Genomic DNA, 144,179 nt, shown 5'->3' with positions numbered 1-144,179 from the left:
CGCCAGCCATTGCGCAAGGCAAGCCCAGATACTCAGCCATGTCGCGGCTTGCAGTGTGATCCGTGCAGGCTCGCCCAGTGGAGCCCCCTCCCCCCCCCCCCCCCCCCCCCCCCCCCCGTCTATAGCGGCGGCTCGAGACTCAGCCGACGCTTCGCCGTCAGACCTTTCCCGGCTGCAAACTCTGAACGGCCGGGCCCTCTCGTCGATTCACCAAATTCAAGCGGCAACCAACGGCGTGACATCATTTGAGAGTTCCAACAGCTGGCTGCTGCAACGGTTTCTGGGGGCACAACAACCGAGCCACGTTGCGTCGTTAGAGCAGACGGGGAGCAGACGGAGACTTCAAGCGAGAGAGACGCTCCTTTGTGCGAGCCCGTTGTGCTCTCGGCCCCTGTGCCAACTATGTAACGGCCTTGAATGTACTGTATATACATGTTCCGTTGACTAATCGTCGCCTACGACGATTCACTGCTCAGCACAGACCTAACAGAGGATGGATGCTGCGGGATCGACCGGCGTCAGCTACCTCAGCGCGGTGAGTGCCCGATGTTTTCCGCGCAACCGGCCAGATTGGTCTAGCACAAGTTATGGTAGTCTGGAGCAAGGCTGTATGAAGCACTGGAGACAGCTTTGCTGTTTCGAGCTTAGTAGGAGTGTTTCAAAGCCAAAGCTGACGCTGAGTGGATAAGCAAGGCGTTGTAATTTTTACTTGCACCTTTCATACTAGTATCTAGTAGTAGTCAACGGCAAGTGGATTCTAAGGAAGGGCAAAAGGATAGGAAATTATATGCGATGAATAATCTTCTAGTGAAGGGCATGGTCGAAATTTGTGAGGAGTTGGACCTTATGTCGGTGCGCGAAATGAAAGCATGCGATTCTTGCGGTCATGCAGAAGGGGGGCATAACGCCTGAGGAAGGAGATGAGACATGGGCTGAGCGCGAGGAGGCCAAAGCACGCTGTCAGCGCAAAGACGCGGAGCGAGTGCGACAAGAACGCCTTCAGCGCGAAGAGGCAGAAAGACTGGAGCAGCTTGAGAGAAAACAGCATGATCGAGTAATGAAACGGATGGACCTGGAGTCTGAAGCGCATCGGTTGAGTTTCGAGACGGGTAAGCCATTATTCGTACTGCATGAGAATAACGGTCGGCTTCGAGAGACATGCTGCGGCCAATCGTGATCGCCGAGGATATTTCGAAATAGCTGGAATATTTTGAGCGCGTCTGTGAGAGAAAGCGCATTGAGCGGGATGGCTGGGCTTAGGTGTTGGTCGCCCTTCTTTCCAGCGAAGCGTCATACATGATAAAGACTTGTTCGACGGTGGCGTAGAGAGCTATGATGAGCTAAAAAAAAATTGGCGGTGTTTTAGCTCTGGTTAAACCTGGAGTGATCCGATAGCTACAGCTCGCTGAGTGGAACTTGGTCACGTGACCAACCACGTGACGAACCACGTGATCAGCTACGGCGCCGCGCCGCCGGCAGCTGCTCCACACCACGAGATCAACCACGTGACAGCGCGGCGGCGCAGCCACGCTGAAGGCTCGAAATGCTACCGTAATGTAGCTATCGCAAAAAAATATTTTGTTGACGAAGTATCGGCTGTCACCGCTGGACAAGCACCAGTACAACGAAAGTGGCAAGTCGTACTTCGATATTGCATAGAAGTTTAAAGCTGACATTTTAGGTTGGCTCAAAAAGGCGGAATGTCCGAACAGTCGTGACAAGAAGGTAGAGTGCGTAGCTCTAGAGCATCCCTGCCAGTGCGCCATAGAGGAAGATGGCTCGTACGTGGCAGATGTATCTGCTGCTTTAACAGCGGAAGATGTCCCGCATTCGCCCATTTGGAAACCTCTCTACATTCGGGTAAGTTATCCACAATATCGGTAGATGCTATAGCAGTGGCCTCGCCTATTGAGATTGCAGCGAGATTAAAAGAACGTGGATCTCATAGTGTGCAAAAAGCAGGAGTTGTAGAGTATAGCAGAGAGGAAGTTGTCTGTACTTTGAAAAGGCCACTGCCGACGCAAGCGAAGTCAAAGAGGATGACACATCATGTTGCGAACCGCATTCAACAGAAATGCAAAAACCTGGCGCTTTCAGTTGACGGAAGCGGTAGCATATAAAGTTTGCGGTCGCTTAGTCGTACGCCAATTTTTGCGGCGAGCGATCGAATCTGGTGCTTTCGCATCGCTGCGAGCTCAGCCACAGTCCGTAAAGCAGATGCAGTAGCTACAGACCGCAGTGGAGCGCAAGGGTGATCGGCAACTGCAATGGGCTGAAACGTGTCTGAGACGTAACGAGAGCTGCCGGCAAGCACTCATGTCAAGACAGAACAGTGGTCAGCGACTGAAGAAGCTAAGAAGCTGTACGACAGTGGAGCACAAAACTTTCCAGGTGCCATGGGAGTTGTAGACCTCATTCTATCCGAGAAAGATGACGACGAATGTGAACTTCGGAGACGCTGAGGAGGAAGAATGCAGGTTTGAGGAGATAAGTAAAGGCATCAAATACAGGCCTGAACCGGGTAGCACAGGTGAACCGCTTGGCAATAAGAATGATATTGTCAGCGAACAGGAACCTAGGCGACCTAGGCGACGGAAGCAACATATGCTCCCAAAGAAGAGATAGCAGCTAGCGCAAGAGTATTGCCGCCGAAAGGTGAAAGGCAGGCGTAATAAATGGTCTTGCGCCAAAAGGAGAGGAACGCCAAGCGCACAAGAAAATAGTTCCCACCAGCGAAAGCATCAGCGCCACCTGCAAATGGAAAGCAAAAACATCAGTCTCGTTGTAAGCCCTGAAACTGTCGTTAGATTTGGAGGTGAAGGCACTGGCATCGGACTGAAGAGCGAAGCACTGAAGTGTGACAGGGCATACGGACCTATGAAATGAGATAAACTGCAGAAGGAAAACCCTCGAATCATATGTGCGCGGAAGAGTAGCAAGGCGAGATAGAGCAGAGCGCTTTCCTCAAGTAAGCAGCGTTAGAAGCATAAATCTCGCCCCGAGCGCATAGAGAAAGCGTGATGCCTGAGGACACTGTTCACTTCCCACCACGGTGAAATAAAAAACAATGGTCCCACCAGAAGGGGCACGCACGCGCAGAGGAAACACGTCCCTGGCGCGCGAGGGTCTCTGGCGCGCTAGGAAAGGGACGAGTCAGTATTCAAAGTGGTTAAATTATTCTCGTCTTGTTCTTCCAAAAGATACTGGAAAGGCAAGTATAGAGAGAGTGACAAGCGTAGCTACTGCGAAACAGGCAAAGACATTAGCTTCCGCGCTATCCGGTGTCGTTTAACGTCCGTTGGAAGCGAATCAAACGCGAACGCAAACGCGCTATGTCATGTATTTGAGGCATAGGTGCCTTCGACGAGCATTTCGAGAGTTTCAAGCAGTAGTGTGTGTTACTTCAGGAAGAGAGGAGTAACGTTCGTAGACAGCTCTGGCAAATTCTAAGACTTCATTTGCAGCCTCAACTGGATGTTCTCTAACGCATGCGATTTCAAAGGACGAAATGCATTTTGTATTCATTTAATTCCGCGTGTTACATGTGTTTGAGAATTTGGTTTGGTTTGGTTTAAGGGTGTTTAACGTCCCAAAGCGACACAGACTATAAGAGACGCCGTAGTGAAGGGCTCCGGAAATTTCGACCACCTGGGGTTCTTTAACGTGCACTGACGTCGCACAGCACACTGGCCTCTAGAATTTCGCCTCCATCGAAATTCGACCGCCGCGGCCGGGATCAAACCCGCGTCTTTCGAGCCAGCAGCCGAGCGCCATAACCACTCAGCCTCCGCGGCGGCTCTGTGTTTGATAATTTGTTGGAGTTCTCATTTTGAGAGTTCTGGTATTCGACATGTGTCTCTTGTTGAAGAGGAAGCAAATGGAGACAGAAATATAGCTAGCCGAGTTTTTATGACCTTTAAGTGTTGTGTAGTGGGGGATGACAGAGGGCACCTGCTCGCGCTGGGTGTTGCCTGCTGTCGGTTGGTTGTTGGCAACATGCAAAACGATCAGCGACGGGTGCTGAGAAGCAAGCTGCTCAGAACAACCGAGCGAAACTAGTAAAGACACATGGGCGACAAGACAGCGAAGCTGTGATCCTGGCTGGATGAGTGAGATCTGTTCACGGAAAGAAATCTGGAGCCATCTGCGGCATAACACCGGTCGAGAACTTCGAGTTTCCTGGCGTACGAGCGCGCCCCGCATTTGAGCCAAGCGGAAGCAGCTCGTCTTCATGGTGCATTTTCTGGTGGCGGAGGTGCTGTTATCCCGCACACGCATTCCGCTGACTCCGTGAAAGCCAGCGCCGTGCGCTCGCCGTCGCACAAACCAAGCCACGTCACGTCACGTCACGCCACGTCATGTCGCGGCTAGCAGCATGATTCATCCCTCCTCCCCACTCGCTAGTGCCGACTCGAGACTCAACGACGCTTCACCGGTAGCCCTTTCCCGGCTGCAAACAGTGAACGGCCAAGCCACCGCGTCGATCTGCCCCATTAAAATGGCAATGGTTTCACTAACGGTTCTGCAGTGCTGCAGTGCGGTTCTTCGGTGCTGCAACGATTTCTAAGGCTGTAACTACCGATCCGCGCTGAGTGCGGAGCGAGCCCGTTATGCTCTCGATCGCTGTGCCGACTACCTTAGCCTTAAACGTACCATCGCTCAGCCCAAACCTAACAGCAGCGAAGACGATCGCGAAATCCAGAAGCAACAGGCTGGTGTATTGAGAGCCGCGGGTAAAAATCGAGGTTTTTCTGCGCCAGAGGTTCTCCAGTCCCTTGACTAACGGGGAGAGCTGCAGCCACTCAAGGAACGGCGAGCCACTGGTGGAGGGGCCGCCACCACAACAGCCCAGGAATGTAAACAGGTGCAAGCCGATGTAGCGTCAATCTCGTAGAGGAGGAGAAGTGCCTCTCCAGGCAAGCGTAGGTTAACCTGTGGGCCTACAATTTGCACAGAAGTAAGAGTCAAGGAATTAGAGGCCTCCACATGAAGGGAGAAGAGCACGGGTAGCGAAAGGTTCTCTGGGGAAATTGCTCGGAAGCAGCGGCACGAAGAGGAATCAGAAGGCGGCCACCGGTAAGCGTGTGTGGTGAAAAACTTTTATTCTCAGAGAGTTTGAGGGTCAGGAGACCCCGCTACATGGTCATTATATATTCCTTAATCCGGGACACCACACGACGAGCCCCCGTCTCGCGCCCGCTTTACCAGAGCCCTTTGGGACTCCAGTGTGGAGCAGTTGTGGAGCACAGTCTCCCATGCCTCTCGGATCGGGGCGAAGCCAGCTGGGCATGATGGAGCCTTTTGTGGGACATTGGCCTCTGGGCGACGGAGTGGTAGTATGTATCCGCAGAGCGGCGATGAACGGGAAACTGAAAGAAGTCTGGGTGATGGTATAATCCAGTTCGCAGCACTTAATGAGAACTTTATGGAAATTTAAAAATATTGTATGTAGATTAGCCCAGCTAATCCTGGATATACAAAGCGAAAGCTGTCGGCGTTCATTTTGTTCATTGGTGTAGGCGTTGACACCGTTCTGACGCCGATGAGTTTGTGGAAAGGAAAGGCGCATCACTGCATCCCGGGGAGAACGCCGAGGGAGCCGAGCGGAGCGGACGCGCTTCACGGGGGCTCTGAGTACTTCCTGTTTTTTCCTCCCATTTGCCCTTCATATAGTGCTCGAGATTCCTACCTCAGGCCTTTCTGAACATCAAGGGAACCTCGACGAGGACTTCTTTGCCCCTGAATACGCTGTATTTCGCACAAACACCTTATGAATACCTCCGAGGCGGATTCGCCGCACTAAGCCTAATCCCCCTCGGTGGCGCACGGCGGAGTGGTACTCCACGTCAACGCATCATATGGCCGACGCCGCTCCCTTCCCATCTAGCCACAGCGAGTCCTGTTCGCTACCCACAGCACCGGAAGGAGACCGTGAACTTGCCGACATGGAAACCCAGGACTCCACGCCCGGAATTTCTTCCACCCACATGCCGGAGGGGGGCCTACCGCACGGGACGCCGCAGGAGGACCCGTACTCCGACTCGTGTTCCAAATGGACGACACGAGACGAGGCTGAAGCCTGCCTGAAGGCTACGCCACGGTTCAGGATAATCGACGCACGAAAAAAAAAACAATTCGAACCTGTAATAAAGGCAGAAGCACACACACCTGCAGAAAGATCACGACCCTCACGCCCCGTCAAATTACTGAGGCTGCCGCATGATGATTACAACGTGGTAATACGTGTACGCGGAGGGTTGACGCTGCATAACAACTCCGGTAGGTTCACACTTGCTGCTTTGCAATTCAAGCTCAGCCGCCAATTAACCCACGAGGCCAGGGTCTGAGCGAAGCCCAAGCAAAACATCGCAATTCTGAGCACCCCGGATCCGGACCTCACTGAAAAGATATGCAATATCCAGGCAATCAATCTAGGAGGAAAGGAATATTCAATGAATGCTTATGCAGCCTCACGAGACAACTCATGTAAAGGCATCATTACCGGCGCCTTACCAATACCAACAGAAGAGGAATTGCTAAACTGCACGGAAACATATCCCGAACAAATAAACATCATACAAGCGAGACCTTTAGACAGAAAGGGGTGTCTATATACCTTTGAAGGCAAAGCAGTACCATGGTTTGTCTACCTCAGCGGCATAGAATACAGGTGCAAACCATTCCGACTAGTGATGCAGGTCTGCGGATGCTGCCTGAAATCAGGACACCGTGCTAACATTTTCCCCACTCCGCAGAAGAAAAGATGCTACAATTGCGGAATACGCAATCCTCCACCAGGACATGCCAATTGCAAAAAGCGCTGCATCGTCTGCGACGCATCCAGCCACTCCACCATTGACACGAACTTTCCGGCACGACAGAACAATTACACCAAAAGAGGAAAAAAGACAGGCAGAACTGATAAAGCCGCAATCCGACACCATCCGTATGGAGACATGGTTTCACAGAGCACTCTTCTAGATGTGCAGACGAAGCAAAAGGCTGAGCAGAAGCACAAGACTGTACAGAAGCACAAGACTGAGCAGAAGCACAAGACTGAGGATCGACCCAGGAATGAGCATTGGCCCAAATTGAACCAAACCCAAGTCGAACGGCCGCGAGAGTCGCAAAGATATAACAGCAGCCCAACGCTGCCCACGAAAGTGACTCCGGCTAACGGTCCAAGCAAGGGACTCACCGTCCATCCAAAGAAAGCTACGAACCGAAGCACAGAAGAATGGTCACCCCTCCCACCGCTGAGGAAGGAGAACCCAGTGGTCACCACGGCCGCTGAGACACGTTCGAAGCAGGCCATGGAGATCGAGAACCGGGAACCGTAGCACAAACAAGATAACAAACACCATGCGGAAAAGCACAGTGTGGACACCGGGAACACCAGGCATAAATAAAACATTGGAGCGCAGTGGTACCAAGTCGGACGCCACCGAGCCACGTTCCTCTACCTTGAAAGCCATTTAATCCACAGCCCGTATCCAAGAGACCCAGGAGTCGCAGTCCCTCCGGAACGCTACACCGGAGAAAGGAGCCGACCCTTCTAAAAAAGGTGAGTTGTCCGTCCAAGCAGCCTCCACTAGTACCCCTTATACAGCACCTGACCCCCCCCCCCCTCACCATTACACATCAAGAGGCGGTAAAGTAATACATACGTTCCGCTGAATGTCGCTCACAAATCACTAGCATAATATCACTATAGCTGCTGAACAACTCGGAGCGATGCAGCAACAGCTCATGCAATCCCAGGCGCACCTGATACAGTCCATGACTGACAGGATAGCAGCTACGATCAACACACGCTTGGAAAAACATGAAGCCGGCATCAACAAGCTTTTCGAACGTGCACCTAATCATGAATTGCCTCGCAAGCAGCGCGCAGTTCAACCCGCTGCCTGTCCTCATACAGTATCTCCTGACCAGCAACATGGCACAGAACAAAAGCACGCGAAGAGGTCGGTGGCGACGCCAGTCCACAACACCAACAAAAACAATTATATGGCAATGGAACTGCCGCAGCATACGCCGAAAACAAACGCAACTAGCAGAACATATCGCAAACTCCCCTAACCCCCATGTCATCGCTCTGCAAGAGACGGAAACAAATAGCATTCATACCGGCGGTTACCACACGGCAGCCCTTACACCACGTACGGCAACCCTGACACTCGCATCCATGCCGGTGCTAGGCCACACACCGACAAACACGCTCGACAGCAAGGGCAGCCGGTATACCGCGATAGAGCTCAGCTCACCCGGGCACATGTACATATGGCCTCACAATTTTCAATGTATGCAGCAAGCCCAAAGATAAAAGCAGAGTCATTACGGGCATCCTCGGCTCCTTTCATTCCTCAAAGCTCCTTGTGGCGGGTGATTTTAATGCACATCACACGCACTGGGGATACACCTCGGATACCCCTAAAGTTAACCTCATTCCTACCGCAATGGCTGATTACAACCTTGGCCTGATTACAAACCCCACCGTACCCACTCGCATTGGCACAAGTGTCACCCGCGAGACAACACTTGATCTCGCATGGTCCACACCGAACATAATCGTCAGATCTTACACGGTGCTCCAAGACAACCTTGGGAGTGACCACTTACCAGCGTTCACTAATATTGCTTACGATTTCAACATTTTAAACCCTCGTTCACAGCTTCTCACTGAGTGGGATAAATCACCCTCATACTTGGCAGCTGATCCTACCGAACCCCGTACTGTCACCAACTGGACAGACCGTCTGGTGGAGGCTATCCAGGCGTATAGCAAACGCATTAAAAACACCCCTACGGCACCGCAGGTTGATCCGCATCTGGCTCATCTATAGGAGGCCCGACAGGGACTTCTCAAGCGCTGGCCTCACCAGCGACATGATCGTAAATTCAGATTCCGCATAGCCGCTCTCACTCATGAGGCAGACGAATGCGCGAACACGCTATCCCGCGCAAACTGGGCATCCTTATGTAACGACCTTAAGGGTACATTAAGCACTAAACGCACGTGGTCCCTCCTACGTGCTCTCTTAGATACAAAAACCACTAAATCTCAGACACAAGTAAACACACAACGTCTAGTACAACGAAAGCCCCAAAAGCGCACAGACGTAATTGCCCAACTACGGGACAGTTTTATACCCATATCCCTTTAGTCGGCAGATCCACCCAATCTACCTCCACGTAATCCAGAACTTGATGCCGACACCACCTTAAACGAAGTGCGCCGAGCACTCTTTAGTATTCATTGCTCTACGGCGCCGCGGCCGGATGACATAACGTACAAGGCGCTACTCAATCTGGACGAAGTCTCCCTCCAGGAACTCAGGGAGCTTTTTAATAACCACTGGCACAGTGGGACGCTCCCGTCAGCCTGGACCCATGCCAGCATGCGATTTATACCCATGCCGGGCAAACCCGTCACCCTTCAAAATTTGCGCCCCATCTTCTTAACGAGCTGTGTCGGCAAGCCCTTTCAGCATGTCATTTTCAATCGCCTGCAACCGTTTATAGAAACAACAGGCTTTCTCTCTAACGTTCAATTTGGCTTCCGTCAAAACATGTCGGTGCTAGACGTACTTCTCGCCCTTAAAGAGCCTCTCTTTTACACTAAGCGCCGTACAGACACTACGCGAGCCATACTGGCCCTGGATATTCATAAGGCTTTTGACACAATAAGCCATGACCATATGCTGAAGACATTAACCACCACCGGCTGTGGCACCCGCATATGGCAATATGTACAGCCCTTCCTTCAGGGACGCACGGCAGAACTTTATCTTGGGGGTGTCGCCTTCCTTTCCCCCTGTCTAACCGGAGAACCCCACAAGGGGCTGTCCTATCACCTTTACTTTTTAACATTGCTCTAGCGCCACTGGCAAATGCTCTTGCTGCTATCCCAGGGCTCCACAAAGCCCTGTACGCAGATGATATAACCGCCTGGACAACGGGAGGATTGTTTGAAACAGCCCAGGATACCATGGAATCTGCCATATACATCATCACCACCCATTTAGCAAACACAGGCCTCCGTTGCTCTCCAAATAAATTGGAACTCTTGCAGCTGAAACCCCTCCCCAGTGCCCCTCCCCCCCTCCCCCACCCATAGAGCTGCACATGTACGGGAATTCAGTGCCCATTGTGTCTCAGGTGAAGATTTTCGGCCTTCTCATTAACACACTCGATGCAACCGCCACCCTTCCGCTCTTGCAAAGACAGACCAAACAGCTCGCTGCACTAATTAGGCAGGTGGCAGCACGCAATCCTTGGCTGTCTAAACGCGAGACCCTCAATTTGACAAATGTATTAATCATTAGCCGCATTACACACCACCTCCCATACCCCATACTCACTCAGCACCAAACACAATAGGCGGACATACTAATACGCACGGCTGTCACCTCCTCCCTACGTCTTCCACGGACGGTTAGCACGAAACGTCTCCTGGCCACTGGTACCCACAATACCGTGATCGAATTAATAGAGGCTCAACGCACAAACAAATTAGTCCGCCTGAGTCGCACGGAAACAGGACAACGCCTACTGCGACAGCTTCGTCTCAACCCACCCATTACCACCCCAACAAGTTCTACACCTTAAATGATTTCTCAGCGCACGTATTATCACATATATCAGAAGCCCCTACCCCGCAGTATGAGCGCTAGCCTCCATCAGGGTAGGCGGCAGGCTCGAGCGAGCTATTACACCAAAACATACAGCTACCACTCCGATATCATTTATGTCGACACCCCAGAAAATCCTCATGTAGGACTTTTCCAGGCAATCGCAGCCTATGAAGACGCACGGTGGAGGCCGCTGCCACTATCCGAACTAATTCGCTTGCAGAGGTGGATGGAGACGCCATCGCACTTCGCTGGCCCAATCCACCATTGACCAAAAAGTTGGCTGGGGCTTAGCTAAGGTTAAGCCTGGATGTCTCGAAGCGCAAATGTTCGCTGATGCTTATGGTTTAGCTTATGGTTATGCTTTATAATTTAGCCTATGGTTACGCTTACGGCCTTTTCATTCTTCCTTCGCAACTGCTCAGCAATTCCCGAACTTTCACCATATTGCCTACTCTCAGCCGACATGGCCGAACGTCGCTGTTCAGCTTCCTTTTAACACAGTTTAGCGACACGTGCCTGTCGTACTCCCGCCGTTTCATACTCGGCTTTGCTGCGTCGTTTAGCGAGACGTTCTTCTCGTTGTTCGGGTGTCTCGGACGCTCGTTGAGCTTTCAGCCTTTCATTTCTTCGCTCCTTTTCAGCCAACTCCCGTGGTAGCACTTCTGTATCGGTAGTATCTCTCTTCTCCTTCCATGTTGAATGCGCACGCCTATTCTCTGGCAAGCGGTTATATCGTCGGCCTCCGCGATAGCGACTTTCGCCGCTGCCGCGCATGACGTCACACGCAGCCGCGGCGAAAGTTAATAATAATAATTGGTTTTGGGGGAAAGGAAATGGCGCAGTATCTGTCTCATATATCAGATACTGCGCCATTTCCTTTCCCCCAAAACCAATTATTATTATTAACTTTAGCCGCGGCTGCGTGTGACGTCACGCGCGGCAGCGGCGAAAGTCGCTTGCGATGGAGTCGGCGGCGACCACCTGCGCCGTGCGTGACGTCACTCGTGCTCCGACATACTCCGGCTCGCGCAAAGCGCGGTGTTGACTAGCGTAGTGATGCTTTTCGCTTCAAAACATAACCGAAATTTGCACAGATTCCCAGGCCGCATACCGCCACTACCAAAAGGGCGTGGCGACACCGGCCACAGACCGCATTCTTGCCTCAGCCACCTCTCAACCAAACGGTTACTGTGTCGTGGATCCCCGGGCATGCCTCGATCCCCGGTAATGAGCGCGCTCATGCGCTGGCCCGAGAACTCCCCTCCCGGACCCCGGACCATCAGGCACCCAACAATGCGCAAGAGGCCTCATCGATCATTTATACATATCACCACATGACCACATTCCACAAATTCATCCACATGGCATTACCACCACCCCACAGTACCTTGTCCCCCTTATCCAGCGCCACATGGCGACAATTACAGACGGGCTGCTTTATTTCACCCTACCGTCTCTCATGCTTTCACCCCACCTTTCCTCCTCATTGTAACATCTGTGGCATGCCCAGATCCACACTTTTTCTCTACTTGTGGGAATGTCCTTTTCACAAACAGTACCCCCCCCCCCCCCCCATCCCAAATCCCATTCAAATTTCCTGGGAGGCTGCTTTACGGACCGCTCAACCTGCCGACCAGAAATGGCTAGTGGACCGGGCTTTATGCGAAGCAAAAACTCGTGGAATATTGGACCAGTAGGGAATCACCCTGGAAATTTTTTTTCGTCTAATAAAAGTGGTTTCCATCCATCCAACTTGCTCCCTGAGACAGTGGACTACTCAATCGCGCTTTGAGGTACGTGGCGGTGGTGAGCTGCATGCATTAGCGCTGACGTAGTTATGGCAGACACGCGGCACTGCAGCAGTAGGCCGCAGCGTTCATTAGGTGACCAACCTCTCGCGATCAACCATTAACTGCCACCTGTCAGGGTGGCAGAGTGGCGTGCTGGTTATCAGTTGCGCAACGCAATCAAAGCAGGTTTTTGCACTTGGACACCAACACCGCGTACATGAAAGCGAGATTGAGGTGTGCAGTGACCCAGGAAGTCAGTTGTGCACCTTTCCCTTCGTGAAAATGAACGGCCTCATCAACGTTGTCAACGGCAATAAACCCAACAAACGACTACGGCTCACTTGTTTAGTTTTTGGCGAAAGGAAATGGCGCTGTAAATGTTTCACAGATCTCGGTGGACATCTGAACCGCGCCGTAAGTTAAGGGACAAAATTAGGGATGGAAAGAAAAACGAAGTAGAAAATTAATTTTGGGGGAAAGGCGAGGCGCAGCGGCGGAACACCTTTGGCTCGCTGAAACTAGTCACTACTGCGTAGTAGTAGTAGTAGTAGTAGGCAGGGCTGCCACAGCCAGAGACGCGAAGCGAGATGCGGCCCCGTTTTGGCATTAGTACTGCAAAGTCCATGGCGGAGGTCGAACACTCAGGCGGTGTTGGCAGCTCGTTCGGTCGAAAACCGATCGTCGTCGTAGTAGTAGTAGTTGTAGTCGGCCCCGCGCGTCAGAAATATTCCTTCCCTTACGGCGCGGTGCGGGTGTCCACCGAGATATGCGAGAGAGGCGTCATTTCCTTTCTTTAAATGATCCAACGGGCAAGACGTCGCGCCGACCGGCGATGGCGTTCGGTGGACCCCTTGGAAACGCTGCAACACGCTGTCACGTCCCACTCATAAAGACTAAGCTTAAGCGTCCTGCAGTCTTTCGTTTTAAAGAAGGCTTTACTACGGCAGCCAGCGAGCCATTTCGGCTCGTCGCGCAGTATGCCCTATGTCGTATGCCGCATATCGGGGCCGACCTTGAGCCGCCGTTGACTACCAACGCCGTAGCCACACTCCAACTGATGGCGCCGCCGTCGACGCCGCTTCAGTCGCCGCTCGCTCCACCAGATGTGCTCCGCTGGGGTATAATGAGAGGAGGTGTTGCCTCGCGGGGGCTATATATATATATATATATATATATATATATATATATATATATATATATATATATATATATATATATATATATATATATATATATATATATATATATATGCGCTTCGCCTCAGTGTATTGTAGTCGTTATGGAGAGCGCGAAAGAGACGCAACGACATAACGAAGCGAGGAAGATACAACGCGCTCGAGACGCCAGAAGAAAGCGCAGCACGACTAGAGAAAGGTCGTAACGAAGATGCGGCTAGAAGAAATCGTGTCACGTCCCGGAGTGACTCCAACTGCGGAAGAGACCAAGTTGAGAGGCTCGAGAGCGTCGGTATGAGACGCTGCGTAGACTTAGTGGCGAGGAAACGAAGCTTTCGCAATTCAAGTGGGCTTAACCAGAGCTAAAGCACAACCAATTTTTTCTTTCATCAAAGGAAGAATAACAGGGTAATTATTTGTATACATTTCATTACAGGTAATTACTTCGGCACAGGTAGGATCCGAACCCACAACCTCAGAATTTCTCGTCCGGAGCAAGACACAAAAAGCTCCACCAAAGTTCTACTCGCGCTTCGGCCGACACGCAACCGCCGGACAAACCGTTCCTGCTGCTGATGTCGGCGAAAGATTACGATGAACATAACGGTACAACACGTGCAACAATGGTCTAGGATCAGAGCTAAGCGTGTAAAACTATTCCGCGAATTTTTTTCAATGGACCCTTTCAATCGGAAGCCCGCATCTTCCCCGCCCAAATTGTTTATCCTTATAAACTGATGGGACCAAACAAATGCACATACTGAATCGCAATTAGCTACTGAATTGGAAAACCGCGACGCAGTAATTATCACATATATTAGTGGACACCCGAATAATATTAATAATAAATTGGTTTTTGGGGAAAGGAAATGGCGCAGTATCTGTCTCACATATCAGCAGACGCCTGAACAGCGCCGTAAGGGAAGGGATAAAGGAGGGATTGAGAGAAGAAAGGAAGATAGAGGAGATAGAGCTCCGGAATAATTTTGACCACCTCGGGTTCTTTAACCAACCCGCCGTGGGGGCTCAGTGGTTAGCGCGCTCGGCTACTGATCCCGGGTACCCGGGCCCGAACCCGACCACGGCGGCCGCGTCTCGAAGGAGGCGAAACGCTAAGGCGCCCATGTGCGGTGCGATGCCAGTGTACGTTAAAGATCTCCCGGTGGTCTAAATTATTCCGGAGCCCTCCACTACTGCACCTCTTTCTTCCTTTCTTCTTTCACGCATTCCTTTATGATTTCACTTACGGCGCAGTTCAGGTTTCCGCTGATATGTGACAGTTTTGGCCAATAATATGCCTGGCGCAATCGAGTGAGGGTGCGTGTAAATCCCAAGTGACCAGGAGTGGGCTTGTCGTGAGAGGCAAGAAGGATATCGGCATGGAGGTCTGACGGCACGACGAGGGGGTAGGGGCTCGAGTTTTTTTTGAACAGGATTCCATTGCGCAGATAGAAGGAGGAAAGGTTCCGAGAAAACTCTCGCGGTGCGCTAGCTGTACTGCCCTTCCAATGGTCAATGACAGATCGTAATTTCGTGTCGGCTTGCTGTCTCGCCGTTACGTCGGAATCGCTAACTACTCCAAAGAAACGACTGTCTTCCTTCGTGCTGTCATCAGCTAGCTCGACTGGTGAGCCGGAGAGGGCGTCGGCATGTTTGTGCTTGCGTCGAGATGTTTAAGCAATTGTGTAATCAAATTCCTGGAGATGGAGGCTCCACCTTGCTAAGCGGCCTGATGGGTCCCGTAGATTAGCCAGCCAGCACAAAGAATGGTGGTCTGTCCCGACTTTGAAATGGCTGCCGTAGAAGCAAGGTCGAAATTTCATCGTGGCCCACACAACCGCGAGGGTCTCCTTTTCCGAGGTAAAGTGTAGTTGAATTCTGCGCAACGCAGAACGCGACTCGCATATGCAATCACTCGTTCCACGCCATCTGGTGTTGCACTAGAACAGCACCCAGGGCGATGTTTCTGGCGTCGGTGTGGATCTTGGTGGCAGAGTCATCAAAGTGAGCAAGAACAGGGCTTGTGTGCAGGCGTCGGCGTAGCTCTGTGAAAGCCTCCTCTGGCTCGGTAGTCCAGACGAACGGGGCATCATCACGTGTTAAACGAGTCAAGGGATCAGCAATCTGAGAGAACTCGGCGATAAAGTGAAGCTAGTAGGCATACACACCGAGGAAGCGTTACAGCGTTTTCCGTGTTGCAGGAGCCGGAAATTCGGATACGGTGGCATTTTTGTCACGATCGGGTTGGACACCGTCTACGCTCACAACGTGCCCGAGAAACTTGAGTTGTTCGTTGCCGAAATGGCATTTTTCATGTTTGAGCTTTAAATTGGCCGACCGCAGTGCATGTAATACAGACTGCAGGCGTTCAAGATGTTCGTCAAAGGTTTCAGGGAACACGACCACGTCATACTGATGAACTAAGCAGGTTTGCCATTTGAGACCAGCAAGGACCGTATACATCATTAGCTGAAATGTCGCTGGCAATGAACACAGACCAAAGAGCAACGCCTTAAATTCGTACAGGGCGCGGGAGTAATGAAGGTAATTTTTTCCATGTCGCGTTCATTAATCTCAGTCTGCCAATAATCGCTCTTTAAGACAATCCAGGATAGATGTAATAAACTTTAATGTTCAACCAATATTGTGACGACCCCCCATAATGCGCAGGTCCACACGGGACGGAGAGGCAAAGAGACACCGTATGGCTCAGTTTAAACAAACAGATATATTCAATAATTATACATGATTATGATTCAGAGGCTGGGGCGTCCGAGCTTACGTGCCGACGACTTCATAGGGACGATGGAGGGGCTCCGGAGTTGAGCTCGAACGGTTGCTGGCAGAAGCTGCATGCCGTCGGGCTTCGGCGCTGAAGGCCCCCTTGGCGAACGATGTCGTCCTGAGCGTGCCTCTTCCATGCTCCTTGTCGATTTTTATATCCTCTTATCCCCACACTCTCTAGGGTGAGGACGCCCACGCCGGAGTGGGAGGGGCCTAGGGCTTTCACTTGGGCGCAAAAACACACCACCGCACTTATGGTTTCGCCTCCCTCACGTGTTGAGTCCGAGGGAAAGAAGGTTGTCGTCGAGGTAGCGTCGGCTGTGGTAGGCGGTCTATGACCCGCTGACGGTTCCCGCGGGTCACCGACCTCTGTTCTCCATCAAATGACACTCGCCACTCAAGGCCGGAACGCGAGGTCACTAAAAGGCCGCGAAAGTGGTCCCTTGTCCTGGGATGTGCTCGGGAGGGTTGATTGATGATGCCCGCCGTCTTGCCACGGGGCCAGGCCCACCGAAACGAGGCCCTTTGTCCCTGGCACGGCCACGGCAATTGGGGAAGATAACGCCCGTCTCCCCGCGGCGGCGGCGGCGGCGTTCGACACGTGCCGACACTATGGAAAGGGGGTCCGGTTGTGCTTAGACCCCTTCGTTTTGGTCGTTCACTCTCAACGAGTATGGCTCGATAATTGATGATGCCCGCCGTCTTGTCACGGGGCCAGGCCCGCCGAAACGAGGCCTTTCGTAGCACACACAGGGAACGTCACACTCGCTCACCCTCCAGAAGAATGTTCTCCGAACATTTGAGTCCATGCAGCTCCCCTTCGCTTTCTGAATCGCCTCGCACAGTGCGTCCGACAAAACACTTTTCGCTGCACTCAACACAACTGCACAACACCATATGCCTCAGCTGTCATAACTGGCGTCTCCAGGGGCAGCACTGATCTTCTTTTACAGATAAACATGAAACTCAGCACCCAAGCCTCTCCTTTCTAGTCCAAACTGGACAAAATAAATTTACCACAGTTACAAAGGAGCTCCCACTTCTAGCACGATCACGGCACAGACAAAAATATAGATAACGAAAGGAAGTAGGGCAGGTTCTGCATGCGCTCCGCATGCTCTCCTGTGAAGGTGTTACTTAATGACAGAACGGTTTAACTACCAACTCCGCTCTGTTTACGCCATTAGTCCGACTTAGCTTTCCGATTTCGCAGCGGTTATCGGCCTTCATGAGTCATACCAAGTAAGTCTGTGACCCTTTGTCTGCTTTGAGACTCGCGAGGGCTCGTGGCAGGAGCCTCTCCTGGCGTTATCTGCGCGGCAACCTCGCGCGCTTCTTCTTCTTCTAGCAATGCATGAAGTAAATCCGGTGGCATTTCGGCCGTCACCTCTGGTGCCTGCCGAACAAATGCAGGAGAGGGCGTTTCTTGCGAACTATCTGCGCGCTCCGCTTCACTTCTGTCCCCATCAAAATCCGCGCTTTCCCTTTCCTCATTTCGTGAATACTGAACCGGTGCCGACTTGAGGCGATTTGCGTGTATCCTTATCAAGCGCGGGTTCACGTCTCGGACTCTGAAGTTTACCGGAGAAAGCTTCTCGACAACCTGGCACGGTCCTCTCCACTTCGTCTGGAACTTACGAGCTAGCCCAATCTGTCTTTGGCAGTTTTCAATGTACACGCTGTCCCCCACATCAAACGGCGCGTCTCTAGCACTGCGATCGTGCACCTCCTTCCTGCACTTCGCCGCTTTCTTTAAGGCCTCCTTTGCGATGTCCCTCGCCACTTGCTAGCGCGATTCTAGCTCAACCTTATAGTCGTCCAGTGAAGCGTATGGGACACGACGGGGGCCCTCTGGCACTTCACTAGGCTGGTCCGGGTCTCGGCCATAGAGAAGAAAGAATGGCGATTCGCCCGTGCTCTCGTGTGCTGCGGAATTGTAGGCAAACATTGCATACGGGAGCCACAAGTCCCAGTCCCGCTGGTCGCGCGAAACAAAATGCGACAGGAACCCGGCCACGGTTTGGTTCAGTCGCTCCACCGCGCCGTTGCAAGCCGGATGGTACGGTGTTGTCTGCTTCTTAGCGATCTTAAGCAGCTCGCAAACTCTCCTCATTTGCTGCGACACGAAGTTCGTTCCCCGATCTGTCAAGAGTTGCCTCAGGGGTCCATGTCGGAGCACGATCTGTTCGACAAATGCTCTTGCAACCGTGTCTGCCTTCTGATCTGGGAGTGCTACCGCTTCCGCGTATTTTGCGAGGTGATCGACAAATACTAAAATGTACCTGTTTCCGGAAGTCGTCGTGGGCAATGGGCCCATTATGTCCATACCTGTCAGCTCGAAGGGAGCCGAAACCTCAGGGAACGGCTGAATTGGAGCTGGTCTTCGTCCCTTGGGTGTTTTTCTTTCGAGACAGGAATGACACTTCGCACAGTAGTCTCTAACATCCTGTCGCATGCCATTCCAAAAGTACAAACGCTCCACACGCCTGCGTGTCTTCGCTACGCCAAAATGACCGGCGCATGGCGCATCATGAAACGCGCGAAGAACCCTTTCTGTCCACGACCGAGGTATGACGACTCTCTCCCAAGCGGTTTTCTCTGGTCTCCCTTTCCTGGTTGGCCTCGTGCGCCGACACAGGGTGCCGTATTTGCCAATGAAATAACCTAGCTGTTCGGGGTGAGACGGTGCGCTCTCTAAGCTTTCGATTATTCGCTTCAGGTCAGGATCTTTGCACTGCTCTGTGCGTAATTCGGCGGGGTCGACTACGGGGACAAACTCATCTATAGCTGCCACGGCAGCTGTGCGGCTGAGTGCATCAGCATTCAGATGTGTCTTTCCTGACTTGTGCTCCACTTCAAAGCAATATTCCTGCAGGTGTAGATTCCATCTAGCGAGTCGCAAGCTAGGCTCCCTGACAATCATCACCCATTTCAGAGGATGGCAGTCTGTGACTAGCTTGAATTTGCGGCCGTAAAGGTAGCATCTGAAGTGCTTTACTGCCCAGACAAAGGCGAAGCACTCCCTTTCCGTAGCTCCGTACTTTTGCTCTGTGGGGCTCAGCTGTCGGCTAGCAAAAGCAACGGGATGTTCTTTGCCCTCGATAACCTGAGAGAGCACGGCACCAACTGCGAACTTTGACGCATCTGTGGCCATAACGAAGGGCAAATTAAAATCCGGGTGGCGCAACAGCGGTGCACTCATTAGCTTCCTTTTCAGGGCCCCAAAAGCATCCTCCGCGTTTTCGTCCCAGCGAGAGGCGACATTTTTGGGGTCTATATTGTGCGTACCCCCGGGAGGGTACTGGCATTTCCATATTATGCGGTCGAGAGCCCCTTTCGTGCCGCAAAGATTGCATTTATCGCTCCTGGTCTCGGGGAACATGTGGTTCGCCATAATCGGGTGCGGATACGTATAAGTTCGCGATCGCCTCCACGCCACTGCTTCTCTGTTGTCTAATTTCGGGTGTCCAATCTGTAATGCTGCGTGATAACCCCATATTTTAGCATGCGCTCCCCGCTGCCTCTGTTATCGAGGGGCCCTGTAGCGGCTCGGTGGTAGAGATCTCGCGACAGCTCGTAGGCGCCGCGTTGTCGGGGACGGCTTCGTGCGCCGGAGTCCAAATTATTTGAATTTTCTTATCCAACTTTCTCTGGCCTAGGATTCTGGCCGCCAAGGGCGAGATGCTTGCCTTTCTAAATTCTTGTATGGCAGTTTTGCTGTCAGTGATGGCATAATTCGTTTGCGTTCAAACGCAAGCTAACGCGATCGCAACTTCCTTAGAAACTTCTATGCGCCGCCCGCGCAAAGCAGCAGCTGTCACGGGATTGCCCCGGCCGCTGACGACCATTGCCACATTAAAACCGGCGCCACCTCCCGCCGCGTCTACAAAGGCCACCTCTTGTTCCGAAATTTTGCCGAATCTAATTTCTAATGCCTCGGCTCGTTTTCGCCTCCTGAGTTGCTATATTCCGGGTGCATGTTTTTTTTGGCAGGTGGGGAATCATCAGATTTTGTCTGACATCCGTATCTACCTCCGTCTTTTGCGTGGGACCTCTATCCAGTTTTATATTTGGCGCGGCGAAGTCCGTCGAGAGAGTCGTCTATGTGGGCCAGTGGGTATACGTCCTTTTTAGTTATGGTGTTCAGCTTTCGGTAATCTACTCAAAAGCGCAGTGTTCCGTCCTTCCTCGTAACCAGAACGACAGGCGACGACCACGGATTCTGAGATGGTTGAATAATGCCGTCATCAAGCAACTTCTTCAATTGTGTTTTAATGGCCTCGCGTTCTTTAGGTGAAATACGTAACGCCTGTTGTCGTATGGGGTGAGCATTGTCGGGCGTGATGATTCGGTGTTTCGTAATGAGCGTCTGTTTAACTTGCGAAGAAGACGTGAAGCGGGCTGTGCACTGACGTAGTTAGGCACGTAGAGCGCAGCGTTGAAGCGGTGATAGCCCTGAGCTGATGTGAATGCGATCGATAGGCATGTTGGGAAGTCCCACGGTTTTGCACTTAAAGCATTCAGAAATATCGGCTAACTGGTCGGTGAACAGGATCACTGTGGCGGCGGTGGTGGTGGTGAAAACATTTATTGGCTTTAGAAGGGACATACATTAGGTTGGGAGAACCTAAAAAGATTGAACAATAATTACCTATACCACTTACCTATAACAGGTTTAATCCAATTTGAAGAAAAAAGAAAAGTTCCGAGGGCAATGGTAATTTACCCCCCGTAGGTAGGGAAAATGTAAAAAACAATTAGGTGGGGTGGAAGCTACATAGCGACCCACAGCCGGGAGAGCGGGTTTGGGGAGACTCCCCTGATCTCCCTTGGAATGTAGCGGAAGGGGTAAAATGAACGGGTTATGGGAATTAGGATGGGAATGGGGACAGCGGGTTTTTGCTCTCACCTTTCAATTATCTCGACTCCATTATTGGCCTGCCTGACCAGAACAGAACCGGAAGGGCGTCAATAGTGTCCAATGGTGCGGCCGCGCTCACGGCCCGACCACCCACCAAATGCAAACGGCTCCGACCGCCGGAGACAGGAGAACGTATACCACGGTCACCTACCTCGGGCCCCTCTGACTTTCAGGGTTTCTTTCCAACCTGCCAACTACTAACAGTGGAGTGCTTTTCGCGGTTTTTTAAACACAAGGGACAGGAGGGATGCCTGGATCAGCCCATAAGGGACCGGTCTTTACAAACACCAGGTGGAGGTCCCTAGTTTGGGACCCCAGTGGCAGTGGCCGCCGCCCGGCCGCGCCCGACTAGGACTTGTTGAGCCTGTAAGTCGTGGCAGCCGAGCAAGGTCACCTCCCAGTCCTCCCGGGTTGGATTGAGAATGGGGGGAATAGCCGGGTTGGGAGGGGCAGGCCCACACCATGTGATAGGTTTCCGAAGACACCGCTCTACAGTGCGGGCAGCTGCCGTTAAAGGAGGGGTAAAAATGTTTTAGGGCTGCCGGGCACGGCAATGTGGCCCCGAAGAGGTGCCTATGTTCGTTTGCAAAATTTGCAACCAGTAGTTGGGGCCTACAATGACGTAGGTGGACGAGGCTTCGGGCCGAATACATGCCGTGCGTCAGCTCGGCGTCTGCTGTCCGATCACGGAGCCCATCGCAGTCAACACTGACAAAAACACTGATGCGTGACGGAATCAAAACACTCCCGGTGGAAACCCGATGGGCAGAACTGCGTGGGCAAATGTCAGGAATTTCGTCGGCATTGTTTGTCGAAAAAGTAACTGTGCGCTGCCGGAGATCGATAATCACCCCATTCTCACAAAGGAAGTCAACACCGAGAATCAGGTCACGAGAACAGTCAGGGAGAACTAGGCAGCTGACGACGAACATAGGGTTCCGGACTTGGACCCGAGCTGTGCACTGGCCAAGCGGAGTGACAGTGTGGCCGCCACCCGTGCGGATCTGCGTGCTAGACCATGGTGTCGTAACTTTTTTTAGAAGAGCTGCCAATTTACCGCTTAAAATTGAAGCATCGACTCCGGTGTCCACCAAAGCGCTAACGCTGTGGACGTCGATGAGCACAGGTATGTCGAGTGAAAACCGGTCTTCATGCGTCAGAAGCCGTGGTCGTCGATGTCGTCACATTTCTGTCAGCAGATGTTCGCGTCGTGGGGGGACCCAGAGGTCGCTGTCTTTAGTTTTTCCTGCGAGGGCCCAGCGGCCGTCCTTGCGCCGGTCGTGAGAAGTCCTGGCTTGACGGTGATGGCGACGGTCGGCGAGGTGACGGCGATATTGACTGCCGCCGTCATGAGGTTGGCAGACGATGCAGGGACACGTACTCGTCAATCTCACGGTGTCGTTGACCAAATGGGGGCCTGAACAGGTCGGCGGGAAAACCCTTCAGCTCGAGCTCACAATATGGGCACTGGCGGAAGAGATTACCGGACACTCAACATTGAAGCACAAACGCCTTCGGTCGGGGCTACGCCAGACATCCACCTTGCGCAGAGGTAGTCACTCATTCGGCAAGTATGGCGCCGGCTGCACTGAAGGCAGCGGGGCCTGACGGTCGGGAAAAAAGGACGCAAAAGCTGATACAGGGCATCGCAGAGCGTCAGCGTATGCCGGTCGATGGAAGTCTTTCCGGAATTGAGTAACGGAAGTAACGGAGGTCTGATTACTTCCTGCACCTCCTCGCGGATGACGCTAGCAAGAAAGTTCACCGTTGATTGCGACGCGCCGCAAAACTTCTGGAGCTCTTCACCTACCGCGGAGGAGGTAAGAGTTGTGTCCGAATGCCGGGAAGGACTCCGTGGCTGAAGTGGCAAGTACTGGCCTGTCGTATACGGTGGAACCTTGCTGAAAGACCTGCTCCATTGTAACCGCCTCCGTCAAGAACTTGGCGACAATACCGGGGAGGGAGGAGGGGGTCGCGCACAATGCCAACAAAAAGCGAAAAACTGTTCTTTAATTCAGCGAATTAAGTGGCGTAGCTCGCCGGAAGAGCCGCGTCATGTCTTCGACATACATGGTCACAGTCTCGTTGGGCAGGTGTATCTGAGGCTTCAGAGCCCGCTCAGCTCGTTCACGGTAATTAGCGCTGGCTTATGTCTCGAGCAGTCGACGGCGCAACTCACGCCATGATGTTAAAACAACTCGTTCCACATACATCAGCCGTCTTACAGGCTGAAGAAGACGTTGCTCAGCTTTGCGGCATCGCCTCACTTATTGAATGAGGCGACGCGTTCATACTAAACGAGCCAGTCTTCCACATCCTCATGCTGAGTGCCGGGGAAGGACTTCGGTACTCGTGGGTCCTGAAAAGTGTAATGATTAGTACCTTACATGGTTCGCCTACGGGCAGGCGCCGAGGTAGACTCCAATAGTCCGTGCTCAGAGGGCAGTCCTAGGTTTCGGCGACTGAGTCGGTGAACTGGTTTGTCGACCGCCAAAGGCCTGAAGTACGCGGCACGTGGAGGGGTGTATAACATAGGCCAATAGAATACCCAACACATCCACAAAAAAGTGGCAGTGGTTTAGCTTTGGTTAAAATGAGTATTCGCGATAGCTTCACGTGGCTACTCCAAGCAAAGCATCATCAGAAGCAGCCAGTCTGCTGCAGTACGTCGTGCACCAGTTCACCTCTTTCTCATCGTCCGGCACCATCACGGGGCTCTGGCTGAGGCGCGCCGCCGCGCCTCCGTTTATACTCGAGTTTTACGTCAGTGATCAGTTTCTTAGAGCAGCGCAGCGCCTGGCGAAAACTGGCTGGGGCAGTAGACGCCACCGCGCCTCCCCTTATATGGCCGGCCGTGACGTCAGACCAGAGCCTCCGCAGCTCTCCCGTAGGTCATGTTGCACACACGGCGAGACCCAGCTTTACCTATCAGAGTGAAGCTATGGCATCAATACATCACGGTACCAAGAACTGAGTGAGCGTTCAACGGCTGCGTGTCCAGAAAAGCCATCAAGGTGCAGGTGCAAAACCTTCACCTGCTTCTCTTTTTGGTGCTATCTGGGGCCACCTGGTGGCAATATAAAGCCCCGCTTTAACTAAGCAACACGAACGCTTGCGTCGCCTACAAGTAGAGTATCTGACTCGCAACGCAAACGTCCGGGTTTCGTTTCCAAACTAACGGCGCTGTTTTCAAAGCGAAAGCTCTACTATTCAAGCGGAGGCAATTTCGTTGTGTCTGCACGAATGACCTTGAACAGGAGGAGCGGAGCTGCGCAAGTAACCGTGTGACGTATGTACCACGTGACTCACAGCAGCTGCAGCTGCGCGCTCCGCCGTCGCCGCGGCCGCTGCCCATCCGGTGCCTCGCTACGGACGAAGCAAGTCCACCGGAGCCGACGTCCTTGAAAGTGGGTACACGCAGACGTCGGTCCGAGTCTGATCACCCGGTCGAAATTGCAAACTGTGCGAGAGATTGAGCAAAATCGATAGGGAGCGCAAACGCGCCAAACGGGCAGCCAAAACCGATGAAGAACGAGAGCTTCGTGCCCGTCGCGGTGGCTCAGTGGTTAGGGCGCTCGGCTACTAATGTGGAGTTCCCGGGTTCGAAACCGACCGCAGTGGCAGCGTTTCGAAGGAGGCGAAACGCTAAGGCGCCCGTGTGCTGTGTGATGTCAGTGCGCGTTAAAGATCCCCAGGATCCCCACTGAGCCACCGCGGTGTGTTAGTGGTTGTAGTGCTCTGCCTTAAAGGGAAGCTGAAGCGGTTTTCAAATCGCATGAAACGCTGTGGTCGGGAAGAAAGGACCTTGAAAATCATGTGTGTAAATTTTTCCCCGATTCTGTCCGCAAACAGAGCTGCAATCGCTTCTTAAAAACCCGCCGCCGGCACGCCCTCGTCGCTTCCGGAAGCGCCGGGTGGGGGGCCGGCCGAGTGGGAGAACTGGCGGAAGTGACGCCATTCACGGAGAGCCGGCCGGCCGTCCGGCTGCGCTTGCTTCACTGCGGCCCGCGCTTTGGCGGCGAACCACAGATCAACGTAATCTTCTGCCAGTGCCGTTCACTTTCTCTGGTTCAGGGGTTCTGTGCAATGCTTGAAGCCTACATGTATATAAACCAGTTTTGCATGGCACTTCTTTCGAACAGCGCTCAGCACACAGCTTGGTAGAATCCTTCGGTTGTTCTCTTCTCCCCCAGCCTCTTCCACGTTCACCAGACAATCTGGTGGTACGCAGCATGCCGAAACTGCCTGCACAAAATATGTGCATCAATATTTCTCTTTTCGTTATATTACTTTCTTACTTGTTTGTAAACTCTTTGGCTTTTCCAGCTGGTTCACATCCATGCTGAGCCAAGGCCACTTCCAGCACTGTCTTTGAGGCACAAAGTATTGAGCTCCTTTGAGCTCGTTACGCACTGTGTGCCTTTTTGCTTTTTCCTGATTGCTTGCACCTCATGGCAGCACAAGCAATTCTGTTAATCTTTCGTCAGCGTGCAGCAGACGCAGCTGTACCTAACTGAGCAAAAAAGCGATTATGTAAGCCTAGTATACTTGATCAAAGCAAACATTTGCATTCATGAGCGCTTGGTCATGGCTGACGATCGACAATGGCGCCAGAATTCATACTAATTTGTCCTTGAGTCAGAACGGCAAAGTTGTCGAGTCGCGGTACGCATACATGTATATCATCCACAAGTAATTCTGCTGGTTATCTCGATGCGCAACTACAGCAACTATATCTCGCAGCACACTAGTTTTGATGAGTAGCACTGCGAGCTCCGTGACGCAGCCATAATTATTCTTCAAAAGCATGTTCAGCACGCAAAAAAAAAAAACAACGCACGGGGGTAAGTGCAGAAGGTTCATCGTTGAACAGTAGCCCGAACATGCGACAGGAGGACAGCGCACACGGGAGCTTCCTCCCGGTCTCCTCATCTTTTAGCGCTGCAGTACAGCAGTGAACCCACTTCAACTCATCCAGTATGGCATTCTTTTGTAGCTCTAAAAGGCATTAGGGAGCAATTAGGCAAGTAACTATAAATAAATGAACAAACCTTTACCTCGCGTGACTCGTGTAAGCATGCCGGTGATCTGATTTAGATCATGTTTACAGGCGTTACAAGAAGTTGGTGAAGATAAAAAGACAGAGAAAGAAAGACGCAGGACCAGGAAAAGATACACACAGACTAGCTGTCGCCGTAAAGAAGTTGGTGGCCAGGCGTTTATGCAGCAGCGGTGCACAACAATGTTTCCTCGCGATTTCCTTTTTTATTGCCACTTGCACATGCACCTACACAAAAGAAATGCACGCGCATGCACCTACGCAAAACATACGTATCAGTCGAGATTTGGTTTTCGTGTTACCCTGTTACGACGTGAAAGGCCCATACTGGGTTAACGTGATTACCGGCTTGCAGGCGCCGCCATGCGGTCGCTTCTCTATTACTTAGCTTCTTATCCGGCGGTGGCAGCAGTTTTCGGTTTAGTCTATAGTTCTCAACGATTTCGGAATAGGTTTGCGCGCGCTCGTCCAGGTCCGACAGTCCGGCGGTTTCACAATTACCCGGAAGCAGAGAATATGGGAATGAGCTGACTACAACGGAGTCGACGCAGATAATGATAGCAGAGAAAGTTGGGAAGCCCTGCTGCGCAGCGAAGAACCCGCTCGGCAGAAACAGGCCAATCCGCCTGGCGGCTGAGGCCGCGAAGAGATAAAATCTTTGTTAGCCTTTAGTCATGGGGGCTTGGGCCCCCGCCCTCCAGGCCTGCGTGCCGGGGGCGGTGAGCAGTAAGGGGCCTCCTTTTCCGGCGGAAATAAAAGCTGTCATCCATCCATCCATCTATCCAGTCGAGATTTCCAACACGTGAAAATGTCGCGACTTGACTTTCGTTGCCCGCGCACTCCGCGGCGTCGTTGTTTCCACCGTTTTCTGAAGCTGCTGATGGCTCGAACATGCATGGTGAAAGTCCAGACTGTTTAACGCCGCTTGAATTATCCATAATTTCCGAAACGTAGCCATAAAAGCCAGCTGAAGCAACGCGCTACGCAGCAACGCCGTCGGTGCCGGCCGGAGATTCCCGTGGATGACGTCACGACAGTCCCGGCCAATCGCGGGCAAGAGCTGCGTTCGCTCGGCGCCCTGAGGCGACGGGGCGCGTTTTCTTCTAAAAAACAGCTTTTTGCGTGTATTTCCGCCCTTTTTGAGTGAGATATTCATTTCCAGCGGACTAAAAGCTATAAAATGACGCAGAGAACTCATTTTTTTCTAAAAGTGCTTCAGCTTCCCTTTAAAGGCGTCGGTTCGATTCCGGCCGTGGAAGTCGCATTTCGATGGAGGCGAAATGCTATAGCAAGTGTAGTTCTCCTCTTGTCCCTCGTCTTTTTTCGGCGGGTAAAATTTATTCTTCGAAATGCTATAGGCCCTCGTACTGTGCGATGTCAGTGCATGTTAATGAATCCGAGATGCTTGAACTTATACGGAGCCCTCCACTTCGACATCCCTCGTAGCCTGTCTGGCTTTCGGACGTTAAAACCCATAAACGAAACGAAACCAGCAGGAAGGGGGCGATCCGTCCACCTCTGTCAATCAGCGTGCATTACCTGACCAACGGATTCATCAAATATCCACTTGACTCGCATTTAGATCAAGGGTAACACATTTTAGAAAATTCTTGTCATTGTAATTTTCATTCTCCTTACCGTATTGCAACTGCTTTCTGTTCGCTCTTACAGTCGCATAAAAATCTCCTGATATACTCATCTTCAATCTTTTCACTTTCTTCGTGTTGGACCGAACATGATGTATATCTTTAGAGGAAGCGAAATTAGCAAAAAGTGGTGAAGGTCATTCTTCATTAAGTTTCCGTGAGCGAAGTGTCCCATAAATTCCAATACTGTCGCACTGCCGACAAAAGAGCTACAACTGGGACTATTTGGAAATGCATCCTTGAAGGTATTGGTGAGCGCTACCAAAATACGGAAAGGGACGAACACACAAGACAAGCGCTTGTCTTGTGTGTTCGTCCCTTTCCGTATTTTGGTAGCGCTCACCAATACTTTCAAGGACGCACTGCCGAGTGAATGAGCAGAGTTCTAACAAATTTTCTTCGGGTCCTTCTTATAATTCTCGAGTGCATATCTTCATGTTCAATGACGTGAAAAACTAAGGTACATCGTGTGTTGCGATTTTCAATGTCTCCCACTCTTTGTTTAAACTATACACACCTAATTTTTTGGTGCGCGCTTTTTTTTTTGTTTGCAATGATGCGTAAGGGATTATATATGAATTGCTACCAGGGATTCTCCTACGACCGCTAAATAATTTAAAAACGCATTTCTTTTATGTGCTGTTTTGGTTTCAACAGACGAATGAGGGCTGTGGCGTCAACGTGTCCTTACAGGTTACGTGGGACATGAAAATGTGCAATATAATCGCTTCTTCCTCATTCGTTTTCATTTCGGCTCTTGAGGAAGGCTGGCTTCAGCAGTGCAGTAAATTAAAACGGGGAAGGAGCGATTTTATGGACGTTTTTTTATGCCTCACGTGACACAAAAGCATTCTTTGACGCCACAGTCATCGTTCGGCTGCTGAAACCAAAACCAAAACATCATGACAGAAAAAAATTTCACGATAAATTATTTAGCAGTTGTAGACAAATATCACATGGTTATTCCGGCGTAGTAGTATCTTCTGCATAACTGTACAGAAGCCAACATATGCCACAAAAATTAGGTGTCTATACTCCTTTAAGAGACTATTCGGTCGTTCCAGCCACGGTGGTGGCGCCACGCGGCCTCTGCCTGAAGCGGCGAGCCGGTGATCGCTCTGTGTGGCGCGTGCAATCGCAGTAGTCTGCAGCGTAAGGTATGCGTCAAAAATGAGCATATTCTGTTATTCTATGATGCGCGAACATTCCAAACAGCAAACATATCGTTTCTACCAAATGCGTAAACAGTTCAAAAAGCAGTGATTAAGTGCATTCTGCAGGTTGGTAACGAGTTTCAGCCCAATGACCCGCCTGTTCCTCAGCGACGTACTTTGTTGACGCCACGACACCGTGCCGTCAATGCATTCCTGTTCGGTGTTTTGATCATGCGACCAACGTAGCCTATTACAGCTGCATAAAAGCAGTGCAGTGATTAAACACTGAGCTGATATGGAGCATATACGTTATATTTTAAGGCGGACGTTTGCAGAAAACAAACATCTTTAATCACGCTTCAATCCATTCTGGTCTAGATTAAACACGGCTTTCTGGCCACAACATGACTGCTAAATGGCGATATGAATGGCAAAAAAACCACAATTGTACCTTCAGTTCTCGGGCATAATACGCAAAGTGGATGAATAACCACAAACGCTTCTTGGCAACTGTTGTCTGCTCACTCGATCACAGCGTTTCCCCCGTTAGTCAAAAACACATTTTGAGCGTTAATTTCGATTCTATTATAAAGCTCGAATGGCCCCTTTACTGCCGCTTCAAACAACAGCTACATTGCCTCTTCTGTTACAGCATATATGCGACCAAAGTACGCTAGAATTAGGTCTGCAATAAAGCTCCACCCACATTCAGGAGCACCAAGCAGAATTCCTCCATGAGAAAATGTAGACCACTGGTAAAATTTTCTGTTTACCTAAACAAGCAGCCAATCACGAGTCGAAACTGCAGGCTCAAGGATTTTGATCTTTCAGGCTTGTTTGATGCAACCTAACATTAAAAAGTTGATTTTGATCTCTGTTGTATTTTTAAGCACTGTTCATTGCCACAGGGCATAAAAGGGTATTCTCTGATTTTCTTTTCAAATATATCCTTATAAGATCAGCGCACAATCAATACGCATGCCATATTTATGCGGATAAGAGCCGCACTCGTGTAGGCACCAAATATAGCGTCAGACTGTCCGAGTCATTAAAGTAGTTTCTTTCCTCCATCGGGTGAGTGCCGAAAGAACAAGAAAGTTAACGCGCAAAAAAAATTACAGTTAAAAGTGTTTGCCGCACTTTACTATACTGAGTTCTCAAGTTTCGACGCCGACGGTGTTTTTGCGGCACATGCACACTAGCGATTCCATGCTCATATCGGTAAAAACTTATTTCTAGCCTGTAATGCAGCCAGACTTCAGCGTAGGATCTTATTAATAAGCGAGAATCCTTTACTGTTGCTTATCTAAACTCTAAAATTTACACGAAAGGTGCCACAACGTCAAGAAGCCGCTCTGCTTCTGTAGAGACGCAGGTTATGGCATCGGCGCCATTACCGCCTCGTCCGCCATGTCGTACAGCCGCCGCGCCACCTATAGGAACTGTAATGACCGAATAACCTACGCTCCAGAGTTGCACTTTTTTTATGCACTGCAACGCAGTGCTGGACATTTCGTCTACATTAGCTATTACCAAGTTTTCTTATGCGTGCACTGAGGCAGATCATTACAGATTTATTTATTTAGCTTCGTATTTTTCAGTGGTGGTGACTTTGTTCTGCATCTGTTTATTATCACTTAAAAATATAGGTGTGCGAAAGTTCGAAACTTCAGATACGAATCGATTATGTTTGATATTCGATTCATATAACAGAAATTGATATTAAAGAATTTCTGAATATCAGAAAATTCCCGAATACTCGCCAGCGGTAGCATACTGCACAGACTTTCATTAATTCGACCGTGGCAAAACCACAATTTCTGGGCAAATTAGCCGATTATTGTGTTAAAAATCCCAGGAAAAGAATACAGTGGTCCTACTCCCTTCCTTCTCCGTCGTTTATAACGCCTACTGATCGTATTCCGACGCCGCTGGGCTTGATATTGAGCGAAATTTTGCAAGTGGGCTTTTCCACATACCACACGTGCAGCGAACAAGACGGCCGACGGCCCGCTTGGAACAATCGCAACGCGAAATCGCGCTTTTTTTCAATCCTTCCATAATACGTTACACATTTATTGCCCACACCCGAACAATGTGTCCTGTCGCCTTCATAACTCTCTGAGCGTGACCTCCGCCATCCCGTTATGTAAACTACGCTATGAGGGAAAGCCTAATTGCGGAATTTCGCGGGAGCCTCCTGAAGGGACGCGCCGAGTTGTCACAATAGGGCAAGCGTTTCTGTAAAACTCCCGCCTACTGCATGGTGCATTGTAACCCGCGCCCATCTTTAGTTGGCGTAACGGCAGGCGTGACAACTATCGGAAGGCCCCTGTCGCTAAGTCAAAAAATAGCCTGGCTGCGTAGTTTCGGTTTCTGAGCTTCGCCGCTGCTCCGCGGCAACTGCAACTGTCGGCTCGCGCATTCACTGGTTTTCCGATCCCAGCTCCGCGTGGCTTTCAGGCGCCGACTGGCGTGTTGCAGGTGATTTCTTTTTCTTTTTTAGAAGCAGACTCGCCGTTCCGACGTCCGTGAATGTTCTCCGGCCCCTTGCTTGCATTTCTGTGGTTCTTCAAGCACTACAAAATGAGCGGCTCCTCACGAGCTTGCAGATGTTAGCGCGATGGAGTTTCCTCCTAAGGGCTTACTGCATCTTCGAATTTTCGGCAGATTTTTTTTCCTCTCTTCTCGGAAGGGGGAGGGGGGTTGGAAACCTTACAAACCGAGGCGTTTGGATAAACCGGAAAGTTGTTCCGGTCTCCTGAACTCCAAGTGAATGAGGTTTTACTAGTTATCGTGTTATTTTTTGTTGCCATTTTTGTCATTTTATGCATTTGTTTTTGCATGACCTCAGTACAGTTTGGGTGCTGTTATGCTGTCTAATCAACAGTATACATTTCTGTTTACATCATATTTTTATATGGCACTGAAGCAGCCTAGTTTTGTTTATTTTGTTTGCAAAGACCATACATTATTTTGAGAAAAATTAAGAGCACTAACATTTGCTTGTTTATCATTTTCTGAAAATCTTTTCTTTTTGTATTGAACACATATCCGCTATGCCATTCGATATTCTAGGCCATTTTTCTTTCATATTCGTATTCCATTCATATTCGAAAATTTCAATATTCGTGCACCCCTACTTAAATGTTCTTTCAAGACCGTCATCAGCATCACCGTTCCGTGCGTTGAAGTGGAAAATAAAATGTAAACCGGCGCATAATAAAAGTGTGCCCGTCTTCAGCCCAAGCGTCCACTCAGAAAAAATGACAGCACTGCCTTGAAAAATCGCATGTTTTAAAACAGCATATCGCTTCATGGAGCAGGAATATTGGATTTCGTTTTCTTTTTTTTCTGGGAAATAAGCGGAAATGTTTCTCGGTCTAAAAGCTGTCTGTACAGCATGACTGGCGCCAGGAAACCCGTACATGCTACCACACACGAGCGGCGTGATCAGGATATTTATTGTCATTGAAACTGTAAAATATTGTTTGTAACAGCCTAAAATCACAAACGCAAAAAGCGCGAAGGGCGCAATAATTAGCACGATGTGCTTGGAACACATTCTTCATTGTAGCCGTCTTCGGAATGTTTGAAATGAATCTGTCAATTTTTTTGTAAAATAAAATCCTCATTATGTTTGTTCTACAGCACAAAGCACGTCTGTTTTTATATATTGTAACGAAGACAGGACCGGCACAGATCACAGTCTCAGCGAAGTCCAGCGCACAGCAGGGAACTCACAAGATGGCTTTCCGAACCACACACACACTTCGTCTTTGTCCACCGGCACACGCACACTTCGTCTTCATCGTCGGCGCGCTCCCATGAGCACGCGCCATTACCCCCTCCATCAAGGCGGCGGCCCGACGCCGGGAACGAACACGGACAGCAAAGGTAATGTTCGGTATAGAGGGCGGACGGCAGAGAATACAGAGAGCTGCTGGTAAAGCGGCGGGTTGCAGCCTGTCATGGTAGGGCTTCATGCGCACCACGTGGACAGTCTCGGTCGGATGGCGCCGACGTGGTGAGGAGGTTGTGTCCCGCGGAAAAACTTCGTATGTGACATCACTTATACGACGAACCACCTCGTACGGACCGAAGTAGCGTCGGAGGAGCTTTTCGGAGAGTCCGCGGCGGCGCACAGGTGTCCATACCCATACAGAGTCGCCGGGCTCGTACCGAACGCATCGGTGTCGGAGGTTGTAGCGACCAACGTCGAGTTGTTGATGTCGAATCCGGCACCTTGCGAGTTGGCGGGCTTCTTCAGCCCGCTGGACGAATGTGTCAACGTCAGCGTAGGGGCCGATGTCTCCGTCGTTGTGAGCAGCGGGTAGCATAGCATCCAGCATGGTAGTGACGCACCGTCCGTAGACCAGCTAGAAAGGTGTAAGACGGGTAGTCTCCTGTTCTGCCGTATTGTAGGCGAAGGTTGCATAAGGAAGAACTTCGTCCCAAGTACGACGCTCAACGTCGACATACATAGCAAGCATATCTGCACGCGTCCGGTTGAGGCGTTCAGTCAAGCCGTTCGTTTGGGGATGATAGGCTGTTGTCTTCCGGTGACTGGTGTGGGTGAGTTCGAAGAGAGATTGCATTAATGCCGCCGTAAAGGCGGTTCCACGGTCCGTGATGACGACTGATGGCGCACCGTGACGCAAGACGATTGATGTCATAAAAAACTGAGCCACTTCTGCGGCACTAGCGTGGGGGAGCGCCTGTGTCTCGGCGTACCGCGTTGAGTAGTCCGTCACCACAACAATCCATTTGTTCCCAGAGGAAGACAATGGGAATGGGCCTAGCAAGTCCATGCCCACTTGTTGGAAAGGTGTTGTAGGCGGTGAGATGGGCTGGAGAAGCCCTGCGGGTTTAACTGGTGGTGTCTTTCGTCGCTGGCAGTCACGGCAGGTCCTCACATATTGCTGGACTGATGAGAGCAACTTTGGCCAGTAATACTTCGCACGAATGCGGGCATACGTCCGCGTAAAACCCAAATGGCCAGCCGATGGCTCGTCGTGGCAGGCGTGCAAGATTTCTGGACGGAGTTCGGATGGCACAACCAGAAGAAAGGTTTCCGTGTTATGGGCGAAGTTCCTCTTGTAAAGGACGCCATCTCGGTTACTGTATGAACCCAAACCTCGAACGAAAAGCCGCGGAACAGCGACGTTAAGGCCCTCCAGATGCTCGATGAGCGGACGCAACTCTGAGTCAGCCCGTTGACGCCGGGCCATATCGGACGACGTGACAAGAGCAAAAAACGGGAAGTCGTCCTCCGTTTCGGCCGGAGCAACGTCGGCAGGTGCACGTGACAAGCAATCGGCGTCATTGTGCTTACGGCCGGGCTTGTACACTACCGTGATGTCGTATTCCTGGAGGCGAAGGCTCCATCTCGCAAGCCGTCCCGAAGGGTCTTTGAGATTGGCTAGCCAGCATAACGAATGATGGTCACTGACAGCTCGAAACGGGCGACCATAGAGATATGGTCGGAACTTGCTAATCGCCAACACTACCGCAAGGCATTCCTTCTCTGTGGTAGAGTAGTTTGACTCTGCTTTCTAGAGGGAGCGGCTGGCGTACGCTATGACTTTCTCGTTGCCATCCTGCCACTGAACGAGAATAGCGCCGAGACCAACATTGCTGGCGTCAGTATGAATTTCAGTGGCAGCTCGTTCATCAAAATGGGCGAGTATTGGGACAGTTTGTAGGCGGCTGCGTAGCTCGTTGAAGGCAGATTCCTGATCATCATGCCACACAAAAGATACATTGTCTCTAGTAAGCACTGTAAGGGGCTCGGCAATTGTGGAAAAGTTTTCAACGAAACGTCTGTAATAGGCACAGAGGCCCAGAAACCTACGAACGGACTTTTTGTCGGTTGGGCGCGGGAACTGTGCCACAGCAGCAGTCTTTTCCGGGTCAGGACGGACTCCGTCAGCGCTTATCACGTGACCAAGAAAACTGAGCTCTTCGAAACCAAAGTGACACTTTTGTGGCTTTATCGTCAACTGTGCCGAACGGAGCGCCTGTAACACCATTCGCAGCCGGTTGAGGTATTCCTCGAAGCTAGGAGCAAAAATGACAACATCAAGGTACACTAGGCATGTCTGCCATTTCAGCCCAGAAAGAACGGTGTCCATCATGCGTTGGAAGGTTGCTGGCGCAGAACAGAGTCCAAAGGGTAGCACTTTGAATTCATAAAGGCCGTCAGGTGTCACGAACGCTGTCTTCTCTCTGTCCCTTTCGTCCACTTCGATCTGCCAGTAGCCATTCTTAATGTCGAGTGAAGAAAAATATTTAGCGTCACGCAGTCGATCCAAGGCGTCGTCGATACGTGGAAGGGGGTAAACGTCACGTTTCGTGACACGATTCAACTTCCGATAATCGACGCAGAATCGCAAGGTGTTATCTTTTTTCTTCACCAATACCACAGGCGAAGCCCAGGGGCTCGTGGACAGCTGGACTACGTCGTCTGCAAGCATTTTTTGCACTTGGGATCGTATAGCCTCCCGTTCCACCGGCGACACTCTGTACGGGTGTTGGGATATGGGGCTAGACTCCTCGTTGACGATGATGCGGTGTTTGGCTACCGGGGTGCGCCCTACCTTTGATGTCGTGGCGAAGCACTCTGCGAAATCGTGAAGGAGCTCTAACAAGCGCTGCTTCTGACCCACCGACAAGCCGGGATTAATGTCCACGGTAGACAGAACGGTTGCTGCATCGAGTCCGTCCGGCGACGGTAGCTCCAGAGCACATATTTCTGCGGGCTCAACGAAGTCGGTAACGTATGCGAAGGCCGTTCCTTTCGCAATAGGCTGGAACTCTGTTCCGAAGTTGGTGATCAAGAGTGTCGCAGAGCGATCCCGTAAGCGAACAAGCCCTCTTGCAGCGCAGATTCCTTTCTCGAGTAGAAGGCTGACGTTTCTCTCTGCCATAACGTCTCGATCACCGGGCGAGTCACTTTGCACGGGGACAATCATGCTGCACCGCGGAGGCACCGTCACGTCATCAGCAGCAATACGCAGGGCGGGTATCCTGGAGTCGTCTGGGTCGGCTATTTCAATTGCTTGCGTCGGCGAAAACGTCACGCGCGGCTCTTGTAAATTGATAACGGCGCCGTTAGCTTGTAAAAAGTCCAGGCCGAGAATGACATCGCGCGAACAGTGAGGTAGGACAACAAAGTCACAAACGTAAATAAATCCGTCGATTGTAACTCTCCCCGTACACCGGCCAACAGGGGTAATTAGGTGCCCACCAGCTGTGCGAATCTGAGGCCCGGTCCACGCGGTTAAAACTTTCCTCAGTTCTTTTGCTAGCTCGTTGCTCATAACCGAATAGTCCGCTCCCGTATCAACCAATGCCGTAACCGCTAAATCGTCGATATCAACCGGTAAGTTCGAAGCTGCACATCCTTTGTGATCGTCACGTGTCCTCGTTTGATAGCCGTCGTCTGGTCGGGAACGCGATGGAGGATGTTCGGCTGTTCGCTCGTCAGCGGCCTTACCTACGCAGGCCGCTGGGTCTAGTTTCCCCGGCGAGGACTCGGTGAGCGGCTGAAACGGCTCATCGAAGGACGGGGACTCGGCGAACGATAGCGGGTAGAGGTTGGTGGGCGGTAGTCAGGGCGAGGGAAATCAATGTGAGTGTGATCCCGGCGCGTTGAAGGTGCTCCTCAATTTCGCGGGACCGTTCGCCATTGGGCGGACAGAGAACTCGCGGATGAAATCCGCGAATTCCAGCTCGACGATAAGGGCACCACCGCAAGATATGGCCAGCCTCACCGCAGTGGTAGCAAAGGGGCCGCTGGTCAGGTGCCCGCCACACGTCCGTCTTCCGCAGCCTGGCTTCGGGCAACACAGGGACAGGCGGGGGCCGCGGCTGGAACGCAGATGCAGATGGGCTGGTGCTCCAAGGGGCGAGGTCGCAGTTCTGTCGGAGTACCGGCGCGTACGTCTGTCGCGGGGGCGTCGGTGTAAGGGCAGCAGGGGCAACAGGTTCAGGAACCACCTGCTGCACTTCCTCTCGGATAATTTGTGCTAACGATGGACACTGCGGCTGCGACTGGGCAGAGAGGCGCATTTTGTGCAGCTCTTCTTTGACGATAGATCGAACCAGCTCCCGAAGGGTGTCAGCGGAGTCGCTGGAGGCTGGCGCAAAGTCGGCAGTTGATACGGTGTTCACGGCGCGATTGTAATAGCGGGCGCGTTGTTGCAGGGTCTGTTCGACGGTAGTGGCATCCGATAGAAACTCCGAAGTGGTGTTAGGTGGGTTTCGCACAAGCCCAGCAAACAGTTCTTCTTTTATCCCGCGCATCAGGTGGCTCACTTTCTTGTCCTCGGCCATGTTTGGATCCGCCCTTCTGAACAGTCGTGTCATGTCCTCATAATACATTGCGACGCTCTCGTTGGGTCGCTGGTTCCTTGACTGCAGCGCCGACTCAGCTCGTTCCCGACGGTCGGTGTTGACGTAGGTCGCCAGCAACTGGCTACGGAACCGTTCCCAAGAAGGAAACGTTGTCTCGTGGTTCTCGTACCACGTCCGCGCCGAGTCGTCAAGAGCGAAGTAAACATTGTGCAGCTTCCGCTCCGCATCCCAGCCGTTGCACCTGGCAACGCGCTCGAACTGGTCAAGCCAGTCCTCCGCGTCCTCAAACACTTCGCCATGGAAGGTCGGCGGCGTTCGCGGCTGGAGGACCAGGAAATGAGCAGCTGAGTTCCCGTTGTCAGCCATAGCTGCCGCATCTCCGTTGCTAGCCATAGGTGCCGCGTCAGTCCTGCGCGTCGCAGCTGGAGCCCTGGTCTTAGGGGATAACGGACCGTACTCTGGTGACTGACCTTGGATTCGGCGGCTCGTACTGCGATGAATCGGAGTCAAATCCGTGTTCATAGAGAGCCTTCGGGGCACGTAGATGTTGGAAATACCCAGCACCTCCACCAAAAATGTAACGAAGACAGGACCGGCACAGATCACAGTCTCAGCGAAGTCCAGCGCACAGCAGGGAATTCACAAGATGGCTGTCCGAACCACACACACACTTCGTCTTCATCGTAGGCGCGCTCCCATGAGCACGCGCTAATATATATATATATATATATATATATATATATATATATATATATATATATATATATATATATATATATATATATATATATATATATATATATATATATATATATATATATATATATATATATATAAACTAAAGCGCAGTGCGAAAGACTGGAAGAAAATAACTCGAAGCATGTTTTCGATTTGGATATAGCTCTTGCTAGCCTACCCTCATAAATATGCCCCAGTTTATCTGGCAATATTATGTTCCAAGGATTAGGTCTGCTGAATCAATTTATAATTACTTGGCTTCCAAGTTCAATGCACCAACCTGCACAAATGCGAGTCAGCTCTTTTTTTCTCTCCTCGCGCTTTTCCTTCGTTCCTCGTCATTTCTTCCATTCTACTTCACTTCTGTTAAAGGTCCTAAAGTCTCATTGTCCTACGTCATATGGCAGCACTCTAACGTTGCATCACGTGAGGGCATCCCACTTGCAGAGGAGTTTCTAAGAGTAAGCTGCCTTTCGCTATCGCAAAAAGTCGGTGCGTGTTTCGCTAACCCTGAAACCAAATTCACAATTGAAAGCGTCACCTTATAACAATATAATAAAGCACCCCTTGTATCGCGTTCTTCGTCCCTCATAAAGCAGCCTGCGTTTTGATCCTTTTTCCTCGCCATTCTGGAGATACGGTGATGATAATGTTTTAAAAGTAAATCCCCATCCCGCCGCAGCTCTTCATTCTGTCGCCAAAAACACTGCGGAAAACATCTCTTATCTACCCTCTTGCGAGACGGCGTGTTTCGACAACGCCGCTGACGGCACGAAAGCCTACAGGCCTCCACGTGCTGGATAGATAACGGTAGGCCGCCTTCAGAAACAGCGCGGAGGTCTCAACCAGCTGTGCGCTGTGCTCCTTCCTCCTCTTGCCATGAAGGCATGACGTCGCTGCGATCAGCGCCCGCAGTGGAGGGTAGAGCAACTAGTGTCCTTGGCGCGGCTGGCGCGGCGGAAAGTTCATTGCTTCCGCTGCGCGCTCGCTCAGTTGTGTTGATTGCGTTTGAAGCGCGCCGACTTGCAGCAATGTTTTCTCCTTCGGCCCAAGAGGGGTGCGGAAGGCGTGGCGGCAGCCATGCGAGCTCGGCGAGCAGAGCATATGGTGAAGTGTAAAGGCGTGTGCTGCTGACGCAGACTTGGCCTAGCACGTTGTGTAATCGTTTTATTTGTTTCTTTTTTTCGCCGCTAATCCTCCCCGAGGAGTGGTGTGCATTTGCTGCACGCAGGCATCGTCGGCTCCATAGCGCTGATTGCATCATGGCTCTCTTGTCAGAAAACTGCCGCACTCTGTTTCTGGAGCTCGCCGTGTATGTGTGGTGCTACGCGACCAGGTTCCTCTTTCATCTGTGGTTTTTCTGGCGGAAACCTCGGCGACTCCCAACTGCGAGTGATCCTCTTCTTCTGAGATCTGCCACTTCTCTTGCGGCTGACATCAGGACTGGGAAGGTGAATGGATCAATTTCAATACTTCTCGGGCACTGTCGGCAAAACAAAAACAGAAAGCAAACCACTTCATTTAAATATGAGGCGAGTATAGCACGATGACTGCGAATGTTCGGTGCATGGCATGCTTATCTAAACGAGCTCAAACTTGTCTAAAGTTGTACGCTCGTGTGTCCACTAAAGAGCAAAATAAAAGTAAAATACCGCAACTTACAATCCGCACATTACCGAGTGGTGCGGAACATGCATATATTTTTGTTCTCAAATTGCCCCCTATAATACGTCCGGTTCTGCAAGTTGGCGCCGTAACGTTTTGGTTTTCTTTTTCTTCGCAGCAAAATTTTCGCTATGCACAGCTGAATCTTTCACGCGCGCTTACTGGCAAAATATTTTGGGCCAAAGAATACTGCTCCCTATCTGGTTATAAAAATGAAGATATGTTTGTTTATTTTGTTTACGGAGATAAACGTCCCAAATCGACTGAGGTGATGGAGACGCCGCAGTAGAAGGCTCCGAATAATTTCTACCACCTGTTCTCTTATATATATATATATATATATATATATATATATATATATATATATATATATATATATATATATATATATATATATATATATATATATTTCTCTTATAGCTCTTTATACATTTTTTCTTTCCATGGTTTTCCACACGCCTCTCTTGTATATGTAGTTTGAAATAGTCGTGGAGCCGATATTTTGCCATCTACCTAAACATTTTTTTCTTCTCTGTTGGCCATGAAGCAAAGATATTTTAGTATTTTCATCATTGAGGCATGTATATTTTAAACAGCCCTCTATGATCCCTTTCAAACACTCGCGTGCCAACTAGCGTACATGTGAATAGATTATTTTTACACATTTTCTGTTCTACTTGTGCTCGAAATAAACGCCAGCTTTCGCGTAAATGGGTTCCACCGCGGCACCCAGAAGCACTTGGACAGTTAAGCGCCAGGGCAATTTTACTCTCTAAACACAAATCATGAAATGTTCTCAAAACAGCACTCCCATTCAAGACTGAGCGGATGACCAACTTATTTCAGCTTCAAGGCAACGTACCGTCTGGGACTAACTGTTTTTAACGCTTTGAATTCTGACATGTCTCCTCCAAATGGCATACCTGTTTTTGTAATAGTTCGGAAACAAAGGCAAGAGCTTTGTTTTAAGCAATTTTTGTAGCTAAATGACCGCAATATCTCTTAAATTGTATCTTTATTATCTCGGACTGGATGTGCTGCAAAGAAGCAGAGTTCTATAGTCGCGAGCATTGGGAAAGGTAACATAACTTCAGCATTCGTTAACTGATTTCTCTATAAGTATGAGCGTCAATCACACTGTTCGCTATTTTCTATCCAGTTTTCGTCTTGGAGTACAATATCGAAAAGTTATTCTCAAATTTGTTGCAGAAATAGGCACATAATTTTCAATTTTGTGCGAAAAGTTTCTTCCCTCTCATGTTGCTCACGACTGTACTCTGTACGTATGCGCGGAAGGCTTCAGAAGGGGACCGAATCATGGAGATAGGCGCATAGATCAGCTACAGGCAAGGAGAACGGAAATAATGAGTAGATAGGGGTTATGGTGTCACAGTACAATGAGCAATATGATGGACATGCTCAAGCACACACAGGCAAGAGAAGATATCTCTGGCACGGTAAGACGGGATTGGATTAGAAAAACATTTTATTTCGTCAAGAAGAGCTCGGTGATCGGAAGGCCGCGTTAAGTGTCCGTTAGTCCATGACTGCTGGCGACCTGGTTGGCCCACTCGACGGCTCGGACATGCGTGTTCGGGTCTGAGCTGGCCAGCACAGCCTCCCACCGCTCGAGAGAAGGGATTTGTACTAACTCCGCTGGAGGCGATTCTTCCTTAGACTCCTATAAGATCTGGCCTAGGTGGCGTGTTCGCCACAGTGGAAGCTTTGGCGTTCGTATTGCGAGGCGTACATTTCTGACAGTTGCGCGGCGTTCGTGAGGGAGCGCGTTTGAAGCCGTCTCCACGTGGTTTCTTGTGCTCTGGACAGCGTTTTAGCCGCAGGGGGACAAACTCGCGTGCCCAAAGTGTAACGGTGGGTAATGCTATGAAAAGAAGTGATGCAGTCTCTCGTGAACCCCGGATGAATAGACGTGCTCCATGCCCAGATGACGAAACTTCAGGCTTTATTGTGGGCTGCCTCATTCCCCGGGTTGTCCAAGTGGGACGCCACCCAAATCAATTCGACCTGTCTGGCAGGTTGGGCTGGTTTTTTTGCAATGCTAAGGGTGATTGGTGCTATTAGCCCCCCCCCCCCCACCCCCACCCCTCCCTCCCCCTCCGCGGGTAATTGCGAACGCCGAATTTTCAGTCGACCCGCCGCGGTGGCTCAGTGGTTAGGGCGCTCGACTACTGATCCGGAGTTCCCGGGTTCGAACTCGACCGCGGCGGCTGCGTTTTTATGGAGGAAAAACGCTAAGGCGCCCGTGTGCTGTGCGATGTCAGTGCACGTCAAACATCCCCAGGTGGTCGAAATTATTCGAAAGCCTTCCACTACTGCACGTCATTCTTCCTTTCTTCTTTCACTCCGTCCTTTATCCCTTTCCTTACGGCACGGTTCAGGTGTCGAACGGTATATGAGACAGATACTGCGCCATTTCCTTTCCCCAAAAACCAATTATTATTATTATTAATAATAATTTTCAGTCCCTGAAAGTAATATCAGCGGTGGTATTAGCTATATCTAAAGCTACTGCCGCCTCGTCCGCGATCTCGAACGACACTGTTTTGATAGCCATGGCTGCGAACAGTCCGCCGGGCCCGTCCACCACCACCAATGCGTAGGCCTTGTTGTGTGCGTACTGAGGAAAATCCAAGTACGCCACTCCCGAGTGCTGTACGTACTTTTCGTGCAGAGCGCGTGCTCTGATTGTTGACGGCCCCCGTGGTGCACATGATGCATGCTCTTGGGAAGTGGTTTTATGAGTAGGTTCTTCTTAATATGTTTCGGTAGCTAAGTTTTCGCGTCTCCTCTCTGAGGTGCGTTGCCCGTTCCTAGTCGGGAGAGAATGGCTCTGCCCGCACTGGTACGAGTGAATTTATCCGCTTGTGTCGTGAGGTGTGCTTCGCAGAGTCGCAGAGTTCATCTCGCGTATTCTGTATGCCGAGCCCTAAGAGCCTCTGTTGACGTGTGACGCAGTAGACCGAGGGCGGTCTTGTGCGCTTGTCTAATGATAGTATCGATTTCATTCTCCGCTGCATAGAGGCGCAGGTAGGGGACGGAGTATACGACTCTGTTTAGAACGAAGGCGTGAACAAGACGACAAAGATCCTTCTCCTTGACGCCCCGTCTGCGGTTGGCCATTCTTCTGATTACTCTTGTCCTCATACTGAAAGAATATTTAAGTTTGGGTGTTTTTGCGGTTGGTTTGATTGTATAGCCCTAGATGAGTAAGGTGGATACCTTCTTCACGGGCGGGGGAACGGAATGCCTTGTTCAAGTCTAGTCCGAGCACTGCCTCCGTGCCCGTCCCTTTGACGGGGTCAATGATGTCGTACTTCAATTGAAGCATTACATCCTGTGTAGATAGATGCGCTCTGAAGCCAATCATGGTGGGGTAAGTAGGTCGCTGTCTTCCGCAAACCCTTGTAGGTGGTTGAGTGTTACGTGTTCTATCATCTTGCCTATGCAGGAAGTGAGTGACATGGGTGTAAGATTCTCTATAGAGAGTTACTTGCCCGGTTTGGGAATGAAAGTGGCTTTAGCATGCCTCCAATCCTGTGGGATTTTGCCTTCGCGCAAATATGTGGTCATGAGGTCTGTTAGAGCCACGACCGATCCGGGGTCGAGGTTAATAAGCGTTTTGTTTGTGACCGTCCGGACCAGCTACGGAGGTGGTGTGGGGTTAACTGAGGGCGTGCCACACCTTGTCATCCATGATATTTGCGTCTAGCTCGTCGTTGGGAAGCCCCTGGTAATCCGGGAGTGGGCTACCCCGGGGTACAGTTTAAGTATGGCCTCTGTAGGTCCTCGAGAAGCTCTTCGTTAGCGCTCGTGTACTCGTGTACCAGTCTTCTGAGTTGACTACGTTGGGAAGACTTGGTCTGGGTGGGGTCTAACAGGTAGCGTAGTAGCTGCCACGTGTGCTTACACTTACGATGGGCTACATGCTTCTCAGTAATTAAGGAGCCTAACAATAATAGTTAAGTTATCTATTCAATATAAGTTAACCATTATGCTAGTTAGCACGTCTTCACGTCTTAGCTGTTTTCTGATGTACTATAAGGCTGACAATACTATGCCGAAAAAGCGCTCTTTTAACTGAAAAAGCCTCTTTTTAAAACCTGTATAAAGTCTTAGATGAAACCCCCTGTATGGGCACACACACGCGCACTGCTGTGCAAAGGCCTCTCCCAAGTTTCTCCAATAAACCTGGTCCATTGACAGCTGCGGCCACCATATCCCCGCAAATTTCTTAATCTCATCCGCCCACCTAAAAATCTGCCGCCCCCTGGTACGCTTGCCTTCTCGTGGAATCCACTCCGTTACCCTTAAGGACCAGCAGTTATCTTGCCTTCGCATAAGATGCCTTCCAAAAGCCCATTTCTTCCACTTGATTTCGACTAGGATGTCAGTAAATCGCGTTTGTTCCCTCACCCACTCTGCCCGCTCCCGGCCTCTTAACGTTAATACTATCATTGTTATTTCTATGGCTCGCTGCGTTGTCGTTAACTTAAGCTGAACTCTTTCCGTTAGCCTCCACGTTTTTGCTCCGTAGGTGAGTACCAGCTACAGTGAGTACAGTACAGAGGTAAGATACAGCTGCTGTACACTTTTCCCCTGGGGGATATTGCAAATTACCATTACCTCCTATTAAGCCTAACTGCGATAGCTGCCACCCTCTCGTTAATAAAATAGAACTCTCTTGCCCTGCAGCTATACCCTGATTAAGGTCGAATCCCACGCTTTATTCTCGTCTATTCGCTAATCCGTGATAGCACAGTATGTGCCCGTCCTTAAGTGCTCTATACGCCTCAGCTGTCCTCCTAACTTCACCAAGCTCAATGACATCCCATTTAAAGCCCGCTAGTTCCTCGAACAGCATTGCTAGGCCGGCCTCACTAGATGACGTTCCAGCGTTAAACGTTGCCACGTTCAAATTCAAAAGGCGGCCTGCCCGGAGCCAGAGATTCTTAGCACCCTCCGCTGCGCCATAGGTCCGACCGCCGTTTTGATCAGTTGCTCTGCATTCATTCATTTTAATTTTGTGTCACCTTTTCGACCGGATTTCTAGGCAGCGGTTGTGTTTGCTCCGTGATATCTACTACCTCTGCAGAGACCATGGAGTGAGGACCATCCCGGGGTGATCATGAACCATGTAATATTTGCAAAAAGTCACCCAAACGTCTTACGCGCGCTGCTTAACTTCTACTGTGCGGTACTTAGAAAATTGAACACCGCGTGCATCTGAGAGAGCAGTGCAGATGCGCAGTACCATCACCTTACTGCTCACATGAAATGACAGCTCACTCGGCTTGAAATGACTCTTTGCGCGTAGGCTTATAAGCGCCAAGTAAAGGAGCACCTCGTCATGATGCAGCTATTAAAATCTCGCATATTCGACCGCGTGTCGTTGTGCATACCGTTTGAGGTGCTGGTTATTCAGAAACTTAACTGTAACTGGTGATATAGAGTGGAAAATAAGTGTCTAGAAAGTACTAGCACACGACTATAAACTTGGGCGCGCTGGTGCGCTTGGAAGATTGAATATTTAACACGAAGGCACTAGGACAGCGCGTTCACCTTTCATAAAGGAACAAGACACCATGAATCCGGTTTTCCCCTGAAGCAAACCTACTGCTCGTAAGCTTCGCAAATATGAAAAGGCAGAAGCGAATTTAAAAGTAGGTTGCATCACATTAGATGTGCCAGAGCGTAAACTGGTCCAAACAAAGACGAAAGGTGGATAGAAACACTTTGAAAACCAGGCCATGCATTGTCTTTTCGTCTTTGCAGATAAGCAGCGTCGATGTGGTCTCGGCGTACATCAGACGTATCCGTGAGGTGCAGCCGATCATCAACGCCGTAGTCGAGGCGAGGTTCGAAGAAGCACTCGAAGATGCCGAAGGGGCCGACCGGCTCGTGGCCTCCGGCAGCATGAGCGTCCATCAACTGAAACAGGAGAAGCCATTACTTGGACTGCCCTTTACAAACAAGAACAGCATTGCCGTGAAAGTTATGTGTACTGTCTAATGTCAGTTCACCGATTATTCATCTCTAATAAGACGTTTACGTAATTAGAGAGTACTTTAGTTCTCCAAACATTTTCCGGGGAAAAACGATTCAGTTCATTCAGCTTGGCTGGACTTATACACGACATACGGCATGAGAGGTCACCTAAATCAGTCGAGCGGTACGGCGTTTCTAATGGTTCTCTATTGATTATGATACATGTGTGACCATATTCGATAATCGAGGGTAACTAGTAGCGTTGGAACGATGACGCCGTCAAAGCTGTACTTCACTGTATAAAACAAATTTTTACATTTCTGCGTGTTTATGTTCTCTAACATCCATAACACTTTAGTTTGCACCAATTGCGTGAAAACTGGCCTGGCCTTATGCAAGGCGACATTCCTGGGACGACTGCAGTTCTAGTGGCACGTTTAATGTCATTCTCATCGAATGACATTACGTGTTAATGGCGTTCTTTTTGCTGCTACACGGGCACAGTCAATGAGATACATAGCTAGCGACATTCGCCCATTGAATGAGTTTTCCGAAGTCATGCACGCGCGACCTGTGTAATCTCGACGACAGCGGCCAGGTGAAACCTTACAAAATTTACAAGTGAAAACAAAATGTCAATGCAAACGATTTTATTAATTGCTGTAGTTAAATTTTAAATCATTCTTTGATGTAAAACAGGGTATTTGAAGCGATTTTCACGACTGTACTCTTCTTCATAGTCGCGCACTTCTGCTGTCAGTCGGCCATATTTGTTTACAAACGGTCCTCTATCCTTCCTTGAGGTACCGCGGTCGTAAATTCTCTCCACCATCAGTGTTCACCATGGAAGCCAACTGTGCAGCTTCGCTAGCCCACAGTGAAAGACAGAAGGCGCATTGGACTGACGATGAAACGCGCGCACTTCTGAAAGTGCGGGGAGACCACCTCAGTGATTTGCGCCGCGCGAAGCGCAACATATGCGCGTGTATATTGCCATTAGGGAGCGCCGACGTGCGCAGGGTGTTGACAAGACTATAAAGGAGATAACATTCAGGACCGAAAACATTAGAAACAGGTACCGGTTCGTTCGTTTGCTCATCAGCAACTGTCCAAACTTCGGCACCGATATGGCAGCCCTCCGTATACTGCCGACTACGGGAGGCATGTCGGGCGGGAGAGATCGTGAGAGGCTTCAAGCCTGTCTTGTTTGGACATTTCAGCGGAATGGCTAATTGTTGACTAGTGCTGTCACATGGCGTTGCAAGAAATTTTTAGTGTCCATTAATGTTTAATAGTCTACTACCAACAATAAACAGAACATATGTATACGAAAAGCATTTGTGACGTATGGTTTTTCATAGCAGTTCGCCGATGGACATGGCCATCTATTTCAAATGCCTTTTTATGTACCCGTGTAGAACGGGAAAGCCTGATCGCAATGACATTCGGTGTGAATGTCATATATATCTTGTCATATATTTACACACAAACCTACACTCGTTCTCAGTATTGAAGAACTAACTTCAAAACAGCGGCTTCTCTCCTTCGACCGTCTGTTCCGTGCAGGGCTGCGCCAGGACGCCGGTTCCCTGCTGTGGCGAGGGCACCGCGCCGCGGAGGATGCCCCCAGCGTGGCGCTGCTGCGCGCGGCGGGGGCCATCCCGCTTGCGCTGACCAATGTTCCCGAACTGTGCATGTGGGACGATGCGACCAACCTGCTCGATGGATGCACACTCAACCCGCACGACACACGCCGGAGCCCCGGTGGAAGCAGCGGTGAGGGCATTGTACACCTGTTGGAAACAAAGGGCACCGAATGTTTTTCTTTTTGCGCGTGTGTGTGACGCGTCCATAGATCTATGCGACAAGCACTTAGTTCTAAAAAGTAAGAGAGAGAACGCACCAGCACATTGCGTTTGTTCTTCCCGCGAATATACTCCGAATCAAAGTACGTGGATTATCTATTCCGTTTTCATTATTTTTATTTATACATACCGCACCCTTGACAAGGCTTAGGATCGGCAGGAGCTGGGGCCACGTTTTGGCTGAGGTGTCTATTGCGGGCCTTCAGGAACATTTAAAAGATCCTTGGAACGGGTTGAACTTTAGACAAGAAAAGCCGAAACTAAAACAGAGCAATGCTCAGACGGTCATCATCTTCCAAACAAAATTTAAATCTAGCTTATCTGGCACAAAAAAAATATCGCCAATTAAAAACGGCCACCTGCATTTTTCCTCTACACATAAACTGCACTGAGTCCCACAAAAAAGCGTTGGAGAACTGTTATGCTGCGCTTATGAGTAGACGCGACATTGTACGCCGTTTGGTGCCTCATCTGATGCTGATACGAGTCTTTAGAAATTTTTAGAAAATTATTTTATTACGACAACAACATACACTGATTCTTAGCATCAGAAAACATTTACTGCCCACTCTGAGCAGTTTGACGCCTTTGAACGCATTTTTCGTTTTTTTTAATTGTTTACAAGAATTAATTGATCAGTTACACTCTAAATTTTCTTAATTAGCACCGTCAAACATTGGCTTTATCATTCTTACCATTTTGACACCTTTGAACCCGCTTTTTAATTTTTCATCACTTTAATTATTCAATTTATTACAATGATTTCCTAAACTCATAATCGCCAAGACACCAATCAGTCATCAAATACTAGAACCACAAATTACCATAGAGGGGAAAAGGGAAGGGGGTGCTCACCGCCGTGCACCCCGCCTCATTCACCTGGTTCGTCTGCGAACCAGTTTCTGCTAGCTACGAAGTTTTCTGCTAGCCAATGACAGCCCCTACACTGCGGACACGACGCGTGCCTGACGTAGTTCAAAGGGAGACTTCGCGCGGGAGACTGACCCCGAACGTCGCCTCAAGGCGGCGCCGGAGTAGGTAATAAATGGTTTGTAAATTATAAGCTCGTTTTTGAGAGCTTGCACTCAGCATAAACGCTGAATAGCTTTTACTCTACGTAATGCACGCGTATTACAGCCACCTTTGAAAACCGTTGCACGAACCCTTTAACGCAGCTTTATTCTGAGCATACACAGGCGGTGCACCTGATAGCCACGTATGCTTTGACACTAAGGTAACTTTCGAGTTTTCACCCGTTAAGAACAATGTAATTCGCTACATTGGCCTGTGGAGAGTCTCCCTGGTGGCTTGATACAAAACCTCTATTTGATGTTTATTGCCCCGCACAGCACGTTTCACGCTGAAGCTGAAATCATGACTGCAGGAAAATCAAAATCAACGCTTCCATAGCCTACGAAGCATCCGTAGAGGCGGCACCCGCAACATCAGCTTTGCAAACAACGAGACGTGAAAACTATGAAATGTATGCTATGATATGATATCTGGTATGGTATGTGACATTTAGGGTGTGGCGTGGTATGGTATGTAACGCTTTGTGTCCCAAACCTGCACATGGGTCATCACAGACGCCTTAGTGGAGGGTTCCGTATAAACTTCAAATACCTCCAGTTATGTAGCGTGCACTCACATAGCACAGCACAATGGTGTTTTTGCTTATCGCCTCCTATAGACCATACGTATATAGTATGGGGCCGTTCAGCCCGCTATAAGCCACCAGAGAAGTTTGAAGGAACTTGAGATTTTAAAGCAGCGAAGGTATAGTTTACTGCGAGAAAGTAGAAATAAGTATAAGACGAAGACAGAGTTGGCTAATGGAACCACGAAAGAAGTTGAGCCAGGTAAAACAAAAAATGTCAGTCGATTTAGGTGATTAGGCCAAATGCGGATATGTGCGCTACTAGGTGGATAGGGGCTACTAGGATATGTGATCTACTAGGTGGTACCAGGTTACCACATAATTACGAGCCTAAGTTCTTCTTATAAAGGGGTAATTACTCTGGCATCCAACCAACCGCAGACATAAGGCTTCAAAGGGAAGCTACACAGTTTTCCCAGAAACTCCTCAGTTAAAGAAAAATTCATCTTGGTCCGGGGGTTCGAACCCGGGACCAGCGCTTCACCGGAGCAGTCGCTCTACCGACTGAGCTAACCGGGACGGCAAGCTTATGGTAGGGCGAGAGCGAATTGATCAATAACTCGAAGTGGGAACAGTATTGTTCAAATGTTTAAGGGAATACCCCAAGCTAGAGTAGTCAAAGCGGACGAATTTTTCTTTAACTGAGAAGTTTCTGAGAAAGCTATGTAACTTTCTTCTGCAGCCTCGTGGCGGCGCTTCGGTGGATGCCAATGATTAATTACTGCCTTATTACAAATTTACACCACCCTGGGGGATTCCCCTAACCATTTGGCCAACGCTGTTGCCACTTCGAGTTATTGAACAATTCGCTCTCGCTCTGCCGTAAGCTTGCCGTCCCGGTTAGCTCCGTTGGTACAGCGACTGCTCCGGTGAAGCGGTGGTCCCGGGTTCGAACCCAGGACCAGGACGAAATTTTCTTTAACTGCGAAGTTTTGAGAAAGCTGCATAGCTTTCCTTTGTAGCAGTACGGCTGCGCTTGGGTGGATGTGAATGAGTAATTGCTTCCTTATTACAAACCTACTCCACCTAGGGGAATTCCCCTAAACATTTGACCAATTTCTTCTTCCGTTTAGCTAGTGTGCATCATTCGAATCACGTCCTTCTCCTAATCACTGCTGCTCATCCCGCCTAGCTCGGTGCGCTTAAGAGCGGCACCACCTTATCAGCGCCCCAGATTCTCGCCTGATTAGAACGGGTTACAACTTGGCAAGTAAGCCATTCGTTTGGCAGGTGAGCAGTGGCGCAGCACCCCAGGTTATCACCTGGTTACCACCGGCTACGACTTGGCGAGTAAGCCACTCGGTGGGCAGGTTGGGAGGGGCACAGTGGCAGAAGGCAGGTGCCTTGGCAAGTGTTGCCATCGGTGGGACTTCGGCTGCTTGGGTGAGGTTGCGACTCAATCTGCTCTTCCCCAGCAGCCTCTTACAATTAAATCTGCTGCCTCCTGACACAATGGGCAGGTTGCTCACCACCTGGTGGGCAGGCGAGTAGCCTCCACAAAACCGGCCTCAAACAAACAGACTGACAGACAGACACACAACGGCCAAATGCGGGGACTGACTGCTATAAGTGCTAGCGCACTAAAAAGGACACAATTGTTTCTAAGGTGTTTTACATGTTATAGTCATTAGTTAGGTGACAAACTTACTGTCTTAATACAAACTGGAAGCTCTCGGTATTTTCTGCAGTGCGCCTGACCTCAGTCTGGCTGTTGTCACTTGTACAAGCTGATGCTCATGCAGCGCTGTAGGACTACTCCTCCTCTCCATTTCCACGGAGCTCAGCAGAATTGTGGAGTAGGCTTTTCTTTGAAAGGTAAATACTACGGCAGGGTTCCAATTGTCTGCCCCCAAGGAGCGTACAGCCAGAAAGGGTTTACACCCTTTCATTTGCCCTTCTAATGATTAACTACCAAGCTTTCGATCCGAATTGGCGTGGAGGGGCTCACCAGGTGCGTATACCAGTATTGTCCATTGTCCCTTTATCAGTTGAATCTAATTATTAGCAGAGCAGCAGCAGCAGCCTGACTACGCCCACTCCAGGTCAGAGGCCTCTCCCGTGTCTATCCAATTAAGCCTGTCCTTTGTTAGCTACGGCCACCGTATCCCCACAAACTGCTGCAGCTTAACTGACTGTACTTTCAGTGCTCCGCATGTAAGCATATCTGGTTTATCGCGTGTCTGTCGCAGCATGGTTTTGGTCACAAAAAGCGGGAGTGCACAAGCAGTACAGTGGCGACGAACAACCGAGCGATAAAGAGGGACCCCAATGCTTCACAGTCAACTGACAGACTGACACAGGCATGAAGCCTCGTGGACGTATTTTTCAGTGCTGTCGAGGACAGCCACGGTATCCAGTCTGCCTTAGTACACAGTAGCCACTGAAGATTCGTCTCATGTGCAATTTTCACCTTATGAGTTTGTTTCTTCTCAGCAGGCTTGGCGTAAAAAGGCATTGACGCGCTTTCGACTGCTCGTCCTCTCCACTAACAATCTGCAGGCGGGGAAGCAAGCCTTCTGGCAGCGGCGGGCTCCCTCTTGGGCCTGGGCACGGACCTCGGCGGGAGCGTTCGAGTACCTGCCATGTACTGTGGAGTTTTCGGCCACAAACCGACATCAGGTGACCGCCACCAATTGGTTCTCTCCGCAATCTTTTACAGCGCTGGCTGTTTTTACCTGTTTCTCCCGGTTTCCTGTCGTGGTCGCCTTCCCGGCGGCACGCCCCGTTCTCCCTAGCGTAGAAACGTCCCAGTTTAGGAATACCCGGAGCGAAAAAAAAACATTGCCCCCAAGCCTACAGTAGACGCATTATAGCACTATTATGTATCAGCCTTGATCGCCTAGCTTCGCTAAGTCGCTGTCATCGTTTGCTCACCTATATGATGCCCCAACTAAATGTAACCAAGCTTTTAAAATGCACCAGAATGTCTTAGCCTTGTGAAACCAACTGAGATCTGTTGAGTCGCCCGGCTCAGCCTGCCGTATCTTTTTCGTTCCCCAAACTTTATTAATTAGTAGAGACTAATTAGCTAACTTTTTAATTATTGGCTTCACGAACAAAAATTTAATAGAGAAGTTGTAGATCGCCTTGAAAAAAATCTGCCTGAATTGTTTGCACCATGCTTCCGTTCTTGTAAAATAGTGCTTTTACCGGCCTTAATTCATAATTCGCGCTATTGAAAAGAGTTTCCGTGAGACAACAATGCCATGTCAACGTCCCTATACGCGGCTCGCATAACAAAGTCTGCTTTTTCTTGGAGTGCTCTCCCCGATGAGCCTTTGCGCACGCAATGGGCCAGAGATGTGAGCCAGCAGCTGGTCACGTGGTAGCTTTCTTTGAAGACAATAAATAGAGCTTGGTAAATTTCACATTAATGTAAGCGGCTCTGCTAGCTTTTTTTCTAGACGCTCTACACCTTCTGTACTAACACTTTATTCCTCAAGATAATCGGTAAAAAAATTGCTAATTATTCTTGTAATTAACTCTGAAGAACGAAAAAAATACTCGGTACTCTGCAACGTGACTCTGAACACCCGTCAGTTGGTTTCACAGGGCTAAGGCACTCCGTCTTTTTTAAAAGCTTAATTACATTTACCTGGACATCCGGCATATCTACAAAAACAAATTTAAGGAAAGTTTTTCGCTGTTTTTTATAGCATTGGCGAATTTTAACAAATTCACGCTATTACACAGTTTTTTCACTTCCTTTTTTGCTTTGGAAATCGAAGCTAAACAATGCCTGTCAGAAGAAGCGTTGATTGCCTCAGATCCTTTACAGTGGTAAACATGTCTAGGTAGAACACAGAATCCTCCTCCTTTATCGGCAGCCAGTAACATTAAGTTATTTTCTTTCAAAAAGTCTACAGTTATTTGTAAAGGAAGCTTTGTGTCTTTACCTTCACACCTGTTTTTCACATGTTTTTCTCGGCCAAGACGCAGAAGCCTGGCGGTCCCCTTAGGGTCATATTTTCTGATCTCTACAAAGTTACCGACATGGAGCATGGACATCAGGGTCTACTTGGTGTTCATGCTCCGGTGAAGGCCCGCTAGGGCACCCGAACTCGAACCGCACACACCTACCCAACCCTAACGCAGAGCTATACTTCCCCTCTGCCATGAATCATCTCGGTCATCCATACAGTGCTGCAGCTATTCCTGTTTGCATGGACGACTTCAGTGGGGTTCGAAGAGCGCATCAGCATAAGAGGGCCCAGAGCAAAAAGCTTCCCCCAGGCGGCGAGTTCTCCGCACATGATCCTCTGATACGGTAGACCAGAGACACGAACTCGCATCGGTAGAGCAGAGATGAAACGTTTTCGGAACGCTGCCTTTCAACGCGTTGTGCCCAGGTGACCCTATGTATGTGGCCGCAGATATTACATACCATTAAGCACCGGTTGTAACCCTCCCATAATGGAAACAAAACTATAGCAGCTTCATGCGCGGCATACAGTGCTAATCATTTCGAGAACAAGCAAGCGCTGATCAGTGGTTGTGCCTAGAAAGTAAGCTGACGTATTTTTTGTACAGATTCTTAGAGGCTTTTTCTATCACTGTTGCAGTTTTCATTGCCATACACGGAACACTCTGGCAACCTGAAAGGGACGAGTCCTTGTTCGATAGCATCTCAGAAATCACAATGATTTTGGTGCGAAAATCTCACCGGCAGGAAGAGTTTGTGAACTAAAAGCAAACGCAATCATTGGCATGTATCGTAGAGCCTTCCTGTATTCGCTTGCAGGTGTGGTCCCAAACGGTGGGCTGCTGCCGGACCTCGGAGAAGGCATGGGGGAGTACAATTGCGTTGGTCCCCTGACCAGGTTTTCGGAAGACTTGCCTCTCATGCTCAGCGTTCTAGCAGGACGGGCATCCGATGACCTCAGATTGTGTGAGCCGGTGCGTATCTATTTTAGACCTATTTCATTGTGGCAGGTAGCATGATTGGCAGCAGTACAAAAATTTTGGGAGTTCGCTTTAACAAGCCTGAGCTCTTGTGTGTACCAACTGCTGCTTGCGGGAATAAATTTCGTTCAGCATGATCTTGAGCCATATATTTTTAGGTGTACGCGCCATCATCACGTGGACGATCATTATTTAAATATTGCTCGTAACTTTAATTCTTTACCAGAACCAGGGTAAACATCAAAAGTAATATTGTATGCTATAATTTTTCGTGTTTTTGTTACCAAGACAGAAATATGCATATAGCCGGGCATCTCTGCTCCAGTATACCGAATTCAGTGTTTTTTTTTCTTTTGAAGCATGGAGCTCATTGCAGGTAACCTCCGTACGAAAACCCTAATCAATGCTGTCTGATCAAAGTGCACGCGATTTCTATATGCAGGTAAACCTGGGAAGCCTGAAGCTGTACTTCATAGACGCAGATGGAAGTCAGTATTTCAGCCGTGTTGCCTCAGACGTTCGTGAAGCTGTGCGAAAGGTCAGTTTTTATGAAAACACTCATGTGGCAAGAATAAGCACTGTCTGTGCGCTGTCTGTGCATAGTCTGTGCATTTTCAGCGCTGCCAGGGGCTGCCGGTGCAGTGATGCCGAGCATCCTCGGACTCCACACCCTTTATGCATTGAAAAATTGGTGGAAGCAAGATGAGTTAGTGTTGTGGGCACAGTACAGTAATCTAGCAAACTTGTTTGGAAGTATTTTGATACGAACAGGTCCTGTAATGATATCAGGTTAGAGAGTGGTAAGAGAGGCAGAATGGGAGTTTGAAGTAAACGGGCTACTAACGGTAAAATATAAGCCGACTTTCATTTAAAATTATAAAAGTGACAATGCTGCTAACTAAACGAAATGTAAAATTACAATATACAGAGCGCATATTTATTTTTAATATTTTCCAGCTTTACTCTTCCAATTTTTACAAAATGAAGACGAGCGTGCAATGTGACGTCACAGGCGCTTAGTTTTGCTGCTGCTGTTTTTATACTTGACGCCTCAAAATGCTGTACAGGACGCAGTGAAAGGCAAGTAGCGCGCTAAGTTAACAAGACCAGTTTAAATGCAAGGAAAAAGCACATATATGTGCATTCAGAACTGGTCAGAACAGAAAATAATCCTTGCTGATGAGAACGCTGCTATAACCTTTCAAGTTCTGGGTAGACTACAGGTCATCTGTATAAGAACATGTGTGTCGGGGATAGCATGAATAGCAGTTTACCAATATCCCTCATGAGACAAATGTACAACAGCTGTTTCTTACCGGTACTCACCTACGGGCAGAAACGTGGAGGCTAACGAAAAGGGTTCAGCTTATGTTGAGGACAACATAACGAGCCGTGGAAAGAAAAATGATGGGTGTAACGTTAAGAGACCGGAAGCGGGTAGAGTGGGTGAAGGAACAAACGCCTGTTAATGACATCCTAGTCGAAATCAAGAAGAAGATATGGGCTTCGGCATAGCATTTAATGCGCAGGCAAGATAACCACTGGTCCTTAAGGGTAACGGAGTGGATTCCAAGAGAAAGTAAGTGCAAGTGTAACAGGGGGCGGCAGAAGATTAGGTGCGCGGATGAGATTAAGAAGTTTCCATGGTGGGCGCAGCTGGCAAAGGACAGGGTTAACTGCAGAGACATGGGAGAGGCCTTTGCTCTTCAGTGGGTGTGGTCAGGCTGATGGTGATCTGTCACGGAAAGGGCGTCTATAAACATGTTTCGGGATGTTGTGAAATTATTAGCGCCATCGTATTACTTTTAGCTCCTTAACCCTTTCGACGTCACTGCTAAATGCTAGAATCCAAAGTCAGTTGCCCACTCCAGTACGATGCGCAGGGCTGAACAATACAAGGAGAGAAAAATGTGAGCCAGGAAAATAATGGCCACTGAACACGACTGAAGGTGTCGCCTCCTGTTCCGCCTAATCTGTCGTACAGAGTAGGCGGAAGGGTTGTTGAGCAACGATTACCGGGCTTAATGTATGCGGACGATATTGCACTGTTAGCAGATAGCCAGGAAGATTTGCACTCTAGTTAATTGCTGTGGAGACGAAGGAGACAGTCTGGGTTTCAGTTTTAGCGCAACTAAGTCAGGTGTGATGATTTTCAACGATACAGCTGATCAGGAGCTTACAGCACAAGGTCATGAATTACCTCGGGTGGCCGAGTACAAATATCTCGGGTTATGGGTAAACGAAGGGCAGGTGTACATTGAAAAGCACGAACAGTTTCTTATAATAGAATGGCGAAGTGATGTCGGGATAATGAAACGTAGGGCACTGGGGGGGGGGGGGGGGGGGGAGGTGTACAACAGGTATCAGTACTGAGAGGTAGTCGAGATTAGAAGTAAATCGGAGAGCTGTTGGAAGATTGGCACTAGGTGCCCCCGGGAAAACCACAAACGAGGCAGTGCATGGGAATATGGTCTGGGCATCGTTCGAAGCACGGGAAGCTCAGAGTAAAATACTATACGAAGAACGCCTGAGGAAATTGGATGATAACAGGTGGGCAGCTAAGGTAAAGAAAAAGCGTTGACCCACACTGGCGGACAAGAAGTAGGAAGCTGACCAGTAAGTTTGCCAGGCACGAAGACGGAGAAAGAAAGAGCACTAAAGGACAGGTTAAAAACGCGGAAGGTTAAAATTGGATAGATTCAATGGAAAGAAGCATAGTGTAGAACTATATCGATACTGGAAAAGGCTGATCAGGAATGAAGCGTTTGATGATAACTCAAAACGCAGTGCCCTACTCTTTGAAGCTAGGTAAGGATGTGTTAGTACGCGCAGCTACAAAAAGAAATCTAACGAAGAAGACGACACATGGGCTGTGTGTGGCAAATCTGTAGAAACAATAGAACACCTCATACTAAAATGTGCTATAGTATACATCCCAATGTCGATGCAGGCACAGTCACTCTTCCTGAGGTCCCAGGGTTTAGAGATAACAATGGTCATGTAAATAAATCTGCGGTGGTAATTAGCAAAAAGTGACCCGGTGTGGAGTGTTCTACAGCTGTACATGTGCAGTACAGGAAAGGTCGAAGGACCGTGGCATAGAACAGAGGAGGTGCCGAAAGGCGAAGGGATCTTCTGGGTCGCCTCTGCGGATGCTGCTGACCTTCGTGTTCGGTCTAGATAGGGCTCTCATTAACATATACAGGCTGCTATATTAGCGTATAACATATACGGACTGCGTGAGGTTTTATGGCCACAAATTTCACGACCTCTTTATTTCAGATCATTTCTTACAGTGGCTTGCTCAGGCGTGCCTTATGCCTGTTTTGTTTATCCTTAATGTATTTTCTTGTCGCGCGTTGAAAAGGCATGTAAAGTGCAGCGTGTTTGCAAAACAACACTTCGTGGAGTAAGAGCTGGCATTCTATTGGCTGTCCATTGTTTTGCATGCTGGTCTCCGCCATGCACACTTACCGAATTGCCCGTGCCGTTTGTTCGCCTATTCTGTGTTCAGGTTACGCGGCACATGAAGGAAGCGCATGGGATCGAGCCTAAGCGCCTCGACCTTCCCGGGATGCGGTATGGCTTGGTCACGTGGTTCAAGGCTTGCGTCGCCAAGGATCCCACGCCCATGTCCGAGCTCTTCAGGCCCGGGGGCTTCAACACGTTCTTCGAACTGCTTCGGCTGCTGGTTGGCGCAGGCCGTCACACCCTCGCCACCCTCGCCGCGTGCAAGATGGCGCCACTGTTCAGTTTTTCTTCTGGCGAGAAAGCGAAAGCGCATCTTGACAGCGTAGAGGACCTTCGTGATTGCTTTGAGAAGATACTGGGGGACAATGGAGTGCTCGTAATGCCCGGTGCTACGAACACAGCTCCGTACCATAATCAGGACTTACTTATGTACGATTCGCCGAGCATGACGGCGCTATTCAATGTGCTTCAAGTGCCCGCGACAGCCTGCCCGGTAATGATGTCTTCGAATGGACTGCCCCTAGCCGTCCAGGTGGTGGCCAGGAGGGGCAATGACCATCTTTGTTTGGCTGTGGCCAGAGAAATCGAGAAGCGCTTCGGTGGATGGGTTGACCCAGGACGGAACGTTTAATAAAAACAGAACAATGGCAGAAAAAGTAGCGCTTGTTAAGCAGCGACCAGTAAATCTTCTCTGAAGATTGCAGGAAGGTCTCGCAAATATGTTTTAAAATTATACTTTGCGGGAGAGTCGATGAGCAGTGATCCCACACAAAGCACAGAGAGACAGAAAAAACAATGACAACGAAATTAACCCTGCAAGATGCGGAGAGAACTAAACATAGTAAAAAGCAAACAAAATATTATACCTTGTAAATAAGTGGCGGATTGAAAGGCCCGCATCGCGTGTGTAGCCGCCACATGAGCGACGCGCTCTCACGAGTGGCCAGAATAAAAATTCTCATTCGTGCGTTACTCCCCCTGTCGATGGAATTGGCGCGGCTGCATGGTCACGTGATCGCGGGTGAGTACGTTCGCCAGACGAAGACGACGAAGATAATGCGTGGCATGTCTCCGTAGCCGCGTACTCGCCTCACCCCGTACCTTTCGACGAGCTTCCCCTCCACCTTAGCTCCCGTTCCTCCCTTTGTCTTATCTCCATTCCCTGTACTCTCCCCTCCTCTTTCGTATCGTTAGCTGTGCTCCTCCTTGCCGGCGTGCAGCACAGGCTATCTTAAGCGGGGTGGAGAAATCATGCATTGCTTTGGAGTGAGCCAGATACAGCCCTCGCTGGGGTACTCACGGCAGGTCTGTACGCTGCCAGTTGAGTTGCACGTTGTCAGTGCATGCACTGCTTGCTGTGGGCACGCTCTGACTTTTCCATTGCCCGGTGATTATCACAACGCGCTGGCTGCGACATAAGTTTTGAAATAAAGTGGAACGCAGAACTTCATGACGGCAAAACGACGTGTTTATGCTACTCACGTCTGGGTATAGGTGTTGATGCCTTCAACGAATGATACAAGAATACTCTCCTTTGTTTCGATGAAAACGTAAAGGGCTGGAGTTAGTGTCTGTTTTTTCTGGTGATGGGTTTACACAATGAAGACACGGAAAAGGGAGCACAGAGACAGTGAGGTAGGAAGTACCAACTGCCCTTCTTCCGGAAGCAAGCTAACAATGTTATGGCGTTAGGAGGATAAATTAAAGATATTAGTGACAGGATTTGAGTTGTCGTCACACCAAAACCTAGCCGATCTCCTAGGCGAAACTCGCGTATTGCTCAAGAGCTCACGCGGTCTTGTGACATTATCACAAGAAGCCCTGAAAAACAACCCTGATTGGTCGAGCGAGGTCACATGACCTTGTGATATCACAGCCTGCCCACCGTGGCAACCTGGCCACCAGATTGTGAGCAACCTGCCCGTCATGGCAGGTAGAGACTAAGTGATTGGTCGAGCAAGGCTACGTGACCTTGTGGCGTCCTCAAAACGTTCCCACCCAGTCGTGAGCAGCCTAGTTTCTATACAGCTAACTAGATGTAGAAGCGAAAAACCGGAAAAAAAATGTTTTATGATCTTTATGCAGGTGTCGGCATCCTCAAAACACAGCGGATACCTTCTAGTGCAACTAGCATCCGAATATAACGGTTGACGGACCGACATTTGCAAACAAGCTGACGCAAACACACACAGAAGTTGCAACAAAATCTGCGACCTATTTGAAATCTAATGCTATGCTACCTCATTGAACTATTAAGATGACTGAAGCGTTTGTTTAGTTTTGTTATTGGGAAACTTTTTTTAATGCTGAAGGCATGTGCAGAATTTTGCAAGAAATATCGGATGTTGTTGACAAATTTATTTCTAGTATAGTGGAGCAGGTGCAATAATTTGGCATTCAAAAACATTCGCAGAAATTTAGAATAACTGTAGGCGAGTTTTCAAGAACATTCGCCACCTCGTGAAGTAGTGCTTTGGCACTAAAACACAGCTTCTGTGATAGTAAATGTCTTGGTTAAATTTAAATTGGTTTTCAGTAAAGGAAATGACGCAGTAACTGTCTCACATATCTCATTGGGCACCCGACCCACGCCGTAAGGGAAATGTTAACTGACGGAATGAAAGAAGAAAAGAAAAAAAAGAGAAAGGGGACTACCGAGCTGAATTCCGGTGACATTGGACAGCGTGCTGATAAAGAAAGGTAATGAACAAGAACTTTTTTTTGGGCTAGTTGGTCCTTCTGACATAATTAAAGCAGCGCGATTTAAGGCCCTAAGCCGAAACGAAGAAGGGACAGGAAAGAGCGCTGAATTGACAACTGCTGCTGTTATGACTGCTCGGATATTCTGTAAAGCCTACTATCGGACGTTCTCTATTGAAGGTAACAACGGACACTGTTTATATTCTTACGAGTCAGTAATAAGGTAGAAACGGGCAAGAAAAGGTAGTAAGAGCAGCAGTTACTACCTTTTTTTTTAAAGTGCTTTTTTATGTTACACCTGCTTTTCTTTCAGTCTCGTAATATTCGTTGTCGGGCTAGTTGATCCATTCTGAGAACTCTTATTTGCGCACAAAAAGACGACACAACAAAGACGAGGAAGACATGGAGGGTCTCGTCTTGTGTGCTGTGTATTCTGTACTCTCGATATCAACAGCCAAGTCATCAAAACTCATCTTCTGCTCTGCAAAAAATTCTAGACCGCAGAGCACACCGGAAAGCGACGAAAATTCATATCAAATCTCTTTCGCGCTTTGCGCCAACCTCCTCATTCTGTGTACGCTTGCACACGAGCGTTCGTCGTGACGTTTCAGCAAAGGGCATCTCACTGGTCAATCATTCCGATTGGCCGGTAACGGGCGGGTGTGTACCCAAAGTACTGACAGAACGCAATGACGCTTCCCCAGGAGAACAGCTAATCGGCCCAATATTGTAAATGTATTTCCAATTGCCTGTCCAACAAAGTACCAGAGTAAAACCATCAATTTAAAACATCGGGCCCACTACCTGCGCTGCTTGGGAAGCTTTGTGAAACGTCTGTAGCCCAGACGGTGTGCCTCTAAGCCGTACAGTGGCCTCCTGTCACATTGATGGAAGTCATACCCGTTGGGGGAGCAGTGCCGAAAATCTTCTTGCCTTCAAAACATTTTTATCACTAGTGATTCATTACAAGCCACTCGGTATGGATCAGAAGCAAATCTCATGGCCTATTGACAAAGGAGGTACTTCATGCGCGCCCTCTATTCCGTCGCTCCTTTCTTTTCCCGCTCGCATACAGACTCAGTCAATGTCAAGATTATTTACTTTCTTGTCCCAGCCCACGTATGCTTCAGCACTTTCTTTGTTTTGTGCCGTTCGGATAGCCTTCACCTCGTTCATATTTATTTTTATCCATTTTAGAACGTTCGCGGGCGAACCGCCATGGCAGAATGGTAATTTAAGGCTCCATTTCCAGACCATTTCTTGCGCACGCTGCCGTGCTCCGTCAATTGCGGCGTTAGTAATAGTTTTTAGCGCGAAGCGTCAAGAACCACAATTCCCTGCTCCCACACGCCACATGATTACCAAGGGGTGGCCCGCCGTTCAGCAGGTAGCAAAGGGTAGCAAACGAATAAAATATTTGCTAAGTATAGGGCTATGACTTCGGCAGATGACGTACTCCAAGCTTCCTGCTGAAATAGGAAGAGGAGGGGAAGTTTACCATGCGGTGGCAAGTCGATCAGGCGGGAGAGAGAAAAACATGAGAAAGCGCACGGGATGAATAGAGCGAGGAGAAATTTCTTTATTGCGAGGGTTGTAACTGCGCTATTGCGAATCTCTTTAGAAACTTTTAACAGCCACCCGTTTCGATCAAGGTGCCTCATGACCTTCGGGGTATAACATACTTTCGACGAGAGTATGGTATGGGACACATTAAAAGGCCGAGCTATAAGGAGAAAAACTAGTGCAAATAATGAGTGCGAGGTTCCTTCTGCACTGTGCCCGGATTATGCGGAATATGGGAATGTCACTAAGTGTTTTTTTGTTGTGTTCTCTTGCTTAAAAGAAAGGTGTCGGGAGTTTTCCAGGTTTTGCACCCACGTACTCTTTCATTCCGGTTCCTTCCAGGGCGTTCAGTTCTGCTACAGGCTCCTCGGAGACACTACTTCCGGCCGCTATTTCAGCTATTCAGAGCACGACCACAACTTTTTTCAGTTAATGTTTGTCACGTCACCGCTGAGTCCAGCGACGCACAAGTTCCTAGCGTACAAGTTCCCACCGGGCAGCAGAGTTTCGGTTAGCGGTTTTTGCCGCATTGAAACGGATTCAATCGGCATGTTTAAAAACTTGATGTTCTATCGGGTAGTTGCAGGCTTAAGATTTGTTAGCTGACCATGAGCACCAAAGTGACCAAAGCCCGCCGATGCCATTGAAGGGGAAGTTCAACAATAATAAGAGTTGGCTTATATTTTTTGAGTTGCGCATTCTAATAACAAAGTGACCTCTTAGGCGATAAAAAATGAAAAACAATGAATACTGAGAATGCCACCGCGTTCCATTTAACCACGGAAACTACCATCCTACTCATATCTGAATCTCTCAGGCTGAAACAAGCCATAGTCAATTTCTAGCAGCGGTCACGGAGTAAATTATTATTTTGGAAGAAAATACATGTGCTCAATATACCCGGTTTTTAGGATATTGCTCGGCCGCGTCAGAGCGCCCACTGAAGCTTTCACCGTAGAGAACTGCGTGCATGGTCCAAGTTTACGCCCAAATAAAATAGAAGAGCGAATGCCAACGTTACAAGAACAGGCTGCTACTACCGCTGAATCCTCATGTGGAGTGAAGAGGAGGAGAGAGAATACAGCAGGCAATTTTCTTCGGCCTCGTGGCACCGCGCGTTGCGAAGCAGAAGAAGAAGACGAACCGGCGTATGCGGCAGCCATCATGACGGCGTCGACCCGGCAGCAGTGGAAAAGCCCGAACGAGTTCCTGTTCGCCTCCATCGGCATGATCGTGGGCCTCTCGAACCTTCTCAGGTTCCCGTTTGTCGTGTACAACAACGGAGGCCGTGAGTACGCTGTAGTAGTAAGCATGCTGTAGATTACGCTCAGCCCTCGAGAGCCGCAACTTTCCTACTCACGAGAGTAGTGAGTAGAAATATTAAGAGAAAAGTATCCCCGATATGCGAAGACTGAACATCGCGACTGTAGACTAAACACTGTGACCACCTGCCGGTTAGGCAAAGATATGGCGGGAAAATGAGAGCGCTGGGGACGACCGAGGGACAGCACGTCACCTGTGCGTTTCTCTCTTGGGAAGCTGCGTACTTGCTTCCTAGACAGTTTTCTGAAGGCAGGGAGAAGGAATGGAAATGAAGGTTTACATTCTCTATGCTTCAGAGAACAGATCGAGAGTCCGCAGACAAGTGTTCGATTCTATCTTCCGACGCCATCGGTCGCAAAGCTGTGAACTGGTAAGCCTGGGACAATAATAATAATAATAATTGGTTTTTGGGGAAAGGAAATGGCGCAGTATCTGTCTCATATATCGTTGGACACCTGAACCGCGCCGTAAGGGAAGGGTAAAGGAGGGAGTGAAAGAAGAAAGGAAGAATGAGGTGCCGTAGTGGAGGGCTCCGGAATAATTTCGACCACCTGGGGATCTTTAACGTGCACTGACATCGCACAGCACACGGGCGCCTTGGCGTTTTGCCTCCATAAAAACGTAGCCGCCGCGGTCGGGTTCGAACCCGGGAACTCCGGATTAGTAGTCGAGTGCCCTAACCACTGAGCCACCGCGGCGGGTAGTAAGTCTGGGACTCCGCAATTGAAAAAATGCAGTACACATTTTACCCCCGCCAAATCATTTCAGTAGCGCGGCTGATCAAATGCAATTCGCAGCATGTTTCGTTAAGATTACAATCATTTTAATGCGAAAGTTTTCCGTCGCAGGAAATTCGCCCTCCTTTCCAGAGAAGTAGTTCCAGAAATACAAAATCCGGTTGATGGGCATAAAAGTGACATTTCTCCACAGCGCTAAGGTTCATTTTAAGGCTCAGTCGTTTGAAAATCAGTGGATGGCACGGGGGCTGTATAACAAGATCCGATGGCATTGCAGAGTACGATCTTCTATTCGGTGCAATATTAGGTCTCTCGCGGCGACTCCTGGTTTTCCTGAGAGTAAGAAGTGAAAGAGTGTTACGGCGCGTTCCAATGGGCGGACGGGAGCAGAGGCGTCGAGCAGGCAGGAGCAGTACAGTAGCACGCCGAGCGATGGAGTACCTGTCCCGCTACTGCAACCATCACTGCGCTGAAAGGGCAGTAAGCCACGTGACCACGCTTGTTTTCCCAGCATTCTCCGTGTGCTGGACGAGGAACTATAGAGCTCGAATCAGAGCTCGTACTCTGGCTGTCACTTAATCGTCGTCGTCGTCGAGTGCATACAGCACCACCTCGGCAAGGCGATGCCTTTCTTCCGTCGCTCACACAGATTCTTCCGACTCACACTCAAGATTCTGCGAAGCTAGCCGAGCGCCGACGCTTTGCAGCCGCCATGTTCGACGTCGTCGAGAACGAAAAAAACAAGCAAAACAGCAAGGATATGACGTTTTTATGTCATATGACTTCCTTCACTCTCGCGTTTGAGGAGGGAGCAGTCCGGACAGCACTCGACTGCTGTCGGCTCAGCGATGCCACGCCTGTTCTGCCACTGGATAAGAGTGATCCTGCTCTTGTTCTCCCACTGGAAGGCGCCCGCTCTTGCGAGGGCACTTTTGGGAGTGTTCATCAGTACCCCTGCTCTCCCACTTGAATGCGCTATTAGAAGAAGTTAAGGTTGCTGCTCAAACTCCAGATCATGAGTTGGAAGCTGCAATCCTCTCCTACGTATCAAAGGGTTGTCACAGGGTCGCGATCCTCTCTTCCCTGGATAAATGCCCGGAGTTGAGTATCAAAAGTGCCAAAACGACACGCACTGTTATAACGCGTGAACAGCATTGACAACCATCCTTTTACTCTTGACGCCGGGTGCAGCTCTCTTTTGAGTGACAAATAACTGTGCGCCATCAGTACATCGGTGCACAGATGCCAAAATTCACCCTACTTATCATCGGAACAGGGTGCTGGTATTCGAGAGGCTCCCATTAGGGGAATCAGAGTGTCTAATTTCTTGTACTAAAGGCTGCGATCGGTGCTTTTATTTGTTAAAAATTATGAATGCATGTACTTATGTTCGACGGCTCATCTAAAGGTACTGTGTGAAAATAATCAAATTTTTCCTGTAAAGCAAAATAATTCATTATCCCTTCAGTTAAATTTTTGGGGATAGAACTAAATGGAATCGTATTACACTGTGCCCGCCAGTAAGAATACCGTCCGGCAGCTATCACTAGCATATACCAAAGGGGCCACACTGGCCCCTTTCACGTGGTTGCTCTGCATACCTAAAACTTGCGGTAGATTCAAAAGATAGGCGTCACGTATTATACATTTGCACTGAGAAACAATCGCTTAGCCTTTGCGTATTGCTCTGTCTTCAGAACATACATCAGTTCTTTACTCAACCTTCGTGCCTGGTGCTACATGAAAACCGACGCAAATACACTTTGCATCGTGAAACATGGCAAAACTTTTGTGGCGTCCTCAGTGGTCTTCATGATGGTGTACGTGCTCCTAATGGCGGTCGTCGCGGTGCCCATGACTTACCTGGAAATCTTCCTGGGCCAGTTCAGCAGCTGCACCGGACCAGGAGCCTTCAGAGGATTCCCAATGGCCAAAGGTGAGTGCATACGCACAGCTAATTTTGTAGAGGGTTGTTATACTTGGGATCCTATTAAACGCAGCCTAATTTTCTTGTGAGCGTGATGATTAAAATATTAACGCTCGCCAAAACTCGTCTGCTAGAGAATATTCTACATGAGGTAAATCTTGACGTATAGGAAGCTACCTAACTACCCGCGTATCTGTCGCATCTGCTCTGGAATTTTGCTGTCTTAACTGTGGCTCCAGAGATGAGAACGCTTTTCATGTGTTTGGGCAGTTCTTTGAAATATTTTGACAAAGGCTATCCACAACAAAAGTTGAGCCTCAGGAAGCGCCAAATATTAAAATTATGAATTCGGGGCATTCTGACGACGACCAACGCCATCATCTTTACTTCCTAGCTTTGATTTTCGCGTCTGACAGGTGCCTCTCTTCACCAGTGGGCGTCACCTTCCACTCCTGTTTCAAATTTTTTTGCGTCACTTAGTTTTGGTTGTACTCTGCGGAAGACAGCATTTGTTTCCTCTTTTTGTTTCCTTTCTTGACAGTTGGGATGTTCAGCGGAGGCAGTGAGGTAGTCAGGGAACGGTGCGAATCCCGGCATACCACATGAAACTCATCACGTCGGTCACACATCAAGCGTTAAATAAGCGACAAAAACGGGACATAAACAAACTTCAGAGCGCAAACAAACAATATCATTTGTTTTCTTGGCGTGAAGATATATCTTCCAGCAAGTTTCAGTCGAAGGCGTTTAGTGGAACATAATTTAAGAGCAGCTCGGCATCTTCACCTGCATCGAGTGACGTCCACGAGCACTTGCCCCAATTATTCTGAAGTCACAGAACGGAGTGCCTGTTCACAGGAAGAATCAGTGCTTCATCAGGCATGTGGTAGGCGAGGTTGGCCGGTCGACCGTAGTGCCGCGGTGCACTTCCATCCTTCCTGGCGCCGACCGACCCTGAAACTGCCGCAAAAAAAAAAAAAATCGGTTTTGAGTAATTAGGAAGGGTGTGCACTGGTGATTTGAGCACAATTTGGTGACAACTATGCCCATAGGCCTTTTTCGAGGCAAATAAACGGACACCCGAAAGCTTTGTGTCTGCACTCATTTGAGCGGATATACGTGTCTCGTGGTTATATCAGCAATTCTTAATGGAAGAAACGATTTGCGAGAGGTTATAATAGGGTAGTTCAACGAAGTTCGAGTGCCTCGTATTAAAACGACCATAGGCACATAATTTCTAGGATTGCTTGAGAACTTAGACTCAGGACACCCGTTTAGAAGTGCTAGCTTTCCAATCATGTTCTCCAAACATCGACCACTTATTGCTCATACCAACCACAGTGAATGGTGACACCATCTTTAAAGAAAAACATATATCGCGAACACGTTTTGAATTAAGGTTGTTCCGCATTTTCAGAGGCTCCTATTGGTTTCTGAATGGCGTTCTCTACATAGCTGCCAACTTACCTACAAAGTTCAACACGCTGGCAGCTACGCAGCACCTAAACATGGGGTCGTCGGTAGTAGATGAAAGCATTCTATAAAAGTTGCGCACCAAGTTCTACAGCCATGCAAGCACTCAAGAAATATGCATTCAGGTACTTCCCTTCTTAAAAATCAAGCGATCAGCATAAAACCTGATTTTTTTGAAGACAGGAAAATAACAGCCTGCAAGGTTTACGACGCAAAATGAAGGTTGTTATCTCTGCATTATTTCCGTTCCGGCATTCGCCTAGAAGGCATAAAGATGCGCGTTGATTCGGGGGAAAATGAGAGTTTGTGATATCGATATAGAACTCAAGTGGGGAAAGGGGACTTGGTTTAGGCAAGCGCAGATCAAAATAACTATTCATCGCTTGCTTGAGTTACAGAAAGAATGCTATTGTGCCGTAAACGCTGAGTAATGAGGCCGAGAACAGCGTAGAGCGATTTGTTTGGAATGTTTGCTTGTATAGAGCATCATTGGCAGGATTGTGGTGAGAAATTATTCCTTTCCGTGCTGTGCGCAACGCAGCAGGTGATGTTCCTCACCTTCTTTCAGGTATCGCCTGGAGCATGCTGTACGTCAACCTGTCATCATGCGTCAGCTACATGAATACAGTCGTCCACGCTTTCTTTTACCTCTTCTACTCATTCTCACCAACACTGCCGTGGATCAGCTGTAACAACTCCTGGAGTGATGCCAACTGCTTCATAATGGATTACCGGATCGTAAGAAGAACCCTTGCCTGAACTTTCTAGAAATGACACGTCTTAGGGCACTGTACCCTACCGTATTCTACTTGGCAGTATCTGCGTTCATGGGTCATTCTTCAAAGCGTGCACCTCTAAACATCCAGTCTAAACACAGCTGTGCTGTTTTTTCGAACACTCGCATGGATGCTTTTCAAACATGTTTAGTTACTGTGGAAGAGAACTGCTTAGAATCGTGTAGCCCTCACATCATCACAAAGAAGTTATCGCTTAATACTTATCGAATTGTTCTCCGCATGCTGCTGCACACTGAAGGAAGTTATTGGCTCACCATAATAAATTTAAAGGTTCATAGCATATGGATTCGGGTGGCGCAAACAAACTACGATAATGAAATCGATGATGCTGAATTTACGTTTCGATCCCGGAGGCAGGAAGCCGGCTGTCACGTCGTTAGTGTGTGTGAATGCACCATAGGTACAACTGGTCACATCGGCCTGCTAACAATCGACTGGAATAGCATAATGTACTGTTTGCTTAACGCCACCCGTATTGCAGACGCATGCCAGGTCACTTCGTTTCGGGCCTGAGAGTGACGTCTAGCCGAGGTTGGTTTGGAACAGTTCTGTTATTGGGAATAACAGCGCTGAGACGAGGGACAAAGAAAGAAGACAACAGGACCGGCTCTGACCGGGTCTTCTTCTTTCTTTGTCCCTGGTCTCAGCGTTTGCGTTGCCGGGTTCCCCTTCTAAATTTCTACTTTCACAGATCTGGCCTGTCGGCTTCCCCATTGTGCCCTTTTTGTGCCGACCTGAGACAATAGATCACTTCCTGCTGTTTTGCAGCCGCTTCGCTCATTTGGGGAAGTGTCTTTTGCAAATTCCATTTCATTAAATGGGCTCGCCTGTGTCCTCCGCGGTTGTTGTTCTTTCCACTAGCGCTTCTTTGCTTGGACGGAGCGACAGGAGTGTGCGCTCTGCTGTGCAAAATGTTCTTCAAGAAACGCAGCGACTCCCATTCTAATTTCTTTTTCCCGTTCTCAGTCATTACGACATTGAAACATTACAGGCATTGTATACTATTATGCACATTCAGCCATAGTCCCGTCCTCAATCTCCAAGCTAACAGGACCCCTGTCCTTCCGTCTTCCAATCAATCAGACTACATACTATTACCACTCCTTTTCCCGTCAAAACTTTCCTGTATCCAGCAATTAACCGCCTGTGTCTTGGCCACTCCCCCGCCGTGGGTATATGCCAGCAACGTCTGAGGCCTTCCTTCCTTCCTTCCTCAGCGCAGTTATTCCCAGCAGGATGTACCAACTCGCTCAACTCTCCGTTTTATTGTAGTTCTCCTATGCATGCCAATACTTCCGCTTGTGTCGCATGCGAAATAAAATATTCCTTGAACATTGTCCTGTTTCTGTACATGGGTGGCAGGCATTGTCAGAGCAGAACATGGCTTCCTAGATGCAGCTGCTCGATATATGCTTGTGCTCACCATATTCCGCGTTAATGCAAAATGAATTCTTTTCGCCAATTCAGCTTCGGCTGCTTCATCCCGTGTGCAGGTGCCGTGCTTCCGGATCAACGCCACCCTCGCGCGCAAGTACGCGTCGAGCAACTACACCGAGAAGGACGCCCTCGCAGTGCCGAGCATCGGACCGGGCAACAGTTCGGTTATGGTGCCCGCGAGCGAGTACGACGCCATGCGTAGCACCTGCCTCAACGCCACGCAGACCTCGACCGAGCAGTTCCTTCTGTGAGGAGGCGCCTGCGCACTCTGTCTTCGTCCTGTTAGACTGGCATTAGTGTAGCTTTCACCTTTGGACCTATGCTCAGGGATGTTGCATTACATACACGCATCTTCTGAGAAAAGTAGTAGTCCGAACATTTCTGAAGCGCGAAAAAGACTAATTGGATGTTCCTATTTATGGGGAACTTTGCTCTGGGATAGAACCGAACTAGTCTGGCCAAATTTGAGTCAATTTTTTTTGCACCGATCATTCAATTCGTCAATACAAATTTGATATTGTGTTTTACTGAATAAAGTATTAATATACACACCAATTTCCCACGAAATCACTTTTCAAAGGGCGTTCATGAAAATAACAAAGAGCTAGGAGAGCATTTTAAAAGGCTGATAAATTGTACATTGTTTTGCTTTTGGTAGCACAGGTATATTAAAAGAGCGCTCTATGAACTCAATGGTATTTCAAGAGTTAAAAATTTCACTGAAAGGGCCATGGGCATATTACACTTCCTATGAAGCCGTATCACACTGTCTTATGGAAATTAAGGTACCTGCTTTATATACACTCACTAATTTCTGCCAACATATTTACGCTCTAGTAGATATGCTGGTATTATTCTGAAGCGAGATATTCTAAAGGCCGAGTGCGTAAGTTACTCTTTTCTACCGAATAATATAAGGAATGATATACGAGCGCCTTTTGGCTTCTAGACGAAGGTTGGCGCCTCAGCATCTGTCGGAAGGGGAAGGAAGAGAGCCTCGTGAACCGAAAAATAGCTATTTCGATGTATTCCTACACTTAATGCCGTAAGCGTTAATCTCTGGAAACAAGTGGGGGCACTGTCCCTGGCGGCGGAATAAATTTTCACCATCTTTTTGGCATGGGGTTCCGGCGTTCAATGCCTGGTCGTGCAATAGCGTTTGGTCGAACAGACGCAACGACGCGCATTCGTCACGAATTATTTAGTGATGCTAAGCACTCGTCTGAAAATATACGCGCCACGTCCATTCGTTGTTTAGCACCAAGATGGGTTTCTCACTCACAGACACAACACTGACAGCGTGAATCCCTTTTCTTCCTCCTATCGGCAAGTGCGTCGTACCGCTGTCGCGGCTTGCAAGTCGTGGGGAGAGAGACTTGTGTAGAGAACAGCGCTACGCGTTCACGATGGTAAACGTGGTCCTCGCCGTCATTCGACAATATCCGAAGGTACGAACAGCATAAGAGAGAGAGAGAGAGAAAAACATTTATTTTGTAAAAGGAGACCGAAGTGGATTGTGAGTGGGGTCGTGAGTCCATGACTCCAAAATCTCCCGCCGACGCTTTGGCAATGACGACTAGCGCTTTCTTTGGCGGCTCGCCGTTTCGTTAGCAATGAGCCAAGCTGGCAGGGATCATTGGGACGAAAGTTTTGGAATAATCAATGTGAGTTCCGGGATAATGTTCCGCTTTGGTTTCGAACGATGTTCGCCTGGCTCGGCTATGAGTGGGGGCAAAAAGCAGGGTGTCTCGTCATTCCGGCAATACTGCAAGCGCAGCAACCTTTAATCCGTCATGGCATACTTGCTTTACAAAAACAAGGTGCGCGCTAATCATCGAGTGACTCCGTCGTCCTCGATGTGGCCACGTGTGTAGATGCACGCGCGTTTAGGCATGCGTGGATGGTACACGTAACTCGTGTGTCTTAATTCAGCAGTACCGATATGTATACACGAGGGGACACTGTATCCTTCCTATCAGCGATGCAGTCTGACAAGGTAGCGACGATCCCGGCTGATGGAGGATTCTGTTCCCTCTTTTGACACAGTTGACGGTAGAACTTCAGCGCCGCTGGCACGGCAACCTTTGTCTTTGCACAGCTACCATAGCCGTCCATAAAGTCCGCAATAACATTCCAATAAGGAAGGGCGTCAGGCAAGGAGACACGATGTCGCCAATTCTATTCACCACCTGTTTGCAGGAGGTGTTCCGAGGCGTGGATTGGGAACAGTTAGGGACAAGAGTTAATGAAGAATACCTAAAAAATCTGCGATTCGCCGATGACATTGCCTTACTGAGGCACTCAGAAGGCGAACTGCAAATCATGATCAATGAGTTAGACTGACAGAGCAGAACAGTGGATCTAAAAACTTATATGCAGAAAACAAAAGTAATGTTCAATAGTCTAGCTAGGAAACAGCAGTTCACAATTGGCAGCAAGGTACTGGAACTGGTAAAGGAATTAGCCTACATATTGCAGGCAGTTACAGCTGATCCGAATCGTGTGGAGCGCATATGGTAGGTTCTCTCAGATCAGAAATGGCAGTTTACCAATATCCCTCAAGACAAAAGTGTAAAACAGCTGTATCTTGCCGGTACTCTCCTACGGAGCAGAAACGTGGAGGCTAACGAAAAAGGTTCAGCTTAAGAACAACGCAGCGAGCCAAAGAAAGAAAAATGATAGGTTTAACGTTAAGATACCGGAAGTGGGCAGAGTGGGTGAGGGAACAAACGCGTGTTAATGACATTCTAGTCGAAATCAAGAGGAACAAATGGGCTTGGGCAGGGCATGTACTGTGAAGGCAAGATAACCGCTGGTACTTAAGGGTAGCGGAGTGGATTCCAAGAGAAGGCAAGCGTAGCAGGAGGCGGCAGGAGGTTAGGTGGGCGGATGAGATTAGGACGTTTGCAGGCAAAGGGTGGGCGCAGCTGGCAAAAGACAGGGTTAATTGAAGAGACATGGGAGAGGCCTTTGCTCTGCACTGGGCGCAGTCAGGCTGATGATGATGATGAGTCCGTCTGCCGGACTAAGAAATTTCCCTGGTTCAGTAGTGAATTTTCATCTCGACGGTGACGCCGATGCACGCCCCTGGGGTCATCTTAACCCGATACTTGAGCGACAGTGGTCCAAAGTACTCCTCTATTTTTCGTTAACCCACTTTGTAGACCTATGCTAGTTCCACACGAGGCCCTCATCTCGCACGTTGAAATTTCTCGCTGGGGTTTCTCGTTGAGAGGAAGGCACGAACTGTTACTATATCCCCGACCTTGCCGGCATCGAGCCTCGTGCGATGCCTTCTGCCTAAGAACAGGTTGGCTGTCATTTCCTTTGCAGTAGTGCGTGGGCGGTACATTAGTAACAAAACTTGTGCCGCCATTTCTTGAGTGTCTCCCTCTAACCGCCTTCAATGCGCTTACTTCTCCGAATGAATAAACCTCTCACCAAAACAGTTTGTGCCCTGGTGGCGGGGCGATCTCCCTGGTTCCTTATAAAGTTATCGAATTGAGAGGAGACAAAATACGTTCTTTTATCGTCCTGATCTTCACCACGTAGGCCTTCAGCCATTTCAAGTGTGCGTCTGTTTACCCATCAACATATGAAAACAGCTCGTAGCCTCACTGGTGGAGAGTGCGTCGCAGCATCACGGTGGTGGCAAACATCCCATGCTGTTGATGTCGTACGGACAAGTGTGACATAGCAAACAAACTCTAGCCAACAACGCACTCCGAGGCCTCAAGCCTGCTGTTAGACATCGGCACTATCTGCCGTTGACTTGCAGCACAGGAACATTCGGTCATCATTAGCGTTTTGTGTGATAGCGAGTCAGGTTACTTGGCTATCGTTTCACCTCGACAGTTATGGCAGTGTTACAAGCATCTACCAGAGGAAAAAACGATGGAGGGGCACTTAAGCCCTGCCTGAAATTTATGACATGTTAGAGATTATGGGTTCATGCCCATATATCAGGAAATGGTCATTCTTAACAATAATAAATCCCTGGAAGTCTTCATATCACTCCTGGCACAGTGGTGCACAGGTTAAGCGATGCGCTAGCAGGTGCAGCCACTGATGGAACTTGCGTGACACAGGTTGGTTTTTCCGAGCAGCCTCTCGCGACCAATCATTCTTTTAACTGCTAAGTTGGGCAGTTTGCTCACATTCCGGTGGGAAGGTTGTGATGACGCCACAAGGGCACGTGGCTTACGGGATTGACCTGCCATCTAGGTTGCTTCTCTGGTGATTTTCGTGCATGTTTTGCGCACGGCCAGCGACGCCGTCGACGACGCCGGCTTCTCTGCGACACGGGAGCGTTTTTACTATGGCGTTAGACATGCCCAGCAATTCTGGACAAAAGCATTTTCGAGCGCGATACCGTTTATGAACGCATTTTTTTCGTACAATGCAAGATTACACTATAATAATCAATTTATCCGCACATCACCCGACGGCAGTCCTGTTTTTTCTACTCACGTTCTTGGTATCGTCAAAAGCTTTCCCCATTGGTTTTCTATGGCAGTCTTAACAGCCCAATGCGATCGCTGGAAACCCTTCATCATCATCAACTTGACTACACCCACTGAAGGGCAAAGCAGACTTCTCCCATGTCTCACCTATTAAGCCTGTCCTTTGCTAGCTGCGCCCGCCCTATGCATGCAAGCTTCTTAATCTCATCCGCCCACCTAACCTTCTGCCGCCCCTTGCTACGCTTGCCTTACTCTTCGAATCCACTCCATTAACCTTAAGGACCAGCGGTTATCTTGCCTTCGCAGCACATGCCCTGCCCAAGTCCATTTCTTCCTCTTGATTTCGACTAGGATGTCATTAACCCGCGTTTGTTCCCTCGCCCACTCTGCCCGCTTCCTGTCTCTGAACGTTACACCCATCATTTTTCTTTTCATGGTTACGTGTCATAATAATGGACGATTACCTTCAAAGTTTGCATTAGAGTGTCTTACAATTTTTTTCTGTTTTCGAAGCTTTTTTCCCGATAAAGCTGGACATGGTCTTGCGCACTTTGTGTGAAGGGTTCCAGGATTAATAACTGAGACATATAATAGCCTTTCGTCCTAATCAAGGGCACATGAAAGGGGTGAGCAATTGGAGCATCGACGTATTATCACATCGAACTATAGAAAAAAGCGTTAGAAATCTACACTTCCAAGCGAGAGCAGAACTGTGTGGGCCTCCTTTCGGATTGGCTTTGTTAACTAGATCGAACAAAACCATAATTAATACCTGAGTGCTCCGTTACGCACGCAATAAAGTTTTCAATACCAACTTAGTATTTCAGTTTTTTTTTCTTTACCATCATGGTACGAGGAGAGGCTGGAACTAAAGGCATTTAAGTGCCTGACGGAGGTCCCAGTCCCATCGTGTACGGAATCCACAGCAAACACAGAAAACTACAGAATGTTTACAATCAAAGTTAAACAACCAATTGCACAAAAAATTCACTGAGGTAGCACTCTCACATAACGAGTAGTCATGTATTCAAAGCAGCAGTCTTATACAGAATAAGCGGATACCGCTAAAATTTGAAATGTGTCCTCTTAGTATATTAACAGCAGTTAGCATACTTGTGCTAAAAGAAAACAAACAAAATAATTGCCAGTCTGTAAAACTTAACAAGAAGGTGGAAGGTCTAGTCCAACGGAAGTAATTTCATCAACTAAATTACATATTTACATCATAGAAGACTATATTTCTATTCATCAATATTCCTTTAACATGTTTTTTGAACTCCTGCTCAGAGCAGGCGTAGTTAACAATGTCTGCGCATTTATTTAGTATATCAACTGATTGGAAAGCAGGCAGCAGTTTTTCATCACTTGTTCTTATTTTAGGTGTGAATCGTTTGGAGTGTCTGAAGTTATACCCACCATCATTTCTATAATCCTGGTGTACGTATGTTTTTTCCTTGTGTGTGACTTGAAGAAATTTCATGTAATAAATCTGGTCAGCGCGTAACATGGAATATTGTTGAAGAAGCGGACCTGTTCTCAGTTTTGCATAAGGGCCTTCATAATTTGAAAAGATGCGCAGAACGCGTTTTTGCTACATTAATAACTTACTCTAATTGGATTTGCGAGTTGTGTCCCATACCAATGGCGCGTAACAATGTTTCGAGAAAACAAGGGTGTTATACCGGTGCTTTTTTTCCACAGTGGAATCAGATGTGCCATTCTGTACATGATACCTATATACCTAGAGAGTTCACTACATATGCCGTAAAAGACGCAAATGAAGTCGCATGCTTAAGAAAAAGCTAAATGACTAACTAAATAAACAATTGCCGCAAATCTACAGGATCAAGGAGACAAATAACGATGAAATGAAATAGTAACAATATAAAAAATGTATGCACAGGTAATATGTATTCGTGCAACTGTGTGTACCGGCATATTTTCCTTATAATCTTAAATTGAGATTTGAGGCCGCTGTACACTAGGTCAATCACAAAACTAAGCCGGGAGAGAGCGAGTGACTTAACCTGGCCGACTTGAGCCTGAATTGTGCCGCCGACTCTTTTACAGTCCGTCTACTGTGCGTTGTCAGTGCACGTTAAAGAACCCCAGGTGGTCGAAATTATCTGGAGCCCTCCACTACGGCGTCTCTCCTAGCCTGAGTCACTTTTGGATGATAAACGCCATAAACCAACCTAAACTTTTCCTCATTTCTTCCTTTTGTTCATTTATCTGAGCTATCATCTCTGACGACCAGCTATTGATATTAACTAACATAAAAAATTTTGCCACACCTTTCGCAGGAAAAAAATCCTACGGCTCACCTCCGGCATTGAGGAAATCGGCACCCTCCATTGGGACGTTCTCCTGGTCATCGGCATCTTCTGGCTGGCGGGCTTTTTTACGATCTCCAAGGGCATCCGAAGCTTTGCTAAAGTATGGCTGCAATGTTCCGTTTAATAAGCCTTAAACGAGGGGAAGGGGGAGTGGGTTGCGACGGCCGTGCTGACGGGACGACGACTACGCGACCTAAGACGAAGCGGAAACCATGAGAAACTAGTCTTATTGAGCTAGCGCTTTAACAATGTACCTGGGAGGCAACAACATGAGAATGCCCAAATCTGCGGAATGAACGGGTTTTTGGTTACATTTATAATAAATTTTGGCATGCGTTCATTTTCACGCCATTCCTTAGACATGTTTCAAGACTGATTTCGATAATCATTAAATTTTATAGACCATGGGCATCCGTGACCAGAGAGAGCCATGGCACCATGTGTTTTCGTTTGCTGAAGATGGGATCAGTGGCCCATTTTCCAAGGATTTCACACCTGAAAATCCGAGCACGAGGCCATGGGAAGAACGGCAGTGTGGGCGAGTTGGTTTTGCATACGGTGGGTGCAGCTGGCAAAGGAGAGGGTTAATTGTAGACACGTGAGAGAGGTCTTTGCCCTGCAGTTTGTGTAGTCGGGCTGATGATGATGATTAAAAAGACAGCGCAACGGACACAGTGCAGAGAAGAAAAGGACACACAAAGCGGTAACTTTCAACCGGGTTTAATGAAAAGAGCATGCTTGCTTTTCAAGCAAAACATCAAGCTTGGGCGCATACACATTTTCAAACAAATATATCCACTTGTCACATCTTAAAAAATTGCCTCGTGGACGCACGTGTGATCTCCATTGCTGACCCGTGGTTAGCAAGCCCATTGCTTGGGTGACAGTGCTACGGAAGGCTGACTACCACATCGAAATCCTTTATTTAAAACATGCTGGCGTGGCCCGCGGACGGATGCAGCATTCCGGAGCGAGCTTGCAGGTTCGTAGGGCAGGTTTCATGACGACAGTGCCAGGAAGCAGATCGGGCTCGGCGAAGACGATCGGAGACAGAAGAGCTGGTTTTGACAAGTGCAGGTTTTGACACATAAAAGAGGCCCAAGTAGTAGAAATGAACCGAGATGTGTGAGACAGTTACTGCGTCGTTTCCTTTCCGCAAAAACCAAGCCAATTTTCAATTTTCAACCGAAGAACAACGGCAGTGTGGGAGAGTTGGTTTTGCATAGTTTGCTTGTTGATTTTCCATAACGAAACGGCTGCATTTAATTTTATATGCTCTCTGTAACTGTGTCAGAACTCAACAGAGTTCTTTCAGTAGACGTAACTGGACAGAAGGTGGTGATGATGATGGTAGCTGCAATTTTTATTTCTGGCCGCCGTTCCAGGTGGCGCTGTGCACTTCGTATACCACGTACGCGCTGCTGCTCGTTCTTCTCCTGTCGAGTGTGGTGCAGCGCGGCTCCATTCGGGGCCTGGCGGCATACTTCTCCCCCGACTGGGAAAAGCTGCTGGACCTCATGGTACATCCCGCATGTCGTATTTTCTATCCTCACCGTGTCTCTGGCTGGCCGGTTGAACAGAAAACCTCGAGGACGTTATATATTAGTCAGTGGAGTCACTCAGAGCAGTTATCTTATCAAAGCCTAGCTTATTCTTGGGGCTAACAATTCATCGTAATGACACAATTAATAAAGTCAGAGATGGGAAAACACTCAGCCTTTGGTGCGGTAAAGACGATGATCAGCAGTTCAATGACAACTACGAATTACAATCTTATAAGAGGTGGGCAGCGTGTTTCTCAACACGGAACGCGAATGCCTACACATACTCAGCGGAAGCTCTGCCTAGGTCTCAACGCATGGAACCGCTGAACTCGCTTCTAAAGATCATAAACGTCTAAGACGGTATCGTTATTAACAATATGAACAATATAGATATTTAAAAGAAAATGCAGTGACTAGGAGATTGCTGGTGGCGTCAGGATGCAGAGATTTCCGAGGCAATGGCAAATCTTTGGGCAAGTCTTTTGGTTCGCTGAATCCTCACTACGATTCAGATTTTCTTCGCATAGAAAGCATTATGTGTACATCAGATACCTGTCGCCTGCCCTATACTGGCTTTAATGTTGCGGTTGCAAACCGGAAATCTTAATTGTTGAACGAGCGAAATAGACAGAACGGTTGCTTTGACTTTGATAGTCCTCTATCATTCGCTCTTTCGGGTGGGGTCTATACGCCGGTGGAGGTGTATGACAAGCTTTGTTTTCTCTTCATTTATTTGCAGACGTGGCGAGCGGCGTCGCAGCAGCTTCTCTTCAGCATGGGGCTGGCACTGGGCACGCTGACATGCTACGGCAGCTACAAGCGGTTCCAGTGGCCCCTCTCAATGTAAGCGGCTGCCCTCTCAAGAAGCAAGAAAACGTTCCCTTAGGTCGGTGCGGAATTTTAAAAATTGCTGGGGAAAACTGCGCTCTGGTCGTCGCAAAATTGCGGGCACAGGTTTCCTCAAGCGTAGGCAATTAAGATGAAGAAAATCCTACATCTAGGGCTACATTCTCTAGGGCTGACGAAGAACGTGTTTTACCTCCTTTCCAACGTAGATACGAGAAAGTTCTTTCCACAACCGGCATCATGTTACCTTGCGGTTCACGGCACTTGAGCGGCGTTTTTTTCACGTTGAACTGCCCCTCTTCGCTAGTTTAATTTGATTTGTTTTGATTTGATTAATAATAATAATTGATTTTTGGGGAAAGGAAATGGCACAGCATCTGTCTCGTATATCATTGGACACCTGAACCGCGCCGTAAGGGAAGGGATAAAAGTGGGAGTTAAAGAAGAAATGAAGAGGTGCCGTAGTGGAGGGCTAATCGACGCTCGCGTTGCTTTCCTTCGTTAGAATTGGCGTGAGTTTGTGACCGACCACTTTATGCCGGATGCGCAGGAAGATCCTGACGCTCACGGGGGCAGACTTTTTATTCAGCTTCTTCTCCGGGTGCATGGCCTTTGCCCTTCACGGTCACGCCACCGTCCTCTACGGCATGGAGCTCGGCGACGTGGTCACCTCAGGTGGGTGTTCTCTTTGTGCAAAAAACCGCCAATTTCTCTCTCTTTTCTATTTACCTAATCTTAAAATCTCGCAACGCACTGCTGTGAAACTCACGATTAAGACACGGTGTTTGCATCATGGTCACCAGAAATCTGGAAACATATTTTGCGTACAACTTTTTGCTGAAAATTGTTAAAATATTGATTTCTGTCTTTGACTGATAACCTTCATAACCCGAATATTAATGGAGGAAATGGCGATGTATCAACGTTGAGGGCTTATTTGTCAGCAAAATAAAGAAGGACTAGATTTGTTTATTACCTATTATAGCACTACTTTTTTTTAGCGTAAAGCAAAAATTGATTTCTACTTCATGCTCATTCTTATCTGTTTAGTGTGATGTTGTCACGTGGTAGTAACCCACACGTAGACAATGGAAGAGAACGCTGAAGTCCTCCTTTCAACAAAGTCCTTATCGGGCTAACTTCCGCCCACAAATAACAAATCGTCGGCGACGATAACAAATATGCCCGGTGGTCGCTGAAGACCACAATCCCAGCTTTTTTGGGCGTGCTGAATTTAGAAAGGGCAACGAACCATTCAAGTAAGAACTTGAACGTAGCTTCCTGCAGTCATTCTAGATAATCGCTCCTCGGGTCACTTACAAATCCGCATGCTGGCGCCTTTGAGCACTAACAAAATTTGAGAACCTTTGCGGCAATATATAAGCCTATTTCTCGTTTAGCAGAAGGATGAATGTAAGGATGAATGTTTAGTTCGAACAAAGCTACTCATGAATGTACGATTTTTTATTGATAATTATGCCTTGAATAAGTATGACGGTGCAAAATATGTTTGCTAGCAAAAATGTCTGAAAGCTTGTCAAGTGTTGCTTTATGGTCTACTGTCCCGTCTCGACAGAAATTAAATTCCTCCTCCATTAGGTGGACAGCTTCACTTGGCTGGCTTCGGTGTTCAGGTGCTGATCCCTGGGTCATTGGATGGAAAACCGGCTGGCCGCATTTCGATAAGAGCGAGATGAAGAACGCCGTTTTCCTGTGCGACGTTAGTGCTGGTTAAAGAACCCCACGTGGCCTAAATTAATCCGTAGCCCTCCACTATACGGTGTCCCTTATAGCCCATAGTTCATGTCGATTCGATACTTTAAGCCTTAAATACCAACGTCTACCAAGTGGTGACGCATTCAACCAAGAACGAGAGCTTTGCACAGCGAATGCAAGGTGGTCGAATAGAGCACGCCGCATGGCTTCCTTCCAATAAAGTTTCTGTTTCTACTAGGTAATACTTCTATAGTACTGAAAATATGGGTATATGCTCGTTCTTTGATATTGTCCGTAGCTGTGTATGTTTTTCCTCACGTGTGGATTTTTTTTTTTGCAAATAGCTGGACGCGCATTTGGGAGGAGGCGAATACATTGGCGCCATAAACCCATGCACATTCGCCCATGCCTGATTATACGAGCAAGAAAATGTTCCTAGGAGACCCACACATAAAGGACGGAACAGGAGAGACTTTCGTTGTTGTTAAAATGCATTTTTTTATTTGTGTAAGCTTCAAACAGCCAGCGCACAATGGGCCCCCGGTGAGGTCAGTGAAAAGCTCCTTGCAAGCACGGTGACATCAAGCTGCCTACCCTCGACCTTGTTTCACGCGTCCTATTCCATTCTTTCAAAAGAGTTTGAGATGTCATGTTACGTTACAAGGGCATACCACCTCGATTGGCCGCCAGGAGGACGCGACGTTCTCGGATCGCGACCAGAATGCTCAGACCACCCTGGGAAAGTCGCTCAACAGAACGTTGCTGCAGAATGGCAGTGTTGGCATAAAGTCACAGTTGTAGTGGGAGTGTTTTCGGCGATCAGGCCTACTTGTTGCTAGTATGGGATATCAGCCAACGCTAGTTCAAGATGGGAGACGAGTTATGTCATAATGCGTCACTGGAGATGTATGCTTCTGCTTTCTGCAGACTTTCTTGTTCATGTTGAGCATGTAACGCAACTGACATTGTTTCTTTCTCTCTTGACGCAGGCTACGATTACGCTTTCGTCACGTACCCTGAGAGTGTCAAGCACTTCAGCCACCCTCAGCTGTGGTGCATCGCCTTCTACGCACTGCTCTGTATGCTAGCCTTCGATGGCGTGGTGAGGATGCGGGGTTAATTACGCCATGGCGCTGTCATTGTTACGACCCCGATTAGAACGGCAGCGGAAACGGGCCCTCTCCCTGTATTCAAGGCATTAAAGGCAGTACTAGAAAGTCATACAAGGATGTTCTCTAACACCAAAAAAATGCTGTCCCTCGTTCCTACTGACCCTAATGAAAAGGACCTCCCATGAGGCGTATGTTTAGAAACTTCGCCAGCCCTGCAGGACAAAGACATGTCTGCGTACCTCACTGCCTGCGGAGGTTTTCTTCAAGCAGATAACTCTCCACTTCGAGAACGTTTGGAACGTGTTCAGCGTACACCTGAGATTCGCCATTCATAGCCACGAAACCCACTCGTCTTCTATCAGTCCCTGTTTTCGACACGCAGCTTCGGTGCTGCATCTTCTCGCGTTAGGTATTCAGCCGCTCGGAAATCTCCCAGAGTATTATCTACTTACACTACTTGCTTGACTGGTATCAAGTGATTCCTGAAACTGGTGAAAGCCGCTGTAAAATCTTGGGGGACACTTAATGTTACCTCAGAGCATCCCCCGATAGCGTTAAACGGCCCTTACAATTTCTCTTGGATCCTCTGGTTCACCCTTTCGCCGACATGAATACGCTTGTTGTCAGCACATATTGCTTTAATTCACATCATCGTCAATATCAAATATTTATGCCTGTTATTCATGATAATTAGCGGCTGAATTGTCTAAGTGTTCCTGTAATGTAATTCAACTACTTTGTTTTGTGAGGTGCTCGTACAAGCTGTCCATTTAACTCACTGAACGCACGTTCCTCTGTGGTTAGATGTTTCCTGCCCGGCTCCGGACCCAAGAGACAGCGGTTCAGTTCCGCTAAATCACATTTTTCATCTGAGCGGAGCTGCTTTCCTACGTCAGTAACCTCTCAAACAATCAGGATTTTCCGTTCACGCCGACGCCAACGCTGGGTTTTCCGCGAAACGGGACCTTCAATGCTATCGCGTTAAAAGACAAGGCATCGGTTCGTAACACACCCCAGTGTCGCCAAAAGAGCGCGGAATGTTATTCGAGCTCATAAGATGTGATCATTAACAGCTGATGCGTTGGTTCTAAAAGCTTTTCGACTTGTGGGATTCACATTCGTAGTAAGTAAGGCAGGCGGCACAAGTTTATAAATCCGATGCGGCAGCTCGGTGGCCATGGAGTTGCGCTGGCGAGCACAAGTCCACCGTTCATTTCACCCGTGTGCTGGCCATAGTTCTGTGCAGTCCAAGTGCTCTATCATCAGTCTTTACGTACCCGAAACTGATCCACTGCCGTCGATTTCTAGAATGAAGCAAGAACAGAAAAGTCAAGAGTAGGTGAGAGTTCCATATTTAGGAAACCCGTTTCGCTTCCGCTAGCGCTAAGCCTCAGAATTTATGATTTTTTGTTTCCCCTTTCATGGCACTGGGTACAAAAACAGAAGACGCAAGTGCCTATTCCTTGGCTGCAACTGCTCAGTGATTTATTTCGTGCACTGCAAAAAGGCTACAACAAAGAACACACAACATATTGCCTTTCTTTAACGCCGTTCTTCTAGTGATGAGACAAAAGCGAATAATGTGTATTAGAGAGTAAAGACAGAAAGTATTTTTTAAGAAAACTAGAAGTGATGCCGTGTGAAAATTAACTTCAGTGTCAAGGCTGCGGCGGCTGCCTGACGATTGTATCAATATGTTGCCACGCTCTAACGACAGACACTCCTTTCTCTCAAAGCAGTGCTTTTATCAATTAGAAGATGTCAAAGAATGGAGTACAGACTTCAGAGACTCCTTTCCAAACCCAACTGAGCTGACGTCAAGACGGTTTCTTTTTCCGCTAGAAGATTTCCAGGTTCAAGCAACTCTGACATTCATTTGTATGCAGTGACCATGGAGTCTTTTTCGGTCTTAAGGTGAGAAGTATAAATCCGGTACAGGAAAAAATCTCATTTTTAGAACCAATTTTTGCAGTAGTAAATTCTCGTTTTGCTCCTAAAACGTCGTAGTAGCCAGAAAGAGCCATGCGCTAGTTTTCCCGAATTACTTTTTAACCCAGTTTATAATGATGATGACCATGACTCCACGTTGGGAGCACGGTTGACGCATGTAATCAACTCTGTTGCAGGCGGCCTTTGTGGAGGTGGCAATGTCTACCCTGATGGACGCCTACCCGTCGCTGCAGGGGCGCCGCCTGCTCTGCACTGCCTCTTTGTGCGCCACCCTCTTCACGCTATCAGTGCCTGCCGCCACAGGGGTGAGTGCAGATAGCCGTGCGCTAAGGCTCCCCGCATGGCAATCGTGCGTTTGCGTTCCGGATCTGGCTACGCCTTTGGTTCGCCTGTCACAAACTGTGGAAGGAGATGCTAAATCCGAAGAGACTAAGATATTTGAGCCTTCGGATTGCAACTGTGCACGTTATTTCTTCAAAACACAACCCGAGATAAGCAAGAAAATTTTTGCGATAAGCCAAACGTTGCTGCGACGCCCACCAAGAGTTGCCATAACTGCGATCCGACATGTCCTCTCTGCGCCTTATACGTTTCGCTCATCGCGTCAAAATCATTAATCGATATGCGAGAAAATTAAAACGTACATTGGTTTTTGGGGAAAAAATTTCGCAGTATCTGGCTCACATATCGGCGGACACCTGAACCAAGCAGTAAGGGAAGGGATAAAGGAGGGAGTGAAAGAAGAAAGGAAGAAAGTGGTGCCACTGTGGAGAGCTCCAGAATAATTTCGACCACCTGGGGACCTTTAACGAGCATTGACTTCGCACAGCACACGGGCGCCTTAGCGTTTCGCCTCCATCGAAACGCGGCCACCGCGGTTGGGTTCGAACCCGGGAACTCCGGATCAGTAGCCGAGCGCCCGCGGACAAAATAGGCACCACGCAACGGGACGAGTGTCATTGATACACGATAACGGGAAGCGTCGCTCGTCTCGCATGCCACACAGTAGGTCTACACGAAGCCGGCGTGCTTCAGAATCCAAAGTGGGGCACAAGCTGTTAGTGTTGTTATCGCTCTGTGAGGACGGTAAAGTCACCATGAGCGCCAGTCAATAAACGCTGGCAAGCTGCGTACCATGACAGAGCGCATGGCGGCGCCTGGTAATGGTAATAAATTTTTTAACGAATGACTACCAGAACCGTAGTTCAGTTGGTCTTGTTTTCGTTTGCTTTTCTGATTCGCCGAGGGCTCGGTAGGATACAGATCACAAAAATGATGTAATGCACGCATGTGTGCAGGTGTAAATTGACGAAGCATCTGAAGCCCTGAATTGTAGTTTTTTTCAGCAACATCTTCATCATATTGCTCAGAAAATAAGTTCGATGGTATTCTTGAAGCGTAATTTCTCAGTGCTGAGTATACGTAGCTCTCCGCTGGTATACAACCCCCCTCTGAGTTCCACGAACGCACACTGAGTTTGAAACAGAGTCGCAGTTTCAAAAAATGGCGCTCTGTCGCGACTTGTTGGTTTTGTCCGTCTAAGAATGATTATCGCTCTATCGTGGTATACACCGGGAACGGCGATCGAAAGCGCCAGGCACGATGCTATATGCAGCGCAGGAAAGTTGCTGCACAGCAAAAAAATGTATACAAAAAATATACTGTGCGATAAACTTTCTAACGCAGGCATCCGTACATCCTCTCATGATGGTATCTGTTCATGATGTGATGGCATCTGAAGGCATGATGTTCAGGTGCACGCATTTTTTGTCCGGCAGGGAGGCATGTACATGATCAACCTGGTCGACTCCGTCACCTACTTAGACCTGGTGCCGTGGGTCGCATTGGCAGAGATGATCCTCATCGTATACGGATACGGTGAGGCAGACGACTCTCTTTCATGCTTTTTGGGGGGGCAGAGGGTGATACTTGGAACACTGGTATCATTTAAAAAGACACTAAGTACGGGTAAAATTGGCCTGAAAGTATGGACTACAAATTTATAATGACAAGTGGATGCCTTTATTGAAAACAGAGCTTTAATGAGCTGAGAAGGGCACAAAACAGAACGCAGGTGCCGGCATTGGACGGCTGCATTAAACTGCGCGGACATTTGGGGAGATATTTTTTTTATTGTATCATAGAACAAAAGTCACAGTGGAGTACCACGGGCAGAATTACCAAGGTAAATTTATATATTCACCAGTGGCCATTACTGTAACAATTTCCAGCTTAAAAAAAGTTCTATGAAGCAATAAACTCATACAGTTTGTGATACAAATGTCAACCATTATCATACAAATTTAAAGAATTATCATACAAATGACCTTCATTTTAGCAGTCACACATTTGTGATACGGATGTCATACAATGTTATCTAAAACGTATGAGAACTGGTATGACGAAGCCTGCATGAGGATACTGTATCATGCAACTTTTTTAGCCTCCACAATAGCTCAGTGGTTATGGTCTTCGGCTGCTGATCCGAAAGACGCGGATTTGATCCCGGCCGTGGCGGTCGAATTTCGATGGAGGCGAAATTCTAGAGGCCCATGTACTGTGCGATATCAGCGCACGCTAAAGAAACCCATCCGGTCAATATTTCCGAAACGCTTCCATAAACCTCCCGTGGGAGTTTCTGGTGGAAACTCCCAAAACCAAACCATACAACTTTTTTCAGGAGGGAAACTGTGGAGTTTAAAACAAACACTCCAGTACAGTACTTAAAATTCAAAAAGACAGAGTAAATGAGGTAACATCAGTGGATATCTCGGTGAACATTGGACAAACCAATGATTTGTTCGAAGAACCCTTAAAAAAGTCTATAGACTGTCTATAAACATCTTATTGACTCTACTTCCTTCCTATAGATATTTCCTTTTGTCAATGCATAGCCTATAGAAAAAAGTTACTGTATGGCCATAAATCTACAGGTTCTCTATAGACTGTCTATAGGATTATACTCCCTTTGCACTATTTTATAGGTTTTGTCTATATAAAATTAGACTATATAGATAAAAGTGTATGGGCACTCTATAGACTGTCTAAAGAAGTTCTTCTAATGGAATAAAGGTTAAAAGGAAAAGGTACTCTCTATCAAACTATCCATTCCGCGGCAGTAGAAGAATGTGCAACTGGAAAGTAGCTGCCACGGGAAGGACCTAGAAGGTGCTACCATCGAAGGAGAAGGATATGACGAAGGCAATGGAATGCGCTTCACCACTGTATCCACAGCAGGATGCAGGGCTATAGTGTCAAAGCTATAACAGCAGTCGCTGATTCATGCGCTAAGCCCGTAAGCCTAGTTTTACATTTTTATGCCGTTGGCGGTACAGTCCCTCTTTCGCTCCCGAAAACACATTAGCTTTCATAACACTGCAGTAGCAGCACCTCAATTACATGTTCAAGACACCGGTCATTGCGCTCTTTGGCTTAGTTGTTCTTTAACCCTAAGCACACAGCTATTGTCTTCAAAGCTATTTTTGTGGCTAGAGGGCCAAGGAGACAAATCATAGCTGCAGAGTCCACTACTCACTATCGTCCTGGCAGTTACTCGCACGATGGAGATAGCGGTACTCTTAAAGAGAATACAGCTACATTGGAGTAAAAAGGAAGTGAGCTATTCTGTATAGCACGCTCCGTTTTATAAAAAGAAGTACGCCATAAGACAGCTTGGAAGGAATGTGAGGTCGTATTGTTCCTTTCAAGCCAGTGGAGCAAGCGCATAATCGCAGCGAAAGCTGGCGTGGAAGAGAAGGCAGCGCACCTTCTTCCTTTTCCAGGTGCCATGCGACTCATTGAGGACATGCAATTCATGACGGGAGACACGCCGTCGACCTACCTCGTCGTCTGCTGGCGCTACATCTGCCCCTTGGCACTGGTGGTAAGCCTACAGACGGATCAGCGTCTCGCGCACACTCAATAGTTTCTTCTTGGTTGCGGCTACAGATGACTTGTGGCCTGGCGTTTTGAGTAGCATAGCTCTCACTTGACCCGACTGTTGTGTATATGCTGCCTGCACAAAAAAGCCGACACCTCTTCTATACACTACAGTGCTGCCGAAATAGTGCGTGGCACTCTGAGAAACAAGCACAACTTTTAGTCCTCCTATACGTATATGCGCCCAACCTGCTCCTGGACGGGCTATTTTTTGTGAGGAAACGCTACTGAATATTTCGTGCAGCGCACTTAACTGCAAGTCGTCAGGGCTGTAGTACTGCGGCTGCGGCTACTTAAGCGGCCAGAAAAGTATGCTCTAATCAAATCCCAAAAATGTACCGCTTACCAGAGAAATAACGAGCCAGTGCTTTGTATGCCTGACTGTTGCGATTCCTTTTTCCGGTATTTAAATGGCAATCTTACTGCACAACAGTCGGCACGGTAGCCGAACATGCAAACAGAGAAAAAAACAACCTACAAGCTATGTGTCGTTTAACGGTGGTGAGACTGCACGTTTTGCGCGGGCGCGTTGCTGTCGTTGCGGCGAGAAACCGAAACTGGAGAGGAGGTAAGCATTTTTTAGACAGTTGAACCGTTGATAGGTAATCACTGTCGGCTCAGTTCTACCCCAGAACCAAAGCGTACGCAACAAATGGGCAGTTTGGGTGTACGCAGCACAGTCAGTCGTTTGCCCGCACATAGCCAACTGTGACAGAATCTCGTTGTGCATTCCACAGTGAACGCAAGCTTGTTCTCAACGAGAAGCGAGTGTATGGGATGGGTTAAACTACCGAAGATTCACTCACTAGGCGTGTTCGGTGAAGTCTATAAATATAGACAGTGGTCACTGACGCTGACAGGTGCATGAGAAAACCCTATTTGTTTTTTGTTTTTTACTCGAGCCATGGACTTCGATGTAGTGGCTTTGCGGCCCATCTTGAGGAGCCCGTATGCTTTACGCCATTGCCCACCCCTACACTGGCTGTCCACCATGGAGACCATAGTTAGTGCTGCCAGGCTCCCTGGCGCGTTGATTGCATACACTTGCTCAGGCTCACATTCGTGGCAAAGCGTCGGGCCGGGCAGTAATCCTGACTCAAACCTTGATTCAGATCAGTCATGTCTAGAATACGCGAGAGCGCCTGCGGGTTCTGGAACAATTTCCAGTAACACGAAGCGAAAAATTGCCAGGATGCCGCTTACGTCTTTTTAAGTCTAAGACGAATAAAACACAACAGTCCAACACATTTTTTCTTTCCCTGCCACTAAGCACTGGTGACTCAGCAGGTGCACACATAAAAATAGATTTCAATGCATTCTTGTGCCACTATCATTCGTCTTTACTTCCAGTCGCACTAACATTTACTCAACACATTGCAGAGAAATTCAGGATATCGTTGCAGAACAAATATTCGTCTTTAACTGAGGAATACCACCTTAATTTTCAAGCAATGAACCGTAATCGTACAGCTATTATAACGGAATGCTCAGTAGCAGTAGGCGGTATACGTTAGATCGACAGGATGCCGGCGAGCTATCTCATGAGATGAAATATATGATTAAAATAAGGCAAAGCATGAAGCGGACTAACGCCACTGACAAAATAGAACTGGCAGATCTACCAAAGTTAATCAAGCGCTGACATAACGGAGTTTAATATAGAGACAATCAAGCATGCTCTGCTGTGAAGAGGAAACTAGGTATAGGCAAAAACGAGATGTATTCGTTAAGAGACAGAGGGCAATATCATTAGCAATATGAATAGTTATTTAATGTAGCCGAGGAGTTCACACAAATCTATACAGCAGCCAGTGTAATCAGGACGCTGATGAGAGAAGCAGTAGCGCACAGGACTTGGACTTCCTGCCAGCAATAAAAGAGGAAGTGAAGAAAATTTTAGGAGCAATGAAAAGTTGACAAGCAGCCAGTGAGAATCAGGAACCGCAGATCTGTTAAAGGACGGAGGAGAGATTGTGCTAAAAAATTTGCCGCCCTGTATATGCAGTGACTTATGACCTCGACCGTACCAGAAGCTTGGAAGAACGCTAACATCATGTTAATCCATAAGGAAGAAGAAGTTAAGGACTTGAAAAATTACTGACCGATCAGCTTACTGTCCCTTGCGTATAACGTATTTACTTGTGTAATCGCTAATAACGTCAGGAGAACCTTAGACTTTAATCAGAAAATTGACCAGGCAGGGTACTTGACGGTAGAGCACATCCACTCTATCTATCAGATGTTAGAGAAACGCGCAGAGTATAACCAACTTATATATATATATATATATATATATATATATATATATATATATATATATATATATATATATATATATATATATATATATATATATATATATATATATATATATATATATATATATATATATACACCGTTTATAGGTCACGTGAAAGAATTTGACTCAGTCGAAACAGCAGCCATACAAGCAATACAGAATCGGGATGTTGACGAGTCTTATGCTAGAAGATAGCTACATCGACTACACAGCTACAATAGTCCTTCAAAAAGTCATCAATAAAATTTCAATAAGGAATGGTGTCAGGCAATGCTATTCATCGCCCGTTTGCAGGAGGGGTTCCGAGGCTTGGACTGAGAACAGTTGGGGATGTGAGTTAACGGAAAATACCTAAGTAATTTGTAATTTGGTGATGACATTGACTTGCGGTCAATCAGGAGATTAGCTGCAAAACATGATCAATGACTTATGTAGGCCGTAGTGGTCAGTCTAAAAATTAATATGTAGAAGAGCAAAGTAATCTTCAACTGTCTCGGAAAGGAACACCGGGCTACAATTGGTATACAAGGCGCTGGCAGTGATAAGGGAACACGTCTGCTTAGGGCAGATAGTGACCGCAGATCCGGATCACTATAGTGTAAATAGTGTAAATAGGCAGGAACTAGCAGAAGCTTTCAATCAATATTTCATTACCCGAGAATACCTAAGTTCGTCAAACATGTCATATGATGCTCGCATCAGGCAAATCAGCGATTCTATGTATCTCAGTGCAACTACATGTTCTGAAGTATTCACTGCATTTTTGACAATGAAGACCAGCAGATGCCATGATGCGGATGATTTGCAGAGACGGCCTGTGAAGCATGTGTTAGATATCGTAGCCCCAATTTTAGCACATGAATTTAAGTTTTGAATGCGTAGTGTTCCCACGGCGCATGCAAATTGCTAAATTGACAGCTTTTTGTAAGAAAGGCGATAAGCATTGTGTTTAAAATTATAGGCCAGTTTCCGTGCTGCCAGTTTTTCTAAAGGACTGGAAAAAATAATCCAGACGCGAATATCATGCTTTTGTGACAGACATCAAATAATAACAGATTCGCAGTTTGGTTTTATCAAACATAAATCGACCGAGACAGCATTGCTAAGCCAAAAAGAGTATATCTTACAATGTTTCGAGCAAAAGAAACGCCCTTGGTGTTTATAGTTTTTTGGCACGCTTTCGCGTACATCAATCAAAATATACTTTTGGCAAAACTGTTCGACTATGGCTTTAGGGGTCGTGTTCATGCGCTTCTTTCGTCATATCTTGCACACCGCTTTCAGTTTGTAAGTATTAATAGCTTTCGATCCTCAGTAAAAAAAATAGTAACTGCTGGCGTACGTCAGGGTAGTAAACCCTGGACAACCTCTTCGTTGTCTGAAATATATTCTGAATGAATGAATGAATGAATGAATGAATGAATGAATGAATGAATGAATGAATGAATGAATGAATGAATGAATGAATGAATGAATGAATGAATGAATGAATAGGACACGAAGTACACTCCATCAATGGTTCCTTAATAATCAGTTGAAAATTAATGCAACTGAAACTAAGGATATTACATTCAAACCAAAAACAAAAACATTAGTCTACCACACAATCTTAAGCTTGGTTTCGAAACGATGGAGGTTGTAGATAATATTAAGATATTAAGGGTACATTTCGACAGCCAGCTAAGCTGGGACAATCATGTGAACGCTGTCATCAGTAAGCTTTCTCGTGCCACAGGTATCAATAACCGGCATCGTCACTTACTTCCATGCAAAGTTAAGCTTCTCCTGTATAATTCGCTCTTTATGTCCCAAGTAAACTATGCGCACTAAGTTGGGGGAACAATTACAGCTACCAACAAAAATTAGATTTATGTTTTGCAGAAGAAGGCTCTACGTGCAATACTAAACGTCGATTCTGATATAAACACACGCGACTTATTCCGCCAGTTCAATGCTCTTAAAGTATATGAAATGTATAATTTTAGGTTGGTGGAAAGGTATAAGTAGAACAAAAAACAAAATTTGAATTACTTGCGTGACACGGCACAATTTCGCTAAATCTACAAGTTTACCCTAGCAGACACAGCGAACTGTGGCATATTCCAAACATGCCGCACAATATATGGTACATATAGCGTAACAAACAAATTGCCCCATCCTTTAAATAAGTTTAACGCTGCAAAAGTTGATGTATCACGAGCATGCCGCAAATATATACAGGATGTATGTGCTACTTTATAGATTTCACCATGCTTTCACTGCTTCTTTATCTTTTTCGTTCCATAATGTGTTGACCTGACTTTATTAACCGGACATGTTTTTCTATGAAATATATTTTTCTGTTGCATTTTTTTTTCTTTTTTTTGTGTGTCCGCTTCACTCCTTATTGTGTTTTCTAATGATGCGCAAACCGTTCTTGACAACCATTGTTTGCATTTTGCGTCATTACTTGTGTATGTAATTTGCATGTTGCCTGCTGCCTTGCAATATAGGGGCAGAGGGGCATGTCAACCCACAATTTCTGGCCTTTTCCCTCGACCCTCATCATGTGTACTTGGGAAAATAAATTGAATTGAAAAATAACTGGAAGAATAAGAATGGGGTGGAGAGCATTTGGCAGGTTCTCTCAGATCATGAATGGCAGTTTACCAATATCCCTCAAGAGAAAAGTGTACAGCAGCTGTATCTTACCAGTACTCACCTAAGGGGCAGAAACGTGGAGGCTAGCGAAAAGGGTTCAGCTCAGCAGCGAGCTATAGAAAGAAAAAATATAGGCGTAACGTTAAGGGACAGGAAGAGGGCAGAGTGGGTCAGGGATCAAACATGTTAATGGCATTCTAGTCTAAATCAAGAGGAAGAAATAGCCTTGGGCAGGCCATGTAATGAGAAGTCAAGATAACCGACGGTCCTTAAGGATGACAGACTGGCCATTTCAGTCGTCTCCGCCAGGCCTTGACCTGCCTTACGTGCGGCGGCCTCGAACACAACCTGAAAAAAAATGTCATTTCAAGGGAAGGGAAAGGTAGGAGGGGGCGGCAGAAAGTCAAGTGGGCAAGATGAGATTAAGAAGACTTCGGGAATAGGGTGGCCGCAACTGGCACAGGACAGGGTTAGTTGGAGAGATATGTGAGAGGGCTTTGTCCAGCAGTGGACATAGTCATTCTGATGATCATCATCATAATTTCTCTCCCATGATGTCCATCAGAAATGTTTTCACCTTGCCGAATAGGTGCAGGCGACTTATAAAAGAAAATGGCAGTCCACCTTAAGCACTTTATGCTCAACCAGTTCTGACTGTTGAGGCAGGTAAATTAACAAAAAAGTAATGCTTCTACACTTTCATGCTTAGCGCCTAGTTTTAATAACCATAGCTTCAATGTTTCGGGGAAGGTATAGTTTAGTTAAAAGTTAAAAATTCAGGACAATAACCATCGGCACTAGGTTCTGGTGAACCTCGTTCATTCCGCAAGTCTTCTTCCATATACATGAGTAATAACATTTATTTCTTGAAGTAATCATCAACGCATTAAAAAGCTGGGATAACAATTTTCGCGAATGCCTTCAGCCGCTAGGGAGAGGAAAAGAAGAAACGTAGTAATTCCCTTCGTCATGTAACGTAGTTCCAAAGGCTATGCCGAGTTTCTTATTGTCGGATCTTTGTAGATTAAGCGCCCGCTTTTACTGGCTGTGAATCGGCGCGGGAAATCCTGACACAAGCCATAAATGATGAACGAAGCAAAAATATATTTTGTCTATGTTCGCTTAGATAATTTAGTATCTCGGTTTTATACTGCAATCGACACAAGCATACCGACGACCAACAAGTAGCGAAGCGTATTGGCACCTGACCTTTGACATCCAAAATGGGGGCTTTCCGCAGTAGTTGCCTGCAATGGCGGGAGGTTCCTCGACCGTGATTCCAACTTTCTCGCTTGAGTTTGGTATCGACAGCACCGCGCATTTTCATCAAAACTTAAAACAAATCTGCTCCCTCTACGGTTCGGTAAGCTTACGGTGATATCTGCTGAGAAAAAAATGCTTTCTGCGCTATCGTGAACAGCACGCATTGTGTTTGGATATATTTAGGCAACCAAAACGAGAGAATTAATAGGTTCGTTGACGAAAATCATGGGCCTCCACGGAAAATATGCGTCGTGTTCTACGACACGTGAAATGTTTATTACTTGAAGACTCATTCCTAGATCATTGATGCGCAATGTTAAAATGATGGTGAAATGCGGCCGCATAGAACCGCTTCAGTGTCGTCGTCTTTCTCTTTATATGAGTTTGCTTTTCTTCAAGAATCGTAAAACGAACCCGTACCAACTAACTCAAGAATTGTTAGTTCTCCGACAAGAGAGACTACAGATCGTAATTTTCATAGATCTGCTACTCTAATCCGGTGGGCTGCTTCTAAAGTTCACAACCACTCATTTCCGCCATGTTTAATGACAGCAAGCTTAGGATGTGCTATCAGGGCTTGTGCCGTTCGAGCCTTAATCATGACAGCTCTGATGAGTTTCGAAGAGGAAAATCAAAGATTAGTAGTTAAACAATAAAGGTGTCGCTCGAGCAAAAAATATTATTCAAGATTCAGAAAGGTTTTATTTAGTTGTAAGAAAACATTTTCTGCCGATATTTGAATATTTTGACCGATAGCTGATATGGCTAGTCAATGACCGAATATAAACATAAAACAAGAGCACATAAGTAGGCCGCTTCAAATGCACTAAGTATCAAATCAAAAGTTGCAGCCATGCTTTTATTTCAAGACATTGTCGTTGGTGGTAAGGTGAAAATTCCTGTCATATTTTATTGCAGTTGGTAACGTGTTATTTTGCTCCGTACAAATCTACTTGTTTTTCTTCGTGCACATTGAGACAGACGCGAAGACTAGAATTACCATTGCTGGCTTGCCCCGTGTTGCAAACGGGTTTACAGATCGTATGAAAGGTCAGAGGGTAGTTCGTGTTAGTGCTATTCATAGCAAGAGATATTTTGTAAACTCGTAAGGTGTATGGCAAGAGTGGTTTTCGGGCTACAACAGCTGCAACACTAAGTACACTATAGCGAGCGGGTGTTTTCTACCAATCTGCTTCGCGGAAGCGTTTCGAGTTTTGGTGTAAAACGACATTACTTGATGAGCTCTAAAAACGATATTTCTGGAAGTTCCAGAAGGATTAAGATCTACGAATTGCAAAGCATGTTTTTGGGGCCTCAGCAATGATGTAAATATGTTTTGTACCTTATTGCCCATGATTTACTGCAGTAACTGAGATGGCTGCGACACAACGAAAAGTACAGTGACCGAAAATTACCATATTAATAATGATATATCTTGAAAGAATTATATAACAAAATGAATATAATGATATAACATAGATCCTTATGATATTAATAATGTTAATCGGTTTTGATGAAAGGAAAAGCACAATATCTGACAAACCCATTTCGGACGGCGGAGCTGCGCCGGAGGCAAGGGACGAAGGAGAGGAGGGGAGGGGGTTGTGAGTTGTCGGAAATATTTGCCGTGGCAGAGGGCTCCGGATTAATTAGAGAGCATCTGCCTTTTTGCTCTGTCATCCAAGACCGTTTGTGTCTGAATGAATGTTACAAATAAAACAAATAAAATAAATTTCGGCCGCTTTGAATTCTCGCACTTGAGTTCACAGCACGCGGGATTTGCTGCGTGGAATTCCCGCAGCTGGGATTTTATTCGATGGCGGAGAAACGCAAAGGAGCCCGTGTGCTCTGCGATGTCAGTGCACGTTAGAGATCCCCAGGTGGTCGAAATTACTCCGGAGCCCTCCACTACGGCACTTCTTTCTTCTTCCTTTCTTTCAGTCCAATCTTTATCCCTTCTCTTACGGCTCGGTTCAGGTGTCCGGCGAGATGTGAGACATACTGCGCCATTTCCTTTCCCCAAAAACCAATTTTCAATTTTTTTTATCGGACAACCTCCGACTCAGCGGCCGGACGCTAAAGCCACATGCGGCAACCAGCTAATGGCGGTGCTCATTTGCCTTGGCCTCCACCCCGTGCAGATCGTCTGCTTGGGCTCGGTGACCACCGAGAAGAACCAGCTGCTCGAGTACTCGTACCCTGCGTGGACGGGCATCATCCGACTGGCGATCATCCTCAGCTGCATGGTGGTAATCATCACGCAAGTCATGCGGACGTACGGCGACAACCACAATGTGAGGACACTGCTACGTGGACCACGTGGGCTTCGGTCTGTTGAAGGAGCCCTTCTGGAAAAGCTTAGCGGTTGTTTTTGTACTCAGCAACGCGCCCAGCTGCACTAACATGTCGCCCCCGCTTGGGTATCTAAGGCATGTCAAGCACGTTTCCAGTGCATACATTGGTCTAAAGATATGCAGTGACAAAAATACACTATTGGAACAGAAATCGAACAGAATGCTCCCACGAACATTCAGGTATATATAAAGGGGCATACTAAAGTTGAAGTGCAAGGGTGCTGTCAGTGGGAGACATGCACATAAAAAAGTCTTACAAAACGAAAACGACTACAAGTGAAGCTTCAGCGGTTGGAAAACAGGGCGACAAGAGACACTGCTGTCGCAAGAGCTACAATTGGGGCTAGTTGGAAATGCATCCTTGAAGGTATTGATGAGCGCTACCAAAATACGGAAAGGGACGTCCCTTTCCGTTTTTTGGTAGCGTTACCAATACCTACAAGACTGTTGTCGCGCAAGGTAATTGTCGTCAAGGTTGCCAGGACGTTCCCGTGATTGTAGCACAAAGTAGATCAGCAGAAAACAGCCGCTTGCTAGTGCGCGGTTGGTCGCCGGCCTTGCGTGAGTATGCAGGTAAGTACAGATCTTGGGACTCGCCAGCAACAATCTGCTTTTTTAATGAGTGTTGTTTCACGTAGGTGAAGGTTTGAAACACGCTGAACTGGCAAAACTGTTACGAGGCAACATCGGCCTACGGCAGCTTAAAGGCGACATCTTATTTATATCGCCGGTAATATTTGCTCATTTCAACACAAGTAAAGCGCTAGCTGACGAGAAACGTGACACCGAGTAAAGCGGACTCCTCCACCAACTATTCTGGCTTCTGTTTCAGAACTTTCACAATTACTTTCAATGAACGAAAAAGTACTGGTTTTGTTTCTATAGAGTTTAATGCCCTAAAGCGACTAAGGCTATGGGGGATGTCGTACTGGGGGACTTCAGAGGATTTCCGCCACTTGGGGTTCTTCAGCGTACACTGAGAGCGGAGAGCGCATCGCCCTCCAGAATTTCGTCTTAACAAACACGCGACCGCCGCCGCAGTCTTAATATATACGATATATGAAACAGATGCCGAACTATACTTGAGATTAGGGGTGTGCGAATATTCGAAATTTCTAATACGAATCGAATATGTTTCATATTCGGTTCATATTCGTATTCGAGAAACGATATTCGGGAATTTCCGAATATTCGAAATTTCCCGAGTAGTCGGCAGCGATCGTATACCGCGCCAACTTTCGTAAATTTGATTGTGGCAAAAGCGCAATATCTGGGCAAATTATCTGAATATAGAGCTTAAAGTTCCAGTAAAACAATATAAAGGCCCTGTTCTCTGATCTCCATCGTTTATCGCGTGGACCGATCGCATTCCGATGCCACTAGGCTTCACCTTGTGCGAAATTGCGCAAGTGGGCTTTTCCACATACCACAGGTGCTGCGAACCAGATGGGGGACGACCCGCTTCTAACAATTGCAACGCGAAAGCGCGTTTATTTTTTATCCTTCCGTAATATGTTATATAATTAATGCCCAAACCAATGGCATTCGTTTTGTCACCTTAACTCTCTGAGCGTGACTACCGCCATCTTGTTTTGGTCAACTACGCTACGCGGGAAAGCCTACTTGCGGAATTTCGCGTGAGGCTCCCGAAGGGGCGAGTCGAGGTGTCATAGCAGGGCAAGCGATACTGTAAAAATCCCACCTATTTCTTACATTGTGGACTGTAACCCATGCACCTCTTAAGTGGACGTAACGGCAGGCGTGACAACGTCCGGAGGGCCCCCGTCACTAGGTCAAAAAAAAAAATAACCTGGCCGCGTAGTTTTGGTTTCTGAGCTTCGCCACTTGCTCGTGACAATGGCAAGTGTCGGCCCGCGCAATCGCCAGTAGTCCAATCTCAGCACCGTGCCGCTTTATGACGCTGACTGACGCGTCGCTGGTCAATTTTTTTTTCTTTTTAGAAGCAGCTCGCCATTGCGACTTCAATGTGCGTTCTCACCTCGCTTACGTTGGCGATGTCTTCCAGCACTTCGAAACTCGGTGTTCGCCACGGGCTTACAGGATAGAGCCGCCTCATTAGACCACCGCGTTTTTGACAGTTTTTTTTTTTTGGGGGGGGGGGAATTTTATAAATCGACCTTCGGATAACCCGGCCATTTCTGTCGGTTCTTTGCAATCCGAATTAATGAGGTTTTACTAGCAATCATGTTATTTTCGTTTCCAGTCTTGTCATGTTATGGATTTCATTTTGCCTGACCACATTGCAGGTTTGATACTGTTATGCTGTTCAATTAAGTAGTATACATTTCTGAGCACATCATGATTTTTTTACACGGTGCTCAGGCAGTCTAGTTTCGTTTATTTAAGTTGCAAAGGCCATACACTATTATGAAAAAAATATGAGCAGCAATGTTTGCTTGTTTATCTTTTCTGAATTTATTTTTTGTGCTGGCCAGATATTCGATATTCGATTCGATATTCGAAGCCATTTTTTCTTCATATTCGTATTCGATTCGTATTCGAAAATTTCACTTGAGATACATGAGACAGAACTATATATGAGACAGATACTGCGCCATCTCCTTTCCCCCAAAGCCAATTATTGTTATCATTATTGTTTTCTAATTCTCGGATGGCCATCGTTCTTGATTCTCGTCTCTTGCAGCCATCTTGGCCGCGTACACAACCCAAATTATCCTATTTGTTGGTACAGGTGAATTGGATGCCAATCATAATCTCAGCTTTCATCAGTGAACTTATTTCACAGCCCATCTTTGCGTCTGTACAGGCGTTAGAGTGATTTCGTCAGTGTTCTTCCGTTCATTTAGATCCAACAGTGCTACACAGACATGATGGCAGTAAAGGAGACCTCTCGTGCGCCAATTAATTGGTTCGTATTCTTCCCGTGTCGCTTTAGGACGCTAAATTTCATATACCTACCATTCCATAGGATAAGGTACCATACCACACCATACCATAGGATACCAAAACATATCGTACCATACGATAAAAACCGTACGACACTATATCATACCATACCATACCATACCATAGCATGGCATAGCATAGCATAGCATACCATGCCATACCATGCCATACCATGCCATACCATGCCATGCCATACCATACCATATCATACCATACCACACCATGCCATACCATTACGGTAGCATACCATAAGGTATTAAATAACATAATAAATACTGAAATCCCTGAGCTAGAATGGTAGACTAACAAGTGTGAATTTTTTATATTTTTTCTGCGGCGATTTTTTGCTTCAAGAGCGACTTAGGCGTGGTTTCCACATTTTTTGTCTGTCTTCAAAGCGACAGCTTACTGTCAAAATAACGCGGTCGATGCTTCACTCATGTCCGGTAAACATCGGCATTGTCGGCTATGCATCGCCGGTACTCGTGTTGCTCACTTTACTACGAACGGTACCAATGGTTATTAGAGAGCAAATTCAACCAAAGTAATCGCCCCGTAGTTTCTATAAACACGGAATGTATTGTTCTTAGCCGTGATTCGTGTTCGTTTTGTATTTCGACATACAACAGTACTATTCGGTGAGCGGATTCTAGTAATGGACATAAGAAGCAATAAATGGCAGTGTTCTAGTTAACTGCTCCGTGGTGGCGTTGAGAATCACGCACGTCCTCTGATCCTTGTTCCCAGGATAGTGCAGAAATTCGGCCCTGCTGCCATTGCACCCTGAAACAAGCACCAGACGAACACCACACAATATCTAAACGGGGTGCAGACATCCCATAGCGCTCAGGATAGAAAAACGGCCGACGACAGTGGGAAGTGCATGTTACAAGAAAAACAGGTAATCGATGATCCCTCTGGGTAGCAGATTCGATCCGATGAGACAGAAGGCATAGCAGGCGGTAAAAGGGAGATGGTGGTTTTCATTTCACTGGCGAATGGGTTTCCTTGCCAAACAGCTCTGTGACCAACTTGTTAGGAATGCATACTGCGAGGTGAAATATCAGTTTCTCTGGAATGTTTAGCCTAAGACATCAGAGCACCGAACCAATGGGCAACTTTCACTAATAGGAAGACCGGCGGGCACACGTCAAACTGAGGATGGAAACTGATACCGTACATAGAAGAGGCGCATGCTCAAACCATTAGAGAACTGGCGATAGCTCAGGTGAGGAGAGGATCCCCAGTAGCACAAATGGGGCTCAGAATTGGGGGTCCATGTGGGCCCGGCACGGGCTGCCCATAGGGGCTCGACGTGGGATATGTGCGGGATTTGCAACTCGGCATCGAGGCGGACCCACAAGGGCAACCCAGTTGGCTTATTACATAGCACCACGTAGCTCCGCGCTAGATCCTCTGGGGCTAGCCCGCTCCGGGCTCCCTTATACCCTCTTTACACGGGCAGCCTTAACCATGGTTAAGCTTAACTGTGGTTATAGGACTTAACTATGGTTAGCGCAAACCGTAGTTGGCCGTGCTTACACGCGGTTTAGGCATGTCGGTTAGTGTGACGGAAATCACCATGTGATCACCTCCATTGCGAATTTGTGACTGCACGTATACCAGTGTATTAATAAATACGGTTACTTTAAAGAGGATAAATGAAAGAAAAAAAAAGGTTGTTTATCGCACTGCCCCCTGCGGGGCAGAGCTTTGGTTACGCATGTGGCGGACATAAACGAAAAGCAAAAAGAAGTCTACAAACGATGGTTTTAGCTGACTTTTTAGCCGGCATAATAGCCACTTGTAGCCACTACTGTGCTGGAAACCGTCGTGGGAGCATTGTGCCTCTTTTGATTGCAAGCGCACCTCGTGTACGTGATCAGTGCAGTCACGTGCGGCGTCTAATTGCCTGCTTACGTTCTGTGTGTGCAATATCGTGTATTGTGAGTGTGTCGACATTCAGCATTCAGGCTGCGATGGCTTCACGCGGGCCTGTGGCGGACGGTGGGGACGACGCCGACGTTGAGTTTTGGGCTGTGTTTGCGGCGCATCAGGCAGCACTTCAACGTCTCCGCATGCAGCGGCTTGCTCTGAGCGCCGAAATCGACATGCTGGAAGCGAAAATTAGGCGTCATCGCAGGCGATCGAAACGCCTTTTGTTGGCGGCGGTTCTTCAATGCACGCGGCAGCGAGCGTTATGGATGTATCCACGCCCAAATTCGTGGTACGAGACGACGCTGCCCCATCTTCCAGACAGCGGCTTCCGCGATAATTTCAGAATGAACCGCCCCACATTTCACTATATTGTGGGCGTTTGCGAGAACATGCGTCGGCAAGACACCAGCATGCGAAAGGCAATCGCTCTGGAAAAACGCGTGGCGATTGGCCTTTACCGCCTCGCAACGTCAGCTGAAGAGCGGACTGTAGCGAACCTTTTTGGCGTGAGCCCTGCCTCTGTGAACATGATATTTCGCGAGTTCTGCGCCGTAATTGTTAACAACTTGGAAGCTCAACTTGTGTGTTTCCCGAAGTTGCATGAATTGCAGGAGCACATGCGCCAGTTCGCTGCAGTTTGTGGATTTCCTCAAGGTGTTGGTGCCCTGGATGGCTGCCACATCGAGGTGTGCCCTCCAAAGGAAGAGGCGGCAGATTATTTTTACTATAAAGGGTGGTACAGCATCATCCTCCTCGCTGTGGTTGACCACAAGTACAAGTTTTTGTACACCAACAGTGGGAGTCCTGGCAAAAATAATGACTCTGCAGTGTTTCAAACCTCACGACTTCCGCGTATTTTAGACAGTGACCTGTTTCAATTAGAAACAAGGACAATTCAAGGGGTGCAAGTTGGCCCAGTGCTTCTTGCTGACCAAGCGTTCGCCCTGCAGAGGAATGTAATGAAGCCCTACTCCTTTTCTGGAACTGCTGGGTCGCCCGCACAGACCTTCAACTACCATCTGTCAAGTGCCAGACGTGTCGTAGAAAATGCGTTTGGACGTGTTAAGGCACGCTTCAGAATGCTGTTGAAAGGCCTCGAGTGCAGTATTCACAATGTGAACATTGTGGTCCGAGCTGCTTGTGTGCTACACAATGTCTGCGAGCAATTCAGTGATGGGTGTGATGCAGGATGGCTGAGTGCGGTGCAAAGTACAAACGAAAGGCGTCCCCAACCAGTATACACGAGTAGCCGATTAGAGCCGTCAGGAGTAGCAATAAGGAATGCCCTGGCGAACCACCTTGCAGGCAACTGAAGCATTTTGCATAAATCTGGCAAATCTGGCATAAGGTGGCACAATCTTTAGCTTTTCGTGAGAGCTACAAAAACAGACGCTTAGTGTTTTGCTGATCGGCAGAGATTTGGTTGTTTCATTACCAGTTTATAAAAGAAGAGCGTCCAGTTCTGAACAGGCCATAGCAAAGTTAAGAGAAAAGTGACAACAGAGATGAATGGTAATGTATGCATATTCAAATAACCTAAAATGAGTGATATCAGAAGACATTGTTGTAAGACTGGACACGGGCTTTAGAATGTTCAGACGCTGGCGCTCAACGAAGAAGACGACGAGAAGCGCCGAATACTCCGAAGCTCGTGCGTTCTCTGGACTGAACGCGGTCTCTGATCTGTGCCTGGATGGTTCCGCTGGTTGTTCGTGACGCTGTGCTTATTACTGTGCTGTGCTCGTAATACTGTGCTGTGGTGTGGTGTGCTGTGTGTGCTGTATTAGTAGTGTGCTGTGTTATTACAAGTGGTGGAGGTGCCAACGATCCCTCGCCCTGGAGCTTCGCACCCGCGCATTGCCTACCACCTGCGGTCATGGCCCTCACCTGCTGTCCGTCTACAGGCCACCTACCCGGCAGTTAGAACCCCAGCGACCTGCAACCCCACCTTACCATCCGGTTGCACACCCCCGATCACAGCTGCAGCCACTCAACCCCTGGTGCACACAAGACAACCGCACTATTTGCTACGCCTGTGGCATCGCTGGTCATGTGGCTCGTTTGTGTCGCAGTCGTGACCACCGTCCCTACGATTATAGGCGTGAGCCAACGTACGACCTTCCGCCGTCGTCCTCGCCTGCGTCACACTTGCCGCCTCCGGATTCCTCTCCTAGTTACCATCCCCGCTCCCACAGCTCACCGTCTCCTGGCCGTCGTTCCCGTTCTCCAATGCTCCGTCGCCAACCCGCCGTCCACGCGGAAAACTAACCACCGCAGTTCCGGAGGCAAGAACTGCGTCATCAGCGGCTCACTCAAGACCTGTTTCTGCACCTGCCAATATTACTGTTTTCGTTGAAGGAGTCGCCGTCGAAGCACTTGTTGACACTGGCGCAGCCGTTTCGGTTCTCAGTCACACCCTCTGTCGCAGACTCAAAAAAGTGACGACGCCCCTTCCTCCCGTTTCTTTCCGCACGGCCAGCGCTCAGGACATTCGACCGTTAGCCGCCTGCACCGCCCGCCTGCTCATCGGGAACGTTCCCTACACAATCGAGTTCATCGTCCTCGCCCGCTCCTCTCATGACGTTATCCTTGGTTGGGACTTCCTCTCCTCACATCACCCTGTTATTGACTGCGCCCGTGCTCAGCTTGACTTGTCGCCCTACAGTGACGCCCCCTTGGACGTAACCGGTGCTGCTGCCACTACTGTGGTCGTCTCAGAGGACACAGACGTTCCACCTTTCTCTTCAGTGCTGGTGCCTCTTTCTTGTGCTGTGCTCTCAGATGCAACTGTGACTTATACCCCCTCTTTACGATGCACTGACCAGAAGTCTGTTTTGCTGCCTCATGCTGTGCTGACAATTGTTCGTGGCTCCAGCGCTATTTATGTAGTCAACCCGTTCTCCTGCCCTACCACTTTACTCCGTGGCCAATCGCTTGGTAACGTTACTGTTCTCGATCCCGCCTCTGCATACCCCCTCGTCGTTAGCACGGCCGGCCTTCACGTCAGCGCCATTACGCCTGTTCCCATCACGAATCAGTCGTCTGTCGATATTTTTCACCATTCCGTCGACGCCGCCCTGACGTCTACTCAACGAGACCAGCTTGTAGCCGTTCTGCAGCGTTTTCAAGCTTCGTTTGACTACCGGCAACCTTCCTTGGGCCACACCACCACCGTTACCCACTGTATTGACACTGGAACGCATGCCGCTTTGCGCCAACGTCCGTACCGCGTGTCAGCCTCTGAGCGCAGCATCATTGACGCCCAGGTGACCGACATGCTCCAGCGTCACGTGATACAACCGTCTCACAGCCCGTGGGCATCGCCAGTGGTTCTGGTCAAGAAAAAAAGACGGAGGCCAATCGCCCAAAAACTGCATTCGTCACACCCGAGGGGCTCTATGAATTTAATGTCATGCCCTTCGGACTCTGCAATGCACCCGCCACATTCGAGCGCATGATGGACAACATACTCCAAGGGCTCAAATGGCACACGTGCCTTTGTTATCTAGACGACGTTGTAATCTTTTCCTCGGACTTTCCGTCTCGCCTCCAGCGCCTCGAGGCTGTTCTTCGCTGTCTGGCCGACGCTGGCCTCCAACTTAATTTGAAAAAGTGCCGCTTCGGAGCTCGGCAGCTCACCATTCTCTGTCATGTCGTGTCGAAAGATGGCGGTCTCCCGGACCCGGCCAAGTTGCGAGCTGTGGCTGAATTTCCAAAGCCCACTTCTGTAAAAGACCTCCGCAGCTTCGTCGGCCTCTGCTCCTACTTCCGCCGCTTTGTCCGCAATTTTGCCACTATCGTCGACCCCCTGAACAAGCTCCTTTCCAGCCACGACCTTTCGGCCTGGTCGCCAGCCTGTGATGAAGCGTTTACGACACTCCGTCGCCTCCTCACCACTCCACCAATTTTGCGTCACTTCGACCCTCGTTCTCCGACGGAACTCCACACCGATGCCAGCAGCGTCGGCCTCGGTGCAGTACTCGCTCAACGCAAGCAAGGCTTTGACGAATACGTTGTCGCTTACGCTAACTGGACACTCACAAAAGCTGTAGCCAACTATTCTGTCACCGAGAAGGAGTGTTTAGCCATCCTTTAGGCGATTGTCAAATTTCGCCCCTATCTGTACGGGCGCCCTTTTGACGTTGTCACCGATCACCATGCCCTCTGCTGCCTGTCCTCTTTGAAAGATCCCTCTGGTCAACTGGCGCGATGCGTTCTGCGACTCCAAGAGCACGACATTCGCGTTATCTATTGTTTCGGCCGCAAACATGCCGATGCTGATGCCCTCTTACGTTCCCCTGTACTATCTGAGGCAGCGCCTTGTATATCCGCCCTGCCTTCTTTGAAGTTTGAGTTCGCTGATATGGCTTCCGAGCAATGCAAAGACCCGTGGATCATTTGCCTTTTTGATCTCCTATCTGGCCAATCGTCTCGACCTCCTTCCCGTGCTCTCCGTCGTGAGTCCCACCATTTCGCCATCCGAGACGAGCTCCTTTACCGCCGCAACTATCTCCCGGATGGTCGCAAGTGGCTTCTCGTCATTCCGACACATCTGCGCTCCTTCATTTGCTCTTCCTACTACGATGATCCCCAGTGTGCCCATGCCGGATTCTTGAAGACTTTCATCCATCTACGACAGCGGTACTACTGGCGTGGGATGGCCCATTACGTCTGCCAGTACGTTCAGTCCTGCACTGCATGCCAGCGACGGAAACATCCACGTCGCCGACCCACCACTCCTATGCAGCCGTTGCCTTGCCCAGTACAGCCCTTCGAGCGTGTTGGCATCAACCTCTATGGCCCTCTTCCCAGCACATCAGCCGGGAACCGCTGGATCATCGTTGCCATCGACCACCTTACACGTTACGCTGAAACATCGCCTTTACCATCTGCTACAGCCCACGACATTGCATCCTTCATTCTCCATCGCATCATTATTCGCCATGGTGCGCCCAAAGAGCTGCTCAGTGATAGAGGTCCGGCAGAAGCTCTCCTTCAGGAATGCAACGTTGTTCACCGCACCAGCTCCGCCTACCATCCCCAGACAAATGGCATGGTTGAGCATTTTAATCGCACCCTCGGCGACATGCTGGCCATGTATGTTGCTTCCGACCATTGTAACTGGGACCGCGTTCTCCCTTTTGTCGCATACGCTTATAACTCCGCTGCTCAAGCCACCACCGGATTCTCTCCGTACTTTCTCCTGTACGGCCGTGAGCCTTCTTGCACAATGGACACCATTCTACCTTACCGCCCTGATGCTTCCGAATTTACAACTCTTTCTGAAGCCGCAACTTATGCCGAAGAATGCCGACAGCTTGCCCGGTCCTTCACTTCTCACGCCCAGCAGCAGCAGAAAAGCACCCGTGATCCCCCGGCACTTTCTCCCGCTTACCTTCCTGACTCTTTGGTCTGGCTCTGTGTACCCTCCTCAGGTCCCGGCCTTTTGTCCAAACTTGTTAGCAAGTACCAGGGACCCTACCGTATTCTTCAGCAGACATCCCCCGTCAATTACCTCATCGAACCCCTTACGCCATCCTCAGATCATCGCCGCCGAGGCCGCGAAATTGTCCACACGACCCGCCTCAAACCTTACTACAACCCCGCCGTCGTCGCATCGCCCTAGGCCGCCAGGATGGCGCCCTTTCGCCCGGGGGGAATTGTAAGACTGGACACGGGCTTTAGGATCTTTAGACGCTGGCGCTCAACGAAGAAGACGACGAGAACCGCCGAACACTGTGGCGCTCGAGCGCCGAACGCTCGGTCGCTCGTGCGTGCTCTGGACTAAACGCGGTCTCTGATCTGTGCCTGGACGGTTCCGCTGGTTGTTCGTGACGCTGTGCTTATTACTGTGGTGTGCTGTGTGTGCTGTATTAGTAGTGTGCTATGTTCTTATTACATTGTTTACATATAAATTACACAAAACTGGCAACAAAACTGAACTCCGATGTTGACCAGATTGCAAAACACTTGAGCTAAAGTAGTAACCTGTTTGAATGACCTGAGCATAGCTACAAAGGTAGTTGCAAAAAAATAATAAATACAATTTTTCACAAATCTTTCATATCCTGTGTTTTGCACTGTGCTTTCTATTCTTAAATACTCTGAAAGCAACAGTGATGTTACTGGTTACCTGCACCCACTCCTTATTCACATACTACTCTTGTAGTGCATATGCATGCTTACTGCTTTGAAGTTATGCCTGTAAAATATCGGTATTATGGCTGCAGGGCAGTGCGCACACCCGTGAGCGAACCTTGGTGAGCCTCTGTGCACTTCTCGAACAGAGGGGCTTGACATCCCGTCTGTTTTGCATCAAGTAGTGCCGTGCAGTGACCGAACGCTCCGCGTGTGCAGCCTCGGACGATTAACAGCTGGGCACCCTGCTGCAGCTGTTGTGTGCGAACTGTTGTGCGCGTGTTTTTCCGTTCTTTTATTAACTCTGCACGCGCGCGACTTGTACAAATGTATTATGAAAATAGTGTATTTATCACCTCATCCTCTATCCTTTCTTACTGTCCGCTCACCTCTTTCATTTCATTTCTTCAAACTGCCTGCTGTCCTGTATTTCCGCTGCCCCAGCTCAGGTGCTTCAGTATCGATGACAGATGCCGGGGCTGGCAAAAATCTTTTCCTTCCTTTTTGTTAATTTTAAAATAAACACTTACTGCTACTGCTACCCGCCGCGGTGGCTCAGTGGTTAGGGCGCTCGACTACTGATCCGGAGTTGCCGGGTTCGAACCCGACCGCGGCGGCTGCGTTTTTATGGAGGAAAAACGCTAAGGCGCCCGTGTGCTGTGCGATGTCAGTGCACGTTAAAGATCCCCAGGTGGTCGAAATTATTCCGGAGCCCTCCACTACGGTACCTAATTCTTCCTTTCTTCTTTCATTCCCTCTTTTATCCCTTCCCTTACGGCGCGGTTCAGGTGTCCAACGATATATGAGACAGATACTGCGCCATTTCCTTTCCCCAAAAAACCAATTATTATTATTACTGCTACTGCTAATCACATGCTGTGGTATCATGAATGCAAACCAACAAATATTGAGCATTCATAATGAATGTTCAGTTTATTTATTTTATTTATTTAAAATATCCCCAAAGGCCCTCATTCGAGGTTATTACATGGGGGGGGGGGGGGGGGGTACAAGGCATTGTTTCAAGGTTATAATAATGCACTAAACCAAACCGGTGAAATCACAAACGTCTTTTTTTTATGGTGCAAAGGCATCTATGGCCAAAGAGCGCCATGACACAAGGTAATTTTCTTTTTCTCAAGGGGGGGTCAAAGACCCATTTCCCAAGCATTTCACCCTAAATAAACCGAGCACCAGGGCAGGGGAAAGCTTGTACCCATTGTATCACCGGTGGGTACCCGGCGGCACTGGGGATCGAACCCCGCACCTCTCGCATACGAGACAGATGCTCAACAACTTGGCCACCGCTGTGGTTTCACAAATATCAATGAAAAATAGACATCCACAAGAAGAGTCTGAACAATGCACATAGCAGCAGAATTTTAGGAACAGATAACAGCACCGCAAGGAAAAGACAACGCCGGAAAAAGTGCGCTGAAGTACATATGAAAAATAAAAGAAGACAAGGCAGAAGACAGTACGCTGAAAAAAACCTTTTTAGTTGTTGAAACATGCGTGATTAAGGTGTTGGAACTTATTTAGGTCGCATATGGCAATGTGTGATGGTAAAGTTCAGTTATTGTGCAGGGTAAAAAAGAATATGCATAATGGGATGACTGGTAGTTAATGCGTTTAACTTTGTGAGGATGATCACGACATGGAAAGGCAATAGGCAGTGGCTGAAAGAATTCACCATGAAGGAAAGGATGGTGATAAAGGTTACGGAAAGTGATAGGCAGGAAATTTTCTTACTCGGCTGTAAACTTCAATGAGGTGACACTGGTGTAACATGAATAATCAGAAAAGATGAATCACGCAGCATGGTTTTGCAAGGCTTTGATGTTACTTAAGATATAAGTCTGATGAGGATCCCAAATGGCAGACGTGTATGAAGAGTTTCGGACTGAATAATGTGGTATGCGCAAGATTTTTTTACATTTGTTGCGGCCTCTCAAATTACGTTTGAGAAGTCTGAAAGTACGATTAGCGGAGGCAAGAGTGAGATTAATGTGATGATTCCATGATAAGTTGGACTGAAGGTTCACGCCAAGATACTTGTAACTTGTGGCGAGTTCTACACTATAGCTATGAAGAGAGTAGGTGGTAGGAACATGTGGCTTGTTGGTGAATTACATGACCTTAGATTTGGAAAGATTTAATGGCATTAACCAATTAAAACACTGTGCTTATCACTTCTAGATCAGACTGCAGTAATTGGTTGTCAGCGTTGCAGGTTATACATCGATAAAGCACACAATCATAAGCAAATAGCCTGATTATAGACGTCACGTAACTGGGTAAATCATTAATATTGATGAGAAAAAGTAAACTGCCTTCCAGACGTAACATTAGCAAAACATGAGTTTGAGTTGTTAACTGCTGTGAACTGGATTTTAGATGAGAGGAAATCTGCTATCCAAGCAATAATATAAGGGTGAATGTTCAGTTGTGAAAGTTTAACAACCTTTGGTGAGGAATGCAATCAAATGCTTAAGAAAAATCGAAAAATATTGCTTCAACTTGAAAACCAGCGTCAGTCAGTGCATGTATGTCGTAAATAAAACCGGCAAGTTGGGTGTCGCATGAGTAGCCCTTGCGAAAACAGCACTGATGATCGAAGATAATGCTATGATCGTCAGGGTAGTTGATGATAGGAGGATGTATGATATTTACTGCATTTACTGGTCATTTTACTTGAGGGGATGCTTGTAGCGTGACAAAAAATAGACAAGGGACAGAAGACGAATGGGAAAAGTGCTACTCTCAACTAGTTTTATTGAAAGATCGATGGCACACATTTATACAATTTCTTTTTTCCTTCAAGAACACAATCACCAGAACACTCATGCGAATGACACACAAATTTCACACGCTTGCATCAGATCAGGCTATCTAAAAGCTTATACTCGTAAGAGTACATCTTCACCGAAGGGCTGCTGACGCAGTCCGACCCTTTCTTTTTAGCACCAGATGTAGAAAAATACATAACCTGTAGTAATCAAAATTTATATATACGATCAACTCGTATCATGTTACATGCAGTAAAGTATGCATAGTTGTGTGCATTGGCTGTATATTCGCTACATGAAGGATTGCTTTTTCTGAAGAAGTAGAACTTTGTTTTAGTTGTACTCCAGACTAACATGCAATAATTTATATATGAAGAAACAAGGCATGATATATTTGAAGTTTAGCAGTTTGAGGAAGGATCATTCGGCCACGTGACAATATTCCAGTAACAGCCGAAAGCTTTCGCAGGTAGTCTGCATGACTGTCCCACTGTAGATGAGAGGAGAAATAAACACCAAGGGTTTTATGTTTCAGTTTCAGTTTATTTATTTCTTGCTACAGAGCAGTGGGCCCCGGGAAGAAATGCCGTAGATTGGCAAGCTCCCAATGCCCACAACATCCAGCAACAGTGGCACCATTGGTCACATGCAAACAAGAAAGGCATACATAAAACTAAGGCATAATTCACAATCCATGAATGAATAGCGGAAACACAAACTAAGCGCACAATATAACATAAAGAACAAGTTATATACAAAATTCAAAGCATGCACTGGAAGCATGATTTAAACATTCTATATAATGATTATAGCACTTAATTTCACAGCAGTGAACACATTGACAACGTATAAAAAAGAACAATTTTCAACATACATGAATGAAGACAACATGATATTGGCGTGCTGTCGGGTTATGCTAAGCTTTCAACGAACCTGCATATTTCTACCATATACATAACAGCCACAAACCATAAAAAAAGAGAATTATTTAGTGAAAGAACGCCCGGAGGTCAGCATTGCTGCATTTATTAATGTCAATGCCTGCATCAAAGATGCGGTTGAGTAGTGCGGGTAGATAATATCTAAGCATCTGTATCCCGTAGTTAGTTCGTGGCGTGTTAAGGTTGTAGTGCCGCAGACGGCGTAGCGGGTATGTAGGTACAAGGAGCTCAAGCTTAGCGATTTGAGATATTGTTGAAATTTTGTCCCAAGTTTCCTGTTTGTAGCGCAAGGACAGACGTATATCAAAGAGACTAAATATTCTCGGCACGTTACTATTGTGAAAAAGGGCAGCGGAAGGATAATCATAAGGTTGGTTAAAAATAATTCTTAAGGCCTTCTTCTGAAGGAGGTAAATATTTTGAAGAGTGGTCTTTGGAGCAGCTCCCCAAACTAGGTTTCTCTTCAATGCACTTCAGAACAGAGGTAAACAGTTCTTTGCGGGGAATAGAATAGTAGAGATCTTCAACGTCTATGGCGGCAGCCAACTCTACCGGCACCAGCCCTTTCCTTATGCAATACGCCAAGCGTCTTGCCTTGCATGTCGTCCAAGTGATGTGTGTGATTAACACAGACTCTTGCGATGGAGAGGAAAACACGAAAGAAGGGCCCACTGTGCTAGAAATGAAGTTCAATAAAACTTTTTGTTGGGCAAGTTCGTTCATTTTACTTGAGGCGATGCTTGTAGTGCGACAAAAAGCAGACAAGGCACAGAGATGAACGGGACAAGCGCTACTCTCAACTAGTTTAATTTAAATATCGATCGAACATATTTACATAGTTTCCTTTTTCCTTCAAGAACACAATCACCAGAACGCTCATGCGAATGGCACACCAATTTCACACGCCTGCATCAGATCAGGCTATCTCAAAACGTACTCGTCAGAGTACATCTTCACCGAAGGGCTGCTGATGCAGTCCAGCCCTTTCTTTTTGATATGGAACGCCTATATCAGTTCCCGCTTTAGCGCGCATTTGCTTTGACCAATGACCTCTTGTCTATTTTAGGAATGACGAGCATTTGCAAGACTTGCAGTGAACTACCGGATTCGTTCCACTCCCATTCTCGACGCATTTTTCATGCTCGCACTAACACGGGAACTGATAGAGGCGTTCACTATCAAAAAGAAAGGGTTGGAGTGCGCCACCAGCCCTTCGGTAAAGATGTACTCTAACGAGCATAAGTTTTTAAATAGCCTGATGTGATGGTGTGAAATTTGTGTGTCATTCGCATGAGTGTTCTGGTGACTGTGTTCTTGAAGGAAAAGGGAAATTGTATAAATGAGTGCGATTGATCTTTCAATAAAACTAGTTGAGAGTAGCACTTGTCCCGTTCGTCATCTGTCCCTTGTTTGTTTTTTGTCGCGCTACAAGCATCCCTTCAAGTAAAATGAACCAACTTGCCAGCAAAAAGTTTAATTAAATTACCTGTCATTATTTTCTTTATCCTCTTTTGATTTCATGTACTTGTCTAACAGCCGAACCAAGTTGGCGTTAATATCATCGCCCTCTTGTGTCATTCTAAACATTTTCTTTCTAAATTTGTGGGCCCTTTTCTCCGCTTTCACCGCCTGTGCGGCTTCGTCTTTATGAAGCGCAAGAAGCTGGTGCACAACGGAACTGCTGTCCCGCTTGCGTCGGCTTCTGCCGCCTCCACTTGTTCCTCCTCGGTTGCTGCAGCCCATATTTCCAATCGTACTGAGTAGCACAGCCAGGGGAGACGTGCTCAGCAGTTGGGGGTCCGCTCTGTCTCCGAGGGGCTCGTCTTCCCCTGACGCCAGTACCTCGGCAGTGCCTGGCACCTCATTGACGACTGGCAGCTGCACACGACCAAACATAGTATATTGCATTTTTCCTCTTCCCAGGTGAATGGTCAAAGCTGCCGTAATAGTATGCAATCATCAGCTGCCCCAACCTATGCCAGCTAGAACAAAGGGACAGTTCAAATCTTTTATCTGCATATAACTGCATAGATATAATATTGAAGAACTTAATTATAGAGTCTAGCAAAAACTAATCACTGAACAGCAATAATGAATAGCATGTTTAAAATGAATGAGACATCGATAGTGTCATTGGTAATATATAACCAGTCTTGTACACGTTGCATAAAATAAGCTACCAACTACAATTACAATAACTCCATCTGAAATGTAACTGATTACAGTGGTCAATTACCGCTCCAGTATGGCTAAACGGCTCTGTTCCTGAGACCTGAAAATTGGCCACTGTGATTCCAATTACAAAAGCAGGGAAGCCACCGACGGATCTTGGCAACTTCCGGCCTATTTCTCTAAAATCAACACTGTGCAAGCTCACAGAGGTATTTTAGCCGCACGACTGAGCGGCTAGCATTATTATATATGTTATAATAATAACGCGGCTCAATTATTATATATGTTGATGTCAGTACGCAGGGCTGTGTAACAACAACTGCAGTTTACTGTCCCTGCAAGCCTGCACTTGACAAGACGGTCAGGTTTCGATTCGCGGAACCTTCTTCCTTCTGTGCTGAGCTGGTTGCTATACAAGACTCGCTTCCCTCTGTAGCCGCAGTTACCTTGCTTCCCTACAGCCCACATTATCATCCGCACTGACGCCCTTCAAGCAATACGTCTACTCCGACGCGTGAGCCGCAGCCCAGATATCTGCCAGAATATACATCGCCTGGTGGCTCGCATCCCGCAAGCCATTCGAATTGAGTGGGTCCCACGTGACCTAATCAATTCACAAAGGTCTGCAGATTCTGCAACCTGCTTGCCGACCCTACCCACATCAATGCCTCAATTCCTCAGTATAGATGATGCTACCCTCCTCACAAGGAACACCTCCGGCGCCACACACGTGCTCTCGTCCCTCAGAGTGCGATAACCCTCCGCCTCACGGTCTTACCCGTGCAGAGGAGATTGTGCTCCAGAGGATCCGGGTAGGGGTTGCCCTCACTCCTGCCGTAACTGGGACGTGGCCTCAATTTCGCCACTTATATCCTTCCTCTTTTCTTCCCAACTCTCCTTATGCCCAGAGGCAATAAACAATGCTATAAAAATAAAGGATAACTGTATAACCCGTAATGTTAGTCTGAAAAAGTAATTGATTACAAAATTACATAAAATGTATTCAATTACAAGTAACAGATTACAAGTTATCAACTACGTACAACTTGGTATATAACCTTGGCAAGAGGCCAAACCAATGAACCAAAGTAGATAGAGATGAGGTGGTAACTGCAGTATGACACTTTGGATTGAACTGCTGTGGGTTAAGAACCTTTTGTTCGCGCTTGCCTGACAACCATGGTTGTACAAGTGTCGTTTTTTTCTGTGCAACCTCTTCCCTCCCTTTTCTACTCAGTTCTCTAGTATCCGCAGCCGGCGTGCCTTGTGCAGTATTCTGTACATTTAAAAAATTCATAGTGATGGAATTCCACAGTGACTGAGCGGTCTAGTAATGGGTAATGTTTGAAATTGTAAATTACCTCCAAACTTTCCTCGACCCGCCCATCATCATTGATGGGTAGGCTGCCGAGGAAACTGTGCAGCGGCCAGTAGAACTGCCACGGGACACCAGGAGAGCCAGTGGCAGTTCCAGTTCGTCTCAGCTGCCTGGAAAGATAGAAATGATTTCAATAATAAATGTGCTCTTGGTGATCTCTTTAGGCCATCAAACTTCCTGTGAACACTGGTACTTAAGACAAATGTTACATCAATATGCAGGTACCAACTGGCAGGTACTGGTGAAAATGTCACTTAACTGCACCAGTTGGAGCTTTTCAAGTGATTGGTTCAGCTGATAGCATTCTAGCAATATCTGCATAGTAGGCCAGTGAGGCCTAAAGTTATATATTTTAGAAAATCGAGAAATTTGCTGAACTGTTACCTTAGCTGGTAGCCAGAAGTACCCGAGCACTCTATAAAGACACCTTAACTCAGAAAAAAAAAGAGTGAAATTTTGAAGCACGTGTATTCGGTTCTGCACGCAATGCTTACACTTGAGCGGAAGTTGATTGACTGAGAATTTTGCCTGCCAATCAATCAGTGCAAATTAAATAGGAGATAAGTAATGATCACAACGCTGACCATGCGTGCTGCCATGCGTGCTGGCGGCTGTATGGCAAGGTCACTATGTACAGCGCTCTGTCAGTTTGAAACAAAAGCTTTGAACGACAACAGCTGCCGCGAAAATGAGAAAGACAAAGTTTGCATGCAGAGCGGTGCATGCACGCGTACACAAACGAAGACGAAAAGGTGCTTTTCTTTTTTATTAACTCAGTACAGGTGAATAGCCACCCGATTCTTGGCCGATCCCCCAGTGTGGGTATGTGTCATCTTTTGTTAGGCCAACAACTACGCAGTTTACGAAGAAAAAAAAAACGGACTGGCGCTGTGTAACATACGCTGCTCCCGTCACACGGCGCTCGTTGTTCAGTTCTTATATGAGTACATACATAATTTAAACATCTTGGGCGCTCGCGAGGTAAACAATACGCGACGACGGCGAAAAGTTTGCATGTTGCTGAACCAACACACTGCTGCCGCACACGTGGGGCTGACGTCGCGCCATAAAAACAGCGCTAGGTGAGCAATGCAATGAGAGTAAAGATAGCACTTACCGGTATTTTTTGTTCAGATTATCCATTTTTTGCTTGACCTGCTTTGCAGTGTAGGGGCCTTCGCCCGGCGCTAGCCCGGCGCTCAGCTCCGCCGCCATGGCAGCGTATATACGCGCATTGCGCGTATTTCCCCGCAGAGCGGGTAGCTGGTCCTCCCAGATGCGAATCAAAGCCGCTGTTGTTACATCAGGCCAGTTGACACGCCTCTGGGAGGACGATTGCTGCGACACTGCTGCTGCTGCCTCCATGCCTTCCACGGACGCCGCCATTTTGTCGGTTAAGCGCAAACGGAGGTTAGCCAGCTCGGTTTACGGTAACTACGGTTAGTGGCGTAACTACAGTTTGGCTTTCCGTGTGAGCGCGGCTAACTATAGTTAAGGGTAACCGCAGTTTACTTAACCATGGTTAAGGGTGCCCGTGTAAATGCGGTATTAGGCTAGCTTATTCCGGGCCCCCTCTTGGGCCGGCCCATCCCGGGCTCCCTTGGGCTAGTCCATTCCGGGCCCCCTTGGGCTACACCGTTCTGGTCCCACCTGGGCTACCCTATTCGGGCCCCGCTTCGGCTACCCGTGCATGGTCCACCTACGCTGTCCCCGCAGGGTCTACCAGAACAGCCCACTGGGCTTAGGAAACACTTGTGGGAAGTCAACAATGGTAACCCATATAGAACACATAGCTGTATGTCTTTGGGCCAACCGACCCAATTGGACTTAGGGTCCACCTTGCCAACCGAGAGAGGCTTTCTTCACATCACTATTTTTGTGTACATGTTACTACTGAAATTACATTCCACATATCTGACATTGAAATACAAGGAAGAATGCTTCTTATTTATTAGTTTTTTTAAAACATTTAGAGTCCATTTTTGGGCATTCTTGTTCACAAAAGCCCCAATTACAAGGATGAAGGGTCCACCCCCTTCATTCGAGCTTTTCGACCGCCATCCCTGTCTCTTGCCCCCCGCAGGAACGCAACCACTCTGTTGTAAATACTTTCCATGGTGACTGTTGGGGTTCTGCGCTGCACAGCAGCTGTAAAAGTAAAAAATAAACACACATATGAAAGTTATAATCAGTATGGTGGATAAAAATCACTTTTCACAGTATTAGTCACATCTTCCAGGAAATGCTTCATAACCGTATGCGAAGCTACAATGTGCAATGCTTGAAATATCAGCAAATTTCTTTTGCTATTATATCCATACAATAATAAGCATAAATATCCATCATAAAATAACCGAAAGGTGCATGAGCTTTCAAAGGACTATAAACAGCCCAATTTATTTTTTGCGTGTTTTCGTCTGTCAAACGATGCGTTAGATAAAAAAGTACATACATTACAGGGTGGTTTTTGCCACCAATCTCTGAATAAATTTTAATTTTCTTCTCTCATGCTGTTTTGATTTCATCGACCGAACGACGACTGTCGTCAAGTTGATGTTTTCGTCACATGATCCAACTAGACAAACAAATACAATCGCTGATATGTAGGTTTAATTCACTACGACATTTAGTTCAGCCTCTTCCAAGACTTGGAATTACAAAAAATGACCTGTCAGCAGTTATTTAACCGATTTTTATGCCTCATGTGAATTAAACACAAACTATACGTCGCACTCAATGTTCGACTGATAAAACCGAAACAGCGTCAAGAAGAAATTAAATTTTAAATTATTTATTAGTCGTACATACTAAGCGCTCAACCTGGCATCGTTCAGGATGTGGCCGTCCTCGGAAAGGTACATTGTGGCGACCACAGAATGGTAAGGCCTCGAATTAGCTTAGACTTGAAGAGGGAACGGAAGAAGCTAGTGAAGAGGAAGTCCATTAACGAGTTAGCCGTAAGAGGGAAAGTACATGAATTTAGCATAGCGCTGCAAAACAGATATTCGGCTTTTACTGAGGAAGACGATCTTGATGTCCATACAATGAACGATAATCTGACAGCGATCATTACGGAGTACGCAGTAGAAGTACGCGGTAGGATAGTTCGACAGGATACCGGACAGCTATCTCAGGGTACGAAAGATCCGATTAAGAAACGCCAAAGCATGGGGGCGTCTAGCCCTACCGACAGAATAGAACTGGCAGAGCTATCGAAGTTAATAAGTGCATGGTAGCCGACATAAGGAAGTTTAATATGGAGAGAATCGAGCATGCTCTAAAGAACGGAGGTAGCCTAAAATCGGTGAAGAGGAAACCAGGCATAGGTAAAAACTAGATGTATGCGTTAAGAGACAAGGAGGGCAATGTCATTAGCAATATGGATAAGATACCTAACGTAGACGAAGAGTTATACACAAACCTGTACAGTAGCCAACGTAATCAGAGCGTTAATGAGAAAGACGGCAGTGCACAGCAATGCGGCATCCCGCCAGTAACGAAAGAGGAAGAAAGCCTTAGGAGCAATGGAAAATGGAAAAGCAGCTAGAGAGGATCAGGTAACAGCAGATCTGTTGATGAATCGAGGGGACATCGTGCTAGAAAAACTAGCCACCCTGTATTCGCAATGGCTTACGACCTCGACCGTACCAGAAGCTTGGAAGAATGCAAATATTCTCTTAATTCATAAGAAGGGAGACGCCAAGGACTTGAAAAATTACAGACCGATCAGCTTACTATCCGTTGCCTACATAGTATCTACTAAGGTGATCGCTAATAGAGTCAAGGCAACCTTAGACTTTAATCAACCAAATGATCAGGCAGGCTTTTGTAAAAGATATTATACAATAGATCATATTCACACTATTAATCAGGTGATAGAGATATCCACAGAATATAACCAACCTCTATACATAACCTTCATTGATTACGAGAAATCATTCGACTCAGTGAAAACCTCAGCAGTCATAAAGGCATTGCGTAATCAGGGGGTAGAAGCGCCTTATGTCAAAATACTGGAAGATATATATAAGCATCTGCACAGCTACTATTGCCCTGCATAAAGTCAGCAATAAGGGAGGGTGTCAGGCAAGGAGAGACGATCTCGCCAATGCTATTCACCACCTGTTTACAGGAGGTATTCCGAGGCATGAATTGGGAACAGCTAGGAATAAAAGTAAATGGAGAATACCTAAATATTCTGCGATTCGCTGATGGCATTGCCTTGCTGAGTCACCAAGGAGGTGAACTGGAAGTCATGATCAATGAGTTAGACAAGCAGAGCAGAACGCTGGGTCTAAAAATTAGCATGCAGAAAACCAAGGTAAACTTCAACAGTCTAGCAAGGGAACAGCAGTTCACAATTGGCAGCGAGATCCTGGAAGTTGTAAAGGAATACGTCTACATAGGGCAGGTAGTGACAGCTGATCCGCATCATAGAGGAAAAGAACGAGAAGGATAAGAATGGGGTGAAGCGCATATGGCAGGTTCTCTCAGATCACGAGTGGCAGTTTACCGATTTCCCTCAAGAAAAAAGTGTACAACAGCTGTATCTTACCGGTACCCACCCACGGGGCAGAAACGTGGAGGCTAACGAAAAGAGTTCAGCTTAAGTTAAGAACAACGCAGCGAGCCATGGAAAGAAAAATGATAGGTGTAACGTTAAGAGACCGGAAGCAGGCAGAGTGGGTGAGGGAGAAAACGCGGGTTAGTGACATCCTAGTCGAAATCAAGAGGACGAAATGGGCTTGGGCAGGGCATGTAATGCGAAGGCAAGATAACCGCTGGTCCTTAAGGGTAACGGAGTGGATTCCAAGAGAAGGCAAGCGTAGCAGGGGGCGACAGAAGGTTAGGTGGGCTGATGAGATTTTTGCAGGGAAGAAGTTTGCAGGCAAATGGTGGATGCAGCTGGCAAAGGACAAAATTAATTGGAGAGACATGGGAGAGGCCTTTGCCCTGCAGTGGGTGTAGTAAGGCCGATGACGATGGTGGCATGTATAGAATGTCTAACGCATGGTTTGGAAGAATAAAACACAAGCAAAAATGGGCACCTGTAGTCCTTTAAATTTGGATGCCTACTCAGTAATTGATAACGGAAGTGCTGAAAACAACACCAGGTGGATTGAAAGCAGCTTTCTCATGCAATTAGATGGTGTATTCACAAAATGTCCATAATCTTCAGAAGATTCACATATACTCACCAACAATTGCGCTGTACAGGCGTAGGGTCTTAAATGCTTGTTTTTCGCCCCGCCCTTCCAATGTGTACCTGAGGGCCACAGGAGTCTTCACTACAGTCTTTATAATAAGTTTTGAAGCCTCATCAGCTGTCTCACCCCCAATGAGTGCTAGCTTTTTGATCTGAAATAGCTTTACAGATTATACAAAGCAAACTATATCATGAAAATCATACATTGAATCTTTAATAAAACTCCCTCTTCGAGGAACCATGCGCCACTCAACAAAAATCAGAAGCATGTAGAACAGGATCATACAGAGGACTCAAAAGACCTATGATCACAGTGGTGTAACTCAGCCTAACGATAACAGTATTATCTGTTGTGTTCTAAAAGCCCATCTTTGCATCATGATATTAACTTCCTTTTCTGCATGACTCAATGGCATATGCTTCCCAAACAGTAAGATAAGGGAGAAAAAGTGAAGCCATTACTTTAAGGCCACCTTGAACCATGACAAATTTGTAGTCTGGAGCTACATGAGTGATGTAAGCACATAACCGTCAGTTGCCACTATGAACAGCAAGGCTAATGCTTGTGCTAATTTCTTGTAGTAGTATAGATATTATCTACAGCAAATTCTCATTCAACTACACTTGTACAAAATGAAGCTTTCAGGTCTACAATTCCAAACGCAACACGAGGCAATTTACAAGTCCCAACTTAATCTGAAGTGGACTCACCATATGTAGTGGGCTGAAATTAAACTGCACCTGAAAAAACACTATGCATCAAAATTATATATAAAGGAATCAACACATTGCCAGCAGTTCATAGGCACAATTGAAAGAAATGCAATATACCCAGTTGAAAAAACACCAGCCCGTTTCTGGTGTTTACATCGAACCGGCTTTTCTCAGACACAGATTCTGGTGTGACCGTGTCTGGTGTTCCGACCAGACCGGGATTTCAGACACGGGTCCTAATGTGGCGTAGTATGAGGTGTTTTAGTGTGTTCTGGTCTGGTGTTCTGTGCTGTGACCCGGTTGTCTGATACCAGCGCTGGTGTGCTTTGGACCCGGTTGACTGATACCAGCTCTGGTGTGCTTTGGTTTAGTGTTTTCTGGTGTGGTCGGTGTACGATTCGATTTGGTGTGGTTGGTGTACTGTACAATGTCGTGATAGAGATGCTGTGAGTTTGGACATACTATCGTGAGCAAAATTAGGAGATCCCTGCGAACGCACGCCAAATGGAAAAAAAATGGCAAGCACTCCTGATTTCGAGACAGGTGCACTAACATCCACCAATCTCGCTGCGCCGGTCATGATGGCACGAGCATTTCATCAGGTGGAACCTGCATGCAGTTAGGCATTGTGTGGCACACATTCGCAGTGTAATAATTTTTCACATGATTGTACACTGGAGCATGCACATAACCACATCATTTCTGTTCTTGCCGAACATAAAGAGCAAGCACGTATCGTAAAGAAAGAAAAAATGCTGACATTTGCTCAAAAGCATCCCTACCTTTATTTTTAGACAGAATTTGCAGTATAGTCAAGATGGAAGCCCCTTGCATCATAACGTGCATATTTTCAGGAAAAGTCGAATATGTTGCATTTCCCAGATAACAGCTTGATTCCAGCTGTGTAGTCACAATTCCAGAAGAACAACGAAAAAAATCACGAATCTGTGTGAAATACACTATAATAATAACAGTACAACGACAACTAGCCAATACTGCCATTAAATTTAGCTCAGTGGTGCAAACATATACTACACATTCAATACGACTTGCAATGCCTCTGCAGTGAATCAACTTTCTTGTGCTTTATAGTAAGTCAACGCTACTCACATAAAGCACCCCACTTGCATTAATTTGATTGAAATCAGTTGCTGAATGAGCTAGTATTTCATACTTTCATTCACATAGTGTGACGACGAACACGGACAAGAGGGGAGACGTCCAAAAACGCTTTGAGGTGCCTCCCCCCTAGCCCCTGTTCGTTATCATGTTGTGTGAATGAGTGTGAATTATTGCGTTAACTTTTCTTTTGTATTCATAGCTAACTGCATATATTTACACCACAGCTGGGTACGCCTGCATCATAATCTGAATTCCTATCATATTTCGGCGTTGCAGTTGATATTGAGTTTGACGGTCCTTCCAACACAAAGTCAAGCTTTCTGAGACAGTCCACAGCACTATATCATCTCGGATCATTTCATTCATTACCAGGCTAATAGATTCTAATACTTGGTAACCTAGAGAAATAAATTGATATGAAAACTCTACTGCTGCAGAAAACAAAAAGTTAAGGGGAATTAAGGAATTAGAAAAATGATTTAGAAGATGCCAATAAAGATGGACAGAAAAAGGCGATAAGATGTCGTTTCATTAAAAAAATATTTGATGCGAGTATATGTCTGGGTGACCAAACCCATGTATTGAGACTTTTTATGCACACAAGGTGCAAAACAGTAAAGTACTGGCTGGCTGCATCCATTTAGAAGACCATTCCTCTTCATGTCTTCCTATTTTGGCAGCAAAGCATAAACAGCCGACTGCTGAAATTTATTTTAAGCTGAATGCCACACACAAAACGACAAAGCTGGAATGTTAATGATTCGAAAGGAAACCTTAAACAAGAAGCTCTCAATCCTGGCACTGGTAAAACCGCAACAGATGTGCAAAAAAAGCTGCCAGATTATTTTTCCTGCTGAATGTATTGAAACCAAATCTGCCTGAGCGCACATCAGGTTTTCTTTCGGTATAGCTTGCTATACACATCCTGAGCCTCTGGTGCAGTTCACTCCACACTACCTGCAAACACTTGCACACCTACAAAACCCACTGTAGATTCTGCGTACTGTACACTGCTCACTATGGTGCCTTGCACTCCGTCTTCCAATGAGATGCACTTCATCTTTGGTACTAGGCGCAAACACACACAGAACACAAGAAAGGGAATGGGACAAAGCGCCACTTACAACTGCTTTATTCGGAGGCACATCACACACTTTCTTAAACGCAAGGAACACAATCAAATCAGGATCGATAAGCACGTGCACTGGTTAAAAATTTTTTTTCCGCCTTATACAAAGATACGGATGGATCACTGACGCTCATGTTTCCTTTCTCTCCGATAAAAGAAGCTTCAATTAATTCCCGAGCTTTGGTATCTTTACTGGAAGCTATAATCCTCGCCCCTAAAAAATATGCCTCACAGGAGCGCGACGGGAAGGACCTAATATGCTTCAGTATTTTTGGCCCTTCTTTATTTTGCTCTAGATTTTTCTCATGTTCCCTAATGCGGTCATTGACGCAGCACCCGCTTTGCCCTACGTATGAGTGACCGCATGAGAGGGGAATTTCATACACCACCCCTACGGCGCACTTCAAAAACGGTCGCCCATGCTTAGTGCCGCATCTTTTTTCCTCTTCCCGAACTCTTTCGATACACGAGCACAGGTTTCCGAACTTTTGGGGGGCTGAAAACACAAGCGACACCCCCCATGCCTGCTTGCGACCTTCTTTAAATTGTGGGCCATCTTATGTACATAGGGCACCACTAGCGGTCTCACCACCTCTTCTCGAGGGGGACCTTCCCGAGCTCTAACCGTCACAGTCTTCATTTTTTGCAGTAGGCTTTCTGCGACTGCCATTAGGGAACATGAGAGAAATCTAGAGCAAAATAAAGAAGGGCCAAACATACCCAAGCATATTAGGTCCTGCCCGTCAAACTCCTGTGAGGCATATTTTTCAGGGGCGAGGATTCTAATTTCCAGTAAAGATACCAAAGCTCGGGAATTATTTGAATCTTTTTTATCGCAGCGAAAGGAAACATGTTCGTCAGTGATTCGTCCGTATCTTTATATAAGGCGGAAAAGAAATTTTTAACCAGTGCACGTGCTTATCTTCCTGATTTGATTGTGTTCCTTGCTTTTAAGAAAGTGTGTGTGATGTGCCTCCGAATAAAGCAGTTGTAAGTGGCGCTTTGTCCCGTTCCCTTCCTTGTGTTCTGTGTGTTCGCGCCTAGTACCAAAGATGAATTGTGACCAACTCGCCCAAGAAGACGTTCTTTTGAGATGCACTTCTCTCGGTGCATCCACGCGTTAGGGTTCCAGTTACAAAAAAAATGTCTGAGATGATTATGAGTTCAGTGAATAAGCTTAACCAGTTGACTGGTTCTAAGCAGGCAGATCCCTTGCAAGAGCCGCTTCTCACAGCAAGGCAGATAACAATAACGGCTTCAGGACACTGTAGTGGAGCGCTCCAAATTAATTTAGACAAAGAGGGTTCTCTAAGCTTCGCTGACATTGTATGGCAGACCGGTGCCTTTTCCAAAGTAGAAATGTTTACTGTCACACATATACATAAGACACAAGTCGCGCGATCCCTCCCAACATGTATGCAACAAAGCATTGCAACCTCTTCGAGTCATCTCTACAGGCCCCACTGGGCCGTCCCTGCTAAGTGTGAAAAAAAGTGGCTAAGATAAGCTTTGTCATATTCAATGCCACAAACTATTTTTACAAACCATGCAGCCAAACAAGCAAAAGAGAGCTCAAGTACACCAATGCTTCAGTAAAAAGTGGCCAAAATTGTTTTACATGTAAACTTAAGTAGGCGAAGTTCGAACGTGATTTGCAAAACTGTATGCATAACAGCTAGACAAGAGAGCCGAGAAGGTAAGAGAAAAGATGGGCTCATTATGGGCTATCTTGGTATGGCATTCCGCACACGACGAGACGAGCACAGGAAAGAGTAGGACGACAGGAAGAGCGCAAACGCAACTTGATTTCTGCTAGCCAACCCGGGTCTAAAGCGTAACAAACCGATCGCAAAAGGTCTTGAAACCTGCGTACTTGACGCCGAAGGTCTGATCTTATGTACCTGCATATGCGCTTCAAAAGCTCCACTCTTGGTTTGAGGGGACCGAACAACGCACTTACATCTTTAGGAATGAGAACGTTCCGCAAACAGAAGGCGATGTACCTGGCACGGCACATTGAGCTGACATGAGGTCCACGCAGGCGTTGACTTGGACGTGCGAAGGATAAACATTAAGAAAAGGGCCCTCAGTGCTAGTCAAGTATTGTAGAACTTCTTGCTGGGCGAGTTGGTGCATAGCTTTTTTGGTATGGCGTTGAGCACGCGACGAGACGAACACAGGAAAGAGTAGGACGACAGAAAGAGCACAAACGCAACTTGATTTCCGCTAGCCAACCCGGGTATAAAGCCTAACAAAGCGATCGCAAAACGTCTTGAAACCTGCGTACTGGACGCCAAAGGTCCGATCTTATGTACCTGCATATGCACTTCAATAGCCCCACTCTTGGTTTGAGGGGACCGAACAACGCACATTTAGAACTTGCTTTTACGGCTTTTAGAACTTGCAACTTTAACTGCAATTTAGGGCTAGGGGCTTTTAGAACTTGCAACTTTAACTGCACAATTATTGAAAAAAAATTGACTTCATCTTTGAAAATCGCAGATTAGTATGTGTGGTAGCAAATACTCAAAATAAAAATATTAGGAGCACTGCCACTGTTTATATCAATACGCAGTGACTGCTAAGAGCAATTCTCTAATTACAGTTCTTGGCCATGCCCTTGTCAAGCAAGGCACTAATGCCGGTTGACCTGCAGTAAAGCTAATGTGTCCTCAAAATGTTGCCTAGTTAGCAAATTTCTTGTAGTCAGAATTGAACGAAATATTACTCAACATTTTTTGAGCTAGAAGCGCATGAGCTATTGATATAGTCTAAGGCAAACAACTTAGTGCCTTAGAATAGTGTTCAACAAGGGGCCCACACGCAGAGACGCTGGACTAGCCACTGTTCCCTTATGCTAAGTAATACAGGAGTGCATAGCCTGTGGTGTTCATGCTAAGAAATACAAAATATAAATCAAAACAAAACTGAAGTGCAAAGAAAAATTAAGGACAAGTTCCGTCATTACACCTTATGTGACACTAGACAGTACGTGTTCATAAAGAAGTAGAAAATGGTCCTTTCGAAAATTTTCACAATCATCAAATTTCCATGAGCATAGTCAGTATGCCTTTTCTTGACACAAAAGGTTTTCAGCGGCTCCGGTGCACTTGCTGCTGGAGCAGAATCCCGGTGTGCACCAATCACATTCCATGAAGGACCTGGCTGCCTTTTCCAAGCGTTATACTTATTTTCACAATGAAAGTTCCGTTGAGAGAGTTTGAGAGCTAGCAGAAACATGATTTGAACCCAATAGCTTAAGGAAATTTTAAAGTGGTCCGTAACATTATTCTTGTAAAAAGACAACTTCAGGTGTCAATACACATCAAACTCGCCTTCAGATCTCGGCTTTGGTGTGCTCATAAAGTGAGGGTGGGGTGCTTACTTATCATGACCAATTGGCACGGCTGGTACATTGTTCTACCTACTTCAATGATGAAGGCTGTGACAAACTATCCTCCAAAATCTGACATCTGGCATAAAGGCTGAAAAGCAAAAGCAAATGAAGGATCACTGAGACCTTAAATTATTCCCTACTTCCACAGTTATGCACATTATAAAGAAAGCTGAAAAACGGCACGAAGTTATACTGGTATTTTGCCCCAGATGCTCACTCATTTGAGCCTCATAATTCTAACTAAATCAACAAAAAATACATGACTGTTGAAGGCATAAGCTCCAGTAAAGCTCATCAGCAATGAGAAAAGCAAATTCTAACCCCACATAATCATACAAAAGACAGCGAACGAGTCCACTGTGTCAGTCACCAACTAAGAGATCATGTACAAACTATACACTGCAAATGTTTAAACTCTACATGAAAGCAAAATATGCCCTGCACTTGTGAAACAATTTTGTGTCAATGTAAGATTCTTGGCAACAGTAGGCATCATCATTAATGGCATATGCTAAAAAGGAAGAGGGCACCTAAATGATGTTGTACAATTTAGAATTCTGCCTTTCAGTAAACTATATTTTGTCTAGTACCATGAGCATCGTCAGAGGAAAAGCAAAAATGAAAGGAAAGCTGCCACATGTCATGAGGCCTGCCACAAAAAAAAAACACTGGAGAGAAGTGATGCACAAACATAAAAGAAGGGATGCACTACGCGATGACACCACACAAAACAACACAAAAAACAGGGCACAACCAATGGATGAAAAAAGAACAACAAAAAGAAGGCAATCAGTACTAAACACTGCTACCTCTGCAAATTTAGAACAGTGAAATGTGCAACACCAAAAAAAATAGTTCCAAGGATTATAAACATGTAATTTTGGTCCCATATTTTTTTAAATGCTGTATTAGACATTAGAATACATGAATCCCCAAGTGGTATTTGCCTACCATTAAATAATTTACAATTCCATTTCCTTCCCTCACGTTGTTTAGGCTTGATCAGCCTAATTATAGCCGTGATGCCTAGTTCGCCTTTAGGTCTACTGAGGCATAAAAAAAGGCTGCAATATAAACGTTTATATGCAGTTTTATTTCACTACAACACCTAAAACAGCCTGCTTCAAAAGCTGGAATGACAACAAATGTCATATCAGCAGTTATATTACCAGTTATATTACCTAAAAACCAACTACACGTCGCAGCCATCGTTCGGTTGATAACACTGAAACAAAGAGAAAGACAATTATAAATTATTTACCAGTCATTGAGCAAATATCACGGGTGGTCCATGTACATTAATGTCTAAGGCATCATTTGAAAGAAGACGCAAGTAAACATCTGGTGTCCATAGTATATGCAGTTTCTTTCAAGCTTTTGTTTAGCTATGATATCAGGTAGCATGCCGAAAGGCTGTCAGACAGGTCACTACAAGCTCCTAATTTCCTGTAAGTGTATTAGAGCAAGTATATTCACTGAATTTGCACAGTGTCGTCACCAAGCAAGTGAAATGGAAAAAAACTCACCGAGATAATAACGGAGGTAACAATTTATGGTGAACATTCACCTTTTTAATAAGCACTTTTAGCTTTTTTGTCCACAAGCTATATTTCAACAGACCCTGAAGTAGTTTGCAGTAGACGGTGCTTATTTTCCACTCATATCTAGAGGCAGTAAAAATAATTCAACTACAGTGAGAGGTTCGTTTAACAGTACCTCTTGCTAGGCTAGTTGGTGTAACATTGTGTAACAAAACTAAAAACAGCGCTAATATATACACAAACCACACAGAAAGAACAGACAGAACGGGCGCTGTCCTGTCTGTTCTTTCTGTGTGGTTTGTGTAAAAATTAGCGCTGTTTTTACTTTTGTTATACAGTGAGAGGCTGCAGAAGGGAAGCTTACAAGAGAAGCTGTCAAGTCTATTTAACATTTCATCTTTGAAGCGCATTCATAGCTGCACTATATAACACCGTTCATATTGTTTTCACTAAGTGAAATAAGACGCCTTTGCTGGAGCCGTCTCTGCGTAGTGCCATGTGACACCAGCATTAACTGCAGAAGGATGACATGGTTATCCTTCTGCTATAATTATCTATGAGGAGTGCCATGTGAGATGGCTACTAGAAAAAAAAGGATAAAATCATTGTTCTCACGCCGTATTATCACCTTAAAATGCTGCCCTCTAGCCCATTACTTCATATTGGAGTTTTTTAAAGCCTGTGTGCATTGAAGGGGGTATCTAGTGACTCAGTAACAGGTGGGGAGAGAACTAGAGATGGAGAAAGAGGAACTGGCTGAGCTGAGGCTATGCCACTGTGATCGTCGTTGCCGTGTCGCCTTGGAACTGAGCGGCCAGTTCCGAGCTCACTCGTGGTATGAGGGTTCGGGTCTCCCTTTTTCTTCCACCCTGTGTGTTATGATGTCAACTTTGCATTTTTTCCGTCTCGGCTTTAAGAAAACGTGTTAATGATTCTTGATAAAAAATCACCACGAAATTTTAGAAATGTCCAGAGAAACATTCCAACCACCACTATCAAGAAAAAGAAAATTGGTTGCTTGCTTCGGATTCATACACTCCCTACATTCTATTACGGGGAGTCTCAGATTCCTCGTTAGTCTTGGTAGGGGTTCTGAGGCCAGCCAGGACACCCCTGAATTTAAGCACTGCTTCTTTCTGAGCATGAAAGTGGCACTATCTGATGATGACCTATTGAGAAGAGACACACACGTTATTTTGAATAGCGGAATTCCAATACATGCCATCAATGTTCTGGTCCAAAGCAGACACTGCAACACATTGATCTCAACACAGAGGTTAAAAAACAGATCTTAGAAAACTCGATACATACTTGTGCTCTGCAATGTACGCTGAAAGGGCACAGACAAAAACAGCGCCAAATCTGGACAGTGGAGACATCCTCTCCGATGAAGCTCTTTTCAGACCTCTTCATTACTGAAGAGCAGGCACTTCACCTCCATAACATCATAATTTCCAGCTGTGTATTTTTGCACCCACAATGTCTTGCACTTCCCGATAATTATTTGTATTACTCGCATTTCACACAATCACAAAAAATGTTTAAACAGCCAAACTTCAAATACATACCGCCACTTGCTCACACTAGTTTTAATAAGCTCTGTACTACTTAGGTTATTCAAAACCACTTATTTGAAAGGGCTACAAAGTCTCCTTTTCTAGGGCTACTTCTTCGTCAACATTTAGCAACGATTTTTATTCATGGACGCCTGCAACTAAAAGAACTTTACAGCTGCAGGCAACGTTGCCAATGTTACAAAGTGATCGAGCAGGCAGCTCCCTGTTTGTTGGGGTATCGCTGCGACGCGTCGCTCAATTCACTCAGTCGCTTGCATGCCTCGACGCGTCACACCCCTCCCACTCTGAGCTTGACAGCTGGTGTAATCGGCTCGTAGAGGTGTGTTATAACCTTAAGACGCCACATCAGATCACTATAAAGACGCACATACGCGTAGCGAATTACACAACGCTAAACAGACCGAGCGGTGCACACTATCGGCAGGCCGCAACGGGCCGATACTGGCGTCAAAAACACGCGTGCAGGCAGTGCACGATCACGTCCCACGTCGAATAATGAACAGGAAGTCGGGCAACCACCTTAACGAAAGCCCAAAACATAGCCACGCAGTTTGCTGGGCGGTATACAATTGCCACATTTACATTTAGGACTCCTACGCGTGCCTGCCATTTAGCAAACGCATCTATGCATACACCTCGGCGCTCCCGTCACTACGCATACATTGTGAACACTGACAGACCAGCAGGTTGATGATTCGATGTGAAATACACTTTGCTTCCAAGGAAACAACCAGCGAAACACGCGCAATGCCGAAGAGAAACGAACAGGACAGAGCTGACAGAGCCTTTTCCCTTCCGTTTCTTCTCGCCTTTGTGCTCGCTCGTTTATTTACGCGGTCGCAAATTGCACGCACTCCTGCGCTACACTATGGGTCTCACCTGGAGACGAAGACTCGGCGCCTTGCAATAACCGCTTTCTTCTCTTGCTTCGCGGCGGCTGTAAGAAAAAAGCTGCAGCGGCCGCTATGGTTGAAGTCGAACGTGTTGTCAAGATGAAACGGCTCCATGCTTCTCGGCGTGCTCACTTTTTCACAAAGTACGCAAACGACTGCATTGCTGACACGCGGCGCAAGCTACGATAAGCAGGAAATCCAAACGGAAGTTTGAAGGAACGCTTTTGAAATCAGACACAAACAACACACGAACAGCAGTAGCACGGACCACGGCACGGAGCGGCGTAAGGCCTAGGCGGAACCAGATATCACGCCGTAATGCAAAAAGGGAGAGGGGGATTTCTGTGTCCTGCCACGTGACCTGGCAGCCTGCGCGCTGGATTTGAACGGCGTTGGGAAGAACGCTACGCGCCGGCGCGTGGCTATTAGCGTTGCGCGTGTCATGGCAAATAATTACTGCGAACTGTCACAAAATTGCAGCTAGACTAAGCCGCTTCGCACCTGCCTGTATCTTTGCCGTGCAGTTTTGATGTCAAAAGCAGGCGACAATGTTTCAGCTCCTTGCAGAACAACTTTACAGATTGTTTTCTTAGTTTTTCTCTTTTCTTTCTGGTCTTTTGCAGGCTAGATTAACGAGCTTCACTGCATAATTTTTAGCAAAGCACCAAGTATCTTCTAAACCGCATTTCGGCTTATGCTACCAAGATATGATCTGCAGAACAAGTCTGCTTTACTCAACTTCAAAAAAAAGTTAATCTCAAAGGTTCTGTTGTAGCTTTCAACAAAATTTGTATTACTGCAAAAGTTCATTAAATCGAAGATCAAGGGACCATAAAAAGTTTCAAATTATCTAATTACCCCCAAGAAAACTGACAAGAACCACTTGTGCCAGAGTATAGATCGGAAGAGGGGACCGTCTCAGTTATTGCTGACAGCCGGAATTTGTCTCCCTATGTGCTTTGTAATTTTGAAGCGCATATAACTTAAATTACATGCTTAATTGCATATTCTATGCAGGATCTATTTAAATTGAACGCGGGAATGCAAACTATTTGACCACATCCGTCTGGCTTCATCAACGTGCTGAGTGGGCAGCCCATATACCGAGCATATATATATATGCCCGCACTTCACCCATGCGACCATGCTCCATCGCTGTGGCACCCATGCAGCCCTTTTACATTGGATGTAGGATATGGAGCCAGGCTAATGTAGGAGGGACTACATGTCCATAGGTGTCGCCGGGCAACGATCGCTAAAATTACGCGTGATGTTTCTGCACTGTAAACTCCAAAAAAATCGACGCAGTACTTACGAAGGCTACAGGCAGAAATATAGTGCCTGTTTCCACACACAGTGTCGTCAGAGTAATGCACGGCAAGCCCCCACCGCGGTTGTCCGCAATTCACCGTCGTATAGCCCAGGTTCATGCACACACATTTTGCCACTACATAGTCCACACTTAGCCCTTTTCTACCAGATATGTAAGCGGTGAAGATATGGGAATGGCAGATATGTGCCCATACGCCACCCACGTATTTTCTACGCAGTACCCTTGTAGGTTGTAGGCGGGAATATTGGATGTTTGCCCACACGCAGTTAGCCTCCTTGGATCCTTGAGGTTGCTGCAGGGACAGCCCCTATTAGGTTTGCCCGCACTTCACCATTATGTAACCCCCTCTTTTATGCACACGAACTGCATGCAGCCCATGCTTAGCCCTTTCATACCCTATTTAGGATACAGGTGGGGAAGATGCGGGAATGACAAAAGCGCCCACGTCTAGCCCATGCGGGACCAACGTAGGTGTTGCTCAGACAGCCCAAACTGCATGCCTACAACGCTTCGCCATTGTGAAGCCCATGGTTTAGCCCCTGCATTTTAAACACAGGACCCATGTAGGCCGAAGGCGGGAATACTATCTCTTCGCCCACACAAAACCACCGTGGCTCCCTCAAGCTGATGTACGGGCAGCCCCAAAAAGGGCTGCCCACACTTCATTATGACTTCACTTCACACTTCACTATGCACTGTTGCCCGCATGTATCTGTGGTGTGACCCAGGTGGGCTGCCTGCTCTTTTTAAGCCCATGCATCGCTGACGAGGGGCCCACTTAGGCATAAAATGGGTAGCCCAAAAGTTTTTTGCCGCCACTGCGCCCAACAGGGACCCATGTAGGTATATTGTGGGCAGCCACCAGCCCTCATTGCCCATGTCGGACCCGCATGGGCCCGCCACCTTGTGCTACTGGGGTATAATGCAAAAGTTTCCATAATAGCGTGGATATGGACGCTGATGACTGGTGATCAGTAGGGGAGGGATTATTCCTGCGGTGAAGTAAGAGGACCGGTGGTGATGATGAGCCGATACCCTCAAAAAGCGCCTTCTGCTTCGCAGGACATTTACTCAGCTATGGAACCCGAGCCACAATATGGTCCGGCCGACCCCGAAATCTTGGCGCGCTACCAGGCGACGCTGGCCGGGCACAACGTCATGCCGTCGGGAGTCAAGATGAGCCGCCAGCACAGCTACCACTCCGGCGGTGTCTACCGCAGCTGGCCCCCAACCACGGCCACGTCGCACTGATGGACCCAGGCGGCTGGCCGTTAGGCGGCCGCGCCATGATAAGAGGCCGTGTGTCACGCACAGTTATCGAGCGGCTGCGACCACGGTCCATTAAACGATCGTTATTCTATGTAAATTCAATGTACTTCGTCACTGACCTAGCTTAAACACAGGGCGCTCATCACCGAACAGGCTCAAATATAGCGTTTTGCTTTGAACATTAATGCGAGTGCATTTTGCTTTTGGACGGCCAAGGATTACATTTCTTCGAAATAAAACGAGGCATAGCTGGTTATCTGCGCGTACATACAACTCGACATCGAGGGCACTAGGTGGCGCCATGCGGAGCCTTACAATAAAACTTCTTGATATTGAAAGTAGAGACACTCTCCTCCACTTCCGCGCTTTCCTCCTCGAATATCCGGACCCGATGACAGTGCGCGCGGCACGCTGCGCAGGCCATCGCGCGCTCATTGAACCGATGTGTTCGCTGGCACAAGTGAGTGCGCCTTAGCTTCCGTTTGTTTTCACGCTCTATTAATAAACAAAACCACTATAAATCGATGCGACACGCTTGACTCTACTATGGGGCACATTTATCACGTCCTCTTTTGAGCGTGAAAGCGCTAACGGTTAGCGCTTGTCCTGTGTGATGTCAGTGCACGTTCAAGATCCCCAGGTGGTCGAAATTATTCCGGAGCCCTCCACTACGGCTCCTCTCTCTTCCTTTCTTCTTTCACTACCTCCTTTACCCTTCCCTTACGGCGCGGTTTAGGTGTCCAACGATATATGAGACAGATACTGCGCCATTTACTTTCCTCCAAAAAAACAATTATATTATTATAGCGCTGGTGCCATGAACATTCAAGCGCACTATTTTTCGGCACACTGCCGCTCCGATAAATAGAGATTTGGCCCAGCGCTACACGCCAAAAAACTGACGTTTGGGAAGCTGTCCTTGTGAATTCGAGCGAGGTGAAGATTGCGGCCGTTTCGATGGGTGCGAAAATGGTGGGAAATTTTCCCAAATGCGCGCTATGCATTTTTGTAGCAAGTTTCAGACCGAAAATTTTAAGTTTGGCTCATCGAAGTGAATCACATGGAGCGGTTTCATTCCCTGGTAAATACAAATTTCACAGCTGCTTGAAATATAGTTTTATTTTCTAGTTTCCTGCATTTTATTTACTATTGCTGAAGTGAATCCGGCTAAGGATTTTGCGCAAAATTTTTGGGTGATTGCGGTGCCAACCGAAGACTAGATTAAGTGGTGGAAGAATATTCTCTCGAGTCATCTAAGCCAAGTCCCTCGAAGGCATTTAAGGAGTGCTTCAGATGCCCATGCTGATTCAATATTCGGCACTGTAAACCGCGTTCATAAATGACGTAGTCATTCCGTGGCTGAGTGGGCTGCATGTAAACAATGGGCTTCATGGCTCCGATAATAAAACATATGCTTAAAGATGCTCACACAGGTAGCCGACGAGCGCGAGTATCCTACCTACGCCGAAACCTAGCCAATTCCACGAACGTAGTTGAGGTGGGCGCCGCAGCATACCAAACCGTGATAAGTACGCAGTGGTGACAGTGGACCACCGCTTCTCCACTGTATTCACTGCTATTGCAAGAGCCAAAACACCAGCGGCCGCGGAGACCATCGCCGTGGTCATGCTATTGCCATAAGGCATTACAAATCGCGAAGCGAAAGCGAGCACCCATGTCGAAACTTGTTGAGAGGCCGAGTTTGCAAGCACGTCGCCCGGATCATGGCCACTACACCCCTCACCAAGCACCACCAAATCACCTGGACACCAAGTCACGAGGAAACGGAGGGAAACGAGAGGGCAGCTCGAGGCATCCGCAATCGAGCGGGGCCATAAACCGTGCCCTGTTTTACCCCTCTACCTTCGAGTGATAACGCACGCCTCAAGTTTCAGCGTCTTAGAGACGCTTCTCCCCATCTCATAGGTCTCCGGTGCCGTCTCGTGTCGGAAGATATGCACCGAGACACCGCACCGGGGCAACAAAAAATTACGGCCGGACTTCTGGCCAACCTCGGCACAGCGGCTCTGCAGCAACTCACGGATTACATGAACGAATGCAGGTGCGCCGGCACCATTACACAAGCAGAGAAAACAGCCAATGTATACTTCGTCCCCAAACCCGGCAAGAAAATCAGCATCGAAAGCCTGCGCGCGATATCCCTCACGTCGTGCGAAGGAAAACTCATGGCAAGGGCAGTCCAGGCGCGTCTCTCAAACTACCTTGAGGACAACGAGCTACTGCCACACATGATGTTTGGATACAGGGCACACTTGTCCAGCCATGACGTGCTTCTGCAACTCAAATGCGAAGTCATCGATCCCGCAAGCAGAAACAGTAGCCGAGCGCTTCAAACCGTCGGCATCAAGCGAGGGTTTGACAACGTCAAGCACTCCACAATCCTCAACAACCTCCACAGCACGAACAGTGGCCAGCGAGTCTACTCGTACATCTGCGGTTTCCTTACGGACAGAACCGTGAACACCAGCACCAGCACATAACAACGCAAGTGAAAATGGGCACCAGAGGCACTCCGCAAGGGTCAGTACTATCCCCACTTCTCAACATTGCACTCCTAATTCTCCAACCCCTTCTCAATCAGGTGCAGGGCATACGCCACGCCCTCTACGCTGACGATATAACCATCTGGACAACCACACGAAGTATGGGAATGATTGAAGGAAACAGCGGCAACTACAGTTCAGAATTATGCACGGGCGTGTGGACTACGTGCTCTCCCGAAAAATCGGAACTCACTCTTCCGTCAACCCAAGTATCAAGAAACCATCGACATCCACGTTGACAGCTGACCCATCAAGGAAGTTCAGACACTCAAGATAGTGGGTCTGTACATAAATAACAACAACAACAACCTCCACACCCACCAGAAACTCCGGCTCGTGAGCGAGCAAGTCGCCAGGATAACGACACGGAAATTCGGCATGCGAGATGAAGATACTCAGCAACTTGTGCAGGCTTTCGTCGTAAGGCGCGTCGTCCACGCAGCACCTTAACTCAGCCTCTAGAAGCTTGACATCAATAACCTCGGCATCATACTCAGAACAGCCTGCAAGAAGGCCCTGGGCCTCCCTCTTGCGACATCGACGGACCATCTGTTACAATCAACTGGGCGTCCAAAACACGATAGACGAGCTCGTGAAGGCGCACCTCACGGCGCTGGTGGCGCACCTCTCCACTACTCGGACTGGCCGACAAGTCCTCAGTGATTTAAACATCAATTGCCCCGACCGTTAGACACCAAAAGCGACCTCCCAGCCTCATGGAGAGGACAATTCAAGGCAGCTCCACTACCCACGAATATGGACCCCGATTTTCACCAGCCACAATGACAAGCACGAACAGAAGCTATGAAAAGGCACTATGGCGGGTCCGATGGCGTGTTCTATGTCGATGCTGCGCGTCCCTAGCAGAGAATGACGGCCGTCGCGGTAGTTCCTCAAAATAAAACAATGAACGGGCTAGTACTAGCTAGCCAGGATATACTGGCTGCGGTAGAAGTGGCGATTGCTCTAGCTGCAACACAACCTACCTCGCAATAAACGCTTACAGATTAGCAGACAACGTATCGCAATCACCTCAGGGGCAGGATCGCACCACTAGCAGCTAAAATCTTGCAAGATAGCTACACCCGTGGCTAGCAACCTATACGCAAACACTTAATCATGGTACCAGGTCGCCAGGCCATCCCCGAGAATGAGAGCGCACCTGTCTCATCCCGAGAACTTCTCCCCCGGGCACCCGATACGGATGTCTTGGAACCTCCTACCCCTCTACTAACTTGCACGAAATCAGGCGGTCACTATTACGAGGAATCTGAACTCGTCTTTTTACCGGGGAACTCTATATATACGTCTCGGCCATTCTTAGAAACTTCTAATTATTGTTCTGTACTGCCGATTGCCCTAATTAAATCGGATTAAATGTCCAGCGGCGCTTCTGACCTTTGCCGAGAAATGGAACGAGACAAATGCGACGGAACCAACATTCATCCACAAGTTTAGTTGCGCATCGGATTCCATTTTAAAGGGGGTAACATCAAAACATCTATATTTATTCAATACACTTCAAGTATAAACAACAGTTCAGGCAGTATTTTGTGCACCGTAAAGGCGGGAGGCGTTCCCAAAAGAGAAAATATTGTACGCAACTACGCACGGCTTTACAGTGACATAAGGCGGCCCCTACTGCCATCGATCGCCGATGGTAAATAAAAAGCTTGGTCGCACAGCTCGGCATTTTACATTTATCTTGAAGAAAAGGGAACGGATAGGATAATTTGTGGCATGCACTCACTCGTTGTACAATGCGCGCTCCGTGCCGTGCTGAACCAAGACGCCGTGACGACTTGCCGTCTGCAACATCACTGAACGTAAGTTAGCGCTGTTATCGGACGGTTGTGCCGACGGTAATTTACATTTTCCATTCCTTTTATGCAGGCAGTGCAAGAATGGCGAAGAGACGCTGTTAGGTTTTTAATTTTTCTGCAGCAAACAAATAAAAGGTATGAGCTAAAAAAACCTTCTTGGTGCGTTTCCCTTCATATATGCGTTGGCAGACTTCGCAGATGAAGGTTTCTTAGGTTCTCCATGGTACGACGCGCATGCATGCCCACTCACGCCTGAAAACTATCTTGCAAGCTAACTCGAGTTCAATGCAAATCCACATCACCGCGGTTATCGAACACCGTAAGAAACGTCGAAAAACCACCTCTGGCATTTCAAACGCAGTGGTGTAGTATAGCGCGTCGCTGACGAATGAACATACGTGCACATGGGCGGTTTGACGTTGCCAAACCATTACACACGACCATGATTCAGGACGCTTCAACAGCTAATAGAGAGTTCTAGAATAGGAAATACATGTCTGCGCGCAGTAAACGCAAACATTTTGCGGGACATTACGGTATATGTTGCATCATTCAACGTACGCAGACGAGATAAATCCGGTGACAGTGGCGCCATCCGGTTTGAATGAAGGGAACAAATTCTGCAACAAACCGCTGCTCGTTAGGCCTAGGAGCTACCGAATCTCCAAACCAAATAGAAAACAGGTCAAATTTATCGTCCATCCAGTTTGTTATAAGCAAGACAAGACAAAGCGAAAGTCCCGTTCCCAGTTAACAGCCACTTCACGCGCCGATAGACCCAGTAACACCGACGAGTTCACTTAGAAGCGGAAGACTGCACTTCAGAGCGCGCCGCCATCCTGGCTGTCCAGCATCTGCTGCGTATGCTGCGCCTGACGTCAACGTCCTCTTTCTTCGAGCCTTTTCGCTGCATACGAACCACCACATTCGCTTCCGGCGTTTCGACCTATCAGGTGTGTCCATTATGGCAGATTGTGACGCTTTTTATTATGTGAGAAACTCAGAATACGGACCCTGAACCGCACCGAAAAGGAAGGATAAAGGAGGGAGTGAAAGAAGGAAGGAAAAAAGAGATGCCGTACTGGAGAGCTCCGGGACAATTTTGACCACCTGTGAAGCGGTTTTGGTAACAACTGAGATATGTGAGGTAGGCGTCATTTCCTTTCCTTAAAACCAATTTTATTTTCATTTTCCTTGTCTTACGGCGCAGTTCGGGAGTCCACGAAGATATGTTTCCTTTCCTCAAATTGTCCGGGCAAGGCGTCGCGCCGAACGGACGAAGGCGTTCCGTGGATTCCTTGGCAGCGCTGCAACACGCTGTCGCGTCCTCCTCTTAGACGAAGCTTAAGCGTCCTCCAATTTTTTTAAGGCCGGAAATACAGAGTTACTCGGCGGACACACCCAACTGCATCGTAAGAGAAGGGATAAAGGAGGGAGTGAGAGAAGGAAGCAAGAAGTGCCGCAGTGGTGGGCTTCGGAAGAATTTTGACCACCTGCGTATCTCTAAACTCATTAAACCACCCGGGAATCTTTAACTTGTTCTGACATCGCAAAGCACATGGGCGCCATCGAAACGTGGCCGCCGTGGTCGCGTTCGAACCCGGGTACTCGAAGTCAATCTCCCAAGTTGGCTCGCAGAATGGGAGAGGTGCCGTGGTCGCGTTCGTTACATAGTCATCTTGGTTTTGTAGCTACTTATAAACAAAAGACGCTCCTTGCGTCGAAGGACCCGGACACAGCAACTCCGCTGTCCCGCCTGCGGCCAATCCGAACCCCCTGAGGACAACTCCTGCACGCCGCAATGCAATGTCTGCGGTAAAGCACACCTGAGGGCGAGCAGAAAGTGCAAGACGCGCCTCCGCACCCCATACATCGTCAAAAAGAGGTGCTGGGATGCTAAGCGAGCCGCCGAGGCAAACGCCAACCAGACTCCCACCTGTCACGCTCCACACTAACACCCTAACCACTCTACGATCTTCAAGCCCCAGGCCCGCAGCTCACATCGAAGTCCTTTCCGGTGCTGTAGCCTGCCACACCGAAACAACCGTTCACCCCTAACAAGCCCAAGGCCCGGTCCAGCTCCTGGACTTGGACAAGGCCACCACCACCTTCAGTCCAACCGAGACCACCTGTCCACCCACCCGGCTGCTGCACCAGTGAAGTGAGCAGGTTAGGCGTAGTTTCCCAGGACTCCGCCAAACCCCTCTATGAAGAGCTGTTGCATGTCCGCGCGCAGCTCGCCTCCCTCCAAACCACCAACCTCCGACTCCAGGCACAGCTACATGCCCACCAGCAGGACCAAACCCCTATCCCGGTGCCAGCGGCCCCGGCCACTCCTACCCCCGCTCTTCCACCGCCACCTCTCCCTACTCGCGAACCGCCGGCCAAGAAGCGGGCCGCAGTAACACTCACTACCTCCCTGACCACACCAACGCCGACCAAGGGAACGCCAGTCCTGCCTCCCAATTTCGAACAACACATGGAGGCCAGAATTCAGGCCGCGGTGCAGACGTCCATCCAGGCCTTCACTAATCAATTCGACAACCTCACTTCCTATCTAGACAAATTTGCTCGCCAAATCGACGAGAAATTTAAGGAGCAAGAAGCTGGCCACGCGACAGCATGTGCTGCCGCGCCGCATACAAAAACCAGGCCCAGATTCACACCATCTCCAACTTCTCCACAGAAAACGACAGCTTCATTTATGGCGAGATCATGCAGTAGCCTCACCATCTTGCAGTGGAACTGTCGAGGATTTGGCTCCAAGCGGAGACTGCTTCACCAGTTCCCAGCTGTGGCAGACGACCCCGATGTGCTCACGTTGCAAGAGACCTCCAATCCCCCCACCCTACGCAGCTACGTGCCCATCGTCCCCTTTTATCCTACCCCCCTCGGGTTGCATTTCTTGCACGCCGTGCACTCTCTACTATCTCCCACACCTTAGAGGTCCCCGAAATAGATCATCTCCTCATCGAACTCATGCCGCAGTGCACTCGGGATACTAGTCTCTTCATCCTCAACGTATACAACCACCCGAAGTGTCTGCGGGGGGACTTCGACCGACTATTCACGCTTGCCAAGCGAGCCGCACACAAATGCTCCCTCCTGATTGTAAGGGACTTCAACGCCCCGAGCACGGCCTGGGGCTATAGAGCCGACACGCCCAAGGAGCGCAGGGTATGGCTAGCAGCTCAGCAAGCCAGCTTCTCTCTTCTCACAGGCCCCACCACCCCTACTCGCACCGGGAAGAGCGTCTGCGCAGACATGACTCCTGACCTTACTTTCACCCACCACCTCCCTCACGCTGCGTGGTGTAACACTCAGGAGAATGTGGGCAGTGATATATCACAACATTATCGAGATTCTCCTACAAGCAGGCCCAACACGTAGACCCCCTCGTGATGCTACCCTCACGAAGTGGGACTCGTTCCGCACCTCCCCAGCAGCCCGCACTCTAGACACCATCTCGGACATAGCCACTTGGTGCGACCAACTTCAGCGTGACGTCCGCGCCGTGACTCGCCCACTCCCAGAAGACTGCCCTGCAGACCCGATGGATTCCCATCTCCTGCACCTATGGGAAGCCAAGGCGGGTCTCGAACGGAGGTGGCGGCGTCAGCGCTGGAATCCCGGGTCCAAACTAGCTTGCCAATAAAGTTTTCCATCGATCCATTATGCGGGCGTAGAATGAGGATAAAACTTTTATTGTTGCATTGTTCTATACTGGGAATGGGAGGTGGGGATGGTTCTTGCGCTGGGTGGCAGTCCCTATTCTGGGACGTCATTGGCCGCCGCTGCTGTACGTACTCTCTAGACCAGGGGCCGCTGGGCCACAAGGTCCGAGCTGGAAAGCGTCGCCTCCCAGCTCTGCCTAATTGGCTGACCTATAACGTGTAATTGTGTACTCTACTGGGAGGCCAACACCATCTGGTACAGGCCAGCATACTGCCTGCAGAGTTTCCACCTGCCCGTGAATGTAGGATCCACGTCTTTTAGTATGGCGGAATTTAAAAAATACCCGGTTTGGAGCCGTCTAAAGTGGCACTCCTAGATTCTGTCGAGACCCTTAGCGGGTCTCGGGAGTACCCTTGTGCAGAGGCGTAGAAGGTTTGTAATATCCGCGTAAGAGATTAGTGGGATTGGCATGATTGCCGCGGCAGAACCGGGAAAGTGGAACCCAGTGGAAGGAACGCTCAGCCAGCCGCGTGAGCCGCCTCGTTCCACTCAAGCTCCCTAATGACTGAAGCAGAATCAGCATTTGAGCAAGTTGGTATTGCATCTTGTAAAAATATATCAGGACAACGGACAAGGAAGACCGAACACAAGCGCTTACTCGTAACTGGGCGTTTATTCAGGAAACATACAAAAAGAACCAAAAACCACCAACAAAACAAAAACCTTCACGCAGGCGCATCAGGATAGGTGCTCATGCAGGCGCCTCAAGATAAGAAAACTTCCTTTCATGCAGAACCACCCTGGAGTCGGCAACACACGTGGGCTGATTCTTACGGATGTGATAGGCCTCTGAAACCTCTCTGGTCAGCTGATTAGGGTGTCGAAACAAGATTTTGGTTTGATCGAGCAAAAGGCTTGCAACCGCTGCACTTCCAACAGTGCTTAGCGAGATTAGATGAAGGCGACTTTTTCAAGGACAAAAAATGCTCTTCCAGGCGCACATTAAGGCAGCGGCCTGTTTGACAGATATAGGCCCGGCTACAAGAGGAGAATGTGATACACCACTCCTTTTGCACATCTGACATAGCGGTTCCCGTTGTTCACGGTGCACCGATTCCTTTTGTCGCGTACGCCGCTGCTAGAGTGCGCAGCAACCTTCGCACAAACACTGCTAACTTGTTCAGGGGCAGAGAGGAGAACATTAACACCATATCTGTTACCAACGTTTTTTAGTTAAAAAAACCGGTGATCATAAGGAATAACTGCAACATTTTTTTCTTTTTCTCCTCCTCTGAACCCGTAAGAAGGGACCTATTGAAATCTTTTACTTTTTGAGAATCTTGCTAGAAGCTGGAAACAACACATCCTCCGGAAGCCCAGGCAATCTTACTGTGTTCACATGCTCACAGAAGCTTTCTTTTATTTTGTGAAGGCACGACTTGCGCAAAGACGACCCTAAGCAGGCGACAGCAATGCCGCACTTCACAATTTTTGAATGGCTTAACTTGAAATTCAGGAGAGGTTTCATTTACCTCGTAGAATACATCCAGCACACATGATCCTGCATAAAATGAAGTTTTATGTCAAGAAACTGCAGGCAATCATTTGTGAGATTTTCGAAGGTAAACTGCAGTTCACACCCATATTCTTTAAAAATCTGAATAATGTACACCGCCCTTCTTGTAAATTCATGTATGTCAACAAACACCAGATAGTCATCGACATACATGAATTTTTTTAAGACCACACATATTCTTGTCAATATAAGAGTCAACTCGAGACAAGAAGACATCACTGAGGACGGGAGCTGCTTTGGATCTGATACAAACGCCGGTCCTTTGAAGAAACAAATGCCCATTCCAGTCAACAAAGGTAGAAGACAGATAAAACGATAGCAATTCTAAAAACAAAGGAACCGAAATACCACAGGCATTGAAAAAGCATTGTTCATCATTATCCCCGGTAATGCAATCACTAACAATTTCATCAAAGTATCATGTGGCAGCGAGTAGAAGAGGTCCTTAACATCAATACTGAATGCAGACGCTCCTTTAGGATTGTGATTCCTAAGGTAGGCCACAACAGCCGAAGAATACGGCGTCGGATATGGGACCGCTAAGGTAAGGCCTTTTAGGTGTTTTTTGCGGGAAGCATGAAACGACATGTTGCCAAGTAGACCGGTCAGTGACAATAGCACAGAATAGTTTGTCGTCCTTTTGAGTTTTGTCCGAAAAGAAGGCTTCGAGTGTTAGGCCTTCAGCCTTTTTTACATTAGAGCGCAAATTCTCAAGGTTTAAACGCAACAAAAGTTCCAGAGCATGTTCCTTTACCTTTGTAGCTTTGGCTTTAACAAGTCTGCAATTTGCTTCCATTGCCTAATCAGCCTTTTTCTTAAACAAGTGCTCGGGTAAAACAACGAAGTACCCCTCTTTATCGGAAGCAGCTACCCGCTGCTCACTGGATGTCAAAAATTTACCAAAGAATTCAATCAACGTTTGCTCTTTTTCCCATCCCCACAAATTTTAATCTCATCTACGCATTCCACAACGCACCTGGAACGGTCCTCCTGAGGAACCTGCCTCGAAATAATTTTTGCAGTTGAAACCTTTGCAACCTTATAGCCGCAGGATGTGCCGCATCCTTTCTTCAGAATTGTGGCGCCATTCCCGCTTTTACAAGGATTGCTTGCGTGTAGCCTGCGGCGAACTTCCATGCCATCGCAGACATTATCGTGAGCGGTGCGACCTGACAGACAAACATATTGACTTTCTCTGTAATGCGGCTCGCCCATGGGTGCATGACAAGAAGGAAACTTCACCCCTGGAGGGAAAGTGCTGGTCTTAGGAGGGGCCATATTTCGGATGTTCATCGCAAGGTGTGGAGCTCGGACCGCAGTTTTGCCTACAGCCAAATCTTCATAAGGTGCAAATCGCACTTCATGGTCCTCGTCTATCTTCCAAGGGAAATGAAACGATAGCAAACATCACGTACTGCAACATTTCACCCTTTGACACTTTTGTGATAGATCGCAAACGCCGACTAACGCAGACTGCAGCAAGTTGTGTTTGTCGGTTTCGTACCAAGGGCTCCTTGCAAGTTTGCTCGGCAGACCTGTAGCCTTCACAGCTTTCGTTTAGATTTTTCTGCGCGCTTAGGTCTACCGCACAGTACCTTGAGATGGAAGTTGTCGATTGCTGGCTATGTGGGTTCAGAGTCGCACTCTGACGGAACCACGGTCAAGACGACGCCCGTTCCCACCGCCACCAAATGGACACGTCTGCCTACGAGTTAAAGGAGTTTGGTGATGGTAGGAAGATTACGAGTGGGCTTATTCACATTTTTACAAGCATGAGGATCAAAAGTGGGGATTTCAACTGCACTCGCTGTCGAGTTTTATATTGTTCT

General features: G+C 47.7%; 5 protein-coding genes across 10 annotated transcripts; 4 read left to right on the top strand and 1 right to left on the bottom strand.

The window, feature by feature from the left end:
- Window positions 1-39,202: 39,202 nt before the first annotated feature.
- LOC144128172 (fatty-acid amide hydrolase 2-B-like) lies at window positions 39,203-59,353 on the top strand. The gene is made up of 7 exons (XM_077661275.1): window positions 39,203-39,713; window positions 45,721-45,940; window positions 47,500-47,709; window positions 51,955-52,074; window positions 54,197-54,351; window positions 54,800-54,895; window positions 57,872-59,353. The coding sequence occupies exons 1-7, from the start codon at window positions 39,525-39,527 to the stop codon at window positions 58,457-58,459; spliced, it is 1,578 nt and encodes a 525-aa protein (XP_077517401.1). The 5' UTR covers window positions 39,203-39,524; the 3' UTR covers window positions 58,460-59,353.
- Window positions 59,354-63,255: 3,902 nt separating this feature from the next.
- LOC144129706 (creatine transporter-like) lies at window positions 63,256-81,491 on the top strand. Its single transcript, XM_077663804.1, has 9 exons — window positions 63,256-63,379; window positions 65,956-66,087; window positions 68,120-68,289; window positions 69,842-70,032; window positions 76,552-76,684; window positions 77,970-78,104; window positions 78,868-78,971; window positions 79,525-79,649; window positions 81,355-81,491. Exons 1-9 carry the CDS (start codon window positions 63,256-63,258, stop codon window positions 81,489-81,491), a joined length of 1,251 nt encoding a protein of 416 aa, XP_077519930.1.
- A 4,048-nt stretch (window positions 81,492-85,539) lies between these two features.
- On the top strand, window positions 85,540-87,753 carry LOC144130275 (sodium-dependent neutral amino acid transporter B(0)AT1-like). The gene is made up of 2 exons (XM_077664235.1): window positions 85,540-85,630; window positions 87,535-87,753. The coding sequence occupies exons 1-2, from the start codon at window positions 85,543-85,545 to the stop codon at window positions 87,675-87,677; spliced, it is 231 nt and encodes a 76-aa protein (XP_077520361.1). The 5' UTR covers window positions 85,540-85,542; the 3' UTR covers window positions 87,678-87,753.
- An 8,242-nt stretch (window positions 87,754-95,995) lies between these two features.
- Window positions 95,996-132,782, top strand: LOC144129705 (uncharacterized). The gene is made up of 2 exons (XM_077663803.1): window positions 95,996-96,187; window positions 132,506-132,782. Exons 1-2 carry the CDS (start codon window positions 95,996-95,998, stop codon window positions 132,692-132,694), a joined length of 381 nt encoding a protein of 126 aa, XP_077519929.1. The 3' UTR covers window positions 132,695-132,782.
- LOC144128171 (uncharacterized) lies at window positions 116,458-130,403 on the bottom strand. Of its 6 annotated transcripts, none has more exons than XR_013313721.1 (4): window positions 121,234-122,697; window positions 120,449-120,478; window positions 119,730-119,797; window positions 116,460-116,679 (listed from the first exon to the last, which is right to left on the bottom strand). XR_013313721.1 is itself a non-coding variant. In XM_077661273.1 (4 exons), the coding sequence occupies exons 1-4, from the start codon at window positions 130,222-130,224 to the stop codon at window positions 116,543-116,545; spliced, it is 363 nt and encodes a 120-aa protein (XP_077517399.1). In that variant the 5' UTR covers window positions 130,225-130,390; the 3' UTR covers window positions 116,460-116,542. The 6 variants fall into 6 exon arrangements, 1 of the variants encoding a protein (XP_077517399.1); XM_077661273.1 differs by lacking the exon at window positions 121,234-122,697 and adding an exon at window positions 130,097-130,390; XR_013313718.1 differs by adding an exon at window positions 130,097-130,403 and having other exon boundaries at window positions 116,458-116,679; window positions 119,730-121,351.
- Window positions 132,783-144,179: the final 11,397 nt, after the last annotated feature.

Source organism: Amblyomma americanum, chromosome 4 (genome assembly GCF_052857255.1).
Source record: "Amblyomma americanum isolate KBUSLIRL-KWMA chromosome 4, ASM5285725v1, whole genome shotgun sequence".
NCBI classification, from domain to species: Eukaryota; Metazoa; Arthropoda; class Arachnida; order Ixodida; family Ixodidae; genus Amblyomma; species Amblyomma americanum.
This window is presented reverse-complemented; position numbering and strand designations above follow the sequence as displayed.

Bases quoted from the DNA above. Each gene is read 5' to 3' on its own strand.
- LOC144128171 (XM_077661273.1), bottom strand. From the start codon at position 130,224: ATGGAGCCGTTTCATCTTGACAACACGTTCGACTTCAACCATAGCGGC. The intron at 119,798-120,448 runs GTGAGTCCACTT...TGTGGCCCTCAG, and splicing joins ATTTCAGCCCACTACATATG to GTACACATTGGAAGGGCGGG. The intron at 116,680-119,729 runs GTGAGTATATGT...TTACTTTTACAG, and splicing joins CCTGTACAGCGCAATTGTTG to CTGCTGTGCAGCGCAGAACC.
- LOC144130275 (XM_077664235.1), top strand. From the start codon at position 85,543: ATGATCAACCTGGTCGACTCCGTCACCTACTTAGACCTGGTGCCGTGG. The intron at 85,631-87,534 runs GTGAGGCAGACG...TTCCTTTTCCAG, and splicing joins CCTCATCGTATACGGATACG to GTGCCATGCGACTCATTGAG.
- LOC144129705 (XM_077663803.1), top strand. From the start codon at position 95,996: ATGGCGGTGCTCATTTGCCTTGGCCTCCACCCCGTGCAGATCGTCTGC. The intron at 96,188-132,505 runs GTGAGGACACTG...TCTGCTTCGCAG, and splicing joins CGTACGGCGACAACCACAAT to GACATTTACTCAGCTATGGA.
- LOC144128172 (XM_077661275.1), top strand. From the start codon at position 39,525: ATGGCTCTCTTGTCAGAAAACTGCCGCACTCTGTTTCTGGAGCTCGCC. The intron at 39,714-45,720 runs GTGAATGGATCA...TCGTCTTTGCAG, and splicing joins CTGACATCAGGACTGGGAAG to ATAAGCAGCGTCGATGTGGT. The intron at 52,075-54,196 runs GTGACCGCCACC...ATTCGCTTGCAG, and splicing joins CGGCCACAAACCGACATCAG to GTGTGGTCCCAAACGGTGGG.
- LOC144129706 (XM_077663804.1), top strand. From the start codon at position 63,256: ATGACGGCGTCGACCCGGCAGCAGTGGAAAAGCCCGAACGAGTTCCTG. The intron at 66,088-68,119 runs GTGAGTGCATAC...ACCTTCTTTCAG, and splicing joins AGGATTCCCAATGGCCAAAG to GTATCGCCTGGAGCATGCTG. The intron at 76,685-77,969 runs GTATGGCTGCAA...CCGCCGTTCCAG, and splicing joins GCATCCGAAGCTTTGCTAAA to GTGGCGCTGTGCACTTCGTA.